The sequence below is a fragment of the Ochotona curzoniae genome, unplaced genomic scaffold (genome assembly GCF_017591425.1).
Source record: "Ochotona curzoniae isolate NIBS_2020 unplaced genomic scaffold, NIBS_Ocur_1.0 scaffold_4763, whole genome shotgun sequence".
Lineage (NCBI taxonomy): Eukaryota > Metazoa > Chordata > Mammalia > Lagomorpha > Ochotonidae > Ochotona > Ochotona curzoniae.
The window spans coordinates 6,468,675-6,612,853 of record NW_024467123.1 but is presented as its reverse complement, the minus strand read 5'-3'; the positions used below and the strand labels follow the sequence as shown (position 1 = coordinate 6,612,853).

The following is a 144,179-nucleotide window of genomic DNA, read 5'->3' as shown; positions in this document are numbered from 1 at the left end:
TTAGTAAGGGGAGAAAAAGGTTAAAAACATCAACGTTGTGTTTCCAATGCATTTATTCTATTAAACCTGACCTTGAAAACTGAAAATCAACTACCATATAATCATCACATAATTGTTTGGAAATGTGTGTCCTTGAAGCTGGAACATTGGAATCAGTTCTCAGAGCTGGGATTCACGCAGTAATTCATCTTAAACCCAACATTGCAAATAGATGTGTCTTCATCAACTCTGAATGAAGATACTGTGCATTTTTAAAGCATCTGATATATTTGGGCAATGGAAGGTTTACAGTTGAAGGAAAGTAAATCTGTACTTTTGGATGTGTTTGTAATGTGCAACATTTCCTGGCAGCTGTAGAGCTACTGAGATGAAATTTAGATGAGATACCTGTCCCTTTTGTCCACTCAGGGCACCAAATCAATTAATCTTATAAATAAGGAAGTTAGCCCTCTCTATTCGTGGGTGCTGTAGTCACAATCAGTCAACCATGCATTGAAGATACTGAGGGGAAAAAATCAGTATTAAGCACATCCAGGTTTTTTTTTCTTTTTGCTTCTCATTATTCACTAAACAATACAAAATAATACAGCACTCACACTGAATTAGGTATTATAAAGAATCTGGAGGTGATTTAAACCATACAGGAGGATGTAGATGAGTTGCCTGAAAATAGTACACCATTTTGTGTAAGGGGTTTGAGCATCTGCAAGTTGGGGTGTTAGGACCCTGGAACCAATTCACCACAGGCAGCAAGGGATAATTACATAAAAAGCAATCAGCCCATCAACTATATGTGAGAATACTAAAAGGCAATGGTGGTTACCCAAGCAATGAATTAACATCCAGTGAATGGGCCCATAACTACACAGAACAGTATCAAGAGACAGTGCCTCATTGCAGGAACTCAGCCTGCAGGAGGCAGGAGATCCAAAGGTCCATGTTGCAGAGGAGGAAAGTGAAGGCACAAGAGGAAGGGAGGGTCCCCACCAGCGGACAATGCAGAGCAACCAGGGACAGGGAGGCTAGCGGAACTCAGCAAGGACACTGGCATCGGCAGCACGTGCATGAGCATTCCTCAAACGCAATGCACCTGGGTTCATCAGTCGCCATCACTGGGGTCCTAAGCTGCTGGTACCACGGACATACCTTGAACACTCAAGTAACATGCTCTTCAGTAGCCATAGTTGGAAAGATTTGGGCAAGAGAGAGAAACCAACCCTTAGAAAGTATTCCATGCAACCTTTGCATCACACACAAATGAAAGGATGCCAGGAAGGGGAAGTAGCCTACCCAAGGTACCTCTTCAGTCCTATTCCAATGCGTACTATTTCTTTATAATACCCTGCAGGGATGGGCACTTGGAGCAGTGGCTAAGATGCCGCTTTGGTAACTCACATCCCACATAATGGTGCCTGGGGTTGAGTCTGGCCTTCGTCTCTGATGCTGGCTTCCTGATCATGTGCAACCTGGAAGGCAGCAGGTGACGACCCAAGTGATGGGTTCCTGCGGCTCATTTCGAAGATCTGGATTAAGTCCAGCTTCCTGCTTTCAGCTGGATTTTTAGCCTCAGCTGTTTGAAGAGTTAACCAGCAGTCCAAAAAACTTTGCCTCTGTGTATTTCAAATCAGCTTTCCAATTTCATATCATTTTTTAAATACAAAGATTCCTTGAATTCCAGTGATCTTAGAGGCCATGATCTGACTTCGCCCTCTCACAACATGACAGATGCATAGCTAGAAGAAAAGAGGCAAAATTCATGGACACTCAGGGATTCCCTGAAAGAAACTGACACCATCATTTTATCACCATGCATCTAGGAAAATTTCCAAGTCAGTAGTTGTAATTGTGGTCTCAGCTAGTCTAGCCAACCCAGTTTTCTACTCTCATTCCAAGTTTTATTGAAAACTGGATATCCCTACAAATATCTGAGTCATGCAATGTAACATGCCCTTAATAGTTTTCAGGAATGAGGGATATTACCTTTCTGAACCTTCTTTAAAGAGTCCTACTTTTTCTTGACATTCAGGATGAGGGATCATTGGCCTGCTTGGGAACTCTCTGGACTATCAGAAAGCCAAGAATCTGAGCTCAGCTGAAGTTAATGCTCAGTTTACCAAGTGCTGCACTCTCCAGGCCAAATTTAACTACACACGAGGCTGATAAATGCTTCCCTAAACTCCAGCACCCTTCCCAGCCATCAGGGTCATCAACAGAGACCTCCTCCATCCCTAAGCCTTGCAAACACATCATGAAGATATTTCATAAGCATCTTCCAGCAGCCCTTCTTGTTTTTATTTTTCCTTTAGCTATCAGCCAGCTACTAAAGCACTTGAAGGGGGATTCTGTTGCTGGTCCTACTCCAACCGGAATTTGTAGCCATACATTTCAATAGTTTATTTAGCCATGCATGTTTCACACTCATCGCTTCTGGCTTAGTTGGAATCATGCTTGGTAATTTTCTCAGTAGGTAGAGAATACAGATAAAGTTTGATGGATTGTGCTGGCCCAGGGCTGAAAAATTGCAAGGCTCCATTTGCATTGATGATGACAAGTACAAAGGACAAACAGGGAAGGCCTGAGTCATGAAGACTTGCAGAGACCCCATGTTGCAGACAGCAGTGATTGCAGTTGCCTAACCCATCATCTATGCCTCTCCTTTCTAGTTTCTTCGGATTTTCTCCATGGGAGACTGCAGGGCCTACCAGGCAGAGGATGACCTTCCAGCAGCTTCCGTAATGCTACCTGATGAACAACACAGGATAGCTGTTCTCTGTTGCATTCACATCAGCAACCCCAGGACTTCGTGTTCTGTCTGCTCTGTAAACATTCTTGGATGACGAGGCCAACTAGGGTGTTTTCCACTGGAATGCCTTGCATAAAACAGGAATTCGTCATTAGCAGAAAATGTGTTTCTCCTCCATGCTTTGTTCTGGTTCAGCAAAGTTTTAGCTTTTCTGTTCTTCTGTTCTGTTCTGTTCTGTTTTGCATTTGGCCAGGCAGCCTGTATCTGTCTGCTTCACTCACCACAGCTATTCACCCAGACAGGTGCAGAGCGACTCCCCAAGAGAACATTTTGGCCAGAACATTGTCAATGTTCTAATCACCAGTGCCAATGCCAGGCACTGAGGAATGCAAATTGTCATCAGGGGAGAGGCCACATAATGGCTCTGGGCACTCAGCTTGGGTTTAGAAGCTGCTGTAGGTAGATTTTTTGAATACTGAGTGATTGCAACTTAGGGACACTGCTGAAATTTATTAACAGTAAGGTTTGGCCTGCTACCAGTGTCACATTGCATTAGAGAAAACGCTGGCATGTCTTGGCCATTCAGCCTGAGCTGCAAACACTCCCTTGCCTGCTGCTCCCAGCTTTCCGATGCTGTTGGTAAACTTTGCTTTCCTCCATTGAGCTGCAGAACTCAGGGTGCCCGCAGTTCTGCAGGTGACAGTGGCCTGCTGGGTAGATATTCCATATTTCCTGAGGGGAATAGAAATTCATGCTTTGAGGAAAATGAGTGCTGTGGAAACAGAACTTCTCTTTGGACAGCAAATGGAGCCTGTCTCAGGCTGGGCATCTCTCCATGTATGCTCAAGCCAAGTGTCTTATTAGTAAATGATACTTCCCCACAAACCTTTTTAAAAGATGTATTTATTTATTTATTCATGAGGCAAATTGACAGAGATCTTCTGTCTACTGATTCACTCCTCGAAAGACTGCAACAGCCAAGATGGGCCAGGCTGAAGCCAGCAGCCAGGAACACTTGGATGGCAGGGGCCCAAGTAGTTGAGCCATCATCCACTGCCTTCTTGAAACATTAGCAGAAAGTTAGGAAAAAAAAAAACAAAGTAGACAGGACTGTAACAAGCTCTCTGATAAGGAATGCCTGTATTTCAAGCAATGACTTAACTCACAACACATTCTACACACACAGAGAGAGATCCTTAGACTTCTAACCAACCGCAGGCCAGACAGAGATGACTACTGCAAGTTACTGCCATCTGAAACACACCAAGGTGCCCTCCCAATGTGCACACGGATCAGACCAAGACTGGAAGGGAAATGTGGCTTCAAAACTTGTAACCCGGAGTTATGGATGGAAGACAATAAAGCAGTAAATAGAGGTGCTGGCAAAGGAACCCAGTTTCCCATAAAGTCAAGACACCTGTAATCCTTTTTTGTCCTTGCCAAATGCCAACCTATTTATCCACAAAGGAAAAACTAAGAGATGGTTGACAAGGACCCGGGTTCATCCTGTGGCTGGGGAATGACAAATTTTAACACCCATTGATGAAGTGTTAGCTAGCCTTCCCTATGTTAACCATCTTAATATCTTATTTTCTGAGCTGGTCCAATGCATGCACACACACACACACACTCACACACACACCTACCACTGCTTAGGAGTCAAGGCTGAGAGTGAAAGTATCAGAACTCACATAGGAATTAAACTTGCCAGAAGGCCAGGATGGGTAAGTCACAGCCACCAACCCTTTCAACATTGTCTTCTGCTCAGCGGTGTCTAGCTGTACACTTCATCCCAATTGGCTGGGGCAGTTCTACTAACATCTTGCTTCGGTGTTGAATTTCATGGTGGAACCAAACCTTCACATCCCCACACATAAACCTCCGAATACAATGCTAAGAATTGCAGAAAGCAAATGCTTTGTTTCTAGGCCTGTTTGACCATGTCTGTGACTTACAACTGGACCAACATCCTCAATCACTCGGTTTCAGTTTCCTTATATCAGAAATGGGAAATAAACAACATGGGTTGTCACTTCAACCCTGGAGATGACAAACGAAAGTATCTAGCTGCTGGCTAACACACAGGGGGGAGTAATAGCTTCCATGGAAGCTCACACACCTCTGAGAATAGGTGCATTTGTTTTAGGCTTCTTACCATCTTTATTAGGCATCTGTAACACTCTGCAGAAATGAACAGAAAGCCCTGGTATTTGGCTGAACCAGTGGCATTCATAAGTCTTTGCACTCCCTCCTCCTCACCATACATAGCAGACCACATTGCATGTCAGGAAGCAAAAAGAATTTGATTTTCATCCTCCTTAAGTGAGATAAAATGTGAGGAATGAACAAGATAAATAAGGTCATTTCCCTTGTAGGTCTTGCTTATTTAGATCTCATTTCAAATGCACAGAAGCTAATCTCTGCTACATTGGGGTATTTTTTTTCCTTCAGAGCTTAATGTGAAATACGGCACCAAAGGATGATGTTGGTGTTTGTTTGGAATGATGTGTAGTCAATAGAAGCAACAGGTTAGAAAGGAAAGAAAAAAAGAAGGAAAAAGCAATTTATTTCCAGAAGGAAATAACCTATTGATACTACATCAGTGGTTACTGGGTCAACCCTGAATTGATTTTCATGGAGTCGATAATTCTTTTTCTTCGCATTAATGGTTGTGTAACAATGAGTATACTGGCAAGTTACCAAAATTAAATTATAGACTCAGCCACTGTCTGTGCCTAATGATACAAATGCCTCTCAGAACAAAGAATGCTTAATGGAATGTAAGGATATATGTTCTGGTCCTTTAAAGGAGTTAGGAAAGATGTCATTAGGAAAAGGAAGGAAAAAGCATTTCTTACTATGGCAATTTGAAATATATATAACTTTTTTTTCCTTGTTAAACCCTAGTTCTCATTATGTATCTAAAGTCTACAAAATTAGATAAAGGCCTAAAAGAAAAACTGTTATCAGTGATGGAAGCAGAGAAACAGAGACATTCTCATGCTACAAAATTTTAGGGACTTCTAAAAGACATTCTGTAGAACAGATTGAATTGAAGAAGGACTGGTGTGGCCCACTCTATCCCATCAGCTCCTCACAAAGTTAGAATAAGGGCCCAAGCAGAAGCCCTCAAACACCCCAACTGGAAGATGTAGGAGAAGAAGTAAGGCTGGGTCTTGGGAAAGTGATGGACACATGGTTGGCAGCAGAACTTCCAGGAGAGACAAAGAGATGTAGGAAGGTTGAGTGAAGCATTCAGCTGCTGCAGAAGCTGCACTCCTGTTCAAGGGGCACATGCTTGGAGGTCATGCCCCACAGCTATTGAGCCCTCTCAAACTCATGTTCTACAGACCCTGCATCCATTCTAGACTGCTAGAATCATAATCTCATCACCTTCCTGGAAAACCTATCACCAGCTGGGTTGGTTCTTTGGCCTCCATGCCATCCATCACCTACTACATCCCATCCCCTCCTCCACAGGTGTCCAGAACGAAACAGGGCTACCAGATAGTCTATAATTAAAGTTGTCCACTCTTTCTTTAGTACCTGCGATAAAGCAACAGCTTATCTTAATTACGACCTGTGACACATGGCCTTCTTCCATAATGACCTTGTTATCATGCTCCCTCTGTCTTCACTTTCTTTCTTAGCCAAATTTGAATTTCATAATCCAAGTAATTACAGGGTTCTCATCTCCTTTACTTCTCTCTTTCCTTTATGTCAGTGTAGAAATCTCCAACTATCTTCATGCTTTATGCTCAACTGAGTCAAAGTAATCAAATAATGTCTACACCTGACTATTGGGGCGACATTTATTTCCTTTGTTTGTTTTTCATTGTGAAGCCAGAGGAAAAAATTATAAGCATGCCACAAAACAAACTGTACTTTAAACCAACAGGAACAAGACTGAAAGATGACTTCTTCCCTTACATCATAAAATGAAGAACTCATTGTAAGTGATTTTTCAGAAACAAGATTGTAACTCCACTTGTGTATGGAAAAGAGCGCCAGCTGTTTCAAGTCTGCCTTCCATATGCTTCTACCCTTCGAAAAATAGAAACTCTCCACATTGCCAAAAGGTGAGTCTTCTACATCAAAACCTAAGAACTGAGGAGCCGTGACTACTGAGGCTGCTGTGTTATGCAAAAGGAGCAAAATCAGTAAGACAAGTTGTCCAAATTACTGCTCATGTGGTGATAAAACTTAATGTAGGAGTAGGAATTGTCACATCTAAAACTGAGTTCAGTTCCTACCTCTGGCTCTGAATTCCAGTTCCTTGTCAATGTAGACCTGGGCAGGCAGCTGGGTGGCTCATGTGATTGAGCTCCTGCCACACACATGGGAAATCTAGATTAAATCCGGGTTCACAGCTTTAGCCCCAACTCTTTTTCTCTCTGTCTCTCTTTCTCTGTCTCTGTATCTCTCTCTCTAAAACATTAAATAATTTTTAAAATGTTAAAAAGAAAACATATTATGAGTGCCAAAACCACAAAGAGACTTCAGATAGCTTACAAAAAAAAAAAACCTGTAATTACAAGTTTCTTTGGGTCCAAAAATATTTTGAAATGCATGCATAGTTTTTCCATTAATACCCATCTTCCACAGACATTTTGAAGACCATCCCTCCACTACCATAAATATTATTTCAAGTATCAGATTAAAATCCTTAGATTCTTGTCTACTACATTGTTGATCATTATCAATAGAAATACATGTATTAACAATGTCAATCTTAAATTCGAAACCGGGACAGCCATTCAGCACAGCAATTAAGATACCACTTGTATCTTAATGGGGATGCCCACAACCTTTTTCAGAGTATATGACACTGAGTCCTAATCCCACTTTCGATTCCAGTTTCCTGATCATTCCCGCCTTGGAAGCCACCAGGTAATGCCCCAAGTATTTGGATCCCCGACATGCACATGGCAAACCCAGGCTGACTTCTAGGCTCTTGGCTTTAGCCCAGCCCAGCCCCAGCTGTTGAGGACATATGGAAAGTGAATCAGCATATGAAAGAGTAATTTCTGTGTTTGTGTGTGTCTCTGTCTCCACACCTTTCAAACAATTGTAATAAATAAATAAAGATTCAAACCACATGAATGTATTAAGGAAAATGTGGTAAGAAAGGAAGAGATGGGGCAGAAAAGAAAACTGTGGAAGAAAGCAAATGCTGAAGTTATCAAGAAGCATGATGTGTGTGTGTGTGTGTGTGTGATACACATGTGTTGTTTCACCCACCTTACACTTTACTCCTCATCATAGGAGTGCATCTCTTGTTTACCCAGTAAAATAGTGCTGTTTTATTTGCTTCAGGAAGTGATGCAGTGCAACTGACCTATTTGCCCTCATGTCTCAGTTGTAGTTATCTACCAAATTGGGACCGGAAGACATGGGCAAAAAGAGTTGACTCTCTTCAAGATGCAAACTGACCTCCACTTCCTGTGCCCTCAGATCCACCCACCAGAACATCTCAGAAGCTGCTCAGCCATGCAAGGAGATCTGCCCAAGCTCAATAGGGCACCCCAGCACCAGCCTCTGACAGTGTCAGCAGGATTTCCATGTCCTGAGTCCAAGATCCACGTGGCAGAATAGCAGTGCCTTCCCTCTGTACACCTGTCTGCTTGCATCAGCATAGTCACAGCAAAATCATGCCACCCACAAAGCCTGGTTAACAGCAATGGTAATTGTTTGAACTGAGAATGGAAATGGCTCAGGAGCCAAAGGGAAAAGGCAAGAGAATCACAAAGTCTAGGATTATGAAAGGCATCTAAAGAACCCAAAGATAGAGGGAGAGGATATCAATGATCCTAGGTTGATCACTTAAACTCCCCTCATTTCCCACGCTCATCTCATGCATGGATTAACACCCACATTGAGGGTACATCGATCAATCTTCCCATAAGTGGAGGAGATCTCCCTCCCAAAACTAATCTGCTGCCATGCCCTCAGGTGGTGTTTGGCCTCATTTTCCCCCCATTGTGTGTTAGAGAAAAGTCCAGCATGTTTATCTTAACAAAATCTGCCTGGGAGGTAGGAGGTGCAGGTCTCTAAGAAATGACTCTCCTGGTGTAGCTATCAATAGAGATTCTATTTTATCTGAAATTGAAGTAAGAATATTGCAGGGGAGGGAAGAAGAGGGAAGCTCAGCAGGCAGATGTGCCCCTGGGACATGAATCTTTCGGACTGCAGCCATGGCAGGCGGCTAGATGGAGCCCATCAACATCTACCCTCATTCTGTCTCTAGCATAGAATAATTAATACCCTGCTCATAGCCGTGCACTTCCCATTGACTTTGCCCGTGCTGTAGTTACATACCGCTGACTTCCCCAAATTGGATATTAATGATTTACTCACTGAAATCTCAGGGTGCTTGAGAAGCATGCTAGTGTGAATGGCTGAGAAAACAAAAATGCAAGGAAAAAGCACTCCTCTCTACCCATGTGGGCAGGGCCAGGCTGATGATGGATGGAAGAGGGTCCTTTGTGACTCTGAAGGCAAAGGCATGTGGAGGAAGTGGGGCTGGCTGTCCATGGACTTCCAACATCTCAGTTGCTGGCTGACAGCACTGGGCTCATGGCAGAGCTCTCTCAGCATAGCTGAACTAATAGAATTCACTCATTTGCTCTCATAAACAGGCAAGAAAGATTCCTGTCAGCTGCGGAAGAGCCGATATCTGAGTGCTGCTTCCCAGTTGACCAGGTCCCACCTCCAGTGTGAAAGCACTTTTCACCTTTGCCCATGCAAGGTCGTGGAGCTCCTATCCTGGAGACCCGACTGAGGGCTCACCTTGCCTTGGGAGCCATCCTTCACATGCTCCATCCAGCACTTGGTCCTTTCCACCATATCCTGTTACACCTGCCATATGGGATCATCCCACTGGTCAACTGAGGTCAAGATACCATGTAGCAGTGTCTCCAGTGACATGTCGCTCTCTACAGAGACACACTGCTCTATAACAACAGTGGGGGCAACATTTCAGATTCTCATCAACTGTGTTTAAAAGTATTTCAATTTCTCCACATCCTTATCATTGTTACCTTTTGTTTTTAATAAAAGGAGAGGATTCCACACTGTAGCTTTGACTTGTATTTTTCTAATGATTGGTGTTGTGCCATCCATACTTCTTCACATACTTGTGGGCCACCTCCATGTTTCCTTTGAATTTTCATTCTTTGAATTCTTTGAATTCCTACCCTAGTTCTTTGCCATTTTAAAAGGCTTATTCAAGAAGGCTAGGGGTAGAGATCTTCCACCTGCTGACACTACTCAAGGTTTCAAAGCCGACTTTATTGCCGTGCTGACGGTGCAGAGGAAGAATATTCCCCAAAGCCACAAAACAAAGAGAATAGCTAAGCCAAACTTTGGCCTGTGTGACAGTCATTCTGGCCCCTGAACTTGGAAATATATCATTCCAACTTCAAATATCTCTCTGGTTTTCCACTCTTGCACATTTTCCCTAATAATCTTTCCTGGAAAGGCTATTGCTTCCACCTACTTATGCAGAAGCCACATTTCTGGGCACACTGACTGAGCATCTCTTTTGGGGCAACCAGATGGCAAATGGATGTAGCCAGAGCTCTTGGAAGTCAGAGAACAATTCGGAGTGGAGGAGTGGGCAAAAATGATGCACACCCATTCCACTGTGTCACTGTGGACATCCCACCAAGAAACAGAGCACGAGAAAGCAAATGGAGGAGCAGCAAAAGGATCAGAAAAGCAGGTTTGGAGGGAGCAACAAAATCAAATGATACATCTGATGGGCATGAGAAGTATTTGAAACCACCCCCATCCCATAGGAAAGGGAAGTGGAAAGGTTTACAGAAGGGACATGAAAGCGAGTATACCAAAGGAGTAGAGCACAAGTTGTAGAGTATACTCAGGTTTTAGGTCAACACCTTGCTTACATGCTCTCAGCTTGGGTTTCTGCATTTTACAAACTAGGCTGACCCTAATGCCTACCTCACATACTCCAGTAGCATTAAAAGAGATAAAACCTGAAACTTAGCAAGTTGCCTGAGTGACTGAGTCATTGTAAACATTCAGTAAATGCCAACTATTTTTACTCTTATAAGTAAAAATTATAGGAAATAAATAATGAATGCCTACATTTTATAGATATAGATTAGATATAGGTATAGATAGATCAAACTGGCCAAATACACTAACGGCGTTGCAGTGACCGGACTTACAATTTGGCAATCAAAGCTACACACAAAAGAGGAGCTTCTCATTGCTTATTTTCAGAAAACAACAAGGACACTTGGAAAGGGCACCCAAGAATGTGTCCTTTAATTCTGAAGAAGTTTCTCAGAGGCCACAAGAAACAAGTTTGAGCCTTTTAGAGTGGCAAGTGATAATGTAGGTGTTGTCATCTCTTACTCAAAGCCACAAATGTCAAGCTGACTAACACAAAGACCTTCAATAAAGTTCAATGAATACTACGTATTATGAAAAAAAGCAATGCGTGGATTTCAAAAACATGTTTCTCAGCAAAGTAAGCATATCTGTTAATTCCATTTTCTGCAAATATTTTGAAGTACCTCAGGAGGTCTGCAGAGCAGGCATCTCGCTTGGCAGTGCTGTTTCGAGTCCCAGCTGCTCTGATCCAGCTCCCTGTTGAGATACTTGTGAAGCGATGATGTCACAGTGCTTGGGCCCTGCCTGCCATACAGAAGGCCTAGAGAGAGTTCCATGTGCCAGAATTCAACCTGGTCCTATCTAGGCTGTACAACCATTTGGGGAGTGAACCAGCAAATGGAAGATCGCAAATGGAAGATCTGTGTGTATGTGTGTGTGTGTGTGTGTGTGTGTGTGTGTGTGTGTGTGTTCCCTGTTCGTCTACCTTTCAGATCAATAAAATAAATCTCTAAACCACAAAGAAGTGTAGACTCCCCCCAGGGAACTGTACTGTGTGATGTCTGCTGTGGCACTGGAGGTAGTTAGCTGAGAACTTGCTGCCAAACCTGGGTCTGTGTCCTCAGCATAGGTGATCTCCTAACTCCACTGATCTCACCTGACAGTCACATAATTATTCTTCTATTATAAATGCAAAAACTGAGAGACCGGGAGCCGGATGCTCACCCCACCACAGAGCTAACACATTGTAAAGATACAACCCCAAAGAATCCAAATCCAAAGGCCAGACCCTAAATTATAATGATCACTCTTAGTGTAACTGAAGCTCGTGGAAGGCTGAGGACAGTGTTGTGGTGTACTGAGTTAAGCCATGTCTCACAAGGCTGACATCCCATACGGAAATGCTCCTTCTGAGTCCTGGCTTTTTTTTTTTTTTTTTGGCTAAGGTACCAGAGAATGCAATAGATACTGGTGGTCCAAATACTTGAGCTACTGCCACCCACATAGAAGACCCAGATAAATTTTCAATCTCCTGGCTCCGTCTTGTTCAATTCCCAGCTGTTGAGCTCATTTAAGGAGCGAATCAGCTCTCTCTCATGCTCTCTCTCTCCCTCTTTTTCTTCTCTCTGCCTTTCCCTCACATTCTGCCTTTTGAATAAACAGATCTTTTGAGTTTCACATATGGATGAATTTAAAAGGTAAATATCTTGGTGCAAATTGTTTTGAAATCCAAGAATACAAGGGATCTTACAAAAGTTCAAGAAAAACACATATTGTGAGGGATAAAGCCACATGTGGATTTCAAAAAAAAATTAAGTATATTTAGTTAATTTTTATATAATTAAAAGTCCCATTTTCCATGAACTTTTGAAGCATGTTCATAATTTTTAAAGTTTAGGAGACTTAAAAACCCCAAAACAGCCTCATTTTAAGGACCTGAATTGCTACAGTCATTGTCATTTTAATGTATCCTCATAGGATGGCAAGGAGTAGGAAATCATAGGTTGAGGTTAAGGATTGCCTGGTTACATGGTTGAGTCTTCTCCTTAAATAACTAAAACCAGAAGTCCTTGGGCCCAACATGGTAGCCTAGCAGCTAAAGTCTTCACCATGCAAGTGCCAGGATCCCATATGGGTGCCGGTTCTGGTCCCAGCGGCCCCGCTTCCCATCCAACTCTCTACTTGTGGCCTGAGAGGGCAGTTGAGAATGTCCCAAGGCCTTGGGACCCTGCACCCTCACAGGAGGCCTGGAGGAGACTCCTGGTTCCTGGCTTTGGATCGGTACAGCTCTGACCATGCGACCACTTGGGGAATGAAACAACAGAAGGAAGATTTTTCCCTCTGTCTCTCCTCCTCTCTGTGTGTCTGACTTTCCCATAAATAAATAAATAAATCTTAAAAAAAAAAAAGTCCTTAACCTGTCACTCCTGAATTGGGTAAAACTGGGTAAAACTGGGTAAATGCCCCTAGTTAATTCCCTTCATTCCCTACCACGGGAACTCAAGCAGAGAATCATGTGCTGGAAAGCAAAGTCAGCGCCTGGCTCCAGCAGGAATCGGTGACTTTCAGGCTGTGAACAGGGTAAAAGGTTAAGAAAGTCATTTTCTCCCAGAAAATTCTTTAATAAAAAAAAAAATAGCAGCAATTATGTCTGAAGGCATCAGAGACAGAGAAAAGCCTGCCGAGGCCTGCCCGGACAGTCCACAGACAGCAAAGTCCGTCAGCAGCTGCTCGTGACTCAAAGGACCAGGCACTCCCTCTAAGTCAGAAGCACAACACATAAAAATGCCCTGCTCTGCAACTCACCACTTCGAAGAAAACGGTTGCCGTCATCGCAAACACCACCTTCAATTCCTGCTCCTCAAGAGACCAGTTCTTTGCCTATGTGTAAGGAAAAAATCAGGTCGAAAGATGGAAAGAGAGAAAACAGAAAATGCTAAACACATAAGAAATAATGCGAATCCTTGTTCTAAACATGTGAGTGCTGGCCTCCCCCGCAGGTCCACATGTGTGCAGCTGATATCCAGAACAGCGAGCACATGTTACCCAGCACAACCAACAAGCCCCAGACCCAAGAACTCCATCCTTTGACTGTTGGCTTAACTTGACAAGATTCATTTATTTCAAATTAAGTCCTAGCTTTCTATAAGTAATTGATACCAGAAACTTGGGATAAGATGCTAGGCAGACTCGGGCCTTAGGCAGCCACATATGGCACTGAAAAACAGAAGCAGAGGATGCTGGTCCAGAGAAGGATGGTGCAGATGCAACAAAAGGAACAGGTGCCAATGCAGATGTGGCTCTCCCAAGGGAATGAAAGGGTGCTCTGTGTTTTGCCTTCTAATCAAACTGTTCTGGGCAGGTTTGTGAGATCCTTGCCCTATTCGCACAATCTGAGTTGAGTAATGTCCATCGCTTTCAACCCAAAGGGCCTTGACTCTAATCATATTAGCTTTCTTAATGGAAATTAATACTTCCCGGAGACTTATTTTACATCTGGCACTGTGTTGAACTTTTTCATAGATGTCTTATTATCCCTCTGAGATCAGCACTACTGATGTCCTGATAACAACAGAACCCTACATTATTGTATGAGAGCAATATGTTATAAATCAGGAAATGGAGTTCCTGAGCAGCTCCATAATGGGGTGGTCAGCCCCAGCAGAGGCAGGAACTGTATACACTGCTGGATTTGACTAAGAGGCCATACTCCAAGCTGCCATGCGCAATGCCACCCTGACCCCTAAGATGAACCATCCCACACATCTGGGAAACATCCCAGGATTGCACTGAGTGGTTCTTATCAGTAGTGACTGTAACGAAGTTGGGAGAACTTGAGCATGGGGAAGGTGGAGTTGACTTTAAATCCTCACTCTGTCATTTTACTTAAACTTCTCTCAAGCCCTCTTTGTAAAACAATAAGAACACACACACAATGATGTTTATACACAGGGTTGCAAACGGATTCCATGAGGTGGTCAATACAGCACCTGGTATTGGTAAGACACGAGGGATCCATCCTTTTGGGCTGTCGCCAAATAATCAATGTGAAACAGAAGTTGCTCAGAAGAAAGCTTTATTTACTTGTGGCAAGCAAAGGAAGTAGTGGAAGGTAGTTCCTTAAAGTTGACTTCTCTAAAAGCAGTTGGTCAGGTATCCTTACAGTGAGGGTTAGGAGAATGTCCAGGATGTAGAAAAGGAGCAGGAGTGCTCTTCCTGTGTGAAATAAACGATAGAGAAAAGCCAAGGCAGGAGGGATCTTCCTGCTCAAGTAACTTGCATCTGTACACATTGCATGCACTAATATCTGACTTGGGCTGGTTTCTCGCTGTTTTCCCCATTTGTGATCAGTTGGGCCTCCTGGGATCAGCCCTCCTGAATCATCCTCTGTAACAACAAGCTCAGGCAAAGTGGACTGTTTCAGATCCTCCAGCTTTGATCCATGCCATCCTCTTGCCTAAATTCTCCACTCTTATTTATAATAGCACAAAGAACACCTGGCAGGTGTTGGCCACTATGCAAGTTCCCTTCTCTCATTTTCAGGGTGACTTAAAAGACCAAGCATCTACTTGGGCAAAGTACGGTACATGATGTATAGTATGTGATGAGTGCACGTATGTCCTGTCCCACCCTCCACTCCACAGCTTCTGAGAAGTATGGGCCATGAACTTGAAACCCAAGCCAGAATCACTTCTAGGCAGTGCTTACCCGAGGACCACGGATCTAAGCCAAGGCTGCTTTTTTTCTTCTTCTTAAAATGTGTGCAATTCTCAGGAAGCTGAGAGAATTGTCTGTGAAAAGTGAGAAGCACCAGTCTGCTTCTACTTGGTGTTCTCATCTCTGAAAAAGTGTTACTTGTAGGATAGTGAATTTTTCTGAAAGAATGAGCTGTCGTGGCAGAAGTGGCAGGGCGAAAAGAGGAAAGAAGGTGATGACCTGTGTAACTTTAGCACAAACTTCATTACCAAACCTTGCTCGCTGCAGACAACTACAAGCAAATCTCAGCTGGACAGAGAGGCACAGCCAGCACAGCTGCAGCCTAGCTCCACGTCTGAAAAGTGGAATCTCTCCCTGCTCATCCACCAGTTTGTACTAAATACACAGCTGCGGGCGTCCTGTGTGCTTTGGGGATGGAGGCCTCCAAATTTCCTCCTCTTGCAGAAATGCCACCACCCCAGGACACAGTGGATGACCTCAAGCACAGAAGGGGAAACCAAGGTTCCCGTCACCTACTTCCACCTTGCAAAACCTCCTTTCATCAAGGGAGAAGCTGAGTTCCTGAATGTGTGTGCTTGCCAATCAAAGGGTCATCCATGGATCAGTGACACCTGCGTTCACTGAGGGGTTCTGAAAAATCTGCGGAATCCCAGGTCTGATCTCAGTCCTCTTAAATCAAAAGCCACTCAAGGGATCTCTAATACACATGAAGACTCAAGAGGTGTGGAGTGGCATCCAAGAGTGTGCACATCAAAGAAGCTTCTGAGCGATGCTGATTCTGCTGGACCGAGAGCACTCAGAACAGTAAGCATCTACAGAGAAGATGGCATATCTTCTCCCTGTCCCCTTCCTGCACCTCTCTCTCTCTCTCTCTCTCTCTCTCTCACACACACACACACACACACACACACACGCACACTAGCTTGGCTAGGATTAATTCCTTCCTAAGCCATCTGCTGCATCCCAATCTGTCACTTAACTGCCAGAGCAGAGCCAGCTCACTTCCCACCAAAAATATGTCACCTCCTTCAATCACAGGCACTCAATGCCTGGATGGGAGCTCCCAGCCATCACTGCCGAAACGGCCACCCACCCACCCCACTCCATCTCTAGCATGGTCATGTGACCCATCCTCACAGCTACAGTGTTATGAATCACTGAATCACATTCCACCCAGGACTTTGCAAACCTGGGCTGCAAGACCCCCAGCAGGTGGCACAAAGTGTCACTTTTCTGTTTGGGAGACAACCACTCCATGACCTCCAGCAGAGCATTGGAACATTCCATGAGCAACAGACAGATTTTTATGGATGTTATGCACTAGACACTTTGGGGGTCTCTGTTCTAACAGTTAGCATTGCACTAACTGATATCAGTACCAACCACTATCGTCATCCCTCGTTTACAGTGGCTACATTTTACTGCGTCACAATTACCCCTGCCAGCTGTTGTGTGAGGTGGTTTCTACATCTGGTCTCTACCCTGCCATAGCTATCAGGACTCTCACTTTGCAAATGCAGATACTGCAGATACTGCAGACACACTGCATGACTTGCAAAGGATTCCACCTCTGTGCAAGGCTGGGATTCAAAACAGGTGTGCTCTATTTGGAACAGCAGTGGAGCTGGAACTGTGAGGAGCTCAGTTTCCTGGGGTGTGTCCACACAGACAAAAAGATTTCGAGCCCCCCAGATGATGGTTCAACTGGCTAATCCTCACCTTGCAAGTGTCAGGATCCCATATGGGAACAGGTACATGTCCCGGCTGCTCCATTTCCATTCCAGTTCTCTGCCTATGACCTGGGAAAGCACAGCAGAGGGGGGCCCAGGACCTTGGAACCCTATTCCCCATGCAGGAGCCCTGGAAGAAACTCCTGGCCCCTGGCTTTGAACTGGCTCAACTCTGGTTATTATTGTGGCCATTTAGAGAGTGAACCAGCAAATGGAAGATCTGCCTGTCTCTCCTTCTCTCTGTAAATCTGCCTTTCCAATAAAAATAAACAAATATTAAGAAGGAAAGGAGGGGCCTGGCACGATAGTATAGCCATTAAGGTCCTCACCTTGAACGCACCTTGGATCCCATATGGGCACCGGTTCTAATCACGGTGGCCCCACTTCCCATCCAGCTCCCTGCCTATGGTCTGGGTATGCAGTCGAGAATGGCCCAAGACTTTGGGACCAGGCACCCGCATGGGAGACCTGGAAGAGCTCCTGGCTCTTGGCTTTGGATTGACTCAGCTCCACTGTTGCGGCCGCTTGGGGAGTGAACCATCGGACAGAAGATCTTCCTCTCTATCTCTCTGTATATCCCGCCTTTCCAATAAAAAATAAATAAATCTTAAAAAAAAAAAAAAAGGAAGTGAGGAAGGCAGGAAGGAAAACAGGAAGGCATGAAGGAAGATTCTGTCCAAGGCTAAGGCTAATGACCACATCACAGACCACTTTCATGCAGCTTCTGCAGCGGTCTTTCACAGACAGCCTCTGACCTTGAGATTCCCCTGGCAGTCCCTCCTTAGTTACTAATAGAAGTTCTGAAGGTGTGTGGGAATTCTCAGTCATCCAACCCCAGGTCTCTCCTGGGGCTCCTTTTCTCCTGTCTCTCTCTCTGTATTTTGCAACACAAAATGGTCCCTGTCAAGGTGGTTTAATGCTCCTTGTAGGTCAAGGCTCTTGGTTGCCTGAGCAATGCTCTTACTGCTGAGTTGGCGTCTATACCAGCTGTTTCTGTTCCACTGTCGTCCCACCCGCCACCTCAGTTTCTCTTTGCACAGGCAGATGTGTGCAGAGCTGTACCAGCAGCTGCCCCAGCATCACCCCAGCCAGATGAAGCGCTCACAGCTGGAGCAACTGAAGCATGAGCCCCTGCACTCCCCATTCATTTCCAGCGAGCCTCCATTCAGAGCCTCGACATCAGCTTAGTGGCACTGGAGCAGAACTCAAGGTCTGCCTTCCCTCTGTCTCCACCTCACTTTGCACTCTCTGTTGCTTGCTTCCTGAACCTGAATTTGGCCAGGAAGTTGGACCCTTTCAGCCACTTGCAGAAATTACTCCAAAAAGCAGAGGTGTGGCATAGAGGTGAGCTAGTGTCAGGATTGAGGCTGGGTACAGAGACAGAGCAGGTGTTCTACCTAAGTCAACCAGGGACCAAAGAGTTGCTAGAGAAAAAAAAAAAAAAGAGGATCCAAAGTTCCTAAACATGGTGCTAGTGCTGTGGCACAGTGAGTTAAGCAGCTACCTGCTGCACTGGCACCCCATGTTGGAACCACTTCAAACCCCAGCCACTCCACTTCTGATTTAGCTCCCTGCTAAATGTGCCTGAGGAAAGCAATGGAGAGGGACCCAAGTCCGTGGATCCCTGCACGCATGTGGAAGACCAGAAAGAAGCTTCTGACTTTGGTTTATCCCAGCCATGGCCATTGTGGCCCTTGTGGCCATTTGGGGAGTGAACGAGCAGATGGAAGATCTCTCTCTCGCTCTCTTTCTCTCTTTTGTCTCTCTCTCTGGATAATTCTGCCTTTCAAAAAAAGTTTTTAAAAGGTCCACACACATGAGTATCTGCTACACCTGGTTCTACACCTTGCATATATTATTTACTCATTAAGTAGTAAATTATATATTATATAAACAATTGCTTAATTATCAAATCAGTCTGTAATTGTTGGATATATGTGCAAAATGTCCCAACACAGCAGGAAAGAATTCTGTCATTGAAACATCAGTAAAATGTCCTGAAGTGAAACTAAAAATGTAAAATATCTAAGAGATAGTAGAAAAAATCCATGGGGAATGACTTGTCTAAGCCGGAGTTTGGAAGAATGACATTCCTATGAGGCTGGAAGGCAAGAGGACCCAGTTCTTACATATCTCTCCCACGTACTTTTTACTCACAGACAAAATCTGGGAGTATGTTCAGATGGGTGGCATTGTGGCATAGCACATAAAGCTGCCTCCTGAGATGCCAGAATTCCATAAGGACCCCAGTTCAGTTCCTGGCTGCTCCACTTCAGATCCAGCTCCCTGCTAATGTGCCTAGGAACCAGACAAGGTCAGTCCATGGGTCCCTGCACCCATGCAGGACACCTGGAAGTTCCTGGATGGCCTAGATGCTGCTATTGCGCCCCTTTGGGGAGTGGACCGGTGAATGAAAGATCAACTTTTCTCTCTCCCTCTTCTGTCTTCCTCTCCCCATCCCTCTTATCCTTCTCCCTCTCTCTCTTCCTCTCCCTCTCCACATAACTGTGCCTTTCAAATTAACTAAAATAAATCTTTTTTAAAGTAAGAGCTGGGATTCTCATCCCCTGCTCCCTGGGTGTGCTCACCTGGAAGGTGTGTCTTATCTTTTCCTGATGTGTTTCTCTATCTCTAATTAGATCCTCCTGGGCTTCTAATTACCATACCAAAGCAGCTGATGAGAAAAAAGTCGGGAAAGCAGGTGCATTGATTTGAGAGGAGCCCCCAGGCTGCCTCCCTTTAATAACAGCAAATGCAGAGCCCCAGCCGGTCTGCACTGAATCCTCAACAACAACCGCTGGAGGGAAACTTAGACTAGGGGATTTGGGTGGTCTATTCCTGGCCGAAAGGCTTGGACAAGTAGAGCTGAAATTCAACCCCAGGCAGACTGACTACAGAGTGTATGGCTTTCTCTGCAGTACCGGAATGTCTGAGAAAGCCTTCCAAGTCTGCTCAACTGGCTGGGATTCCAGAAGGAATCATCTTCTCTAGTTCATGGGTTGTGCAGTGCAGAAAGGCACCTGCCAAGGCACTTAGCAGCATGGAGATGCAGCTCACTTACTAACATCTCCCAGGCCTTGGGCCCACAGGGGGGAGGGCTGCCTCTCCCTGCTTCTCATGCCCCCAGGCTTGGCTCCCTGAGTTGTAAGTCCCAGGGAGTGCTGGAACTGGTGCCCAAGGGCAGAACTTTCCCTAGTTTGCTCAAACATGCTGTGCCTTTCACTTGGACTTCAGATTTTTTTTTTCAGCCTCCCCAGGGCACACTGAGGAGGATAATGTGGAGGGCTTAGGGGTCAGCCAGGCTGAGATGCAAATGCCTGCTCCTAGGACTTAGAGACTTAGCATGCTGGATGACCCAGAGCAAATCCTTTAACTTATCTGCATCTCTAAAGTCCTCATTTTAAAAGTTTAGGATAATATTACACGGCTCAGCAGGAAATTCTAAAACTTGAATTAGATGAGCTGGAAAAAAAAATGAAGATTCAATAGGAAACAGATCTGGGATCCAGGAAAAAAAAAAAAATAAAACCTGGGAGAAAGTGAAAAGATTCCTCCAAAGCAGAACGCTTTGCTCAGTGGTGACATCATACCCCTCCTTGTGGTATTGTCCAGGTTTCGTGTCATCCACACATAGAAAAATAAACTCATCAGCTCCCCGTGCCGTGCCATCACCCTCCCTCCCTGCCTGCTAACACTGCTGGTGACAACGCCTTCTCCTACAATAACTGAAGGTCGGGCTCACAAAGATGACAGGAAGTAACAGAGACGATGTTGATAGAAGGCTTCAGCACAAGACTTTGGGCCGTGGTAGAGAAGATTGTGTACAGCTGGCCTGGTAGTCTGAGTCCCTTGCCCTGTGTGTCCTACACTTTGTTTCACTTATCTGAGTCTCGGTTGTATGATGAAGCTAGGAATAATACCACCCACAACAGGGCTAACGGTCTAAGGATGTCTTATTGAATTAGCACAAAGAACTCTTCCCAGCATATATAAACATGTCAGAGCAGTTTTTGAAGATGCTGTTATCCACACATACCTTACTTATCTTGCAGTTCTGTTAAGAATCTGTTAAGCGTGACCAAGGTTATGGTATAGTGGGTTAAACAGTTGCCTGTCATGAGGGTCTCCCATATGTGTACTGGTTTGACACCTGGCTGTTCCACTTCCAATTCAGCTCTCTCCTAAAGGCCTGGAAAAGCAGTGGAAGATGGCTCAAGTCCTTAGGCCCCTGCACACATGTGGGAGACTTGGAGGAAGCTCTGGTTTCCTGGATTCAGGCTAGCCCAGAACTGACTCCTAAAGCCATCTAGGAATTGAACCAGCAGATAGAATACTCTCTCTTTGTGTGTGTGTGTGTGTGTGTGTGTGTCTTCCCCCCTCTCTCACTCCCCTCCTCTCTCATTCAAATAAAATATTTAAAGACTCAAATGCAACTATTCATATACAAATTGCAATAGCAGAATACCCCCAAGTATAGCCTATGATTTTGTCATCAGTGACACCCCCCTTTGTTTCTTGAAGGTGAGAGCATGGTGCCTGTCTCTGCCTCCCTTGATCAGATCACAGGGATGAGAGAGAATCAAATTGAGAAGTAGGAAAGTGTGAATAAGAGCTGATTCATCCTACAGTAGATGTCATCTCTGGATCTAACACATAAGCCAGCAAGGAGCCATTTGAAAAGGGGGGGGGGGATAAAAAAAAAAACTTTAAAGAAATAAAAGACTATTACCCACGATCCTCCTTGGCTCCTTGTCAGGCACCCTGGGGCTGTTTTTATGAGACTGTAGAGATTGAAATCCCTGTTATAAAAATACACTACCATTCCCCAGATCCCTGAATACAGGCGTGTGTTCAGCTCTTTCTCAGAGCCCCTAGATCCACAATGACAGTGAGGCAGCAGAAGACCCTGGTGGAAACCTCACCCTGGCTTCAATCCATCTCATTGTATCATCGCTGAACAGCGAAGGGGTAGTTCTGATGCCTGGTGAGAAACAGGGTCCTGGAAGGGCCTGACTTAACTAATGGCTTGTCTCTGCACAGCACAGAGATCTGGGAGCTGGGAAAGGCCATCAGGCAAACAGGGCAGGCAAGCAGGGACAGGCCTCAACCTGCAGCCTATGTTTATCACAGTCCTGAAGTCTCCAGCTGGAAATCAGGATCAGCTTGTCTTCTCTGATTGATTAGCAGGTCTCCAAATAGGGCAAGCCCCCTTGGACATGTGTCCCCATGTGACTCGGTAGCAGCGGCATTTCAGGTGGAAAATGTCAGGAAGAAAGGTCTTGAAATACACATGGGGACTTCTTCTGCAGTTATTTAAACCTCCGAACCCTGTGGCTACAAAGGCCACCCTAGAGGTCCATGCTGCTGAGCCATGGGGCTCACAGGTGCATATACTGCTGCTAGGTAAGCTCAGGATCTGCCTACATCCCATCCAGCCTCATGGGCCTCAGGGGCCTGTGACACAACACTAGTTGCTTTCACTCAGATGTAGAAATGAAGATGTGTCCAGGGTATAAAAAGCAACAGTTGACCCATCCTTGGGAGCACAAAAAGACTTCTTGTGTAAAGTAAATTGATTCTTGAATTGGTTTGGAAAGGAGCAGCCCCTTCCAAAAATAAATGGAACTAAAAAAAAGGGTTGGGTTGGGCATTCCCAGAAAAGAGAGTGTGAGTATTTTGAGCATATTCTCAGAGCTGTGAACCAGCACACTAACCTATAGAATCCGCAGTGTTGAAGTTGTCAGAGAATGGAGAGACAATCTCACCAGGAAGTCCAAGACATCAGCAGGCTGAGCATCCTGGAGTCTGGGTGTGGACCTTTGAGCAGGAAGTAGGATCCTGGAGCAGGTGGCCATGAGCTTGGAGATATCCTCAGAGCCCTTACCTGTTCAGCATCAAGATTGCATTCAGTAGATCAAGACTGGCAGAAAAGGAGACCTCCTGTAGGAGGCAGAGCGTGCAGCTGACAAGCACTGGTGGCCTGAATCAGACAAGAATCCTGAAGACATACGAGATTTTTCAGGTCAGAATCTCTAGGACCTGGAGCCCATCCAACTAAGGTGTGTGGTGTCTGAAAGAGATGCACTTAAGAGGTCAGCAGGCTATTGGCCCCAAAGATCATACAGCCAGTGGGTGGTATGGCCAGCCACATACAGGTGCTCGAGGAGAGTTACACTGGGGAGGCTGCTGAATTTGCGGGGCCAGGGAGACTTAGAGTTTGGAGCTATGGAGTTAGCAGTGGACTTATTAATTCAGAGCCCCTTCCTGCCACCACATTGTAGAAACTTCACCTGACTTGTTCACCATGCGCATAATGCCTCAAAATGCCCAATGAATGAATACTTTGAAATAGAGGACAAATCAACCAACATCTGTGAGGAGATAAGGGAGGAAAGTTGTTAACACTTGTTGAGACAAGGGTGGGTCATATGGACTGCACCTTATTTAATTATTGCAACAATCTGGGAAGCCCAATTCTTATTTCCATCTTCTGCAGAGGCAGCAGCTGAAGACACATGGAGCCAACTGATTTCTCCTTCCCCACAGCTTCTCAGTGGCATGCTTATCCTTCAGACCATGTTGTGGCTTGGAAGCAACGGCTATGAGCCCCAACTGTGCCATGAGAGGAGCCTCACTCTCAAATTCTACTCTCTGAGAACAGAAAGACAAACTTTTCTTTTTCTTTAATTTCTTTATTTGTTTGAAAGGAAGAGTGAAAGTGGGAGAGACTGACTGATCTTCTTTCCACTGGTTCATTCCCCCATATGATCACAAACAGCCAGAGTCAAGACAGGCCAATGCCAGGTGCTTCTTCCGGTCTCTCACAGGACTAACAGAGGCCCAAGTACTGAGACCACTTTCTTTCTCTCTTTCTTTCTTTCTTTCTTTCTTTCTTTCTTTCTTTCTTTCTCAGGCCATTAGCAGGGGCTGCCTCAGAAATACAGTAGATAGGACACAAACTGATGCCCATATGGGATGCTAAAATCACAAGTAGTGGCTTAGTATGCTAGGCCCAGTGCTAGCCTCTATACATGACAATCTTCTTTGAAAACTTGACTTATTTTTTTTATTGAAAAGGCAGATATACAGAGAGAAGGAGAAACAGAGAAAAAGATTCCCCACCCACTCGCTCACTCCTCAACTGGCTCCAGTGGCCAGAACTGAGCCAATCCAAAGCCAAGAGCCAGGAGCCCAGAGCTTCTTCCAGATCTCCTACATAGGTACAGGGTCACAAGTCTTTGGGTTGTCCTCAACTGCTTTTCCAGGACAAAGGCAGGGAGGTAGATGGTAAGTGGAGCAACTGGGATACGAACTGGCACTGGCACCCATATGGGATCCTGGTACATGCAAGGTGAGGACTTCAGCCACTAGGCTACCGCACCGGTCCTAACCATAGCGATCTTCAGGAACAAAATGAGCATTGCTGAACATGAAAACAGACCTTCTAATATTTCAGGGAGATCCAGAAGTTCAAATGTTTCTGGGAAAGGTAAATGTTAACTTTTCCAAACACTGTGTGGATCACAGAGCTGTGTGGCCGACTCAACTACGAGCTGATTACAGAAATATAAAGCTCCTGTTTTCATTTTAGTGGAAGTTAGGACTGAGGCAGAAGAAAAAAATCTCCCAGCTTCTTGTTCACTTCCCCAAATGTGTGCAACAGCCAGGGTTGGGTCAACCCAAAGCCAGGAGCCTGGAGCTCAATCTGCCACATGAGTGGCAGAGACCAACTCTATGAGTGTCCAAAGGTGCCCATTAGGAAGCAGCTGGAATCATAGCCAGCTGGGGCTCAAACCCAGGTACTCTGACTAGGGTTGCAAATTTCCACAGTGGCTTCCTCACCTCTGTGCTAGGTGCTTGCCTCTGATCACATCTTTTAAAAGGGACAGTTCAGGGATTTTTCTTCCTACAGTCAATCTTGTTGCTGATTGCTTTAATATTGAATGATGTTTTTTATTAAATGAATCTTCAACTATCCAAGACATTGGCATTGTCAACCAAAAATGATCATTTGCAGCTCCCCTTCTAAAACTCCCATCACTCCCCAAAACTAGACAAAAAACACAGAGGTGAAGTAAAAACGCAGACTGCAATGTTGCATTCGTCTCTGTATGGATGGTCTCTTCCCAGGAAGTTCCTTGTGTAAACAGCGACCTCCACTGGCTAAAAATCAAATCCTGTGTCCTTTACACAGAAGAAAGGATGCTGGTTGATAAAGTAGCTCTGCCTGGGGATTTTTGTTACCAACAAGAATCAACTCAAAGAAATGAATGCAGAGCCAAGGGAAAGCAGATCTTGGGAGAACGCAGATGCTAATCAGAACAAGAAAGAAACGTGACGTTCCACCCATGCCGGGTTGCTTTGCTTTCAGAAGGAGCAAGGTTTCCTGGCTGTAGTCAGATTCAGCTGTCACCTGCCAGAGCGGAAAGACCTATTGCTTTGCAACATCCAATACAGACACAGAGCAACTGAGCTTGTGCCAGGTGACTGCTTCACCATGATGCTGGAGGTGTAAGCTGCACTCTGATTTTAAAGACTGATTCTTTTTTTCATTGGATGAAGCACCGTATTTGCAACAAAGTTGGTTCCTCTGGATATTTCTTTGGTTTATATGTTTTTTATTTCAGTGTTAACTCACACGTATAAAGGAGAACAAGTGGCATGCATGCAGCTTATTTCAGTCACTATGTCTTCCACTTCCAATCTTTTTCCTGCAAATTTCTTTCTTTTCTATAACTAAAGAATTTCTTTTCTATGGCTAAGCATAGTCCATTGTGTATACAGACCATGTTTTCTTTAGCCATTCCTCTGATGATGGAGACCTTGATGGATTTCATGTTTTGGCTATGGTGAACACAATATGAACAGGCATTTCTTTGTTACAGGGTTTCTATCTTTTGGGTCTACACCCAAACACATATGACAGGTTATATGATAGGTTTGTCTCTAGTTTTTTGAGTTGTTTTTTTTTTAAAGAAATCTTCATATCATGCTCCATGGTGGCTACATTCATATGCATTTCCACAAGCAATGTGTAACTGTTCCCCTTTATCCACAACCTCACCGGTGTCTGTGGCTCTGTCTTTTGGATAACAGCCAGACTGATATCTCAGTTGGTTTTACATTAAGTTTATTCATGGGGGGGAAAAAACCCTGTAAATCATATCACTGATAATGTTCACATTTGTGGTTTGTTGGAAAAATATTTTGCATATATTGAGCTAAATAAAACCTACAACTAGTATCAGCATTTTTTTATTATTTTAACTATTTGGAAATTTTGAAATATATATGCGTAAGTGGCTGGCCTTCTGTTTCAGCAGGCAGCATAGTTGTATCTCACTTAATTCCACCATGCTCCAGCTGAAGAGCTTTGAAATCATGCTGAGGGGAGCCCCAACCTCACAAATCCCCATCCAATGGGCAGAAGGAAGGAAGCAACTGAACTCATGCCTGATACTTCCCTTCCATTTGCTTTCACTACCATCGCTGCACCTGAGCTTTGTCCCCTGAATTGTTATCCACCTGCAGGCCTCCTCAAGCACCACCTACGTCTTGCACTTCCCTGCTCACAGTCACACAATGCCATTCTCACTGCTCAGGACGGTGAGCAGCAAGGGCTGCAGACTGACTCAGTGGCACTGTTAAAGCCGGAGGTTACAGAACCCTGCAAGCCTTGCCATCACATGTATTTGGCAGGGCCTATTTTAGAAGAAGTACTTTTGCGAAGGGGCTCATTTTATGCTTTAAGAACACATAAGAAGGCATCCCATATGGGTACCAGTTCCCAAACCAGCTCTGTTCTGCTTCCCAACCAGCTCCCTGGGAAAGCAGCAGAAGAAGGGTCAAGTACCTGAGCCTCTGTCATCCACATGGGAAACCCACAGAGGGTCTACACCAAAGGGAACCCTCACAAAAACTATGGACTTGGTGGGGGGACTATGGTGCATCCCTGTAGGTCCACCGATTATTACAAATGCACATCACAGTGATGTTGGTGTTGGCAGAGGCTGTGCATGTGTGAGGGCAAGGATGATGTAGGAAATCCCTGTGTATTTCCCTCATTTTAACTGTGACCCTAAAACCTTCCTAGAAAAAAAAAATAAAGTCTTAAAAACTTTAGAACATTTTTTTAGAGGAACCCTCCAAAAAAAATGAGATCCATTAAGGACTTTGCACTTGTTGTTTCCTCTGGCTGGAAGACTCTCTTTCCAAGCTTGTGCTTATGTGTGAGCATTACTCTGTTGTGCATCCATTTTTGCTGCAATGCTAGCTTATCAAGGAAGCTTTTCCTGACCATTCTGGATAGGGAAACCCTCCTGTTGTTCTCTAGCTCCAGGTTTGTTTTCTTCCTAGGGCCTCAGCTTATATAATTATCTCCAATAACACAAGTACACATACACGTGTGTGTATCAGTGTGTGTGTTCATAAGTAGAGGTGGTACCTTCCCCAGACTGCAACATTTTTTATAAATATTAAGACATAGTAAGCATTCAATATATAAGTATCGAATAAACAAAGAGAATACTATTCGACTGTCATATGGAGATGGGAAAGGAGAATATGCTTAGAAGCCTAGCACACACAAAAGACGATCCACAACAAAAACAGACACAATGAGTGGTGACAGAGACCGTGGGGGAGTGAGAAGAGGGGGCTTGGTGATATACAGGGACCAGACTGGAAGGGGGAATATCAAGGATAGCTCTTGGGACACTAAAACAGTTCTAAAGTGGAAAGTTCTGCACTTGACATTGAAAAGGTTGACCATGAACTACTTCTCAAAAGCCAAAGTAAACTATTAGGAAGACTGCTAGATTGAGAAGTATTTGCAGTTGAAATGATACTATGCTTCCAATTTCTTTTATTTTTTAATATGCCAGCGAGCAGGGAGATTGAAAGAGCAAAAGTGGCACAACATGGATGGTTGTGGAAATTGAACACTACAGTGCTTCATTAAATTATTCTATGTTAGTATGTGTTTGAATTTTAAAGAAAAAAAAAGGCTCAGATGGAATATAAACTTGCTTGGCATATACTGAAAGGTGGCCATTAAAGCCATGAACAGGGTAAGATCTTCCAGGAGGAAAGAATAGAGCGAATAACAAAGGCATCAAGCAACCCTTCTCATCTTGCAGAAATCCGCCATCTGGTGGCAAGTGAGCCTGTAGCCGAGACTAGAAGGTGTGGCCAGAGAACAAAAAAGGAGTAAGAGAAGAGGGTTTGACTCCCCTTGTGGTTTAGCGTCTATTCCACGTGAAGGGAAAGCTGACAGAAGAAACTGACAGGTCATCTCCTGACAGAATGGCAAGTGGAGAGGAGCTGGATGAGTCCTGTGGTTCCCACAGAGGACAACACGGATCAGGACAGACATGTTGAGGAGGCAGAGCTCACCTTCAGATGAAGAAACAAACATTTCAGACAATAAGAGCTGTTCAGTGAATCTTGCCTAAACAGGGCAGAGAGACACAGAGGAATCTATTGGGACTGGGGTAAATAAAGTGATGAGAATTGTCAAGGAGCTGGAGGATGGGCACCCCGTCTACCACATTTAAGCCACCAACCAGATTTTTCCCCTCTTAGCATAACCTCCACAGTTTTTCCTTCTCTACTGGGGCTACCTTATTTCCCATCATTTCTCTGGCACAGGAAACTAGGCAATGTCCTATTTGTCATGGCCATCAACAGTCACCCAGGCATCTTTCAAAACCCAACCCCAAATGCTCAAAGTAATTGAATGTGCAGTGGGGGTCATTCTTCCCCAGCCCAGGATGGAGTCTCTTCCTCTCCGTACACCTGTACCTAATGTGAAGTTTGGCTCGTGGCAGATGCCTGGCAAAGGCACCAAGAGGACATGCACACTGAACTTGGACTTGTACACAGTGGCTTTGAGCCTAGACTCTGCAGTGTGATTTCCAAAGGCAGAGTGTTTTAGACTCTGGAATCGTGTTTGTGATCCCCAATCATGGTACTTTGATGCCTACCTTCTCATGTTTATGTGATGATAAAAAAAAATGCTTAAGAAACATAAAAGAGAGTGGCTGTGGCTTCTCCATCCCCTTCAGCATTCCAGTACTCAGTGAGTTTCTTCATAGCACTCAGAGCCCTCCTCTCCTTGTTAGTCTGTCTTCAGCTAAGGAGCCAGCCTTTCTGCCTGACTGCCCGGGCGCCAAGACCTGGAATTTTCCTTCTGTCTCCTTTAATAAATGCAGGTGTGACTTCCTTTAATGGGCTGTCAATGAGCAGTAAGAATGCAGACTGCACAATTAAAGGAAGCAAACCGCCTGACCATCTCTGCTCACAGCTGTGAGGCTTGGGAAAGCCCTGGGCTCAGAGAAGCTGCGGTTACACAGCCAGACACAGCCCGCTGCTTTTGTGCACAGCATTGTTCATTTGCTCTTCACATTATCTTTCTCTTAAAGTTGGGAGTTTTCCCAGAAGGCGAGAGAGGCAGAGAATGGGAGAGGTTAGAGCCTTCTCTTCAGGGAATAATTGGCCTAAAAGTGCTTCGTGGCAGCAGGTGCAGTATCTTGCCTGCTTAACCTCAGCTCCTAGGCTCCTGCAAAACCTGGCTCTCCAACTTGCCACTGACTCCAGCAGCACAGCTCCTTGCCCTTGGCTGACGCCCTGTGAGCTGGGGTTCTCAAGCTTAGTGGGAGTGAAATCCTACAGCTGCCACACCATCTGGGTATCTATCAGCAGGTCCAGTGTGAGGTTGGAGGAGATCTGAAGCTACTGTTCTGGAAGGCAAGCTGGGGCCTCTAATGTCACGTGTTAATACAAATCCACCCATGCTAGGGGATCTAATGTTTGTCTCGATTCAGACCCGAGTCCATTATGAGTGGCCTTGCTTATCCCATAATCAAAGCCTGATTTGTGAATGCAAATGCTAAGCTCTCTGAGACTTTGGAATGGGAAAGCCTCTGAGATTCCCAGCCCAAACCCTCTGGTCCCAAAGTTCAAAGATAAGGTGGTGACCTAATGTTGAATTCTCTCCAGTGTATGATAGGAACAGGAGACAGGAGAAAGAAGAGCACACCCCCTAGGACCTCCAGAGCAAGAGGTCTTTTTAACTGTGGTCCAGGCTGTGAACCATCACAGGAGCAGGAGGTTGATCCTCAGTCTGCAGTGCTGGCATCCCATGTGGGCCCTGGTTCATGTTCTGGATGCTCTGCTTCCAACTGAGCTCCTGATTTATGGCCTAGGAAAGTAGCAGAGATGGCCAGCTTCTTGGGTTCCCACACCCACATGGGAGACTCAGAGGAAGCTCCTAGCTTTGGATTGGCTCACTTCTGTCTGTGGTAGCCACCTAGGGAGTGAACAAGTGGGTAGAAAATTTCCACCTATCTTCCCCTCTGTAAATACGTCTTGGTGGCACCCGCCAGCACCAGCGTGGACTGGATAGTGGGGCTGTTTGGGTTTAACTAGACTTCAATGCCTAGTGACAGATATGAGAGCTGAATGGGATGTGGGACAGACTGGACAAGTCTGTGGTACATACTGGCAAGCACGGGAACCAGGACTGGGCTGCAACACCAATTGGCTTGCATAAAAGACAGGGCTGGAAACAGAACTGACCCAACAATTGTAACCACCAGCATGTATATAAGCTGATTGGGATGACGCACTGTGATGGACCCTGTACTGGCATGTACACACAAGAATCAGGTCTGGGATCACCTCAAATGAAGTTTCTATAGAGATCCCCCCAACTGAATCACTCGACTCAGAACCCAAAGCATGAAGAAAATTGCAGGTTCCATGGAGAGTGCATATGACCGTGGAGTGGCTTAGACAGAGTAGTGTACAGCATAACCAGTTGCACATGGAGGATATGGCAGTCCATCAGAACCTGCAGAGGACACCTGGTACCACAACAGAGAATAGAGGACAGAAAAAATTGATCAACTACCCCAGCCAAATGTTGGCAGTGAATAACTTAGGTAAACAGAGACTTTAAGGTGGACTAGGTCAACCAATGGATTCTGGAGAGATTTCATCATGCTTAGAGTGATGAGATAGGCAGTAATTTGAACTGTTGAACTATCGAAACCTCATGAGGAGGACCCTTAGAGCATGTCCCACATCAGGGACCCTGGAGTAGTATCGCTGTCCTCCATCCAGGGAAGCAAAGGCATGTGGGAACCTGGATGTGGCTTCTCTCTGTCCCCCCTTTCCCCCAGATACAGGAAGGAAAAAAAGGAGAATGTGGAAATGGTGATTTCACACACCTTCCTGTAGCCCTTGACCTTAATCACCCTAATCAACTATGTAAAGATCATCAGACATAAAAATAATAAATAATTTTTAAAATAAAAATAAATAAAAATAAATAAAAATCCTCAGGGGGGTGATTCATCGCTTAAATGCTAAATTCTCCACCTCCAAGAACCAACATTCTAAAGGAACACCAGTGAGTGACCAGGCTGCCCTACTTCCGATCCAGCTCCCTGCTTGTGGCCTGAGAAAGCAGTTGAGGATGGCCCAAAACTCTTGGGACTCTGCACCTCTATGGGAGACCAAGAAGAAACTCCTGGCTCCAGACTTCGGATAGACCCAGCTCCAGCTGTTGCAACCACTTGAGGAGTAAACCAGCAGAGGGAAGATCTCTCTCTGTTTCTCTTATTTGTAAATCTCCATTTCCAATTTTTTTAAAATCTTCTTTAAAAAAAAATCTTCAGGGTTTGAACCAACAAAGGAAGTACCTATAGGTGCTGTGGTTTGCTAACTCTCTCATGCTCTGCTGTCAACTGCGAAGCTTTTTGGCAGCTAAACCACAGCTGCCAAATGTTCACCTCTACCACATATCCTGGTGGGTGCAAAATGGGAGCGTTCTCTGCACTTGTTTAGAAGATCAGAAAGAATGATGAGGGAGAACCTTGGAATATTACCGCCTTTCTGAGCTGTATTACACCTGATACGATCTCATTTCTACATGCTGGCAAAACTATGGAAATCATCCTGTTTATCATTGAACTGGTGACAGCAACAGGAGAAGCTGTCACATTTCAGGATAGGAAATCCATCTCCAGGCATCAAGGAGCTGCATTGAGATCCAGTCAGAACCACTCAGTCAAGGTGTCGCCAAGGCCTTGGCCATGGGCCGGGGGCCCTTCCCTGAGTTGTGGCTCATCAAGGCCCTCTGTCAACCAACTTTTCATATAGCATTTTCCATTTTTTCTTCCTATTGGATCCCAATTCCTATTACACAGCAAGTAGTCCTGACATGCAAATAGCATAATCACCCTGAGCTCCACGCAAGAGAAGCAAAGCAGGGACTTAATGCATCAGACTGCAGGGAGCACTGAACTGCATAAAGCAAGCAGACCATTCTCCAAGTTGATTGGTATATATGAGACTCCCAAAGCATAATGGTTGACACTGACATTGCTACAGTTTTAACATATAGTGCTCATCTATCCATGACTTGCACATTGGAATTTAAATGTTAAAATGTGTATTACATGATGTCTTCAAGTTCTGGGGTTTTTTAAGCTGGTGAATGTATAGACACTTGATGGAGAAAATTAGTTTATGAACCACCTGCCAATGTTTTGAACCAAGCCCTCATGCCCTGTAGATCTAAAAGCAGCAATGGACATCTAAGCAATGCCCATCTAGTGTTTTACTGGGTTCCTCTATAGTCCAGCTACTGTAAAGCTCGATACACAGCAAATTAACATTAATACTAATATCTCTTGTGCAAGTGCTTGATGCTTCCCCACAGGTCTGCAGTAGCTGAGAGCAGCACATCTATCCCTCATCCCATCTAGTCATATTTATTTCAGTCTACCTTAATTCCACTGGGCTTGGACTCTATCCTTCAAAAGACACTATTTCTACCTTTCACTGAGTCCTGTCTCCTTTAGTCTAGTCCAACCCACTGTTAAGGTTGGGAACCAGAAAAATGACAGTGTTTTGTAGAGCAGGAAGGGGCAACCGCAGCATTGGCAGACCTCTGCCTCCGAACCTGGCACTTTGAATTGCAGCAGATTTTCAATTTTTGAAATCACAAGCTGTACAGTCAGACTGCCTGGCAGCACTGCCTTCTGTTTGAGCTGGAGCAAATGGCTGAGCTTCTCTGAGCTGTGAGGAGAAAGGATGATAAGACCAACTTCCTGGGACTTGGAGGTATGGGAGAGGCATTAATTAGACTAATAAGGCACGTTCCTAACACATAATTGTGATTGGTAGAGATTAAATTTTATTATTATTTCATATAATCTTCATAACAAGCCTGTGGGTGTTATTATACTTTCTGATTAAAAAACAATAAGGAAGTTGAGACTCGGAGCAAGGGGGCAGTTATGTAATGTGGCAATAACCTTGGTAGCTAAGTGGACCTGGAAACCTAACCTAGACTGTCCCCAAAGACACATCAGCCCGTCTCACCAGGAGACAGCTCCACGCACATTTTCTGATGAGTGTCTTCTCTCATCCAGGGTCACAGCCACTACAATTCCTGTGCTGGAAAAAAAAAAAAAACAAAACAGAGTGTCAGGCCATGGGTAGCAGGAATAATGGCTCTGAGAGACGATCCTTCCTCTGCTAACTTCCCCAGAAGTAGAAGGTCATCTACAAAGGGTGAGTCCTTAATGAGCCTTTCGTGTCTAAGAGCTCGAGTGTACAGCTGCGTTGTCCACCACCTCAGCATATTCTAGTAGATTTTAAATGCACTTGGCTTTAGATAGGAATAACCTAAGCAGGATGAGTGCAACCACAACACCACACACACACACACACACACACACACACTCAGCTGAGAGGGAAGCTAAAAATAGACGTTCTTTGCAGGATTCTCTAGGTGAGATGTTCCCTAGCAAAGATTCCCTACCTCCAAGCACCTGCTCAGCTCAGAGCAGCATTAGACTATTATCCCGGCCTCTGGGTGTGAGAAGAATAAAAGATGATTCCAGCAAGCATTTTAGGGAGGTAGGGAAGGGAGCCAAAACACGACAGAGGCCTTTACATGGGAGCTCACCAGCTCCAAAAGAAAAATTTGGAGATTAAAACAAATAGTGCTTCTGTAGGCACAGCAGTCCCCTACCCCCACCCCAACAGCATGATGGATGGGGTACACAGATTCCAACCCTGCATAATTTATTTTGCTCTTCCTTCCTGGAGGATTTCGGCCCGCCCAGAGCTGGCCTTTCTGTATGATGATTGAAGGTTTGGAAACCTCCCTTTCTGATCCAGGACCAGGTAACTGGCCAACCCTAGGGAAGCTCTGAGGTTTAAACTTGGCAGCTTTCTGAAAGCCACAAGAGGTGGAGAAGCTGATTAGTACAGTGTGAGCTTATCCCAGGGGTGGGCAAACTTGTCCATGCGTGAGAGTCACCTGGGCAGACTTTCAATCTTTCAAACCTAGTAGCATCTCAAGTGAAACACAATCTGCCCAATGGGACATGGGCACTAGGGACTTGATACTTCCAAGGTAGTTCCAAAGAACAGGCATGTCAAAGACCCACTGGTTTAGATCCATAGTTATACCTCGACTGGGATAGCTATTGACCTCCCCAACCAAGGGACATTTAGCAATGTCCAGAGACAGTCTTTGGTTGTCACAGTTGCAGAAAGGGTGCCACTGACATCTACTAAGAAGAGACCACAACAAAGATCTAGCCAAAATGTCAGCCAAGCTCAGACTGAGAAACCTGACTCAGGCCTTTGCGATAGAGTGTGATTCCTGGATCAACAGCATGGCCTGCTTACAGATATGACAAGACAGGCTCCTCTACAAATCCACTGGACCGAAATTTGGATTTTCACAAGATCCTCCTGTGGTAGGTGCTATGCCAAACAACCCATGCCAGTGTGAGTCCCAGCTGATCCACTTCTAATTCAGCTACCTGTTAATGTGCCTGGCAAAACAGTGGAGGATGGCTCAAGTGCTTGAGTTCCTGCACCCATGTGGGAGACCCAGAAAAAGCCACTGGCTCCTAGCTTTGGGGTAAACCAGCTCTAGCTATTGGGACTGTTTGAGGAGTAAATCAATGAATGAAAGATTGTGTGTGTGTGTGTATTGTATGTATGTGTAGCTCTACCTACACATAAATAAATCTTAACCAAAAAATAAGAAGAAAACTGTTGCATGAACATTCTTATACATTTTTTAATGCCCCCTGGTGTTTGTTTTTCCTAGGGCTGTTTTATATAGAGGGTTGTCCCATCAGTCTAAATGACTAGTCTGAATTTTTCTTTCATTTTGAAATATAATTTTATTGCTTTTAATTTTTAAAATATATTAATTAGAGAAACAGAGACAGACAGGAAGAAAGAGTGCTCCATTCTGCTGATTCACTCCCCAAAGGACAGCAACCGCTGAGATTAGCTGAGGAAGTCCAAAGCTGGAGCACCAAGAACTGAATCCAAGTTTCCCAAGGAGTGCCAGCTCCTTGAGCTCTCACAGCTGCTTCCCAGGATCTGCACTAGCAAGAAGCTAAAGTCAAGAGTCAGAGCCAGGGATTAAACCCGGGTGTTCTGATGTAGAGCACAATGTCTTAACCACTAGGCTAAACTCCCTAGAATGGGTTTTTCATACATTTCTTTTGTGTCCAAAATCCTCTGTCAGGCTTGTCTACAGTAACAATCAGATTGGGCTTGGATCCCAGTTTTGGAAAGGATCCTGATAAATGATTTAACCTCACTGGACTGCCATGCCTGCCAGTGGGAAACAATGTCAAGATAAGATAAACTCTGCAAAACAGAGTTAGCATCCTTGCCACATGGGTTGGAATCCAAGCTTCTTCTGCTTATTAATGTCTGACCTTGAGCAATTAATTTGCCTTCTTTGAACCTTGATTCCCTCATCTATAAAAAATAGGCTTAATCGCACCTGATCATGGAGATTATCAAGGTGGTGAATTTCAGAAGCTATTGGGGAATATGTGCTCTTGTGCACTCATTTGCTTCCCTCCTGAAATATGAGCTGCACCAGTGAGGTAGTTTTTAATTCAAGTTGCACAGCGAAGTCCCATCAGTCCCCTCCCTGGACCAGTAAAGCAGAGCATACATTCACAGCCGTAGATCCCTCTCCCCTCCGTCTATGCCTGGGCCAGCTCACCTGGAGGACATTCGCATCTGCTGTTTAGTCCAATGACTTGAGTTGTGCCTGTAACTCCAGGATTGATGGCAAACCTCACCTACTGCAATCCTATTTGCCGTTGTGTGATATGCATGCAAAGTTTTCTTTTTTATTCTTCCATAAATGTTTTCTGTGAGTTGTTCAGAATTAACAACACAATTAACAGGAGAGGTAACTCAAACTCAAAGCTGATTTCTACTATCCTGAAATCGGATTTTGCTTCATGTCACATCATGTTGCCTCTCTCTGTCTCTCTCTTTCTCTCAAGTATTTCTGCCCTCCCTCAGTTACACACACACACACACACACACACACACACACACACACACACACACACACACAGATGGAGGAATGTAGCTATCAACAACTACCTGCAGGGATTTTCTTTAGGGGTTTGAATATTCCATCTTTTCTCCTCCATTGCATTGTAAATGCCTGTAAGCAGGGGCTGGTCCTTAAAACATGGCTGAGCACAAAATGAAAACCCAATAAATCTCTATTATCCAACTGAATGACAAGTTAGTGGGTCCATCAGTAACACACACACAGCATAGTCACGAGAGGCATGCTACAATTACATCACTGGCTAGAAAATGTCTATAGCATCCTAAGGATTTTGCGACATGCAGAATAAACCAACTCACATGATCCTCCTCACCAAGAGCTCCCTGAAAACACAAACACTTGATACACTACATAAAGTGGAGATGATGAAGGGGAGAGAAGGCATCCAAGCCTTATACCCACAGGGTTTGTTGGGATCTGCTGTCATGCAGATGAAGCATGGTCGCGCACTTTGGAACTTCCATTGGGCTGACCCTAGAAAAATGAGATGAGGAGCAGCCAGAACAGGAGCTGGGAGGCACTGCCACCTCTGGCACAAAAGACAGCTCATAGGGTGGAACATGAAAAGTTCCCTTGATTGATTTTCAACAGGCAGTATGCCCATCAGACGAGTGGGACGGGCAAACACCTGGCTTCTGGAGCTGTGAAAAGCATAACCAACACCAATAGAAGCATAAAGGCCACGCCAGATGAGCCAGTCTCAGTGATTACAGCCAGCCAGCTAGCAGTGCTATCAGGCCCTAGTGCCTTGGCCTGTACCCAAGGATCATTCAACAGGAGCATGGACAGTATTCAGTTCTAGTGACAAGGCACAGCTTGGAACTGCTGGCCTTGAGCATGGAAATTGTTCAGTTTTTTTTTTCCCACAAAGAGAGATGAAGCACCTGCTAAGTGTTCATTGCGACAAAACGATGCTAAAAATAAGGAGAAGTGAACAGTAACATTGGGAGGAAGGAGCACATCCTCAGAAGCCAACATCTCACAAAAGAAAGCAATCCAGATCTGGTGTGCCAGTGCCTGCCTTCTGCCTCCTCCTGGCTGGGCAGAAGACTACAGGTTTAGGACAAGACTGTCAATCACTTCCTGGGCCTTCAGTAGAACTGCCCAAATTCCTGACCTCTCTTGAGGGTGGAGGCTTGGAGCTTACCATGACGGAGCTGTAAACCCTGGACTTCAGGCTGCGGGAAAAAGATCTCATCAGAGGGCCAAGCAAGAAGCTAAAGGAGATGAAAGAAAAGACAGCAAAGATCCCTGCAAACCCAAGGCCACAGGCACGGAGGCCACTGGGGCCCTGAGTGTGCAAGCAGGAGAAGGGTCTATTTTGGCACTTTGCTTAAAGATAGGAGATGTGTTTGTTTGTTTCTTGTTTTTTCTGGGTTGATGTTGATGCGCCATCCCAGAGAGGCCATTTAGGGAGCCCCAAGAGGAAGGGCAGCCTACATCAGTCTCCAGAAAGCCCTGAAGTATCACTTCGTTCTTTGGGGAAATCTATGATCCATACGCTTCACACTGCTAAGAGCTGAGATTTGGGTCAATCTGTGTGTGTGTGTTTCGGTTAAGGCAACATGGGAGAGACATACCCATGATCTTGAACTCAGAGTATAGCTATCAAGCCAGGAACAACAGGAGTCTGCATTGAAGGGGATCCTAGGCAATGGTATTTTGGCATTGTTGGTGCTGCAACATAGAAACCATGAGATGCTTGAATTTAAACAAATGTGTACACACACACAGTCACTCTGACACCTGATCCTCAAAATAAAGCTTGTTGTGGCCAAGTTCAATAGGCAGTCAGCACCCCCTCAATAATGTAGCAGGAAGAGCCCCCTCCATCATGGGTGCAACTCCGAAATTGTTCACAAAGGCTGAGAGGAATGAAACGTGGTCCTTCCAGATGAGGGAGGAAAGGAATGAAATGTTGACCACCAATCACTAGGACAAGTGTTGTCCCAGATCCGCTCTGTAATTCATCTCATTAAGTCTCAGAGCAGCAGCCCTGTGCGGTAGCATGATCATCTCTCACTTACTGATAATAGAACCAAGATTCGGAGAGCCATGGAAATATCCTCCAGAGCTCACGAGTAGCAAGTCAGCGTTTTCGCCCACCATTTGCAAGTTGACAACCTGACACTGATTTCCACTCACTCCCCCAACCTAGCACATCACCACCGGGGGGAACAACACATCCCCTTCCCTGACACATCTTTCTGAACAGATGGGCTTTACACCAATCCACCAAGTGACCAATTAACATCCTCCCTCCCTCACCCAGCCCTGGTTCCTGAAACGCGCAGTGTCCTCTCACATCACATTGATATTCATCTCCATTACCCTCCGCCTCCTCTATTCCAGTGGCACATGAATTACCAGCTCTGTTGTCAAATGCTGCATGTAATTGTGTTTAGCGTAGCATCCCCAGGGGTGGGAGGGTGGGAGAAAAGCCGTCCGGGCTGCGATGCGCTGAGACAAGCCAGCACACCCTGGAAGCAAGGCTGCAGTCTGTACGTCCACACTGGCTCTCTTCCCACCCTGCTGAGCAGTTCTCCTGAACATGATGAGCTCAGGTGGGGCTGGGCCTGTCAGAAGCCACAGACAAGGATGGAGAAGATCAGAGTGCAGAGGAAGCCGTTGATGCTAATGAAAAAACACTGAGTGCTTTTTATCAAGCTCTGACAGCCTAGGCAAGACAAACTATTTCCACCTACTTTTTGGTTGCCAAGAGACAGGTATACTCTGGGTCTGTTTTAGTAAATTGGTAGAAGAGATAAATATTACTTGGATAATTACCAAACACCAGATCCTGTAATTATGATCCCATTTAATTGCTGCTGCGGTACCTTGGGGTAAGTAAAAGCTTGAAGTCAGAACTTGACTTGTCCAAGTAGGCACAGCTGGTGGTCACAGAGCTGGGGATTTTTCTTTCTGGAATCTCCTTTCAGAGCCATCCTCTTTCCCCCAGCAATTCCCTTTCCAGGCTTTTACTTTATATAGTATTTTCTGAGAACATTGCTCCACCTGGCTGGCCCACGTAGAAATCAACCAACCCAAAGATAACCCTTAGAAAATTTCTCCAAGTGAATACAAATCTCTTGAAAACAAAACAAGAAATGATCCTATCACTGCCTATTATAATGATTTAGCTACAGAAAAAAAAATGAAAAATATGAAATACCAAACAGTGTAAACAACACTAAAACTTTAAAATTCTCTCACCTGTAAGAGTTCTAACAAAGCATTCAGTCTTATCTGGCTGTGGCCCCTCTGTACTTCTGTCATTTTGAGAGCATGGCTTCCATTTGCAAAGTCAAATAGTTCAAGTGGCCAGAGAAGCATTTGCCATCACCTTCAAATATCATGTAATGGAAAGAAGGAATCAGAGAAGGACAAATGGCCCATCCTCCTGTAAAGAGACTTTCTTAATTTTCTACCCAATAGCTACAACTCACACTTTGTCAAAATACTCACTACACCTAGCTGCAAGGGAACCTTGACACTGTTGTCTGCCATAGGCATGTTGTCACCCTAACTAATACCAGAATTCTGCTCCTAAAAAATGACAATTAAATGCACTCATCCCACCCACCTCCGGGTACCATCACAGAGGACTTCCTGTGCCACTTGTCTCAGTTAAATTTCACAGGGATCTTACAAAAAGCATCATTTTCTCCAGCACACAAGCCAGGAAATGGGAATTACAGAGGCTAAGTAACTCAATCAGGTCACAGAATTGAGATGTGAGTCTGAAATATTCACTATTAACAGTATCTGTCCTGATGTCAAACTCGCTGAAACTCTCTTGATAGAAATGCTTAATGTGATATGAACTGAGAGGACTCTGGCTTTTTAATTTGAAAGCAACATTTCTCTCACATACCATATCACTAATCTCTATTTCTGGCTCCACAGCCCAGAACGCTAACCTAACCTTAACCCTAACCACTGCACTATGCAAAGTATCTTTTAAAAATTAGTGAAAAATGTGTACTATCTATTCACTCCCTTTTTCCATGAACTTTTGGTGAATTATTCTCATATATCCACCTTCTCATAGCAATTTCCTTTTCTGAACAGTTGTGAATAAATTAAAGCTTCAAAGAATCCTCAAATAAGCCATGGATGAAGCCACACACTATGCTTGAGCATGAATAACTATTGCAGCCTCAGAAATCTCCTCCGAGGAGGGAAAGCATTATCCCTACAGTATTAAGGATAATAAAGAGGGACAGATGCTTGGCTCAATGGTTAAAACACTATTTGGTTCTAAACTAATAACTGTATGGAATTAGGTTGAATACAAACCAAAATTGAAATGTCTATGAAGAAGTCACAGGATGTAGTTAAGAAACCGCATCTTCCCATCAAAATACTATTAATCAATGTCATGTCAATTGATGCTATGAGGTTGTACATGGCTGTTGAGGGCATGTCGGGGCCTTTAATCGTTTGGGATGAAGCTTAGCTGGACTTACCTTCAGACCAGAGATGGTCTCACCAAGAAATCGCTGAACCCACTAAGATAATAAGACACTGGACTTTATACTTGGTAAATATTTCCAACGAAAGAACCACAACTGAATTTGAACTGTGGTAATGCAACAAGGTGGAGAAATCTACCATGGGGAGCGGGTTCGGGGAGGGGTGGGGGGAATCCCAGTGCCCATAACACTGTGTCACATAATGCAATACAATTAATAAAATTTAAAAAAGAAAAAAAACAACACTATTTGGTTCACTCACATCCCATACTAGAATGCTAGGATTCAAGTCTCAGCTCCAGCTTCTGGCTCTAACTTTCTACTACCATTCACCCTAGGAGGCATCAGTTAATGCAGTAATTGGGTTACTGTCATTCATACAGGAGACCTAGTTCCTAGCAGTTCCTAGGTTCTGGCTTCAGCCCCAGTCAGCCCAAGCCATTGACGGCATTTGAAAGTGAACCATGGGGCCTGGCGTGATAGCGTAGAGGCTAAAGCCCTTGCCTTGAATGCGCTGGGATTCCAGATAGGCACTGGTTCTAATCCTGGCTGCTCCACCTCCCATCCAGTTCCCTGTTTGTGGCCTGGGAAAGTAGTCAAGGACGGCCCAAAGCCTTGGGACCCTGCACTCACATTGGAGATTGAGGAGAGGCTCCTGGCTTTAGATTGGCACAACTCCAGCCGTTGCAGCCACTTGGGGAGTGAACCATGGGACAGAAGATCTTCCTCTCTGTCTCTGCTTCTCTCTGTATATCTGCCTTTCCAATAAAAATAAATAAATCTAAAAAAAAAAGAAGAAGAAAGAAAGAAAGAAAGAAAGAAAGAAAGAAAGAAAGAAAGAAAGAAAGAAAGAAAGAAAGAAAGAAAGAAAGAAAGAAAATCATGGATGGATGGTTCTCTCTCTCTCTTTCTCTCTCAATCTCTCAATCTCTCAAAAGTAAAATGAATAGTTCAATAGTTTAAAAAGGAGAATGCCAGAAAGGATTAGTAGTAGTCAAACACACACACGCACACACACAAACGCGCGCGCACACACACGCACACACCCTAAGTGTTCTATGCGTCACTTTCATACTATAATCCTAACAAACATACATCAGTTTCCCCCAGCTTATTTTTTCTCTTCCCAGCTGAAGATTCACTTTTGTCCTTATTTTCTCTTTCTTCTTTTCTAAAATGTCCATCACCGATATTTTGCTTAGCTCTTTTTCGTGTCTGTTTCAAGAGAGAAGCTGACCTGGTTATAACCCCACTTCTTGGTCTGCAGATCCTCAGGAGTAATTCCCAAATGGGGTGAGAAGGTCAGTAGCCAAGAAAAATACAGCTTCCCAGCTGCTGCAGAGAGAGGTGAACATTCTCATTAGAGCCATGAGCAAAATGTCAAATCATGGAAAGTCTTAGCCTACAGCATTGATGGAATTAGATAGCTCAGGCAGGAAGACCTTCCTTAAACATTCTGCATTAAGATTGTGTTAAGACACTGTACTAATGCCAGCAGTCCACATATCCGAAGGTGCCTTATGGAGAATTGGATCTGAAAAATCATTTTCATCATTGAGAGGACATCACTTCTGATACTGGAAGCACTGAGTACTGGAAATAGAGGTGGAGAAAAAGCCCAGGACCCAGCTCTCAAGTAACTCATCATGTCATGGGTAACGTAAGAATTTCAGGTTACATGCTTTCGCTACTGCTTCTGATGTGGTCGGTTACTTCAACGCCCAGACGAGGAACATAAGCTGTCTCTGGAGTTCTCAGAAGGGATTTCCTGGGGAAGAGGGAACAAGGCGATGGGCTCTGATTCCTGAAGTCACCCAACGGCAGGAAGTCCCCTGTGAGGACCCCAGCCCTCCCTCTCAAGGCTATTGTAAGGGCTTTGTCCCAGGTCCAGAAATAGAGGCCCTTCCATACACATCAATTACTAAGCAACTGATATTGACTTCCTTTTTTTTTTTTTAGGATTTAGTTATTTTTATTGGAAAGTCAGATATATACAAAAGAGAGACAGAAAGGAAGATCTTGCATCTGATTCACTCTCCAAGTGACCACAACAGCTGGAGCTGAGCCGATCTGAAGCCAGGAGCCAGGAACTTTTGGGTCTCCCACACAGGTGCATGGTCCCAAGGCTTTGGGCTATCCTCAACTGCTTTCCCAGGTCACAAGCAGGGAGCTGGATGGGAAGTGGAGCTGCCAGGATTAGAACCGGCACCCATATGGAATCCCAGCACATTCAAGGTGAGGACTTTAGCCATTAGGCCACTGCACCCAGGTCCCTGATACTGACTTTCCTTGAAGATTTCTTGGGGTGATGAAGAAAATGTTCAATCACCCACTAAAGTTAGAAAAACACAACTTTGTAATTCTATGGAGGTTTTTTCCTTCCCTTTCTCAAGCTTTCTTCTACTCCCAGAGACCTCACTGCTCCCATTTCCCCTCGACTATTCCTCCCATTGGTCAGTGCCCCACAGCAGCAGCTCCTCAATGCAGCTTGAGCGCAATCCCTACCAAAATGCCAATGACCCATTTCCCAGAAATAAATAAAAATGATCCTAAGCTTCATACAGACCCAAAGACCACGAGAGGCTAAAGCAAACAGAAGCAAAAAAAAAAAAAAAAAAAAAAAATCTGGAGTTGTCACATTACCTAAACTCAAAATCTGCCCTCTAAAACTAATCATCAAACAATAGGATCTTGATATAGAAACATTACATACCAATTGAATTGGATAAGAAGATATGAGTGTTTACAATCAATTTGTTTTTGAGTGCCAAGATCACACAATAAGGTAAACACAGTCTCTTCAATAAATGATTTTGGAGGGGAAAAAAGCTATGTATCCATTTACGGAAAAATGAAATTATACCCTTTATCTATCTCATATATAAAATTTGACTCAGACTAGATTAAAGACATAAAATTCAAACTTAAAATCATAAAACTACAAAGAGGGGAAACTGACATTTATCTCACATATGGATAATGCAATATGGAGTAATGCCAGTCTTTTCAAAAAAGAGAAGAAACCTATCACTTGTAATAATACAAATGTTTCTGGAGAACATCACACACGCTGTGATAAAAACAAAGTTATTCTTCAAGTTAATGGGACTCTGTATTTGTTTAAATTAATTAATTAGTTAATTAAACCTAAATAGGCATATTTTAATTCAATTTTCATAGACTTTTTGTAAGCCCTTTGTATAGTTTTTTTGTTTAATCTATCTTATGATCTTAAAAGGCAGAATTACAAAGAAAAAGAGTGAGAGACAGAGAAAGAGGGCTCACCATCACAATAATGAAGGCCAGGCCACATCAAACTCAGGACCCCAATACTCCACCTGGATGCCCCCATATGGTGGCTGAGGGCCAAGCATTGCGGCATTTTACATGGTACACACCATAAACATGGTAACCCAGTGGCCAAGGTCCTCGCCTTGCATGTCTGGGATCCCATATGGGCACCATTCATGTCCCAGTAGCCCCACTTCCCATCCAGCTCCCTGCTTGTAGTCCTGGAAGGCAGTTGAGGTTGGCCCAAAGCCTTGGGACCCTGCACCTCCATAGAAGACCCAGAACAAGCTCCTGGCTCCTGGCTGTGGATCGGCTCAGCTCTAGCATTGCAGCCATTTGGGGAGTGAACCATCGGATGAAAGATCTTCCTCTCTGTCTCTCCTCCTCTCTGTATATCCACCTTTCCAATAAAAATACACAAATCTTAAAAAAAAGAAGAAGAAGAAGAAGAAGATTCTACCTACAGAGCCAGCATCCCATATGGACACGAGTTTGTGTCCCAGCTGATCCACTTTCAGTCCAGCTGCCTCCTGGAATGCCTGAGTAGACAAATAAAGATGGCCCAGATCTTTGGACCCTGTACTCATATGGGACACCCATAAGAAGCTCCTAACTCCTAACTTTGGATCAGTCCAAATCCAGGTATTGTGGCTATTTGGGAAGAGAACTAATAGAGGAAGGCTCTCACTCTTGGTCTCTCATTTTCTCTCTGTAAACCTGCCTTTCAGATTAATATATATATATATATATTAAAAAACATAAACAAAGAATGTTCCCTCCCAAAGGCTGGCAAAGAGAAAAATACACACACACACACACACACACACACACACACACACACACACACACACACACACATATATGGCTCCAGGAAGAACAACACTTCCATAGGTTCTGAAATTTTTTAAAAAAGGTTTCCCTTAAAAGGGGGAAACTGTTCCGATATTGAGTGAAAAATTGAGTGCTGAAGCTCACATCTCAGTAAATTATAAAATTTACTATTTTACTCCCCTTGTTCTCTTACAAGGTTGCCCTGAACCCCTATTTCAACCCCAATTTTTCTTTGCCCTCGCCAGACATCCTCCTCAAATCGTATTTGAAAATCAAAAAGCTCACACCCACTCTGATTGATGTTTTGCTGCCCGTTGTGCTTGCTTGATAGAGTGGCAAGCTTTTGTGGGCACAGAGATTTACATGTAATTCACACGCTGAAGTGTCATTGTGTAATCTTTCCACCACAGGTTGTCAGGTGAGGGTCAGTAAATGTTACCACAAAAAAATGAAAAATTAAGGATTACTGCATCTCTGTCCTCGTTAGCATGAAAGCATAATTATGTATTTTCTGTTCTTCAGAGGCAAGGGCCTAACCTGTCAACACACCTATTGGCTTGCAATCTTGTTGTCACCATCAGTCAGAAGGAAAGTGTCCATTTATCTGAAGGGCCTTTGTCACTGTTACTCTTCTGTGCTGCTTGCAATTGATGATTAGTGTTAAATTAGTGAGGATAATAATCGTCACTGTTCATTGAATGTTTTCGATTCTGAATGCATGCACTTTACAAACAGCACGTTATTTAATTCCTGCATCCATCCTGCATATGATTTCCATTTAATCAATGAGAAGCTAAAGTGACGGAGGTTAGGTTAATTGTCTAATTCAATCAAGTCGCAAGACAAAACTCAAAAGCATATATATCTCACTCTACACAATTTGTACAAATTATACTCTCCATAGACATTTTGCCATACAGTAGGTTCATTGGAGATTGCATCTTTAGTGTTGTAACAACATGTTGTTTTGTAAAACTGCTTCTGCAGAGTCATGTAATGGGGTTATCAACATAGCTTTTCCTATTAAAAAAGCTTCCTCTGTTACTTACTTAATGCACCTGGATGCAGCCAAGCTACCTGGCTTTAGCTTGCCCAAAGCAACCCAAACTCCTTAATTTTATGTGTCCACCTGGCTGAGTCTTGGGACACCAGATATCTATTAAGTGATATTTCTGGTTGTGCTTGTGAGAATGCCTCCAGAAGAGATTATGATTGAATTGACAGACTAAGTCAAGCACATGGGCCTTCCACAGTGTAGGTAGATCTATGTGATCAGTAGAAGACTTGAATAAGACACCAACCAAGAAAAAAAGTTGGGACCCCAGTGATGATGTAGGAATTTAAGCCTCCTTCTACAATGCCAGCATCCCCTACGGGTGCTGGTTCAAATTTTGGCTGCTCTGCCTCCAATCCAGCTCCCTACGAATGCACCTGGGAAAGCAGCAGAAGAGGACTCAAGTGTTTAGAGCCCCGCACCTACATGGACAATCTGAGTGAAGCACCTGGCTCCTGGCTTCAGATAGGTCCAACTCTTGTTATTGCGACCATTTGGGGAGTGAACCAGCTGATGGAAGATCTCTCTTTCCTACTACCCCTTCTCTCTATATATATAACTCTAACTCTGCCTGTAAAATGAAAACGTATTTTTTTAAGTGAAGGAAGAGAGGATTTTCTATGTGGGCATACATGTACATGTGTGTTTGTATATTTATGTGCATGTGTGTGTGTGTGCGTGCACGTGTGCTTGGCTTCTTCACCTGTAATGTCAGTTTTCCTTGCTTTTAGACCAGACTTCTTCTCTTCTTGATATCAGGTCCTCCCACCAGCTTTCCTGGGTTTCCAGCTTATAGATCCTGGGATGTCTTAGCCTTCATGATCATGTCCATCAGTTCTATTTCTTTGGTGAATTCCGATTAATAAACCCTACCTCCAGATTGTTTGTACAGGAGTGATACAAAACAAATAAAACAACCTTTTCCAAGAAGTTTCTTGTTTTATTTTTATTTTAACTTTTTGGTATATCTATAGGAGACAGAAACTTCTCCCACCCAGAGGCCACTGATGCAATCCCACAACATATGGTGTTGTGCCAGGAACCCAGAACTCCACCCACATCTCCCACTTGGGTGGCAGGGACACAACTAGCCAGGCAACCACATGCTGCCTCTCAGGGTCTCATCAGCAAGAAGCAAGACTTGAAAGCAGAGGCTGGACTCCAGCGCCGTGAGATGTGAGCTTCTGGCATCCCAATCACTCCACCAAACACCCTCTGCTCCAGGATTGAAATCCTTTGCTTTGGGATTGAGAGAATTCAGTCTAACTCACAAGAAGATCAAAATTATCATGGCATCTACCATGAGACACAGACGCCAATAAGGCCTATCTGGGGAGGAATAGAAATGGGGGGGCCTTGAGGAGTAGAGGAAGTGGATGGCGACCTCTGCTGCTTGTCCCCAGCTGAGAGTCAGCTGCCTCTCTGCCTTCTGCTGGTAGAGACCATTCTCTGTATGTTTTTAACAAATCCTCCCTTTTATGCTTAAGCAGGATTTTGTAGGTTTTTGTTGGGTTTTGTTTTTGTTTGGGTTTGGTTTTTTTATATTTTGAGGTTTTGTTTTTTGTTTTTGCTATTGAACTCAAAGAACTCAGAGTAGTCAGGGAAATCTGATCAAAGTAGGTCTGAGGTTCCTAGTGGTCTCGCTTAAGAAAAGTAAGATGAGATGTAGTGATTAGAACACTTCTGTCCTACATCAGAGTGCCTGGGTTCAAAACCCGCCTCTAGCTACTGTCTCAGCTTCCTGCCAATGCAGAGCTTCCTGTTAATGCATATCTGGGCAACAGCGATGGGTGAACTCATGGTGCCACAGGGGAACTGAATGTGTTGGATTGCAGAAATCAGGGAAGAAGCAAAGGGAGCTGGATGATGATGACTGTGGCACTGGTATGACGGGGGCATAGTAAAGGTGATGACCATGTAAATAGAAGCACCCACACACTGTGCATTCCTAAAAAAAAAAAAAAAGATTCACTTATTCTTATTGGAAACATAGATGCATAGAAACAAGAGAAAAAGACAAAGATTTTCCATCCACTGGCTCGCTCCCCAAATGGCCACAACAGCCAGAACAACAGAACAGAAGCTAGGAGCTTCTTCCAGATCTCCAACACAGGTACAGGGTCCCAAGGCTTTGGGCCTTCCTTCACTGCTTTCTCAGGTGCATTGGCAGGGATCTGGATGAGAAGTGGAGCAGCTGGGATATGAACTGGCACATATATGAGAAGCCAGTGCTGTAAGTTAGAGGGTTAGCTAGGTTGAGCTAATGAGCTGGCCCCCACACTGGGCATTCTTAATGTCTCACATTTTCAACAGGAAATCTACCAGAGTGAAGTTGGGTACTGAGAATACTACTGAGGAGTTTGAAGATGGAAGAGATAAATTAGATTTATCTTCTATGAAATAGCTCTCAAGATAGTGAGCAGAAGAGAGGTAAATGCCTGGGTGACCCCTGGAAAGCTCTCAAGCTGAGCTTCTCTGAAAGCAAAGCAGCCCATACTAGCATAATAACAGATGAAAAAAGTGAAGAGACTGGAGTCACAGTGAGAGGTGATTGGAGTGCCCAGACTGGATAAAAGAAATAAGGAAAAGGGAAGGGTTAAAAAAGAGATTTGGCTTTTCCGTGTAAAGAATTCAGCTTACTGAGAGTTTCTGATTTGTTATAACTTCCGTTTCCCACAGTTTGAGGTTGCCCTTGTCTCCTCAGGGCTTCTCATGGCCACTGATACACTTTGAGTCTTCTCAAAATCTATTTTTTGTTCACATTTCCAGTTACGGACCACTTGACACCTCTAGTTAATAACTTACAGAGAATACAAATTTAATGAGCTTATCTGGTCCCTGTTAGGACAGGGTGGTTTGATTCTGAAAATTTGTTGATCATGAATTTGTTGATTTTGGCCAAGAGGCCCAATTCAGTAAAATGAGCAATGATAGAGGATTGGTGCAGAGAGGGCTAATGACTCCATTTGTAAGAGTTCAGAGTAGGGTCATTTCCTTAAAAATGGACCAAGGATTTGGTTTCTAAAAATTATTACATAGCAGATCTGAAGTCAACTGATCTACATCCACTCTTCTCAACCCTCCCTTCACCCTTGCATCCTGTGTCCATTATCTCTGAGATCATGCACGTTGATCTGGAGGGTATGGTAAAAGAAAAGGAGAAAATGTAAATGAAAATACAGGGAAATGCCACTGAAAGAGGAAAATGTGATTGAAAGCACAGGGAACTTCACTGACTTGACTAGCCCTGTGGCCCAAGACCACAGACAAAAATGACGGAAGAAGGCAAGGTCATGTCAACATAGAACAAAGAGGTGACTGGGGAAAAGGTTCAGAAGAGACTGGAGATCATGTTTAGCAGGAGAGAGGGACTAAGTAAATAGGTTATGATTTTTAATGTAGGAATCAGTGGTAACACAGCTCTAATGAAGAAAATCCAGGATAGGGTCACAGGAAGTGACCTTCAAAGCACGAAGAAAATCAGAGAAGGTTGGATTGGGTTGTTTCCAGGTAGGTGGAGGAAATTGAAGCAGTCATGTGAGTGCTAAAGTTGTCCAAGGTCATGGCAGCTTTGGGATGGAGAGAATAAAGTGATACAGGCTCCAAGGATCTCCCGAAATACAGTAGTGATCAGTCTACAACAGCAGAGGGAAGGAGAAATGGAAGGATGAGTTGGAGTTGGGGCTCAAAGGAGGGGGTTTGATTAAAGTGGAAGAGTTGCGATCTGAAAGTAGACCAAGTGGCACATAGAAAACAATACACTTGTCTATTTTGATCTGCCGCAACTCTTCTATTTCTTTTTTAAAAAATATTATTTCTTTACAATGAAGATTTACAGAGAGAGGAAGAGGGAGGGAGAAAGAGAGATCTTCCATTCATTGATTTACTCCCCAAATGGCTACAACATCCAAGGCTGAGCACAGTGGAAAAAAAAAAACCTAGGCGCCCAAAAGTCCATGTGTATCTCCCACATGAATTCAGGAACCCAAGAATTTGGATCATCTTCTGCTGCTTGCCCAAGCACATTAGCAAGGAACTGGATTGAAAGTAGAGCAGCCTGGACTCAAACACACATATCAAACTGAGATATCAGTACCCCAGTAAGTTGCTTAATTTGCTGTTACAACACTGGTCAATCACAACTCTGCTATAGAAACAAGGAAGTGAGCCTCCAGGAGAGCATCCATCCTGGAGTACAGAGTTTTGGATAAAGCTCTGTGACCTGAGAATAGCCATGTAAAGGAGATTTGGGAATCATTCAGGACAAAGAATAAGGGGAGAGGTTACAATGACACTGAGGCTCCGCTGGACTCTCCACAAAGGAATAGGATTTGGGCAAGTGGGTGAGGTTGCAAGCTGCAAGTGGGAAAATCTGAAAATCAACAGAAAACCCTGGGTCATCATGGACTTTATGGTCTTGAGGATAATGGACCCAGGACAAAAGAGCAGTAAGGATGTAATTACTCGATCAATAAGTCCCTCTCCTGGGCACTTGGAGCCCATGATTAGGATAGTAGAAGGGAAAGCAGCAGAGAGTCCCCTCTGGGCACTCAACAAAAGATCTTAGGAGAATGTGAAGCAGAAAAATCTTTCTCAGAATCAGATGGGAGAGTGGGTATAAATGAAGTTCTCTTCTTTTTCTCAAAGTCATCTCAACTCATCATGGGGACAATGCTGTGAGGGGAAAAAAAAAAGACATCTTGGAAAACCCCCAAACAACATTTTTTAGAAGATAAAGTAAATCCAATTTGTGGAGATGGCTCTGCTGTGCTTGGAGATAAATCACATTATTGTATTTTATCAGCAGATTGGTGGGCAGTTTAACAGTCTACAACTGGCAGCAAAATGGAAAGGGTTCCTAGTATCTACAGAGAATCCATTATTATGTGCGTGTGTGTGAGTTTTTGGACAGGGTAAATCAGGCCCGAGCAGAGAAACACAAAGTGATTATGTAAATTGGGACAGCTTGGTGGGGAGTGTTTACAGAGGGTGAGAGGGAGGGATGGAGTTGGGGTGGGGGTAGGTTAAAGTGGAGGACATATTATGGGCCATTTTCTTCCTCAGGCATGTGATCTTTTAGATGCAAGCGCTGATTTGCAGAGGAACACAAAGCAAAGAAGGTCAAGGTGATGTCTCGTTAATGAAATATACATTCAGTATAACTTAGCAGTCCAGAGTGCGTGCCTTGAGGTCACATGGCTTGGTTCCGCTCCTCACTCTACCACCTAAGACACTTCGCGATCTTGGTTCCCATGTATTAAATGTAAACGATTGTCAGGAGGAAAAAGTATAACAGCATAAGGAAAACATCCAGAACAGTTTCTGATACAAAGCATATATACAATGTTCCGACTCAGATGTGTGGTACTGCCCTTGGTCTTCAGCAAAGACACCGATGTACAGGGTCCCTCACAGTCAGAGCTCATTCTGCTCCCTCTAATGAGACAGAATGGAGGCACGGATGCCCTCATCACTAAGTCCGAAGTGTACCAATACCAGTGTAGCAATGGAGAGAAAATACTTGGTCATTTATCATAGGGCTGTCAAGATCTTCACTTGTCATAGAGATGTAAGGCCTAGTTCTATCACAGCAATGCCCCCAAGCGCACGTATCTTTATTTAGGAGTCATATAACTGAGTTACTGTGTCCTGGGATGCTCCTGGCATAGCTACAGACGCTGGGGACAGAAAGGCAGTGAGTCAAGGGACACACGGACCCTCTCACTTGGATCATGCATGTAGACTTCCTGGACAGCACCAGCATGCTCCGTGTTGTCTCTTACACTGCTTTGATAAAGATTGCCATGATGATTTTCATACCATTCTCCTCCAACGGATGAATAACTCCTCAAATATGGACAACAATAACAATCAACATGTATTCATTTCCAATTATCTCTTTGATCTATCTCTTTGATGTTGTGGTTCCAAAGAAACCACATGGCACATGGTGGCCACCTAAGTAAATGTTCAACAAGAATAAATGAATGCTGTTTGGAAGATTTACTTAACTTGGAGATTTTGAGCAGGCTTCTTGGTTTTCCCCAGGTCTTAGCTTGCTTATTATTCCTGGCACATCTTAGGTCCTAAGTATATTTCATTTTCCTGAAATATTCCTGTTCACCAGCCTAAGGGTACTGAGGTTATGATGTCTTATTAATTCCTAGTCTATGTCCCTGGTTCTACCCTGACAGATGTAGCTGGCTCCTTTACCTCGGTGAGCAGCACCAATGTTCACCCAAGCACTCAAAACAAACATGCTAAGAGTCAGCATTCTGTTTCCCTCTCAGCCCACAGCTAGTATGTTCACAAATCCCCTAACACCATGAGGCTCATTCCTGCTCACCCTCCTCACTGTCTCAATCCCGTCCTCACCTCAGGGCCCAGATATCTCACACAGTTTCTGTGTTCTCACGCTTTCAGCCTCAATCCCTTGCTTGACTTTCAAGGACCCAACTACTCACAGCTCTTCGCAGGAGCGATAACCTTTTCAGCTGGAAGACTCAGGCAAGGAAAAGGCAGTTTACAGGGTGTGTGTGTGCGTGTGCACGTGTGTGTGAGACATGTGCAGTGTTTGGAGAGCTCAGATTACCAGGGAGGAAGGGAGTTTAAAGGAATAAAGGTCCTACACCATATGCCAACAAAAGGCATTAGCAAATAGCAATGGGAAGCCATTGAAAAGGGAGCACCCAGGCCTGGCATGGTGGCCCAGTGACTAAATCCTTGCTTGCACAAGCCAGGATCCCACGTGGGTGCTGGTTATTGTCCTGGCTACTCTGCTTCCCATCCAGCTCCCGGTTTGTGGCCTGGGAAAGCAGTCAAGGACAGCCCAAAGCCTTGGTACCCTGCACCAGCATGGGAGACCTGGAAAAGGGTCCGGGCTCCTGGCTTTTGATTGGCTCAGTTCTGGCTGTTGTGGCCAGTTGGGGAATGAACCTGTGGATGAAAGGTCCTTTTCCTTGTGTCTCCTTCTCTTTGTACATCTGCCTTTCCAATAAAAACAGTAAATCTTAAAAAAAAAAAAGGAGAGAGAGAAGAGAAATCAGTCGAGTCCAGCTGATAGGCATCCATCCTTACCTCCCCTGAGTAGACTTGGACAACCTATCCTGATTGGAACTGTCCATTCATCAGACCTGGCTGTCTAACTGAGAAATCAACTCTAAATATTGTCTGGACAGAGCCTCTACCCTCCCAATATTTTCATGAATGTCAAGGGCCTGACAATAAAAGGTTGGTAATAAAGACATTTAACCTCTAGTAGGAACAGAGTTAGACAGAGTTAAGTTTTTTTTCTTTCAGGATGCTCTGTGCTCTCCAGACACATCTGTCCACTCTCTTCCTCCACAAATCCCAAACTCTGAATGTGGAGGTTGGGTGACAGTCGTTGAACGCAATATCTGGGCAACTCCTGCCTGTATTGCATGAGAATCAAATGAAGCGCCCCCATTAGGAGACTCTGGTGAATATTTTCAGAACGTAAAGATCGCCACAGATTGCTGGATATTCTCACGCCTGTCACTGATCCACTTTGAGATCTTAGGGAGACATAATAGGGTCTCTTCATTTGTAGTCCTAATGTTGCAAAATGGTCAGGACTGAATATCTACAGCTTCCCAGTGCACAGCCAGATTCTCCACATCCTCCCAACTGGAGATAATGCATCAGCCCTGATCCTGTTACAGTGGAGACAAAATGCAAAGAGAAATTACACCGGGATTCCCTGGCTGCAGACCTTGGCTTCATGTGGGCAAACCTCCGGTCAAATGTGAACTTGCAGTTTTCTGAGTCTATTTAATTGACAGCTGCAGTTTATTTTGTTCCCTGAGCTAAATTGGCACCTGTACAAATAAAAAATGTGAAGTACTGTAACTGTAGGCTTCAGAGAGTGCCATTCAGGAGGGGAGAGGGACGTGGTGTTTATGAAACCATAGTTCGGAGCTATTCTTCTTATTCAGGATTATTCTGCCATTCCTTGGTCTTTCTGTAGCAATGCCAGAGTCAGTGATATTTTTTAAGCCATCTTGAAAAAAAATCCAGAAGGCAAGGAGAGCTTCTTTCCCTCTGCCTTTTTTTCTATCCCTCCCTTCTTGGTATTGCTATGAGCTCTGAACCAACATGAACATTTGTCCAGTACCATAAGAAACAAAAAATCATCCTTTTTCCTTTGGGTAGTTATTGTGTCTGCTCTTCTCCTTGGCTTCATGTCAGAACATGGGAGCTGGAAGTGTAATATCATTTCGTTTTGTGCTTCTGGAACGTGGGCCAGGACCTGCTGCTCAGCTGAATAGCATCCATTCCGTAAAGTCAGTTTAGGCATTAGTAACAATTCTCAGAATTTTGTGCTTAGACCTATAACTCCATGTGTCCTACCAAGGATAAGGACTAGGATCTTCTAAACATCTAGCAAATGGACGTCCTGGGATACTTAAATCTCAGGATTTGGAGATCATCTTGTCTGAATCTGTAGAAGATAGCATCAATTGCAGATGCTTCCCCCACCCCTATTTTTGCATACTAGTATTGCCTCTTAGGTTTTATTCTCAAAGAATCAAAACTGACAGCAAGGAAGGTTTTGTGTTCTTTCTTTGCCAGAAAATTCTGAGTGCAGTAATAGGTATGGATAGAGAGAGAGATATCTAAGCCCTCTCTGGAACACCCAAAGAGCCTAGGAAGTGTCAGGATACACCAAGACCTCATTGTATAATGTTGTTTATGCTGATCAGTCTCTCTTTAGCACTGAGCTTCAACGGCAACTCGGGAATCCAATCCAGGAGATGCAGTTAAACCTGACAGTCAGGGGAGAGCTCTCTGATATTCACACATGTACCATGTTCCTGGCCCTGTTGGAGCCCACCAACTGCCCTTCCCAGCAGGACTTTGGGCTGTCTGGATGCTACTATGCACATTCATTCTGTAAGCAGGGGAGAAGCACCAATCCACCAACTGCTTGCCTGCATCTGGATCAAACCTCCTGTCCAGTTTGCAGCTCTTGCTCTGTGACCTAATTACCCCTTCATTTCCCGACTGGCAGCAAGCCTCCAGGAAGCCATGTTGAGACCCATGAGGAAGCCTACCGGCAGCCAAGAGTGGATCCTGCCCTCTTTTCCTTCCTCTGCCCCTCCTCATCCTTTTCTTTTTCGACATTTCGTTTGAAGAGACAGCATCATGAGAAAAGAGCCGAGCCAAGGCTGTGCGGGTGGCTTTTAAACGCGCCCTTGGTAAATCATCATCATTTGCAGTCACGACAGAAGAGGGCCTCAGATTGAAGTGGCCACTGCTCTCGCAGCTCAGTCCCACGAGGTGGCAAGCAGAGGAGAAAGGAGGCGCTTGCAGGAGTTGGAAGGGCAGGCAAATGGCTGCTGAATCTGTTGATGCGAGATGGATCCCTGCAGCTTTCAGACCCTCAGAGGGCTGTTGAAATGTGTGAGAACCTCCAGTCAAGCTGTTCTCTTGCTCTTGCTGCCTCCTTCCTTGTTCTTCCATGGCGTTTCAGTAACAATGAAGACCTCTCTTGCACCTCACTGCCTCTTATTCTCAATGTCACCTATGTGAAGAACACACTCTTTGTCAATCCGTGCTCACTGGCTGGAAATGAAGAGAATCTCAGAAAGAGCCAACAACACATTGATAAACTCCAGGTCCTCCTACCCAGAGGCAGCACTTGATCCTGAACCTGAATATGAGACCCTAATACAAATGCTGTGGGATTGTGCCACCCCCACCCAGCCCAATGAAACCACTGGCTCTCTCTCTGTTTATTTGAATCATCACCTCAAAAAGATAATCTCTGACCTCGAGAGGGGCAGTTCCAGCATCTGAATGTTCTTCAGCCAAGAACATAGAATCCTGGCTCTTGCCTGAGATGTACCTTAGAAGGGCTGTCCCATTTCTTTTAAGCTAAAAGCAGAGATTATTAGCATGTGGAAAATGTTCATTATTCAACCCTCAAACCCCCTGGAATTCAATTGTATTTTTTTCCTGAATTGTTTTATGAATACAGAAAGATCATCCATCTACTGATTAACTCACCAAATGGCTGTAGCAACTGGAGCTGTGTGGTTAGAAGCCAGGAGCCAGGAGTTTCTTCCAGTTGTCCCAGTCTTGGGTCATCTTCTGCTGCTTTTTCATCAGGAAGCTGAAACTAAAATAGAACAGCCAGAAATTCTATGGTATGCTTGCACTGCAAGCGAAGGGCTAAGGCCTACACTTAAGGCATCTTGACCACTACAACACTAGAAGAATCACGAGTAGATGTTCTGGCTGATAGCTACAGCCCTGCCTGGTCTTCTGATGATCCACGCAAGGTGCCACCTATGTGTATGAAGTCCTCCTCCAGACCAGTACATCCATTCAACAGTGACCATCGGCCAGGGCCCGTGGACATGACCCAAAACAGGAAAGCTGTCCAGAATATCTCTGCACAATTCCTAATTTAAAAAGAACCCAAGATACACATTAACACGGCTGCTGTTTTAAGCGGACACATTTGGAGAGATTGTCACACAACAGTAAGTAACCAGAACAATTTTATGCCCTTGAAGCTTCTAGCGGAAACATCAAGACTGATTATCTGTATTTGCAGAATCTTGTACTGTACCTACGAACAACTCATGCATGTTGAATGCACAAATCACTAAAAACCACTCTATTTAATACTCTGTGATTTTCCCTTCACAAGCAAAAAGGCTATAATAGATATGTGCTTATAAACTCTGTGCCTGATTCACTTGGTCAGCGGCATGAATCGCCTGAGAAAAAGGGAACACTACAGTTGGCGAGATTTGAAACAGCCCCACACACTTTTAGAAATGGAACCTACAATCAGAACACCTGGTTTCCAGTCCTGATGTGCTTGGATAATCTTAGAATGCCACAGAGACTCAGGCCAGAACCTTATAAGCCTTTCTATAAAGGGCCAGATTGTAAATATTTTACCCTTTGCAAAGCATAGCAAATATACAATGTTGTCATTATAGCTGAACAGCCCCAGGCAATGCTCGAAAGAATCAGTCTGGTTACAGTACAAATAAAACTTTATTTACACACCCTGGCTGCATGCATCTGGTTTGGACTCTGACACCATAGTTTTCTGACTTCTGGCCTAAATTATTCCATGGAAGTCTTAAACCCTGACAGGCTGAGCATTAAGTGGGTAGAAATGTAACTGTCTTTTCTAGACCTTGAAGCATGATGTAGAGGAGAAAGAAAAGAAGGGCTGAGAAGGGAGGCCAACGGCATTAAAGATAACCTCACCTTCCCCTGCCGTCTGCTGCAGGCTCCTGCGTTCACCATGGCATTGGATGTGAAAGGCAACATGGAAAGGCAGGACTTGCAGTCTTGTTTTTGGAGACCACATTGGAAATAGCATTTGCCATTCTGTTCCTACAGCTCGAGTTACTTAAGATTCTATTTAATACCTTTTAGAACGTGCAGTCTGTTGATGCAGTTTTCAAGACCAGATTAAATCTTACACAATTCATGGTGAAAAAAAAAAAAAGGTAGGAGAGGAGTTCTCATAGCTGCCATTTTTTTGGCAATCACCAAAGAATGACCATTATGCCAGGCAGTGTGTTGGAGGTCTGTGGGTGAAGAAATGAGTCAGACATCACTAACTAGAATCCATAGATTAGCAAGAAAAGCACACAGTCCCTGGATTACAGCTCAATGAATGATATTTAGATCTTACAATGGTGCAAAAGTAAAAAGTACTCAGTAGAAGCTGTGCTTTGGAGTTTTGATGTTTTTCCTGGGAGAGTGAGAAGTGGTAAGATACTGAGCAATGGTAGTGAGCCACAGTTCCCAGTCGGCCACACCATCATGGGAAAAATGAATGGACACTCTACAGCATACATTCTTGTCATGCTAGGAGACACAGTGGGTTAGGTGTACCCCATGCGTCTCCCACTTGTGATATTTTCAACTCATCAGGACTCAATCACATCATGAGTTGAGGAACATCTGTGAGAAAGCAATGATAGTAAGATGTAAAACTTGCTTTCAGAAGGAGAGAAATTTTATGGGATTCTGTCACTCACACAGTCACACATCAGTTAAGAACAGTCACAACATGTTGGTGGAGTTCCACATATTAAATTCTGCCTTTTCAACATAGAATTCAGAGAAGAAATTTTTCCCTCTCTTGTGGTTAGATTGGAGGCATGTGGCTTTGTCTCTACAATTCATGCACACATTTTTACACAAGACTTGGTCTTGCAAGTGAATGCCTAGCACCCTGATAAGGGTTTTGGACACTCATTGAGTGAGTTGGGTGTCAGCTGAGGTGACCTGTTTCTGGAATCAGTGGCAGAAGCTTCTCCTATACCAAGACAGAACTATTGTGTGCTGTTGAGCTGCTACTGGAAAATGATCCCACAGGCCACGTCCACATCCCTTCTAACAACCTGGAGTTTTCTAACTTCCATCAGGAACCCCTTATCACTTAAGCTAGCTAGAGTGGATTCCGTCACCTGCCACTAAGAGCCTGACCAAGGTGTGAAGAATATTCAGAGTTACCCAGGATGAAAGACAGTTTCTCAGAGATGGTGATGTTAACATTGAGTTGTTCTGGAAGGACAATCTAGATGGAATGAGTTGCCGCTGCAAAAGGCCAATGCTTTGTTCATGAAAGGAAGGTCAAAGTGGTTAAGAGGTTTGGAGCAGAAACAAGAGTGAATAAACATCACGCTGAAAATGCAGGCAAAGATTGTGGAGGTTGCTCTGTTCCTTGGTCAGGCATTTGTATCTTGCATAAAAGAAAAGCTAGTCAATGACATTAAGCAGAAGATTGTCAATATCATATTTGCATTTTGGGAACATGCTATAGTGGCTGAGCAGAGACCTGAGGGAGAGGGAAGAAGAGGGCAGAGAACATTTATGAGGCTGTGGCAGTTACCAGGTGAGAACAATCAAATTGAGGCTCAACTGGTGATGGTTTAAATGGGGGAGAAAAGCAGATGGATCTGCTCTAGTGAGGTTTTTATTTAATCAGAAAAGAAGAAACACAGCAGATGCACCAATATGTTGCCTTCTACTAGGGAAGATAATATTCTGTTAAAAACATCTAAATTGCATCCCTGGATCTCAATCTCCCCAGGGCAGCACCGCACAGAGCCAGCATGTGCAAACCCCCATGGATACTGCCATGAATGTTTATGTGTCTCTCAAAGGGGACTGGATGCAGTACGATAAAAAAGACTTATTTGTGAATATAGCCTAGAGCATGCTTTTCAGTAGGAGAGAGGCCTCTGGGGTATGCTGTGAAATAAATCTCAGAAGGGTGACACGGTTACTCATCTCCAGCTGTCGCATTTTCCCCCTGGATCTCTACACCTATCTTTCATCCCATTGTCCAAGGAAACTCAGCAAGAAACGTCCCTAACTAAGGAAACTGCAAACACTAATGACACCTGTCTTGTGAACCAACTTTTTGTTACTTTAATTAATGACTTCAAGAAGCTGCTTATGAAGGAAGAAAGCTTATTTTGGTTGACAGTTTCGTAGATTTGCAAAGATATTAAAGGGACCCCTTGGTTCAGCATCAATGAAAACAGAACCCAGGCACAGAGACGATCATACCATTAACCTTGATTTATTCATCGCTAACATAAAAGTTTGTTTTCCAGAGTAGGGACGCTGGGTTTCTGAATATTTCTGCTTTTCACAGGAAAAGGAGTGTGGTGACATAGCAAGTTAAGCTCTCATTAGGCACACCTAAATCCCGTATCTGAATATCTATTTTTTTTTAATTGAGTTCCAAATACTTGGGTTCCCATCCACCTTCATGCTAATTTGCCCTGGAAACAATAGGTGATGGCTCAAGTACTTGGGTCCCTGCTGACCTAAATGTAAGATGCAGTTGGAGCTCCTGGCACCTGGCTTCAGCTTGCCCCAGTGCTGGATGCTGGGGCAATTTACGGAGTGATCCACAGATAAAAGATGCTTTGCGCATGTGTGTGTGTGTGCGCATCGCACTGCTTGTCAGATAAATAACAATCTTACTTTAGAAAAATAGAGAAAGAGGAGTTACAGGAGCGTAGAACTCCAGGAAAAAGAAAAGAAAGTACACAGCAGAAAGAATCAGCAGAGCTGTTCTCAGGTGGCTCCCTGCTGTGCGTTCACGCAATGTCTTTTCCCACTTAATCTCCTCGTTTCCACCTTAAATTGTAAAGACAGATACAATCCAAAGAAATGTGTTTAAGAAGATGGTGAGTGGGGCCTGGCACCATAATCTAGTGGCTAAATTCTTGCCTTTCATGCACCAGGATCCCATATGGGCACCGGTTCATGTCCAAACTGTTCCACTTCTCTCCCAGCTCCCTGTTCATGACTTGGGAAAGCAGTAGAGGATGGCCCAAGGCCTTGGGGTCCTGCACCTGCGTAGGACACCAAGAAGAAGCTCCTGGCTCCTGACTTCAGATCAACTCAGCCCCGGCCATTGCGGCCACTTGGGGAATGAACCAGAAGACATAAGACCTTGGTCTCTGTGTCTTCTTCTCTCTGTAAATTTGCCTTTCCATTAAACTTAATGAATCCTAAAAAGAATAAGAGGAGGAAGAAAAGGAAGAAAATGGTGAGTCGGACACAATTGCATCATCTCAGCACAGGTAGCTTGTGTATCTACTCTGGCTTTTCTCTTCCATTTAACTAACTTTAGAGTTCTCAGCAGCACATGAAGCCCAGTTCTCCAAAAAGGCAGGCTCTGAATTTGCCCTGTATGCTGGAGTTCTCCTGCACTGAGTCCTAGAGTGTAGACAGCATCAACCCTTGCACCGGGGCTCCAGCCCACCTGAGCGTGCCTCAGGAAATGCAATGCCTTTATGTCCTGCACCATCCAGCCAGTGAGTTCTGACTGCCTCTGAGGAAGGCCCTCACCATGGGTTACGATGCTCATTTCCACCCACGGCAACATCTAGGGAAGAACTCAGCTGTGAGTCACAAGCAGCCAACCCTTGCAGCAATTGGGAAATGAATGCTTCCATCCTAAAGCCCCATGTCTTGTCCTGCATCCCAGAGACCCCTAGCATATGTATTCATGGTATTGCAAGACATGTGCAGACTTGGACAACATGATAAAAGAGATGGCAGTTAAGGTGTTAGCTTATACAGTGTTAGATACATGCCTATACGTCATCTTCTTTCTACTTCCCAGGTTTTAACCTTACACAAGGAACATATCTGAAACTGATTCTGTGACTTGAAGAAAATCGGTAATAATCTACTGACACCAAGGTTTGGGAGGTGAGGTAGCATGGGCAGGGTACACAGCACAGAGTAGATACTTAATAGATCAAAGTTACGATGACTATTAACATTCAATGACTCTTTGGCCTGTTGACATACTATGTCTGCAATCACAGTTAATGCCTGCCTAACACACATTTAGCATCCTTTATCCAAAGTGCTGGGGGCTAGAAGTACTCCATGATACGGATTTCTTCCAGTTTTGGAATATTTGTGCATACATCATGAAATATTTGGGAGCTAGAATCCAAGCCTTTAGGTAAAATTTATTTGAGTTTTCTATATACCTAATACATATAGACTGGGGTGATTTAATAAAATGTTATGTGTAATTTTTATTATATAAAATTACATTATATAATATACAAAAATATTTAACAATTTTGCTCTAGAAATAAACAGTATACATGTGAAACTATGGGAAAGTATCATTCATACAATATTGTTGGTGCTCAAAAAGTTTTTGGCAGCGTTTCAGATGCCCAATTTTCAGATTGTGGATGCTAAGCCTGTATTGCATCATAATGAACAGATGCCATATTTTACTTAACCACCTTCCCCTATTTGTTATAAAAATAAATGCCAATTGATCGCTATCATACACAATGTTAAAATAAGTATCTGTGCCATTATGCCATTTTTTGTATTGAGTCGTAGCCTAACTCATTTAGGATTAAGACTTGTCAGTAAAGACACTGGAAATCACATACTTCTGTGTCAAATGATTTGCACTTTTTCTCGGTTTTCTGCACAATATCCCATTTTCCAAATCATTTTCTGCAGGGTGGTTATGAGCCTCTTCTCTCAACGAATAGCCTTCTACCAAACTTCTGACAGAATTTCAGAGACTTGTTCCAGTTCAGGCTATGTGATTACACAATCTTTCCCCAAAAATGCAATTTCTGAAACAGCAAACAAGTGAAGTCTATATTTGAGCCAGCCATGTTGTGCATGCATCCTCCCCCAAACACACACACACACACACACACACACACACACACACACATAGGTTCACACTGGAAATTCCGAAAATTCAGATTCAGAGCTCTATATGCATAATTAGGTTTCTTTCGTGGTTTGCCTATTGGGCTAAAAATAACAGCTCAGGTTGCCACGTTTTAAAGCACATACACATTGAAATACATGAAGAAGGAATTTCTTTTGTCAAAGAACAGAATTGCAGCCATTTAATGCAAGGGTCTTAATTAGCCTTATTTACTCTTGGCTTTATTTACTACCATGCAACACTTCAATCCATAAAAACATAGGTCAATAACTCCAAGTATTTGGTGTTGTTGGCAGAAAAGGACTAAGGAAAGCAGAGGTGCTGACTCCTCTACCCGTCTGCTTGTGTCACTTACCCAAGGCGCTAAGCCTGACACAACTGTTAGCTTTTCCAGGAAGCCAGAAATGACATTATTTGATGTTTACCTTCTATTTGGAACCTGATGTTTCCACCTAAATGGAATGTTCTTATGCTGATCCCTTGAGAACAGACTAAAGGCACTACGTTAAAATATTTTTGGTGGAGGAAAAAAAAAAGAAAGCAGAGGTGGAACACTAAAAAGCAATTTCGACATTCCAAACTTGCTTTTCTTGTAAAGCAGGAACAAAGAGACAGAATGATAAATAAACCACTGGTTAAATGGGGTTCCTTCAGGTCACTTCTCTGTGTGTGGATAAGGTCAAGGGAACATCATTGTTAGGCTGATTAGAAATGACCTGTTGGGCAAAAATGGCTGTTCTATCTCATCTTCATTTTTGGAAGCTCAACTGGACAGCTTAGATTCAGCTTGGTGACAGGGGACTTTAGCAAGAGTGACTCCATTTTGATATTTAGTTTTACAGGAGCCTGGTCCCAAACAATGGCACCCTTTAATTTGTGTTTAATATTTTTTGTGCTTACTAATACCAAAGAAAACCTGAAGCATAAGAAAAATGATCATATTAATGGCAGAAGATTCTAGATAATCAGCTGACAGGGGATTTCAGCCTCACACCTTTAACAAATTTTCCATGATCAGCATTATTTACAGTACATATTTATGGAGAGACTGGAGAATCAGGAAATGTTTTCATATTTATCAGACTGACCAGATATGAGATCTACCCTGATGTTCACCCAACTTGCAAGCTCTCAGGGTTTTCCGTGAGGACTGAAGGATACTGGAATAAACAGACCCATCCCCAGTGAGTAGCAGGCATTGCACTTCATCAGCATCCTCCTCCCCTGCAATGAGGGTGAAGAAAGTACCACCTGGTGAGCCCTGCAGCTGTCAGCCCCTTCTGTCTGGCCAGGTGAACCTGTTCTCACTCACAGTCCACTGGGGCCACCTCCTTCCAGGCTGTGCCTCAAAAGGATTAAGAATAAAGAGCAATTATAGAACAGATACTGGCTAATCAGTTCATTAGCATTTCAGAGATAAGGAAACAGGAGACTCAAATCCCACAGCATAAATGAACAGCAGGCTAAGCCAAAGGACCCAGCTCATAAAAAAAGCTCCACTCGGAGCCTGTGGACTCCTCCCCTCCCAGCCTGCCCGGTCTTGCTGCTCTCTCCTCTTGCTGACTACTGTATCATCCTCTCCCTCCCCTCCCCTCCCTTGCCATTACTCACATTCCTATTCCCCAATCTCCTGCCATATTTCCCTATTCTCTCTCCTCTTATTTTGAATGACTTGAAGTTACATTCTCTGTTGTAAAAGGCCAGTCCTGGAGACTTTGTTTTTTAAACTCTTCCCCCTTCCCTAACACCCCCTCCCCAAGAAAAAAAAAGTCACTGAAAATATTATTTCAAAAGGTATATAGAACACAGCAGAAACGTTTTGAGTCAATACACACAGAAAAGTTTTATCAAATGCTTCAGTGTTGGTTCTGTATATTTTTAAGCTGGCCAATTTGTGCTGAGGGCCCACCCTCCAGATATGTCATTCCCAGTGTCCAGGCCCCAAGCATAATCCTGGAATTCCTGCAGAAACAGATTCAGAGAACTCAGGAAGGATGATCGGCATCCATTTCCTGGAAGATGCTTTTTATGGATATATTTGTTTAGTTTTGAAAGTCATAGCTACACAGAGAGAAGGAGGGACAGCAAAAGAAAGAGCTTCCATCCGCTGGTTCATTCCCCAGAGCGACTGCTATGGCCAGAGCTGAGCCAAACCAAATCCAGCAGCCAAGAGTGAGTTTTGAAAATTTTTATTTTACTTTCATTTCTTCAAAGAACTTTTTTCTTATGAATTTCTTTACTGATTCATAGGTCATACCGTTGCATCATTTTCTTCAATAAATGATTGATTTTCTTTTCCGTTTCTTCAGCGACACATCGGTCATTCAGTAGCATGTTATTTAACTTCATGTTGTTTTAAATTTCCTATTTTTCCTCCTGTTGCTGATTTTGTTTTGTGGCTTTTCATTTAATTGGATGTGTAGCAACTATGTAATAGGAACTATCATATACAGATACAATCCAGTATGCATCTCTACTTCCAAATAAAAGATGGGCTCCCAATGAAACTTAAATATATCTTGACAATAGGATGCTGGAATCTCTGCTTTTGTCCATGCTTGCAATGTTAGGATGCATTAAAATCACAGAATGATGGACTTATGACTGTGAAGGACTATACTACTGTAATAATATGGGGGGAACCAATGAGAGGGGGAAAGGAGATTTGGGGAGGGTAGAAAGAAAATTTCAGAGCCTATGGAACTGAATTGTAAAATAAAAATAATAATAATAATAGTAATTTTTTAATGGAGCAGCCAGGACACTTGCTATGTCACAATTCTAGCCTCTCCTGGAAAAGTCTAATGTAACTATTATTGAAGATTGGAAGACTTGAATCAAAGGAACAGATGTGTCCCTCAGATTCAGCAGCTCAAAGGGCAAGACTGGTCACCTTGGGGAGCGGACAGTAGTAGGGAACCAGGAAGACATATTATAAAGGCCTGGCAATCAAACCCACCATCCCCTCTGCCTTGATCCCCTAATGGGAAGCAAACGGGTGCATTGTTATTAACTGAGTTGTGACCTTCTAATTGGATTTTCTATTATTAAATTTCCTGCATTGGAAGCTCTAGATCTTCAGTGTGGTCAGATGAGGAGGTTTAGACCTATAAGAGGTAGAGCCTAGCAGAAGTCCTTAGACCAATTGGACACATACCCTTGGAAAGGACCAAAGTAGCTCTCACAAGACTATTGACTTCTCTCAGACTAAATTATTATAAAAGGATGAACTTGAACTTGGATCCCAGAATCTTTCTCTGACTTCCTATTTCAAGACATGGCCTCCTCTTCCTGAGCAGACCCCTGATGCACTAGGCCTTGGAACTTCCATAACTGCAAGCTAAATAAATCATTTTTCTTACAAAGTTAGGCTGCTTCTGGCGTTTCATTATAGTGATGCAAAACAGAATTATACAAGGTCTAAACCAAGAACAGGGCAGATGGTGGGGTCTGCACATTCCTGGATTTTAAATATCAGGGACAACTTAACCCTGCAACAGAGGAGGTTATTGCTCTAACAGAATACCTTGGACTAAGTAATTCATAAAGAAAGGAGGTTTATTTTCTGTTAGTTCTGGAGACTAGAAGTTCGTTAGTATGATAGTACCATTTGCTGCATTTGCATTATAACATGGCTACATAGGGCAAGTATGCCAAATCAGGTCTCTCTCTCTCTCTCTCCCCTAATATTATTTTGGGGGCTTCACTCTCGTGCTATCATTTAATCCTAATTACTCCCCAAGAGCTCCACCTCCAAATACTGCTAATGTATTAGGGAAACTAAGTTTCCAGTTACAAGCGGACAGGGAGTTTACACGGCCACAGAGAAGTTTCTAGAAGCACAGTAATTCTTCAACATTTACCTCATCCTGAGACATCAATCCAAGCTGTTTTTGAAATGAGTGTTACTTCTTGTTTGTGAAGACATAGAAAGAGACGTGCTATTCTGAACATTAAAATTGGAGGTGCAAGATCTGTGCGTGTGATTACTGAGATGCCAAACTTGCACGAAAAGACTGCTAGAATATTTCAAAAAGGCCCAATTACAAAATCAATGCAAGCAGAACAAACCAGCCTTCTGAGTACTCACACCTGAGCTCCCACTGTCTGATCTTGACCTTGCTCCTTCCAGCCCTGATGACAAGGACAGGCATGCTCTACTCTCATCCAATACCACTTACAGTAACACCCCAGAATCCTGGCTGGCCAACCCCTGAACCCAGGCCCCACAACTAGGATTTAATACGCTGCAGCCCTCTCTACCATCCAATGGGCAGGACGTCCTGATCCGGCTGGATCCTCCTATACCAACACTGACTTTGAGCACTGACCTCATCTGGACTCACAGCTGAGAATAGACTTACAAGAAGCAGCATCTCAGGGCTGTTCCTTCAGAGGAGGAGGTCACGAATTGTCAGCTACAGAGCCCAGTCGATTGCTCATGGACCCTAAAGTTACATCGGTCTGAAAGCTAGAGGAAAGGCAAGATGAAGTCATGGAGTAAGCATCAGATTATAGCTACATTGCACCGGCTATAAAAATAGTCCAGACATGCCATGGAAATGATCATGAGAATAAAAGACGGCGAAGGCAGTTTCACATGTACACCTGCCCTTTGGAGTAAAGCAAACTCAACTATAGCAGCAATTCAATGGGGCAGGACCCAGGAGCCTTGCAATGCAGTTAACTCTGGTGGGATCCAAGGCAGAGAATTTCCATTGTCTCCATTTAAAATCCCCTAAAACATAATGAACAAATACAAAAGTCTCTTTTTCTGGCCCTGTCCTTTATGCCATTCTGTGGCCTGATTGGGGCTCAACTGGGTATCTGTCTCATGCTCCTCACTTGAGGTCTACCAGATGTTGACTGGGTATAGACCTTCTAAGATGCCCTCTCCCTACATATGTGACTGAGAAGTTGGGGTCACTCTCTCTTTCTCTTCCTCTCTTTCTCTCCCCCTCTCTCTCCCCTACCATATGCCTCCATACAATCTTCCTCATGGACTTCTTTTTTTTTAATTTATTTATTTATTTATTTTTCACATTTTATTATTATTGCTATCATTTTATGGTACAGTTCCATATTCCCCTATCCCCTCCCCAATTCCCTCCCCCCCCAGTTCCTTTATATTATTATTAACATATAGTTCTTCATACTCAGTCATATGTTCTTCATTGCGGGCATGGACAATGACAGAGAGTCCAGAATCCTATTGTCAAAATATAATATAAAAAGTTTCACTGTAAGTCCATCTTTGTCTGGAAACAGAGATGCCGATCACACTGCATCCTCACATCTGGTTGTTAGTCTCCATTACATAACTACTGTACATTCCCTTAAATGAAAAGTCTTGATACAAAATCAACAATAGAAAGAAAAATAGAAATTTACAATGCCACCACATGGACTTCTTTACATGATATCTGGATTCTAAGAATGTCTGTCCCAAGAGGACCCATCCCACTGTCAAGTGCATCACAGCTATGAGTGTTCCATTGTCCACAGCATGTGAAAAGGCCAAGCTCAGCACCCCACTGGAAGGTGAAATGTCTTGGGAATCACAAAACAAAACTCTACCCTATTGGACTCAGTAAACCATTTTTGTGTGCTCAATGTTTTACCTCTCTTGTTCTCTCCAATTGCCCATGAGCATTTCACATAGCATTCAGGATCTTTCATCTCTCAGCTGAGCCACATGAAAAATGAATTTTCCCCAACTTTCAGTTGAAGGTGTTAAAATGAAAGTGGTGCCTATTGCTTTAGTGTGTGTGTGTGTGCATGTGTGTAAGCACACACTACTGATGACAATGAGGATTAGTAGGACAGACACCCAGGGAAAGCTGAGCCACTGGAAAGCAGTCAAGGCTGTGTATGCAACGACCCAGATCTGAGAGTACACCCTAAAAACAATCCCAACAAAAACTTTCTGCTGCTTCTTTTAAGGGAAGCTATTCCCCATATAACAGGTAATGTTGTATTACTGGTTACAACAAAGCATCATCATGACCCAAGGCCTTTTGGGTTAGAGAGCCCAGCCACTCTACAGTAGTGTTGTCACCTTAACGTCAACATACCTATAAAAAGACATGCACTTAAAAACAGAGCAAAGCTGCCTTGTGTTGTGGAGCAAACTCCTTACCGGTACCAATAGCACAGTGATATGGCTGAAATCTCTGACAAAATAAGTCAATCTCAATGCTAATGGGAAATTTGATTCAAATGGAAATTTCTTGTACCTCTCCTGTTACCTAACCATTGCATAATACTTGGAAAATTCCACAGGCATTTCTGCTGCTCATGTTTTCCACCTTCTATTTCTTCTGTGTATAGGATAAACTTGTACAAAAAAAAAAAAAGAAAGGAAAGAAAATACCTTTAAACTAAGTAAGGGTTTGGAGAAGCTCAATCAAAGAATTTTTTCTTAATGTTCTTTCAATAACTCATTTATTCAACAAACATATTTTAGGGACCAATACTGTGAAAAGAAAAAGAAATTTCTTTTTGTTGTCCTGTGGTTTTAAAATATCTCCAACCATGCTGAGAAATATAAAGAAGAGTTTAATTTTGCAATCTAAATGATACAGGGGATTGGTTCCAGGACATACTCTACACACACACACAGATCCGCGGATGCTCAGGTAATTTATATAAATGCTATAGTATTTGCATTCAACTGCCATAAACTTTAAATCATCTCTAGATTGAGGTATTATAAGTAAACACTGTTAATGCTTTGTAAATAGCTGCCAGTCCATACTGTTTAGAGAACAGCAAGGGGAACGAAGTCTTTTTTGTCACAGCTGGTTGAACCAAGTTTGCAGAACCTGCAGACACAGGGGGCTGACTGTGTATGGGAAACAGCATGTTAAATCATACTTTAAGCTCTTAATTTTGAGTTTTATAACTATCAGCACAGCGTATTTCTGCTCCTCATTGAGATAAGTACAATAAGCCTGAAGTGTTGCCCAGCATCAAGGGAAGATATCCTGTAATCAATATGAAACTTGAAATTCCGCAGGCAAGCACCTCAGTAACGCCACCTCAGGCTGGGTTCCCATCTGGTGGGACGTGATGGCTGCTTCTTCCATGGAACTTAGACGGGAAGCCCTTGACTTGCATGTACAGTGGAAAGACAATGTATGCCTAAACCCCTGGCATTACCCTCGGTGCAGGCGGAGGTTAACCCTTGCAGAGCAATCACAAACTGGGCCTTTCTGGTTTCCCATCTGATTCTAACTCTGACGGGAGTGATGGGCTGAACCGACTGAACTATTCATGGAATTCTCTTTCTCCCTCTCCTGAACTGTCTGTTGGCAACACGCTGTTGGATTCCCACAGTCCTTCTCTCTGATGTCTAAAAGCTCTGTTCCAAGGGTTAGGATATTAAATGTTTAAGAACAGGGATCTGACTGAGTTCTACACTGACCCTTCTGCATATTAACCTGGGACATCTACATGACAATTTCTCTGCACTAGTCTCATATGAGAAATGGGAATATAATTCTACAATTCCATGCTAATGAAGTACTCGATAGGGTGTCTGATGCACGGGTACCATCAAGAAACGTTCTCACTAATAATAGCAGCAGCAGTACTTGCGATATCATTGTTCAACAACTCCTGAGTTGCTTTTAGCATTGATTCACCATTTAGAGATTATTTATTTGCAAGGTACAATGGCAGCAAGAGAAAAGGAGAAACAGAGAATGAGACCTTCCATCGACTCATTCACTCCCCAAATACTGCAACAACTACAGCTAAGAACTACATCCTGAGGCGGAAGGAACCCAAGTACTTGAGCCGCCACCTGCTGTCCCCAAGATGTCCATTAGCAGGAGTCTGCATGAGAAGTGCAGGCGAGAATCTGAGCCCAGACACTCTGACATGGAGTGTGGGTTTGCCCTCAGGTCCCTTTTCTGATCATGGACTTCCATAGAATTCCCAGAGACGCAGAGTTCAAATGCCCATCAGCCCATCCCTCAAATCCCACCCATACTTTGCTTCCATGGTGGAAATGCAGGCCTTAGTCCAAGTGGGCTTTCAGCTCTGCTGCTGTCCAGCAAGCACCGTGGGATTTTGGAAAAGAGACAGATGCACCCTTAGCCACGTCTTATGAGCCCTTAGAAGTCACCAGGTCATTGAGCACAGCACCAATAACCCTTCCTACTGCTGTATTTTTAGAAAATGACTGGGACCCTTTTCACACAGAGAGAACACTTCAAATCATACATTCGTATTAAACTCCGGCAAATGTGGACGCAGCGCAGTAGACCAGCAGCTAAAGTCCTTGTCTTGCACACACCAGAATCCATATGTGTGCTGGTTCTAATCCCGTTGGTCCCACTTCCCATCCAGCTCCCTGCTTGTGGCCTGAGAAAGCAGTCGAGGACGGCCCAGAGCCTTGGGACCCTGTACCTGCATGGGAGACTCGGAAAGGATTCTGGGATCCTGGCTTCAAATCGGCGCAGCTCCAGCCATTGTGGCTGTCTGTCCTACTCTCTATATATCTGACTTGCCAATAAAAATAAAATAAATCTTTAAAAAAAGTGATTCTCATCATCCAGGAATCATGAAGCAGATGGATATAAAATTGTCATCAGGAGGATAAATAATTTAGAGAACAAAATTTTTTTAAAATGCACTGAAATTGCACAATTTCTCCCAGATAAAGATAAAAGCCTTTTTTTTCCCAGTTGACTAGCTCTGTCTAGAATCACCCAGAGATTAGATGAAGGTGCCAAGTACTCTCTCAGCTCAGTGAACATTTTTAATAACAATAATAGAACATCACAATTAGAAAACCTTTCACAATGTGTATGTAATCTCATCGAATACAACAATACTGTGACATCACCATCATCATCTCATAGCTCAGACAACAGAGATTAGAACCCTTCAAACTAGCCCAATATTACACTGGGAACTAGCCCGTTCATTTAACAAGCATTTGTAGAAAAAAGCACCACAAGCCAGACCTTAAGACGTATATCACGGAACCAGATGATAAGATACTTCCTTGCCTGAACTAGTATCTGAAAATCTCAAGCTAGGGGATTTCTCTCTGATACATTTGTTCTTTCCCTGGCCCCCCGCTCAGTTTGCTTTATGCAAGCCCATGGCCTGCCTTGAGCTCATAGCCCCAGGGGAAGCATTTGGCAGGGTTCAAGTCAAAGTAGCTCATGTGTCTTTCTGGCTCATGTCCCATAAGCCTAAATTTTTAGGAGATATTGGACATTACAGTGGAGGAGAGAAATAGTAATGCATGTTGAAGAAATTTGAAAAAAAAAAAAAAACCATTGTCCCAAACTAGACCACAATTCCCGTGAGCTGGGGGAAAGCGAACAGAAGAGGACAGAGACGTGAGTTCCTGATGGCACCTTCTCCTAATGCGGGTCCTGAGAAGCAGCGGTGACGGCTAGGATGCCTGGGCTCCTGCCACCTGCGTGGAAGCCAGGGATGGAGCCTCAGCCCCAGCACAGCACCAGACACTAAGAACATGCAGAGTCAATAAGTAGATGGGAGCTTTCTGCTTCCGCTGCTGTGCCACTCTTTCTCTCTTCCTCTCAAACAAGTTTTTTTTTTTTTAAGATTTGTTTATTTTTATTGGAAAGGCAGATACACAGAAAGAGAAAAAGATCTTCCATTTGCCGGTTCACTCCCCAAGTGGCCACAATGGCCAGAGCTAAGCTGATCCTTAGCCAGGAGCCAGGAGCCTCTTCCAGGTCTCCCATGTGGCTGCAGGGTCCCAAGGCTTTGGGCCATCCTAGACTGCTTTCCCAGGCCACAGGCAGGCAGCTGGATGGGAAGTGGAGCAGCCAGAACATGTTGGTACATAGGATTCCAGCTCATGCAAGGCAAGGACTTTAGCCGCTTGGCTTAAGAAAAATGATACCAGGGGAAATTGAAATCTCAATGAAAGAAAAAATTGAATGTAAATAGTCAATATCTAGGCAAATATGAGGGAGGGAAAAAAAGGAAATAGCCTCTTTTTTTCCTCACTGTGTGCATTACATAATTAAACATTGCCACCCCTTTGGGCTTATAACGTAGGCAAAGACTACACACATCACAACCACAGTACAGGGATGGCATGTGGACACACGGACGTCTTTGGTTCACGTACTCGGTGGCAACCGCCACAACACTAGGTCGCTAAGTACAACATTGTAGTAGCCAAGCTCTGGTTGGAAAGAAGAAACAGCACGATCGATCTAAGCAGAGAAAACAGCTTCAAAAGTTGTTCTCGTTAGTAAGAAATGGTTAACTAGATAAAGGGGTAAAAGTAGATTTTTGGGGAAGAGCAAAATAGAGAGGCGCTACTACCTCCAGGATTGAGCAAGGACACAAAAAACTGGGGTTAAGAGTGCGTTGAGAGGCAGCGGCCAGCAGAGGAACCATCGGGAGCCTCCCTAAAGTCAAGGGATGTGCCTGCTTTCCGTGGCACGGAGCTGTACGTCACGGGATGACTCAGAAAATCACCAGCAGGTTCAAGCAGGCTGCCGCTGCTCCACAGGAGCGGCCTGCCGGACAATGGGCCTGGGGCAATCAGCAGAAAGCCATCCCCATCCCCTGGAAAAGAGGTGCCCTCTGTGGAGTGAGGACCTCTGCCGTTTCCCCATGCTACTGCTACGCAGAAACAGAACCTTTAACCAGGAAAAAAAAAAAACCTCGCCTGACTTTAGACATGCAGCCCTCTGGTGCCCTCTTTTGGCAAAGCCTAATGTATCAGTTAGCAAAGCCGAAATATTTACAGGTTCCAGCTCCAGTGTCACTAAGCCCAGCTTAACAGGGAAAGAGTTGATGAGGGCAGGGCATCTGGACCTACAACTAAGAGGCAACGAACTGATACGTGATCCACTCGTATTGTCGAATTGGGGCTACCCCTGAAAATAATTCAAAGTGATTGTTTTGTCAGTAGATAAAATCACATAGAATTCTACTAAAGAACATATATATGTAACGTGTGCTTGGCACCTTAACATCACCATTCCATTTGGGCACTGGTCAGGGTCCAGCTGTTGTACTTCTGATCCAGATTCCTGCTAGTGTGCCTGGGGAAACAGCAGAAGATAGCCAGCTCCTTGGGCCTCTGCACCCCCATGGGAGACCCAACAGAAGCTCCAGCCAGGCCCCTGGATTTGGCCCCACTCAGCTCTGACTGTGGCAGCCATTTGGGGAGTGAATTAGCAGATGAAAGATCTCTCTTTTCTCTGTGTATAAGCCTTACTTTTAAACAAAAATAAATAAATAAATAAAAACATAACTCAAAGGCAACTGGGAAAGGGGGGAAAAGAATGAGAAAAGATTAATAGACAAAAATGTCAGATTTAAATGCAAAATCATTGTCCTGATTGAAAGAAACAAAGCAGAAAATAGTGCTTACCGGATAGTTCCACTTCCACAAATTTCTCAAAAACAGCAAGTTTCTCAAAATAGCAAATCAGTGGTTGGGACTGGAGCTGGGAACAGGGTGTTATGGAAACAAAGTGGAACTTTTAGGAGTGATGGCAATTTCCCATATGTAGAAACTAGTGGTGGTTCCAGTAGCACATCTATTTGTCAAAAAAAAAAATACTCTTGAATAAAGGATATTTTGCCTCAGTAGAGATTTTGTTTTAAAAAGGCAATGAATATAATGTTGCTGTAAGGCCAAGGAACTGGGGATCCAGAAAGTTGGGGAACAAACCCAGTACCGATCCTGTATTAGGCTTTGCCAAGCATTTTTCCATGTCGTTCATGGACCCAAATGTCCTGTGAACCCATCTAGAGTGATCCCCAAACTCAAAGCTCAGCCTCCAGACCTAACTGCTGCAGGGCCTAGGATGGGTGAGGTCTCGCTGTCCATGGTACCTGCTGTACCGGCATGGTGCTCTCCTGTGGTAGAAAACACAGCCCTGCTAGGCAGGGCCTAGATAGAGATATCTTTTGGACATGCCTGATTCGGGCGTGGGCTCCAGGAGCTGCTCTGATGGGCAGTTAGCTCCAGGAGTCCAACTTCCCCTTGACGGAGCAGTGAAACATGAAGGTTCAGTCAACAAAGGCAGGCCCCTGGAGTCAGAAACCGCATTTAGGGCTAGCGCTGTCATAAATAAACACTCACTTCCCTTTTTCCTCTTGAATGTCTTTAAAAATAAAAGCAAAGAAATTTGTCCTTATGTGATTCACCGGTGTCATAAAGATCTCTCTCGTGCCTGCCAACTTCTGAAAGCTTGAAATTGGATGATTTGGGAGAGCAAGAAGGATTTTCTGACTCCAATAAAGTGGACTGGGAGGATTTCTTTAGTGGAAACAGAAAGGAAAACACTAGAAAACCAAAAATACCCAAAGTATTTGATATATACTTTATATTGTGCATACATTTGCGTGCATATTTATGTGCATATATGTTGTACATATATATAAGTCACTGAATTAATTGCTAAACAGAAAAGGAGGTCTTAAGAACTGTCCTTTTGTGCATGACACGGTAGCCTAGTAGCTAAAGTCCTCACCTTGTGTGGACCAGGACCCCATATAGGCACAAGTTCATATCCCAGTTGTTCCACTTCCCATCCAGCCCCCTGTTTCTGGCATGGGAAATCAGTAGAGGATGGTCCAAAGCCTTGGCACCCTGCACACATGTGGGAGACCCTGAAAAAACTCCTGTCTCCTGGCTTCAGATCAGATCAGCTCAGTTCCAGCCAGCCAGCCATTGCAACCACTTGGGGAGTGAGCCAGCAGATGTAAGATCTTTCTCTGTGTCTTTCCCTCTCTGCAAATCTGATTTTCCAATTCAAGTAAATAAATCTAAAAAAGAGAGAAGGAGAGCCGACCTTTCAAAGCATGTGATATGTTATATACTTAGAGTGATATAAATAGAGATATGGGGCCTGAAGTTATGAAAAGCTTTTTTGAATTTCTGTGGATAAAATGTTAGGAAAAAAAAAATGAGTGCCATTTCCTTCCAAGTTGCCATCTTGGGAAATCATGCATTATTCCCACGCCTGTTCAGAAATTCTATTTTAGACTTGAATTATTTACTCACCATCTTCAAGATTCCTAATATCCACAGTGCTTACGTGTGCTGCAGTCTGAACATAACCATTCAGGAGCCTACAGCATCCATAAGCATAAAGCTATTGCTGGGATACTGGAAACTGGGCAAGTTTTAAATTGCAGGCTCTGCTCTCTCTTACTATCTCATGCACCAAGTTCTCAGTTTCTCCAAGCCTTGATGTCTCATCTGTAAAAATAAATAAATAAAATCAATACTAATAATACTCACATCAGGAGGATGCTGAGAGATGATTGTTTTAAACCATGAAAGTGTCATTCACAGACAATGAGTGAATGTGCAGGTCCTGTGGCCTTCCTCAGTAGGAACAAACATTGTTTTCTTTTTTCAGAAGATCTCCTATTCTTTTTCTGCGTGCACTTGAATTGACAATATTTTTATTTCATTCTATTACATTCTGTATGAGTTTAGAGAGTATGTTCTCTTCATCATTTGCCGATTATTCTAGAAATTATGTTCTGCACACATAAATTAGCAAAATACAAAGTCAGTCTGAATTTTTTACATTGCTTCCCGATGACATAAAAACTTCAGGATCGATGTTTCCAATAAGCACCTTTAAGCCACTGATCTTACTGCTTGATACCGCTAATGTTTGTTGGCATTTGTCTACCTGTTTTCCACTGTTGGACTTCTCCAGTCTGAGGTTTCTTTCCTTCTCCTTGAGGACCCCATGGTATCCATTAACAACAAGAACCTCAGTGGACGTACGTCTACCCAGAGGTCGATTTGTCATCACAACTTGTCACAACTGGAATATATTTTTCTTTATTTCTGCTTTTTTTTTTAGTAGGAACGCAGATTTTCCATAGCCCCCTGCTGCCAGCGGAATCTGGCAACTGTTGGGTCTTCATGTTAGATATGACCCTTAGGAATCTCAGGCTGGGGTTTGGAATGGCTTCTTCGGGATTTGTCACCCTACGTATGCCCTGCTTTCCCCTCTGCCCCCTCTGCTTTTGGGGACACTTAACTAAAGCTCAAACTGTGCAACTTCATTAGATACCCTCCAGATTTCAACATTTCAGTCATTACCTTCGTAACTTCATGCTTACTCTCAAGTTTTGGACTGTTTCTTTATGTCTTCAATGCTCGTACCATTTTGTTTAAAATTTCACACAATTTTCAGTGGAAAGGTAAGTCAGAATAGCCAATGTCACTTCCTGGTAACAAGAGTCTGTCTCTTCCTACCTCATTTTAGTTTTGCTTTTGTTTTTGCTTTTGTTGTTGTTGTTGTTGAAGATACATGTAATTTTATTTGAAAAGTAGAGTACTAGGAGAAGCAGCAAAAGATCTTCTATCCACTGGTTCACTCCTCAAATGACTACAATAGCCAGAACTGACCAGTCTAAGGTCCCATGTCAGGGTCTTCTTCCAGGTCTACCACAAAGGTGCAGAGGCCCAAGCATTTGGGCCATCTTCTGCTATTTTCTCAGGCCATTAGCCAGCAGCTGGATAAGAAGCAAAGCAGCCAAGATTCAAATAGGCTCCCATATGGATGTCAGCACCATAGGCAAAGGCTTAGCATGTTATGCCACGGATCTGTCCCCTATTCCTTCCTCTTAACCTTCCTTCCTCTTAACTTCCTCTTAACATCTTCTCTTTTAGACCTCTCTTTTTCTTTTTTTTTTTTAAGATTTATTTATTTATTGGAAAGTCAGATATGCAGAGGAGGAGAGACAGAGAAAGATCTTCCGTCCGATGATTCACTCCCAAGTTACCTCAATGGCAGGAGCTGAGCCGAGCCCTAGCCCGGAGCCAGGAACTTGCTCCAAGTCTCTCACATGGGTGCAGGGTCCCAAGGCTTTGGGCCGTCCTCGAGTGCTTTCCCAGGCCACAGCAGGGAACTGGATGGAAAGCAGGGCTGCCGGGATTAGAATTGCTGCCCATATGGGATCCTGGCACATGCAAGGTGAGAACTTTAATCACTAGGCTACTGTGCTGGGCCCTAGACCTCTCTCTTTTTTGTACTCATTCAATACATGAATTATCCAGAGTCATGGCTTTAAACATCATCGTATGAATACACACACACATGTGTATACTAGAATTTCAGGTACATCATGTTTATGTATATGTGTGTGTTCATGGATGTGTGAATGGATGTATCTGCCTGTGTGTACATTCGTGCATGACACTCGCATGGCTTATGTGCAAGTGTGTTGATTGCACATCTTCAGCTGGATGTCTACCCTAGCATTGCTGTTCCTTACACTCCTTCTACAGCCTTTATCGCCCCTGCCCTCAATGCTTCCTCCCCTCATGCAGAAGATTTGCACTTTCCAAACCAAGACACCTCTTTGACCTCCCAATCTTTGTACAATCCCTCCCTTCTCTTGTTCAAATAGCTTCTAATTTCTCTTTTCTAAACTTAACTGAGGGGCCCAGCACAGTAGCCTAGTGGCTAAAGTCCTTGTCTTGCACGCACCAGGATCCCATATAGACACCGGTTCTAATCCCAGCAGCCCTGCTTCCCATCCAGCTCCTTTGTGGCCAGGAAAAGCAGTCAAGGACAGCCCAAAGCCTTGGGACCCTGCACACACATGGGAGACCAGGATGAGGCTCCCGGCTCCTGGCTTCAGATAGGTGCAGCTCCAGCTGTTGCAGCCGCTTGGGGAGTGAATCGACGGACAGAAGATCTTTCTGTCTCTCCTCCTCTCTGCATATCTGACTTGCCAATAAAAATAAATACATCTTAAAAAAAAAAAACACTTAACTGAAAAACCTTTCCCTCCAGGAATCTGTTTTGACCATGGATCAGCCTAGATTGGGTCCTTGCTGAGCATACAACTACCACTGCTCTGCTCAAACCCTTAGTAAAAGTATCTTAGTTACCTGTCTACAGACCTTGAACAGTTAACAAATTGAAGGAGCTAAACCAACCACATCACTCATCAGTATTTCCTGAAGTCCTGCATAGTTCCTAACACATAACTAACATCCAGCACATATGTGGATGAATCGTGTCATGTGTAAACAGCATTTAAAAAAAAATAATTCAAAAAGGTTAAGGAAGATGTACAACTCTGTGGCACAGCAACTCCGTTTGCGTAAGCTTCCAGACTCTCCAGGAAGCTCCTTAGAAGAAATCTAGTAGCAGGGGTACCTGCAGATGCCTGCAAGCATTTGTTGTTTTTAAAATCTCCCCATCTTCCACGATAAGCCTCTACTAAGGTTTAATCTGTGGTACAGAGAGAAAAAAAAAAAACCCAAACCTAAAAGACAGCAGGGATCATAAATAGCTCATTTATACCTGAGCAGTGGGGAAAGTATTATTTGTGACTGGATCATCTTCCTATCATTTTTCCAAAGGCAGACAATTGGATTGCCAAATAGAATAATCGCCACCTTTCCTAGGGTCCTTCGGTACAGAGAAGGGGTAATGCATAGACAGGCAGAGCTTATCTCACCAGCATTCTTTCTACCAATCCCAGCACTGTCCCTGCTGCCCTTCAAATGGAAGCTTCAATGAGTACTGCACATCAAAAGACTTCCAATACGAACAATTACTAAAAAATATTGAAGAGTGGCCCTGTTTGCAGGGAAAAGTGCATCTTGACTGTATGATACTTACTCTATCAAACAAAATGCCTCCAAACACAGCACTGACATACTGAGAAGGAAGGAAAAGCTAACAGGAGACGGAGCAGACTGTCCATTTGAGGGGATGTGAACTCCAGGCAAAAGACGAGCAAGCTTTGGCATGAAGGGCCAGCTTGTGGGTCATCTGTCTGTTTACCCACCAAAGTCTTGCTGTGCTCAGCTCCCACATTCACCACCTCTATACAATTGCTGCTTCGTAAGGAAAAATCACATTAAAAAGTAAAAAAAAAAAAAAAAATAGGACAGTCAAAAAAAAAAAGCCAATTTACCTCTTGTCAACAAGACTCTCAGGTCAGTCAGCAAAATGTGGGAAAGTACCCTGTCCAGCATCTTTTGTATATGCCTCTGAAGATTGGAAAATATGATTCTATTGAATGACTTTGGGATGAGTTGAAATGTATTTGCCCTGGCCGATTCAACTGTCAGAGACTGCATCAGTCAGGATACGCCGTAACAACCCCCAGGCTCTGTGCTTAACATGGCTACATTTAACTCTCACTCGCACTACCCATTCAGTGCACGTCAGGGGACAGGGGAATTATGTTTAGATTATTTCCATCATTCCGGATCACAAGGTGATAGTCACAAGCTATGTTTCCCAATGACCATAGCAGAGGGCGAAGGAAGGGGGAGGGGAACATACTGGATCATGTACTCGTTTTTAAAACTTCTGCCACAAGTGACACATCCCTTGGATTGCTTCTCTTTGGCCAAGCAAAGTCACATGGCCATACCTAGGTTTGAAGGAGGGTGAGGAGATCTGGAATATTGAAACATAATTGTTTGATCACAGTGGGCGTTCCCCCAACGTCGTGTCTTAAGCCCACTTACTGCCATTCTCAGTAGTCCATCTCTGAGCTGAAAAGCTACTTGTCTGTAGCACAGGACGGACAGAATGAGGAGTCTGAAGATGGGGAACCATGCACCAAAATGAGTACTGAGCTGGATAATTCTGCAAGTTCTCAAAGTCTATCTCTATGACTCCAAGATATATGGGGAGATCAATGGAAGAAATTATCAATTCAGGCTAAGGATGAAATCAGTAAAACCAAAGCAGGGATGCTGGGGATTTTAAAAATCCAGATATATTATTTTGACATTTATGAATTCATTCAACAATGAGTTACTTAATGTACATCAGTAAGAAAGAAAGTTGTGATGGGTGCTGTTATAATAGGAGAAAGAACTATCTAAAGTAGATAGATACCAAGAAGGGTTTTGATTTTGTGAACAAGGGGTTTTATTCATAGAAGGGAGATAGGGGCAGGAGTTTGGCCCAGCAGTTCACACTTGGAAACCCACAGTTCCGTATGGAGTGCTTGCCCTGGCTCTGCTCCCAATCCTAGATTCCTGCTGATGCACACCCTGGAAGGCAACAAGTGATGATTGAAGTGGCTGGGTCCCTACCACCAGAGCAAACACCTGGATCAAGATCCCAGATAACTGATAGCTTGTTTAGGGGGATGATGAGTAGCAAGGCAAACCTGGTCTAGAGATGTACAGGAAGAACGGGAGACAGTGAGTCACACAGAGCGGCAAGGGTAGCAAAAATCTTCCTTATAGACTGGCGAGAGAGACTGGGTTTTATTACTGTATAATGAAATACTGATGAATGATTTTTTTTTTTTAATTTGAGAAGCAGAGAAAGAGTCCTTCAATATGAGGACTCATTCTTCAGCTGTATACAAGGGCCAGGACCAAGCCAGAGCCAGAGCCAGCAATGCAACCAAGGTCTCTCACATGGAAGGCAGGAACACAAAAGTGCTTGAACCATCACCACTACCTGCCGGAGTCTACATCCGCAGAAAGCAGGAATCAAGGGGCTGGAGGTAAGTACCAATCTGACCACTTTACAGGGGATTCTGGTGTCTTCCTGGGAGCTTAACCACTAGGACAAACAGCCAACCCTTTAAAACAATTTTTTTTTTGCTCTAGTTTGATTTCTAAGACTCGCTGAGTGAGAAGACAAGGCTTGCCTGAAGGCATATGTAATCAAATCTTTACTCAATGGCATAACAATAAATGAAGAAAAAGTGTTCCAAGCATCTTGGGAGCAGATGATAGTTCTTGTTTCTGAGCCCAACCTCGGAAGTCAATCTGCTCCATACATATCCACTAACTTATATTTATTTATTGACTAGCATAGGGAGCCATCACTGTTACAGATACTAAGGGCATGACTGTAAGCAATTGCCTTTCTTAGAGTTTTAACTCCAATAAATGTTAGTGATCAATACTCCAATTTTCAAGCAGCAATTATTCACTGTGTTACAGAATTTGGTAGCTGTCTTGTTGTGGTTTTTTTTTACAGTTATTTTCAAGTGTTTTCCGTAGGAACTCAATATAGTATCCACACTGACTTGTAAGCCTACCTCCTGCTCCATTTGCAGACTCACTTTCTATCACACGCTACTCACACTTCTGTCCAGCAATCCCAACAAGATAATTAGGCAAGTAATGGTGTGACATAAGTCACCACCTGAACAGTGGTATCCCTGATGAATTCCAATTCAAACCATGGCTGTTTATTTCCAAATCCAGCTCCCTGCTAATGTGCACAGAAGGGCAGTGGTGGATGGATGACCCAAGCACTTGGGCCTCTTCCACTCATATGGGAGATGAAGGTAGAGTTGCATGGTCCTGACTTCAGTCCCATTTGCTGCAGCCATCAGGGAAGTGAACCAATATGTGGAAGATTCTCTCTTTCTCCCTCTCTCTCCTCTCTTTCTCATGCTGCCTTTCAAGTAAATCATTAAATCTTTTCAGAAAGAGAATATTATTATAAGGGTAACCACATAACTTATCATCCAAACTGAGACACTTTGGAGAACGAAAAGATGTCACTAAAAGTTACTAAACTCATAAAACTACAATTACTATGCTTTATAAAAGTTTTACCATAAGTAAAATGGCTTTAGACCCATATCATCCACACAATTAATTACAAAACCACCTTCACACAGATCATTCAAAACGTCTCAGCCTCTGCTTTCTGCACGTAGTTCATTCTTTAGCCCCGTAATCTCCTACATTTCTCAATGACCTTGCAATGACTTTGTGCATCTCATAGGCTCAGCCCACGACACAGCTCACTGGTACACCAAGTGGCAAGCAGAGGCAGCCCTGAAATACTTCTCCCAAAGCCAACTAGAAGACAAGCTGTGACCGGTCTAGCAAAAACATGCATTTCGTTATATGAGTGGGCACTCTAGATACAATAAATGAGAGAGGGATGTTAATTATGTTGCATCAGTGAGAGATCAGGAAAAGACAGATTGTCATGGCTTCTTGGTCCAACTTAGCCATGGATTAAAATGATACCAGTTCTTTGCCCTTACATCTCAAAACCATGGAAAGTGTACATTAAGCTTTGATGAGGGTAGTCAAAATTATGACCATTTGGGGAATGAACCAGCCAATGGAAGATCTTTCTGTCTCTCTCTTCTTTCCCTCTTTCTTTCTCTCTGTTTCTCCCCCGCCCCTTCTCTCTCTGCCCTTCTCTCTCTCTGTTTTAATTCTATATTTTCAATCAAAATAATCTTTTTTTTAAGTCAGCAGATGCAGAAAAAAATTTTTACTGATTTTATCTGCCTAAAAATGGAGTCTCCCAAAAGAATTCAATTGTCATAAATCTCCGTGGGAGTTTTTCAACCAGGACAAATGATTCCTATCACCAGAGAGAACTCTGCATCGGCACACAAAAAAAATCAGCTAAACAGGCGTTATCTCAAAGCTGTCATATCGCCCATCTATTCTCCAAGGGCCCATTTATCGTTTCTGAAAGTCATTTTCCCTCCTGTAAGAACCCCTTCTCTCCACTATGCCTATTTAAGAAGTCATTTGTTTTCCTGAAGCATCTTTCTTCCCAGGACCTTCCTCAATTGCTTATTCTTTACTTTGCTTTGACTATGATGTTCAAAACAAAAGGAGGTTGGGGGGACTGGGACTGAATTTCCTGTTTAATTGTTTCAATGCTCCTAGCAATGCAGAAGTGACCTCCAATGTATACTGCTATATTTTGATCATCTCCCTAAGCACACAGATGAGAAAAGGTACTAAAATTGAGAACAGGGAGCAGATATTTGGTCTGGAAACTAAGAGGCTGCTTGACATACCTGCATCCTGAGTACCTGAGTTCAAGATCTAGTTCAACTCTTGATTCCACTGTGGGAGGTAGTAGAGTATAACTCAAGTGTTTGGCTCCCTGATACCCAAAGGAGAGAGCTGGGTTGAATTTCAGGCTCTTGGCTGCAACCTGGGTTTGCTCTGGCTATTTTAAGTGTTTGGGGAGATAGGAAATTCTCTCTCTCTCTCTCTCTCTCTCTCTCTCTCTCTCTCTCTTACATACACACACACACACACACACACACACACACACACACTGTAGCCATAATAAACTCATATTCCTTTCCTTTTTTTCATATATTTTTAAAACCACCCACTGAAAATTGTGAGTTACCTAGGTTAGTATGGTGAATAGTAATATTTGCATAAGAATTTCAGGAACCTCCCATGGGGTGGTGGTTTGGAACAGTGAACCAAGCTAACCAGAGCTTCCGACCAACTGAAGCTGAGCCCTATTGTCAGAGGCCTCCACCAGGTGGACAGCTGGACTTCCCCAGATAACCTGGGTGGACCCTCATCAGAACGCAGTCTGAGCATCTGCATAGTTATCAATCGAATAGACTCACTATTTTATTTCTAACCTTATCTGCAACTGTCCCTATCCCTTCAAGCTCCTCTTACTGGTTTATCAGGTGGAAAGAGCTCATTCTGGATCCAGAAGTCTTCGTTTCCCTAAAATGCCAGCTTCTTGAAATAAACCTTTTCATCTTAACAGTTGTCTGGTGCAAAAGCAGCACAAGCCTGATTATTTGTCCAGTAATTCCTTCTTTCTACCTTTCAAATAAAATAAACGAGAATTTTTAAATGGCTTTCTGCCAACTGCTACCCATCAATAAGCAATGTCATAATTTTTCATGCAGTTTTTCTCTTATTTGCTTGTTTTATTTTCTTTTCCAAGCAGGTAGTGTGTGTGTGTTTAGGACCCCAGACTGGCATGCTGTCAGGGCACCTTTCATGTGCTTGGGTTCCGGGCAGGTGGGTAAAGCTCCAGGTCATCATGCCACCATGCTGGAAGACCGTGTTTGGAAATCCAGGCACACAGTTTTTAAAAGCATTAACTTCTCAGTTTGGATGGGAAAATACAGATACGATCACAATTCAGGCGTTGCAGATAACCCGGTAGAGTTGAGAAATGTTTTATAGAAGTCAAGAGCAAGTGAAATTCGGATTCTGCGCAACTTCCTACCCCACTGGTGACTTTTTTTTAATCTTAAATATTGTTGAATGGCATTTTCCTCCAGTGTGAGTCCCCAAGGATTGCGAATAGGAGTGCATGAGGAACTCGATGCAAGACTAAAGCTGGTGTGAGTCTTCTTGTGCTACAGGGCACTCAAAGAGGCAAACATATTCAATTATTCACACTCCCTTTCCTGCAAGAGGAATCTTACTCATGCTGTTAACCTGCCAATCTTGAAACCCAGTGCTAGCCAGGCAAACTCCGTTATGCAGGCAGCTTGGCATTCTGTGGGTCAAGTCTGCCTGCCCAATGCTTCAGGCCGTGGGGGCTCTGCTGTAAGGTGTCTTAAGCAGAAATTTGATGGTGTAAAAAGCACCACAAAGCATTCTACTAGAATAGTTTCAAGCAGAAGCCACAAAGCTCCCAAGCAGACATCACCAGCTCTGATCATGTGCATACAGGTGCAATCAAAGGAGGAAAGATAGAAAGAACAAGAAGGATATTCCCTAGCACCATCTGATCTGGTTGGTTTGGTCACTTAAAACACACACACACACACACAGTAACTAAAAAGAATCTTATCTTCAAGATAAGAAAGACTCAAGTCAGAACATAGGAGAGCAACAGTATTGAGCCTGAACCCTTGAATTGATGAAATATTAGTGAAAAGCTTGGGGACATTACAAACTGCTAAGGCCATGCATTATAAAATTCACCAGGGAGCCTCTATGCATATCGAAAGTCCACCTTCTGCTCATGGGGGATGAAACCTGATTCCTATCCCGCCCTCCCCCACCCCAACTATGCCCTAACTCCTGGGAGATTCTACCCTCACTTTCTCTTTATCCCCCCAAAATAAAATCTCTAACTAGTCGCCACCTCTCCTTTTTCTGAACCCTCAACTTCTAAAACCTAACGTAAAAACCAAATAAACAGAACATCAGGCCAAATTCAAATTCATTTTAAATAGTGTTACAGAAATGGACGTCAAGGATAAAACAATCTCAGTTTCACACGAAAAAAATTTTCACTTGGACAATTTGAGCGAGCAAAGCGAGAGGTCGGGGTGCAAGCGAGGAAAATCCTAGAGAATGGTGCAAGGGAGTCTTTTAAGCACAGTTTGGGTGAGCAGAATAACAGCCAACAAGAGTGCAGGGACAAAACCCATCATAAGGCCAGAATTGCAATCCTATCTAGCTTGCTCATGATGAAATTAGAACCGATCAGAAGGATACAAGAGGCAACGTTTTCCTTGCTATTCTCATGATGAAACTAGAAATTCAGAAGGGTAGGAAGACACTTTTGTCTTGCTAAAATCACCTTCTGGGGAGAAGCAATCATCCCAAACACTTCTAGAGACTCCACTTCTAATTCCAACAGGGACGTGACCTCTGTAACACCCAACAGCATCCGGTATCAGAATGCTGGTTTGAATATCAGCGACTCTGCTTTTAATCCAGCTCCCTGCTAAGGCTCCTGGAAACACAGCAGGAGATGGCCCACAGGCTCTGTGTAGGACATCCAGACACAGTGCATTCTCTTTGCTTTAAACTGATCCAACTGCAGTCATTGTGGCCAACTGGGGAGCAAACCAGCCAACAGAATATCATATTCTATTTCTGAATCTCATGCTGTGTGTCACTCCACCTCTCAAACAAACGTGCAAAGAAGATACCTTGTACATAGCCTGCATTTTCTTAATTTATGGAATTGGTCTACAGAACCTTGATTATTGCAGTGATGGAAAGGAAATCGCTGTTTCCTCTAGATTCAAGTTCAGTGTCTGGGACCCTGCCAATTACACCGATTAAAAAAAAAAACAGATGAACAAGAGAAAACAGTTATTTCTATGCAATTAAGGAGCTTCACAGAATTGAAATGAAAACCCCAAAAGACAGTCAGACCCAGAGGTCAATATATCACTTTGAAAAAGGGCAATAAACTTGTGGAGAAATGATAAAACAAAGAAGAATACTGAGCTTCTAGAAGCGGTAAATTAAGGGAAGGAAAATACATGGGGAAAGATAAGGATTATCGAGTAAAACATATTTGTGCAAGTCCATCTGGCTGCTGACTTTCCATCTTCTGGATGACCATTCGAATCCCCTTGGGAGGGGGGGATTGCCGCAGAAGTTTCTGCCCTTGGTCGGGTAAGGATAGCTCCAAGAAGGTCCTTCGTGTATCTGTTGACTCGCACAAAGTAACCCAGGTGCCACCGTGGCATCCTACAGGTGATGTTCTCCGTTTCCCTCCAGTAGCCACACTCATTGTAAGGATGCCGTGGGCTGACTTAGAAATACACAGGCTCCTTAGCAAATACTGTCATCATGACTGCAAATTTCTCTCATTGTGATGTAACTTTCGTAAATTTTATAAACACTAATTTTTAACTCAGAAAAAAACATCAGTCGGGAAATCAGTCACAACAGGAAACTAGCATGCGAAATGAAGGATTATTTCCAGATGACATGAAATCTTTCTCCAAATATGCAGGTAATATTATGCTTCAAAATGCTTTTTCACATTCATTCAACAAGCAAGAATTCAATAATCTGCCATTGTTTTAGGCACAATTTCAAAACCTTGCATTAACCACTTGTTTTTCATTTTTACCCAATACATAATTATGCATACTTACGAGGTATAGTGGGACATTTCAATAAACGTATGCAAAATGTAATAGCCAGATCACGGTAAGTAGTATATCCGTCATCTCAAACATTGCTCATTTTTTATGTTGGGAACTTCCAAAATATTCTCTGCTACCTATTTTGAAATACACTAAAAACTGAAACCAGCAGCCAAGATAAACTTTTTTAAACTAACATTTTTAAAGATTTATTTTATCTTTTTAATCGCAAAATCAGATATACAGAGAGAAGGAGAGGAAGATCTTTGGTCTGATGAGTCACTCCCCAAGTGACCACAGCGGCCAGTGCTGCACTGATCCGAAGCCAGGAGCCCAGATCCTCTTCTGGGCCTTCCACAGGGGTACAGGGTCCCAAAGCTTTGGGCTGTCTTCAACTGCTTTCCCAGGCCACAAGCAGGGAGCTGGATGGGAAGCGGGGCTGCTGGGATTAGAACTCGCAGCCATATGGGATCCCGGTGCACTCAAGGCTAGGACTTCAAATGCTAGGCCACGCCACCGGGCCCAGCAAAATAACTTCTTAGTGCAGGATGTTGAAGAAGGTGATATTGGATAACTGGTGTGGGATCATGGAGCTGGTCACTAACCCTGTATAATATTATCTTTCTGCTTGCTCAATAGAGCTCCCCTTCACCAGGGATTTAAGGTGGAGAGGTGCCAGGAGAAGAGGCCCTGCCTTTCCAACCTCTTAAAAAAGGACAGGAGGGCCTCTGCTCTGCAGACCGGGGCAAGAGGGGTGCAGAGCTGCCCTTTCTGCCTACTTCCCTTCCCCAACCCCTCTTCTCCTCTGATCTATGCCCACCCTATGCTCCTATGTGTGTGCACAGGTGGGGGGCAGTGTTTGTTCTCCCCTGTTTTACATATACATCACTCTGAGCGTGCTCCAGTGCTTGGAATGCTTCTCTAGGTAGATGGCAAGGTCCTGGAGTAAAAATTGGGCTCACTTCTCCCACTCCAAAGGAGAGGAAGGATATGACCATGAGCCTTGAAACGGCACGTGTCCTGATTTTAATTCCACCTCCATCTCTCAGTAACTGTGACTGTTGGCAAGCAAATTCTTCTCAGTCTCAAAAAACAGATCTAACTACCTCAATCCCTGTCATGGTGAGAACTACATCAAATTATGGACACATATAAAGTACTTTGCAATTGAAAGGGTTTGTTATAGTAAATTGCATATTGAACTGAATTAGACTGACAGGAGTACTACAAAATCAACAGGGAGTAGATTTGGGGTAGTGATTATCTTGATTATCTCACTCATTGACTCAAAACTATCTAAAGAGTGGATTCAAGAAACTCATAGTTTGTAAACTACTTGGACAAAATCAAATCCTTATTGATTCCAGTAATAACAATAAAAAGCTTCCATTGATTGAGCGTTAATGACATGCCTGGTACTTTTTATGACATAGGTTGGCTGTGTTCACAATTTCATTATTTTAAAACTCAGAGAAGTAGATGCTATTAAAAAGATACTTCAAAAACACTGATAGAAGATGGAATTAAAAGAAAAGTTAATTTTGAAGGGAAAAAAAAAAAACCACACAAAACCCATACAGTAAACATTTTGCAATTCCAGGACTTTTTGAAGACTCCTTACATTTAGGGACAGGTGAAGCAGTTGTTAAAATTTTGAGTTGAAATTCTGCTTTGTAACAGCCATGATCTTGACCATTGGTGCAAGTCCCCTTCCCATCCAGACCATGGTCATGGTCTCCTAAAAGCGATCATTGTGGAAGCTTCTTCAGGAGTTCTTCCCTAAGCCCATAACTGCTTCTTCCAATCTATAGTCAAGCTATGGCCAGAGTGCTGTTCCGTAAACACTCATGCCATCTGCTTAAAGTCAAGTTACACAGTGGTTCTCAGAAATCAAGTGCACACAGACGACCCAAAGATCTTAGTAAAGTACGAATTCTGAAGCCATGAGTGTGGGAGAGGGTTGAACCTGAGTCGCTACTTCCCTAAGTAACAAGCCCCCAGAAACTGCCAATGCGGCAGATATGGAACGCTCCAGACACCAGGCAGAGTCCAAACACCGTCGTTCCACAGGCCTTGTATGGTTCTCCATCTCGGTCACACTCCCTGGTGGTTCAGGGACTCCCACCCTTGCTCAGTGTCCCTGGAAGTTCTTCCTCCTCGTGGAGCATTGCTCTGTTGACCAGATTGCTCCTCGATGCCACTTTTCCCCAGGCCGTTTCAGCCCCTCACCTCCAGCTTCCCAGAGCTTCCAGCATCCTCGAAGACTCAGCCCAACCGCCACCCTCATGAAGCATTCTTGCAGGCACAATTGATTTCACTCTTCCCTGCACTCTTCAGCACCTGGTACTGTTCTAGAACTAGCCGCCTTGTATGGCTGCATTTTCAAGTATCTGTTCCCATCTCCAGAGACGCTCCTTGCCTGCCTGACTCATGTTTATATTTGGGATTTGCTAAACATCAACAAACGCTTGTCAAGTTCAACTTGCAATTGGGAAATTGAAATCACTTTAGAATGCCACATTAGACAGTGGAAGGAACTGTACGGGGCACAGCATCCCTGAACAGAGAAAGCCTGATTGATTCTCTAAAGTGGGTCTTATAGACGAAGGTTGACGTCAGATGAATGAATCAGGGAGGACCAACGGGGGAAAGGGAAGCGAAACGCTTGGGGCTTTTTCAGTCTTGCCTTACATTTGGCTTGGGGAGTTATTTGTTCCACTCAATTTAAGCAGAGAATGTCACTGTTTCTGAAAGTTTTTAAGCCATGTGTCACTTAGCTTCCCATGTTGGCTGCGACCTTGCCCTCCCTTCTGTGTCTGTGTGGTTCAACCACAAGTTGTTACTCCAATCAGAAACCTTACTCAGAAACGTGCTGCTGAAAGGTAACGAGAAGAACTTGCCATGATTCGATGTCAAGGTGACATTTTTTTTTCCTTTCACCTTTTTTTTTTTAAGATTTTTATTTTTTTATTACAAAGTTGTCAGGAGCCGTCTTGTTCCCCATTCTCTCCTAGGTGGTTGCGACCCCCATTGACTGTCCCGCTGGACGGGACACAAAGTCAGATATACAAAGAGAAGGAGAGACAGAGAGGAAGATCTTCCATCCTATGATTCACTCCCCAAATGACCACAATGGCCGATGCTATGCCGATCCGAAGCCAGGAGCCTCTTCCAGGTCACCCAATTGGGTGCAGGGTCCCAAAGCTTTGGGCCACCCTCGTCTGCCGTCCCAGGGCACAAGCAGGGAGCTGGATGGGAAGCAGGGCCGCCGGGATTAGACCAGCGCCCACATGGGATCCCAGCGCGTTCAAGACTAGGACTTTAGCTGCTAGGCCACACTGCTGGATCCCACCTTTGGTTTTTATCAGATCTCAAATTACAATACCCTGCATGTACCATGATATAGATTGGACAATCCAGATGGGGTTTTCTTTTTCAGATTCATTTATTAGGGCTGATGCAATGACTGAACAGGTTGATCCTTCAATGTCAAGCAACAGCATCCCACATGAGTGCTGCTTTGTGTCCCAGATGTTCCACTGCCAATGACCTGAAAAAGCAGCAGAGGATGGCAGAAGTCCTTGGGATCCTGCACCCACATGGGAAACCTGGAACAGGATCCTGGTTCCTGGCTTTTGATCAGCTTAGCTCTAGCCATTAGTCATATTGTCTGGTGCCCAAGTACAAAAGAGGTGAACAAAAGAGGTGAAAGGAAAACCCCTCTTGGTGCTGGTGGACAGGTGGACAGGTGGGCAGGTGGGCAGAACATGCTTTCCTGCAGACTTGATTCCTCAGTGCCTGGCTCTGAGTCCAAGCCACAGCAGGCTGTCACTTTGGCTGCTGGCTTCTTACAGGTAAGTGACAGCCTTCCACCTCATATATAACCTATCAGGCTGGAGGCACAGTTTGGATTAACACCTGCTCACATTTGATTGATGATGCTTCATGTCAAATACGGTTGATCTATCTGGCATTGATAGAGCTTCTAAACTTCTCTCTGATTACTGAGATTAGTTTGGGACGTGTATGCAGACCCTTGATCATTTTAAAAGACCCTGCTGCCATCTCAGAAATCAATTCCATGCTGTTCTTTAAATTTATCATCAAACTTAATTCAGAACTTGGGCTTGTCTCCACTTGCATTCCCCAGACCTTTAGTTTGATGCCAAAGTCCAGCTTGTGACTCAGGTTCTGCTTCTTGACTCTCATACTTAAAAAGAGAAAAAAAATCTAGATGCATAAAAGCATCGAATAAGATAAATATTTGTCCTTTTCCCTTATAATCTCAGATGATTGGAAGCTAGATAATATTGATAGACATGCACACTTTCATTCCAACCTAAAATAAATTAGCTTGAAATACAGATCATCTCTCAAAACAGTGCAAGTGAATGAAATATCTAGAGTGACTACGCCTCTATTGCTCTGAAATCATGCCAAGGATCTGTCTCCAGGAGAATGGACGATACTCACAGCTGGGGCACTAAGATCATTCTGGTCAGAGAAGATGAGCTCAACTCCCTTGGAGAAGCACCTGGCCTTTCCTGTCAGCAGGGATCACAGGTGTCTCACTTCAGCAGAATTTGCCCAGCAAGCTCATGCCAGTGTAGCTGCCGGGGCTTTTGGTTGCCCTTGAGAAACCAGCCGCCTTGGGCCACCTGTTGGTTATTCAAAAGTAAGAAAGGCTGAGTTCTGTCTCTGCCTGGCAGTGCTGGCCAGGTCACCCCCAGGGTCCTTTTGAAAGGGGAGACAGGTTACTCTGGACACCGCTGTATTTACCAGCTCAAAAATCAGAAATGAACTTCCACCGCACATCAGCTGCAGAAACAAATGTCCTTCCTCAAGATTCAAGGGAAATTCATCGCTAATTCACTCAAGATGACTTGACCCTCTTCTATGTACTGGGCACTAACTACGTTGACTGCAGCCAAATAATCAGAAAGACAGAAAAAAAAAATCTGCCTTCTTGAGGCTTACACTGTAAAGGGAGACACAGACAACGGAAAACTAGATAAGTAACTGTGTGTGTGAAAAGTACTTGCAGTAGGTTCTGCGATGCTGCAGGCACATTCCTAGTGAAACCAGGGACAAGAAAACCCCCTAGCCTTCGCTGCCTAAATTGCCAGCAACCTGTAATAATCACTTCTGCCCGCTGCATAGTAATACAGTATTCCATAATGGTTGTCTTTGCTTTAAAAAAAAAAATCTGCTGAGCTGTCTGCTTAGAATCGCTGACAAAATGGGACAGCATCGGCTGCAGCCAGAGCTATACCTGTGCATGAGAAGATGAACTTGAACGGATCAGAGTCACTTTATGGCTCATTACGATGCTAAAGGACACGACTCAGATGACCTTTCAGAGGCCACCGTTGACCACACTGTGCATGCATAGGCATTGTTTGTTAACACACACACACTCTCGGGACATTCCCTTGCACTTGCACTTATGTCCCACCACGTAGTTTCCTCCAGCTATACCCCATTCAGCCTGACTCCAGAAATCTCCAAGCACCTTTCCGAATGAGATGAATTTGGGTTTTGTTGTTATTTGTTAGGCCTCCTTGCAGCCCTGTAATGGTAAATCAATCTCTTTCTCTCTCTCTCTCTCTCTCTCTCTCTCTCTCTCTCTCTCTCTCTCTCTCTCTCTCTCCCTGTGTGTGATATGTGTGATATGTGATATGTCTTCTCTCTCTAAATCTAGGGGCCAATGTTGTGGTTCATGGGGCTAATCCTCCACCTGCTAGAGCCGGCATCCCACAAGGGAACCAGTTCATGTCCCAGCTGCTCCACTTCCAGTCCAGCTCCCCTACTTATGGCCTGGGAAAGCCGTGAAGAATGGCTCAGTTCCTGGGCCTCTGAACCCAGATCTGCTTAGTTCTGGCTGTTGCAGCCTTTTGAGGAGTGAACCAATATATGAAAGATCTCTTCCTGAGTCTTCTCTCTATAAATCTGCCTTTCAAATAATAAATAAATATTTAAAATATAAATAAATCTGAAAAGTAACCCTCAGTCAAGGAGGAACAGAGATGGCTGTATTTGACTCAGCTCAAAATTCTTTCCTTGTCAACTGGTACAAGGCTGTTCTTACCTGACAGGGAGTGTTAGGGAAGGCCCTGCAGGAACAAGTGGCTTCTCCTCTTAATTCTAGCGTATAGATGCTCCTTATTTATGGGATTTGAATTAATGATTTTTTGGTTTTACAATGGTATAAAAATCAATACTCATTCAGTAGATACTAGACAGTACCCACACAACATTCTGTTTTTCACTTTCAATACAGCATGCAATACATTACATGAGACAGTCAACACTTCCTTAGCAAATATGGTTGGGGGCCCAGCACAGTAGCCTCATGGCTAAAATTCTCTACTTCCATGTGTCAAGATCCCATAAGTGTCCTGGTGGCCCCACTTCCCATCCAGCTTCCAGCTTGTCGCCTGGGAAAGCAGTCAAGAACGGTCCAAAGCCTTGGGACCCTGTACCCACGTGAGAAACTCAGAAGCAGCTCCCAGCTCCTGGCTCCTGGCTCCTGGCTCCTGGCTCCTGGCTCCTGGCTTCGAATCGGCTCAGCTCCAGCCATTATAGCCACATGGGGAGTGAATCATCAGATGGAAGATCTTCCTCTCTGTATATCTTACTTTCCAATAAAAATAAATAAACCCTTTTTAAAAAAAGAAAAGAAAATATCTCTCCCCTAGCTGCTGCAATAATCCCTTCCCATCCCACCCATAGACCTGCATGGGTCTGTAATCTCCTCACACCTAAGTAACAAAGATTTTAAAACCAAATTTAAAATTTTAAAAAATATTTTAAAAGAAAACATACTTTGTATTTGATGATTTTGCCAAACCACAGGTTACATACAAGAAATGCATTTTTCACTCGCTGTATTTTCAGGTGGTAACAGTTTCAATCAAGATCTCACCCTCTGTAACTGAGGGGCATCTGTACCCTCCCCTCCAGTTGCTCCTCTGGGGCAGCAGCTGGCGATGCGGGGGACAACCTCAAGATCATTTCTGCCCCGAAGAATTTCAGTAGCAGCAACCTCACAAGGAACTCCTTAGAAAGTTACATGGCAAAACCCATCCCTGAGAATTCCCCTCACAACCCAGAGAGGTAGAACCCCAGTGATGCACAGGTGCACCACTTCTGGAAACTTCTCTACCACCTGTGGCCCATGGGCCAGGCTGTCTGCACTTAAATCTGGAGCTCTTCCCCCATAAGGGACCTCCTCAAGGCTGTTCCTTGATGTTCTGCCACATCCCTGTAGGTCAGGGCAAATATTGTTCCCGTATATTTTAGCACTCCTCTTTTATTCTTTAGCATGTAATGCCTTGATGTATCAAATGATTTGCTTCAGTCAACTACAACAAGACATGCAGACATGGAGTGATTGTCACAAAGGAAGTTTACACTCAGAAATCCCTAGAGGCAGGGACGCACTGGGTAGGACCCATTGAGGAGCACCAACACTGAGCTGGAGGAAGAGAATCCTTCCTGGGATTTTTACAGGAAGGAAGAGGTGAGGTAAGGTAGGTAGGTTGGGTAAGCTAAAGATTGGATATTTGGGGCTGGTATTGTGGTGTAGCAGGGTCACACCATGGCCTGCAACACTGGCATCTTATATAATTACCAGTTCAAGTCCCCGCTGCTCCAGTTCTGATAAAAGCCTGGAATAAAGCAGTGAAGGACGGCCTCTGTCACCTAGGTGGAAGACGGGAAAGAAATTCCTGATTCCTGGCGTTGGCTTGGCCCAGCCCTGGCTACTGCAGCCATCTGGAAACTGAATCAGCAAACGGACGATTCTCTCCCTCTCTTTTCTCTTCATCCCTCCCTGCCTCCCTCCCCAACCCTGTGTAACTCCAATTTTCAAATAAATAAATAAATCTTTCAAAAAAAATAAGGTTGGACGATTTGAATGATTTCAGTGTGGTCTGAGTGGCTCTTGGCTATCTAAAACCTAATCAGGAAGCAACTTATGGCAGGGAAACTGTTTCATTGTTAAGCACTAAAGTTTTGGGTTACAACTGTTGAATTTACGTGATCAGTGTGGCCTCCAATGCATGTCTTCCACCCTGTAATTTTTTATGTTTGTGTGTATTACTGGATATCACTGTTAATTTTTTTTTTTTTTTTTTTTGCTGAATTGGGTGCCACTTATACCAGTATTTATTTAGTGTTTTTCTTTGCATCAACTCACATTTTTACTAGCTCCATTCTAAGCAATGAAATGCTGTAAGTTACATTATAAAGTATTAAATTCCTAGTTATATTTCTATGATATGAGGGTTCTTCAAAAAGCTCATGGCATCAGATTTTAAAAAGTGTTTATTTTGTTGCAAAAAGAATTTTGAAATGCATAGTTTGTTCATAATGTTTGCCATGAACTTTTACAAGACTGCTCTTTTTATATATAGGATTTCAACATATTTTACACCACCATAAACCTTAACTCTTAATTCCCTTTTTATGACCAGTTTTGAAGTGCTCTCCTACAACTATATATATTAAATGCCTATTCATGTCTACTACTAAAGCGAAAGATCTGACCTTCATGACCTTCACCTCACAGAGCACAGATAAGTACAGCACGTTTCGGGAAACACAGACTGTATGAAAGGACCTGCGCTAACACAAATCTCCATGAATGACGTGCAGAGATCTCTGGAAGTGCCAGAAGGCTAGGAAGGACTCCATATGCCGTTGGCATCTTCCTACATGGGGAGGAAGACACCCTGCCATATTTTAAGCATTTTCTTCAAAAAAAAAAAAAATGCTCATCACTGCAGACATTTGCAAATACCAAGAACTTAAAATAGAACTTCTAGCAACTTCCATTTCCCTCACAGGATAACAACATCACAATTGATCTCAACCTATACAAAACAACACCCTTCAGCTCCAGTCAGTATTATTCTAACAGATATAGGGAGGAGAAAAATGCAGTCCACTTGGGATATGTAAACACTTTAAAGACCACACCACACTGCTGCATTTAAGGCTGGGGAAAAAAAAATCATGATGGCAACATTAAAAATAATAGATGACAAAAATAAACATATATATAAAATAATAAAGAACAATATTAATTTAAGAATAATATATAAATAACAATCGATGATTGCTCTCTCACTTCTACCACTCAACTGGTCATCCAGGTAAACTGCTCTCCTTTCTCAAATCGCTTTATTCTTCTATGATGAGAGAGTTGTATTAGAATAACACTTCTTTAGACAACATTATTGGATACGTATCATTATCTACCAACACCCTACTAATATTTGCTTGTAGGCATCTGATGTTATAAATGTTCCTTTTAATACTGTTTTGCTATATTTCATGGGTTTTGATATTTTTGTTTTTATTATCATTTCTTCAAAAAAAGCATTTTTTCTTTTTCCTCTTATGAATTTCTTCAGTGACACACAGGTCATACAGTAGCATCGTTTCTTTCAAGAAGGTTGGTGCTATTTAACTTCCTGTTGTAAATTTTCTCTTTCATCCTATCGTCAATTTTGGTTTATGGCTTTTCATTTTTTTTTCCCCAGGCTGTGTTTTCATTCATGCTGCCTGCCACACAACTCCTCAGAGGAGCCCGCTGGCCAAGAAGCAGGTGTGAGACACCTGGTGGAGTACCGGTCAGCTCCTAGCACCCTTGCACTGGAGCCACAGCTCTCCATGCCTTCCACAGCCACTCCTCCCCATATATAGGGACCCAAGAGCTGGTGTCACCAGGGGCTGGGCAGCTGAGCTGTCCCAGATGGGCCTGAAATGGGAGGGCCTGGCCCGGCAGGGCCTGCAGGCTGGACAGGTCAGCTCCTGGTGGGACCCTCAGCACCATGGCACACTGCACAGTGACTGGCACCAGGGCCTCAGAATCTTCCTCAGCAGCACCCTGGGCCAGACAGAAAAGGGGACAGCTGAGGCTGCAGTGGCCTCTCCCCCAGCTTGACTGACAGCTGGAGGGACAGATCTTACACCTGCCCCTGTGGGATCCTCAGCTGCCAAAGGTCCTACAGGTCAAGCAACCTGCTTGTCCGCCTGCTGCACCTGGGCCACCCTGAGGCATAACCTGGGCTTGCTTTTCCATCAGCTCCCGGTCGCTGCACCTGGTTCAGGGCATTGTCCAGGCCATCAGGGGCAACCTCTGGGTCACTTGCCCATGGCCTCCATCAAGTTGCTGACCACCTCAGCCCAGAGCCCCAGCTGGTACTGGGCGGCTGCCGCATTGTGTGTCACCTCTCAGGCACACTGCCTGAACCACGGGTCCAACTTCTGTGTAGTCGATGGCCACATTGCCCCGAGCTGTGTTTGTGCCTTCTGGAAGTCAGACAGCGCCTCCTGGAACCTAGGGCAGCCTGGTCAGGGGTCAGGACACAAGGCAGAGAGAATGGGGCCGGGGGTCCTATTGCACCCCAGACTCTTCTAAACAGAGCACATATCCTGGCACAACCTCCTGTCCCTGCTCTTGGGGACCCCGATCTATCTCTGAGGCTCCACGGCCCACACTGGAGAATTTACCTCCTAATGGCAGGACTCCAGTGCCTGATCAGAGAGTGGGGCTGCCAGGCACATGCCACAAAGAAGGGGACCAAGATGAGCATCCCCTCCCAACCTGTCCGGGTCCCATGTGAATGACTGTGGCTTTTTATTTGAAGGACTGTGTAGTAACTGTATAAAGATTATCAGATCCAGATGTGAACACACAATGCAGTATGCATCTGTACTTCCAAATTAAAGATGAACTCCAATGAAACTGTTAAGTATATCTTGACAATAGGATGCTGGACTGTCTGCCATTGTCCATACCTACAATGTCAGAATACACTTAAATGGCAGAATGATGGACTACACCTGCTCATGAAGAGGAGAAAGAGGAGAAAGAGGAGGAGCAGGGGTGAAGGGGAAGGAGAGGGGGAGGTGGGGGAGAAGGAAAGGGAAAGAAGAGGCTGACTTTGGTCCTGCCCCATCTCTCCGATGAGACTCACTCTATGTCCTTTGCTCCCACATGCATTCTCACCAGTGGCATTGCTGCCATCCACTGCCCCCACCAGAGACCGAGTCAGTGGGGCTGCCTGAGCAGTCTCTCCTTCATAAATACCTTGTCTTGGATGCTTCATTACAATCATGAAAAGCTGAGTAGCAGGAAAAAAAAATAAGAAAAATGATGGAATATGCTAAGTAGAGGGAAGATGGAAAAAAATGCAAGATCTTAGAAAGAGCAAATGATGGTGAATATTTGATTGAAAACAAGACAGCAGACAACTTATGCCCAGACTCACACAAGGAAGGGTATAAATTTGCAGTAAGTACAGCTTCCACTAAATAGAGCCAGGAGACTGAAATCATCTCAACTTCTGGAAATTCTATAGCCCACAATCTCTGTTCCTCTAGAAGAATATAAAGACACCCATTGATTAAATGTTTTAAGTATTGCCGCAGGATAAATTATTATTTTAATATTCTGTCCCCAACCTCACCTTACCCTCAAGTGACACTGGTTCATACCTGAAATTATGTTAAGATATTCAATGCCTCAATTATCCTCTGGGAATTTTAACTGTTGTTCTCATGTACACTAATAATTTTTGGTGTAATTTTTCCCAGGAGATTCTATCAAAGAAAGTATGCATAGATTTACATATGTAATTGCTAATAAAACTCCCAAGAAGAAAATAGCCCTCTATCCAGGTGGAAACAGTATCATTTGACAGCAAAGCTTGATGTCTCTCAAAGTATATTTACAATGTTATGGAAGAATGCTAGGCTACAAATCAAACGCAGTGAGGAAACACAGAGTGCAGCCTTGGCAAGCAGCTACTCGTTTGATGGTTGCGTGAGCACAGTGTAATCTCTATTATGCCTTAACCAGCATTTTGTCTTCTCAGGCTGGGTACACCATTCTTATTTGAAAATAATTCCAAAATAGTAGAGAAGTACAGCTCTGTTTTCTATCCTGAATTCCAAAGGAGGAGACAGATTCCCAAATTCCTGGCTCTATGGCTATAGTGCTGTGATGAATCTTGCCAAACTTTAACTTATTAGAAAAGCAAAATCTTAAATTGGGAGTTTTGTGTTGCAGGTATATTGTTATCTAATAGTGTCACATCAGCGCAAGCACAGAAACTGCAAACCTAAAGGAATTTATTTGGAATCCTAGGAATTTCAGGTCAAGATGTACAGGTTCAAGGGCCAGCAAAGTGGTACAAAACCTGCAAAGTGGTACAACAGGCCCGTTCATGTCCTGACTGCTCCACTTCCAATCCAGCTCCCTGCTAATGGTCTGGGAAAGCAATGGAGGATGGCCCAAGTCTTTGGACCCCTGAACCCATGTGGGAGACCCACAAGAAATTCCTTGCTCATGGCTTCAGACCAGCCCAGCTCAAGCCATTACAGCCATTTGGGAGGTGAACCAATGAATGGAAGAACGCAGTTCTCACCGTCTCTCTGTAAAAATCAAGCTTTCAATCAAAAATAAATAAATCTTTGAAAGAAAAAGATGTGCAGGTCCAAGCAGCTCTTAATCAGTATATCCAAGGAAACCCGGAATGTTTGCAGCTCTTTTCTTAAGGTTTTAATTTTTAAGATTTAATGCATTCAAATTTATTCACTTCAAAGGTAGAATTACAGAGAGAGAAAGAGAAATAGAGATACAGAAATCTTTCCACCGGCTCATTCCCTAAACAGCTATAACAGCCAGGGTGGGACTAGGTAAGGCTGTCTATAGCTACAACGTCATGATATACTTAAACAGCAGAATGATGGGACTTGTGACTGTTGCTGAAGCACTACACTATTGTAATACTATAGGGGGAAAGAGTGGGAGGAGAAATAGAATGGGGAAGATAGAAGAGGAATTCTATAAATCTATTGACCTGTATCATTTTTAACAAGTAGAAAATTTTTAAATAAAGCATAAAAAATAATACACCATACGCATGATGGGAAAAAAATAGGATCCTGGAATTCCATTCAGGTTCCCCACTTGGGTAGAAGGGGTCCAAGCACTTGGACCATATTTCACTGCTTTCTCCGGTATAGCAGAAGGAAGCTAGATGGGAAATGGAGTAACCAGAATTCGAACTGGAACTCATAGGATGTCTGCATCACAAGTAGAGACTTTATCTGCTGCACAACAATGCCGACCTCATTTCCAGTTTTCAAAGCAGAAGTAGAAGACAAAAGAGCTCTAGGCAGCTTAAATAAGTTTTTGAAAGGAAGATGAATGGTATAACCCTATGCTGTGTATAACACAATTGATTACTATGGCCATGTGAACCTGAAAAGTTCATTTGTGACTGCTGTAAGTGTTTGGGGCCAGCATTGTGGTGGAGTAGATTAAACTTCTGCCAAGGATGTTGGCATCCAATTTGAGCACTAGTATGTGTCCCAGGTATTCCGCATCCAATCTAGCTCCCTGCCAATGTGCAGGGAAAGCAACAGAGAATTCTCCAAGTAGTAGAGGCCTTTCCATTCATGTGGGAAACCTGGGTAGGGTTCTCCATTCCTGTCTTTGACCTGACCTAGTCCTTGTCGTGGTAGCCATTTAGGGAGTGAATCCGCAGATGGAAGTTCTGTCTCTATCTCACCAAGTCTCCCCGTGTTACTCTTTTAAACAGATAAATAATTCTTTTGAAAAATTAAAATATCCAATGGCTCTTTCAGACTTGGCCCAGTCCATAAGTTCACAGTTGTAGGCAGCATCTTGAGATGTGCACAGGTACAGCTTCTGTGATGGTCCATTCCCTCCACTTTGAAATGCTGCCTCAATGTCACCTGCATTCACCTGTCTCTTCTTTTCACCAAGGTGAAACATGGAGATTCCTCGCAAGTGATGTAGTGTGACAGAATTGTTTCCAAAGACTCCAGGAAAACACTTAACTTACATATTTGAAAGACAGCAGGTGGCGTTTGTCTGTGTTTATTTCATTTAGCATAAAAGCCTCCATTGTCATCCACTTTGTCACAAATCACTGTATTTCCTTCTCTTATGCTTAAATAGTGTTCCAATGCATATGTATACCATATTCCTCCATCAGTATCCCATCAGAGCAACCCATAAAGCTTCATTACACCTTTGGTATTATAGTTTATTTTATTCTAAGTAAAACTTCAAATAAAAAATGTAATGTTTTAATGATTAAATGGGAGACAGATTAAATAAGATTGACAGAACTTGGAATAACCAGGGAATCTAGAGACAGATATGCAAAATTTTCTTCTACTGTACTAATGTGTATATTTGAAATCTCTTAGAAACTCTTTAAAAAATCTTTTTAGGGCCCAGCGCGGTGGCACAAGTGGTTAAGTCCTCGCCTTGCACGCCCGGGATCCCATATGGGCACCGGTTCTAATCCCGGCAGCCCCGCTTCCCTTCCAGCTACCTGCCTGTGGCCTGGGAAAGCAGTCCAGGATGGCCCAAAGCTTTGGGACCCTGCACCCATGTGGGAGACCCGGAAGAGGCTCCTGGCTTTGGATCGGCATAGTATCGGCCGTTGCGGCTCACTTGGGGAGTGAATCATCGGACGGAAGATCTTCCTCTCTGTCTCTTCTCTCTGTATATCCGCCTTTCCAATTAAAAAAATAATAATAATAATAATAAAAAAACACCAGGACTTGTTTCATAACTAATGTATAACCTCTCTTTCCTTTAAAAAAAAAAATCTTTTTAAATCCATAGCAAGGAGTGCCCTGAGGCAGTGGTCAGCTGAAGACAGCGGTCAGCTGGGGGCAGTGGTCAGTTGAGGGCAGTGGTCAGCTGGGGTGGTGGTCAGCTGGGGGCAGTGGTCAGCTGTGGGCATTGGCCAGCTGGGGGTGGTGGTCAGAGGGGGCAGTGGTCAGCTATGCGTGGCCAGCAGGAGGCAGTGGTCAGCTGGGGCAGTGGCCAGCAGGGGCAGTGATAGCTCCAGGAACACCAGAGTAAAAAGTGTATGTTAGGAATGGTTAAGGTATGAGAAATCTGCTGTCCTGGATGGGATCCGTGCTCTTGAAAGAGAGCTTGAAGAGAGTGGCTTATCCTTGATGCTCTGCGAGGATGCAACAAAAAACCCTCCCCATGTGCCAGACCTATTAGGCTCTTTATCTGAACTTCCCTGCTTCTGGAACCAACAGTAAGGCATTATATTTGCTGCTCATAAGTGACCCAGCTGAATGTATGAGTCTTAGAAACAGTGAGGGATACAGGTAGGAGGTGTAGCGTTGCTGAAACATGGGGGGATGGCTTGAGCAGCGATAGAGGACATGACCAGATGGGCAGGATCAGGAAGAATCACAGACTTCATAGATTTTATTCCATAGGTACTAGGGACACACTGATTTAGTTTTTTTTTTTAAAAAAAAAAAAAACTTCCTAGATTGAATTAAGTTTAGACAGACATAGGAGGCACAAAATATAGTCCAGAAACCCATTTAGTACTTATTAAAATTCTTCTAATGTGCACAGCATGCATAACCATACTAGAGTGACCAAAACTAAGATACTCACGTGGTTGTAATAGAACAGCTATCAATCGATGCCCTGAGTATCATCACTTTTCCTATTGGTGTAATTTTTTTTCTAAGACCCAGTCCAGGATACCACACTGCTTTGCCTAAATGCAGTTGCCATGTCTCCTTAGTATTCTAGAATCTGTGCTGGTTCTCCAGCCCTTCTGTCTTCCCTGATTTCCCCATGTTTGACAGTAGCAGTTATTGTGCAGCGTGTCCCTCAATGTTGCCTTGTCTGGGTTTGCTCATGCTTAGATTGGGGTCATGATTTTTTGGCAAGAATGTTACAGAAGGGATTTTCCCTTCGTAGTATATCAAACCAGGTGGTATGGGATGCTGATATGTTTATTACTGGGAAAATTAACCTTGATCTCTGTTGAGGCTATTGTAGCCAGGTTTACCCATTTGGAAGCTATTGTTTTCCTTTGTAGTTATTAAATATTTTTCAGGAGGTTTTATTCTGTGATATTATATAAGCTTCCTGTTTCTCCCTGGTTTTTTTTTTTTATTGCTACCTTTATCTGAAGCTGTTATAACTGTGGGGCGACAATGGTAATTTTCCTGCCTCTATCGTTTCTTCTACATTTATTAATTGGGGTTGGTTCATATGGAAGAGCAATGGGATCATTTTGAGAGATGAGAGGATCATGCAGATGCTAATACAGATGACCACCTGAAAGGAAGCCAGACTAGAGGAAGAAAGTCTACAAGTCAGGAAACTCTTGTAACAATTTGAGATACACGAGACTGAAAGAAGGTAGCAGCAATGGGGAAGCAGGTTATTAACCTAAGAGATATCTGAGAAGTATGATCAAGGGATCATGACATCAATGAAGATGACTTCAAAGAGAGCACCTCGTACATTAAGAATATTGGAAGAAGAGAGATAATAAGATGAACTGAGCAATGGGCATGCAAGAGTGGGGGGACCCTAGGGAACACCCAAAAGTCAGTAGCATGAAAGGTCGGAGCTTAGAAGAAAGGTCTAGCATGGAGTTATAGAGTTGTGAAATAATGGTGGGTAAGGCAAGGCGGTTGAGTCGTGGCTATCACATGAAGTTGTCCCTGAAAAGATCATAAACACAATAAAGGCTTAGCAAAACAAGAAACACCAACACGTAAAAGCAGGAAGAGGAAAAGGAATGCACGTTCCTAGAGAACCATCAGTAGAGTGTCAGCCACATGGGGGCGGGAGGGATATCTGATGGAGGAGGGAACTACCAAGCGCTTAGTGTTACAGAAAAGCCATGTGAGTAAAACAAAGATGACCTTACCACTTGTGACCTTAGAGCCCTTAGTGCTGGCGGCAAGCCATATACTTTCCTATGTAGGAAGGGAGGACCCCGGGTGAGTAGGTTGTTACTGCACACTCTCCTTTGCCATGCTCGTAGACTGTAATTGATGAGTACAGCATTTATTCTTGAGACATCAGCATGGGTCAGTCCCCTTATTGATTTAGGTGCTTTATACTAAACACACACACGTTCTCTGGTAGCATTCCAGATCATTCATCACCCTACTGTCAGCGGATGTGCTTCACCTGGCTGGCACAGACTCACCAACAAGCATTTCATCTCATTGCTATTATCTCTCAATTTAGCTTCTTGGGATTGAGCATTTGACCAGGGTCTCAGGACGCTCAGTGGCTGGGTCAATTTGCTTTGCTTGATCAGTCTCCCAAGTGGCCACCAGTCCCCAGCCCTATAAATGCTTCATTATCTGATGATCAGAGAGCAAGGTAAAGGAGAGAGGACAGCTCAGCTCACATCTATCCCCACACGGGGAAAAAACAATTCAGAACACAAGCCCTGCTCAAGGAGCACAAGAGTATATTATCTCTGTATGACCTTACTCAACATGGAGGTCAAATTTTCCTTAGGAAACAAAATTACTTCCTTTGTTCTAACTGCAAAGAAAAATATTTGCCTCTGGAGTATCCTTTGAGCATAAGACATTAAATCCTACAATAGAAATCACCTGAGCTAAAAGCATAAGATATTCTGGAAGCTGACTTTGGGCTTGTAGCAGTTTATTTATAAGAGAATTATTTTCACTATAAAAACCATGTTAGCAATACTACAGAAAATTAACAGAAAGAAAACCACCCAATTCCATTAACAGTTACTATTTTTTGAATATTTCCTTATTTCTCTCCATGTGCATATGTATTTTTACATAATTATGTATGAAATGCCCAGTTTCATTCTTACCTTGCCCACTTAGTTTAGGGGCATTTTTGAGTTGCAATTTTCATGCAGTACTCCATGAAGTGGATGTGCTGTAAGTTAATTAAGCAATCCTCTATTGTAGCACATTTAGTTTGCTTCTAGTTTATTACTATTATATATAAGGTTGCATTGAAAATGCTGTATTTTCTTCCCATATTTTGTATTATTTAGAAATTTCCAAGAAATTACTAAGTCACAGAGAATGAAAATGTTTTAAATTCTTAAAAAGACATTTTAATCATATATATTCTACCTTATCTATCTATATATTGATTGATGTAGAGATCTGCTGGTTCACTCCCAAATAAGACTGGGACAGACTAAAGTCAGGGTTTTTAGAGGTAAAGATTTTGGAAAATGATTAGGGAAAACATGAAGTTAGCAGGCTAAGGACTTATGATTGAATCCTGGTGGCTTTTGAAGAGACAGGACCAGGAGACAGACACACACACACACACAAACACACACACACACACACACATGCTCTCTGACATTGCCACATGTTGCCCTGTGTTGCTTCAGAATTCTGCTAGCAAAAAGGCATCAAGTGATCTAGATATTTGGCCTTGCATCAGAACTTTGAGGCAACATAAAACACTTTCCCTTATAACTATCCTAGTCTCTGGGATTATGTTATTGGAATCAGAAAATGACTGACAGGCTGGATCTGGCAATCTGAGAGGAATTCAAATAGTTCACGGAAAATAGAATTAAGAGATGACTATGTTTGATGCAAAAATTTGAAATCTGTGCATGATTTATTTTTTCACCATACACATTTTCCATAATCTTTCTGAAGACCTTTCACAATCAAGCTTATTTGATTTTCACAGTCCATTGGATACAGTCTCAAGCTTTTCTTATATACTCTCATCTAACTTCTTTTTTTTTTTTATTATTGATTACATTGCATTATGTGACACAGTTTTATAAACACTGGGATTCTCCCCACCCCTTCCCAAACCTGGCCATGGTGGATTTCTCCACCTTGTTGCATTACCACAGTTCAAATTCAGTTGAGATTCTTTCATTGCAAGCATCTACCAAGCATAAAGTCCAGCATCTTATTGTCCAGATAAGTTCAACGGTTTCTTGGGAAGACCATCTCTGGCCTGAAGGCAGAGCCCGCAGAGTAGATACTCTTATCTAACTTCTATGATAATGTTAACAGGTGCTATTATTCCTTTTGTTTTCAGGCGATAACACTAACACTTAGAGATGCATGGTCAAGTGGCTTCCCTAAGACGCCCCAGGGGTAAGATGTGGCGCTAAGCAGGTTCTGAGTTTTACCCTCCCAATACTACGCTCTGCTGGGGTTTCTCATACTGTGATTATGGTGTGAGGAAAGCTATACCTCATTCTTAGAATTAATATTTCTCCCGGGTTTTTTTTTTGTTTAATGTTAGAATAAGACACTTTAAACCATAATTATAGAGACATGGAGGACAGGATCCTGTACACATTTGAACAATGTAATCATAGATAAGGGGATAAACATTATGAATTAGTATTAAAACAGCATGAAACTAAGGAAAACACAGTCAATTTTTACATTCAGGAATGTCTGCATAATACTGACTTTTTCTAGATTGTGGTTATATGTGTATTGCAAATATTTTATCTTTAGAAATAAAAAGTGAAGGCCAGGTGCAATGGCTCAATGGCTAAATCCTTGCAAGTGCCAGGATCCCACCTAGACACAAGTTCATGTCCTGGCTGCTCCATTTCCCATCCAGCTCCCTGCTTGTGGCCTGGGAAAGCAGTGGAGGATGGCCCAAAGCCCAGAGATCCTGCACCCATGTGGGAGACCTGGGAGAAGCTCCTGGCTCCTGGTTTCAAATTGGCTCAGCTCCAGCCTTTGTGGCCACTTGGGGAGTGAATCAGCAGATGTAGAATCTCTCTGTCCCTCCTTCTCTGATCTGCCTTTCCAATAAAAATAATAAAATAAATAGGGATAAGTACTACATTTCAAATTCTATTTACTTTTTATTTTTGTCTTGTTTGAAAGAGAGAAAGAGAAGCACAGTGAAAGAGGGAATATGAGAAAGGAGAGGGAGATTCCATTCACTGGTTCACTTTCCAAATGTCCACAGTAGACAGGACTGGTGCAGGAGCCTGGATGGCTACCTGGGACTTGTACATGTGTGTTGCATAGACCCGAGTCCTTAAACCATCTCCTGCTGCCTCCAGAGCATGTATCAGTGGAAAGCTGTATCAGATGCGGAGCAGTTGGGATTGAAACCTGACATTCCCAAGCAGTAACTTGACTGCTACACCATGTGCTTGCTCCAGTTATAACTTAACGCTTCAGAGCACCATCAATGTTGTGCATGGAGCTAGGTCTCTTGGAGAATAGTTATTGTAGTTAAGAAGAGATTATCTTTCGGGTGACTTTGGGATGGAATTAGGCCCTGGAAGGTTGTGATTGTTCCATATTTTTAGTCCTGTTTTTAAACAGAAGTTCTGAGAAAGATGCTTCCATGACTTGGATAAATTTGGTTTTGAAATGCCTTGTGGATTTTTCTTTTGATATCAAGAGATTGTCTTTACAACACTTTTGCATTCAGGTTAACGGCTTTTCATGACTGTACTGAAACAGCCGACATAAACTAATTATTTATGTCTTGGGAGACTCACAGTCTAATATCACCTTACCCCATTGGTTTTGTATCTGATGATGGCATCCTTGATGACCGAGGCTTCTGGTTTCAGCTCCTATTGGTGAAGAGGTTGAAAGTTGTCACTCCCAACCTTACAACAAGGATAAACTGAATCTATCTTAAAATTAGTGGCTTTTCTTGGACTTCTTATAGAAGGAAGTTTCAGAGAAACCATGACTCCAAAATCTGGAGGGGTGGCCTTCTCCTAAGAAAGACAGCTGAGGGCCACTTACCCAGAGAGGGAGCAATTAGGATGACAGATTTCCAAGAACACTTTGGTGATGATTCTGGCAAATGGCTGGAGATGGAATTGGGAGAAGAATGGAGGTGAAGCAGGTTGGTTTTCATGAGTATATCACTCTGACAGAGCAAATCTGACCATCCCTGTGGTCTGGCTTTCTTTCTCACCTTCTGGTCTCTTGCCTCGCATCACACCCACCGCTGTGATGCAACCTGCTTCGAGGTCCTCTCCAGAGCCACATAAATGCCCTTGAACTGTGAGCTAAAGAAACCTCTTTCTCTGTGAAGTACTGACAGTCAGGTGTTTCATTATAGTAACAGAAAATATACTGAATTAGTCAGCCTACAGAAATATCTACAACTCACGCCACCAAAAACTCAGGGAGCAACATTATGTAGGACAGCTTTCTTTCCCTGTGAGTTCATCTGTCTCTCTGATTTGCTTCATTTTGCAGAGTGTGAATTTCATTAACATCTCCTTGAAATGAAGATGTAGCTCGGAGTTTTTGTTAAGTTCCACGTGCCTCCCAGTTTCATCCTCCTTGAATGACAGAGATTGTGATCAGTTGAAGACCAAATCACTGAAGTTATCACTTTTTATTCCATGCTTTACAAGATTCCCCCTAATAATATCATATTTGTTTTTCAAGATTTTGGTTGTATGCTTTATTTCCTCTATGGAAACACTCGGGTAAGGTTTAAATTACAGTTAATTGATAGAGGCCAAAGAGGAAGACAGAGAAATTTAATTAGTTTCTCTGCAAAGTAATGTCTATTAATCTGACTTTCCACACCAGAGACTAATATATCTTAACTTTAGGTGCACACAAAATGTGCTCTGTTTAAACATACAGGCTCCGAGTCACTCTCCCAGCTTATTTTCTGTCTAGACAGAAAAGAGAATCAAATCCCTTTTAAATTATAAAATTATCTGTGATTAGATATCACAGTTATCTCTGGAGGCATGCACCAACTTCATAAATAGTTAACACTTGTTAACACTTGATTATTCAGGCAGCCTAGAACAGACACTGTGGGCTTTCTCCACTATGAGTCTGCAGCCCATTTGTGCTTTCAACTACAGTGTAGAGAGTGCTGCCATGTAGCCCCCTTCTCACTTCTTGCACTCAGGGGGTCTTAGCTCCTTCAAAGTGTCTCTCCCAAGTGCAAGCAGCTCCCTGAATCCACACTCTCATGCTTGGAAGTGTAAGGCTGTTGATGCCTTTCTTGTGACCAACCACCAACCTGGAAAGGCAGATGTGGGTGAATAAGTGCCCCAGTTCATGGGCCAAGGAGTCTCAGCTTTCTTTCTACCTGGTTCTACTATATGTGCTTGCCATCAGGGTTTATGTGCCGTGAAGTGTGGACTCTTTAAAAGGCGGAGACTAATGGGAGATCCTTAGGTCACTGGTGTCGTCACTGGTGTCGTCACCCCTGTATTATGGGCATGAGAAGCATGTTTTCTCCAAGTTCTTGCCTTCACAGAGTTAAGAATTCAAAGCAGAGACAAAAATACAGTACAAGGAAAGGAATGGATTTATTTCAAAGCATTCATGCCTCAATAAGGGCAACTCCACAGAGAGATACCCAGCACACATGGCTTTTGAGGAAAGCTAGTGGGAGGAGCCCAGGGAGGGGTCCATAAACCTGATCCAGATACCTAAAGGGAGAAAGGGTGTTTCTATTTGTGTCAGTCCCATTTAGGAATAAGGGTTGGCACCCCTAACTGACTATAAAAACTGGACAGGGTTTACTAGGTTTTCAGTCTCCCTGGGACATTCACAGCACCTCCACCCAGGGTCTAACATCAGGTTGAAGGGTAAGGGGGTGGAGTTACAATGCAGCACTTCTCAGACATGGTGGGAGAATATTTCTGCTCCGCTGTTCCTACTAAATCTCCCCAGCTAGTTCCTTCTTATCATCTGGAAGGCCTAAAGGTGGCCTTTGTGGGATTCCCGAGTTGGCTCTTAAGAGAGCAAGTTGTTGTTATGACAGAGTGGGCCTGACCTCTGAATCATGGTCTATCTTCCTCTCTCACCACCTGATGGCTTTCATTGTCCCTCCCACCATGAGATCTGTCATCAGGCTCTCACCAGAGGCCAAGCAAAGGGAGCTATCTAAATGTAGGACGTTTCCCTCCAGGACTGTGTGCTAATAAGCCTCTTTATACCACTACCAAGCCTCAGCCATTTCTTTTCATTTATGGAAAATGGCTCAACATACTACATGCGAGATTCAGAGCCCAATTATTCATACCAGAAACCAGCTCAATCCAGCACCCTTTATCGGTTCTCCCTTCTCCCCTCATCCCATTTTCTCTGGTTTCCTGAGATCACATCCCAAACTATCTGAGCCCCTGTTTTCGACCCAGGATCCCACAGCTGGAGGACTCAGAGGAAGATCTGATTATGAATTTGGGACACTGATCTTTATGGCACATGCCCCTGACAGTGCATTCTGTGGGTATGATCAAGGGTCCCCTGTGTAGGGCAAGGCTTTGTGTATTGAGCAAAACAGAATCTCTGCCCACGTGGCCCTTCCATGTATCTCTTAAATCTTGCAGTAACCTCGTGTGAGACAGATGTTATTTTTACCCTTATTTCATGAATCATTAATGGGATCAAGGATTCTCAATTCTTTGGGGGAATACAACCAGAAAACAGTTTTTTTTTTTTTTTTCAAATAATACTAGCTTTTCTCTGTGGATGCCCAGATTTAGTCTAATGCATTTTAACTAACTGTGTTTGTAGTTAAACAATCTCATTTCAGCTTTCTGGGTCACTCCCAGGCACTTTCAAATTTAAGTGTCAAGATTAACTGTAGTTTCCTCTTCACCTTGGTAGCACATTGGCAGAGTTGAAGGGCAGGTGTCAAGAGCTTAAAAACACAAAGACACAAACTACTAGTTCAGAAACTCCAGTTTCTCACTGGAGTCTGGTTTTTCAACCACCTAGCTCTGCCTCCTGACTCCAACTTAGCTGTAAGGCAGGCTCTGGGAGGCAGGAGTGGTGATGCTTAGGTCATCTCATTTAGAGGAGAGACTTGGTTTGTGTTCCTGGCTCTTAGCTTTGGCCTCCCCAGGGCAGGCATTGGAAAGTGAGCCAGCACGTGGCAGCTACACACACACACACACCATCCCCTTCCTTTCTCTTAGTTCTCAAATAAAGTCTACACACCTGACATTTAAGACCTACTCTTAGAGATTCCAGTGTGACTGGCCTGGTCTCTAGGTGGGGCAGGTGTCTGATGCATTTTTGAAATGCCACGCGGACACCTGCTTTCCATTCTGGTGAGTCTGGCTAGAGTGCTGGCTGCTTTGTTTCCAATCCAGCTTCCTACCAATGCACACCCTGGGACACAGCAGACGATGACACAATTATTTGAGTAGCTATTGCTTATGTGGGAGACCTAGATGAAGTTCTGGGAGATGTGAGCCTTCATATTATTGACTCTCTTCTGTCCCTGTAGTGAGAAAGCTCTAGAAGTCAGAATTTATAGTATATAGTTTGGTGCCTGCCCTAATGCTGGGAATGCCAGTTCAAGTTGAAGAGCCAGCTCAGCTCTTTTCATCCTCCTGGGGCAGCTTTTTTAAAAAAAAAACCTCATTAGGAAATATGCATGTATAATTTTATAATGTTCATCTGTGTGTGTGTATGTGTGTGATTGGAGCAAAAGACTTAGCTGTTACCAGAGGTAACACTGAATAAAAATATTCTATTTCTTGCAAGAAAAATTATTTTAAAAGCAGAGAAAGGAAGTGAGGGAGAGAAGGAGAGAGGGGGGAAAGAGGGAGAGAAGAGAGAGATTTGTATCTGCTGTTTCACTCCCCAAATGTTCTGCAGCAATTAACAAGGCAGGGCCAGGCTGTAGCCAGGAGCCAGGAACTCCACCCAGGTCTCCCAATCAGGTCTCCAGGGACCCAAGTACTGGAGTCATCACCTGCGGACTCTCAGAATACGCATTAGCAGGAAGCCACACTTGGAAGCAGAGGTGGGACTTGAACCCAGATATTCCCATCCTGAATTTCAGGTGTCCCAAGAGGCAGCTTAATCTGAGGTGCTACAATGTATGCCTTATAAAAGAAATTTTAAAGCCTTCAGGTCCAGAGATATTCTGGTTTTTTTCTTTTTAAAATCTATTTATTTTTATTTGAAGGCAGAGTTACAGAGACAGAGAGAGAGGTCTTCTGGCTTCTGGCTTGCTCCCTAAACAGCTGCACCACCAGAGCTTGGTGGATCTGAAGCCAGGAACCAGAAGCTTCTTCCAGGTCTCCTATGTGGATGTAGGGGCTCAAGGACTTGGGTAATCTTCCTCTGCTTTCCTAGACCAAAGGCAGGGAGCTGGATCAAAAGTGGTGGAGCAGCTGAGACACAAACAGTGCATATAGGATTCTAGTGGTGTGGGTGGAGGCTTAGCTTGCTACACCACCATGCGAGCCCCCAGAGATACCCTTACAGTTAAGTTTTCTTTTGATGAATTACTGATATTATTAATTGACATCAAACATAATGCATAGGTTATTCATATTTTTACAACCAGGAAAGAAGCAATGGAAAAGAAAGAGCTAATTTATTCCTGGATTTATTTTTTTTAGTGGATCCATAATAATTGTTCTTATTCACAGAGTAGCATGCACTGTGTGACAATTGCTGGTTGAGTCTCCAAATAGTTGTAACTACAAGGGTCAGAGCCAGGAGCCTGGAATTCCACCTGGGTCTCCCACATGGGTAGCATGGGCCCAAATGGTTGGGCCATTTTCCATTGCTTGCCTAGGTACAGCAGCAGGCAGCTGGATTGGAAGTGGAGCAGTAGAAACAAATCAGTGCTCAAACAGAATGCCAGTGCGTCAGGTGGAAGCCTAATCTGATTTACTAAAATGCAAACCCTTGTGTAACACTTCAGTGTGTCTGCAATGTGTAAAGATCAGATCTGGATAGATGTCACAGTCATCACCACAGACACTCTGTGTTGGGACTGTTCAGAATCCTCCACAGTTGTTATTTGAAATATGCAATTAATTATTACTATCAACCATAATTGAACTAGTTATAAGCTTACAAACACACGATTTTTTTTCCTTGAAAGGAGGTGCTGGAAGATTGTCCACTTTGTTCTCCTTTACCTAGGCTAGGCACTGCAAATCTCTTCAAAGTCCCCGAAAGTCATATGAGGCCATGGTTTCCAGGACAGTTTGTTGAGAAAGATGCTGAGGCTCTAATAGGTCTCACAGGAGGATAATTAATAACATGAGACTGATGGTCAAAACCCATCACTCCTTGATCCAGTTTCAAGGTCACTAGTTATGAACAGATAAGACAAACTGAGAGTCTTCCATGGCGTTTAATCTATTAGACTTGGTCATTTGGATGTTTGGCTACAAACTATATGGACAGAGGAGGGGGAAAACAAAACCACTATGTTATGAGAATGCCAAATAGTTCATTGAATCTCCAGAAGACTATGGGGAAGCAATGGAGGGAAACGGTGTTTAGCCATTGGCAGGATAACAGACACCAACGTATGATTCTGGAGGAACATTAACCTTCAAACCATGCACCTTTTTTAAAAAACATAAGCACTGAGACTGGAACAATGGTATACTAACTTAAGCCTCCACCCGCAGTACCATCATCCCATGTGGATGCCCATTCGAGTCCCAATTGCCCCACTTCCAATCCAGCTCCCTGTTGATGGCCTGGAAAAGCAAAGGGTCACTCAAACGTTTGGGCCCCTGAACCCACATGGGAGACTGACAAGAAGCTCCTAACTCCTGGCTTCAGATCGGCCCAGCTCAAGCCATTACACCCATTTGGGGAGTGGATGGAGGGTCTCTTTCTCTCTGTCTCTCTCGGTCTCTCCCTCTCTCCCTCTATAAAATCTGCCTTTAAAGTAAAAATAAACAAATCATTAAATAATAAAACATAAATAGAATCATAAATACAGGCGCCCACTTGAGCACACAAGAAACATTATAGTCCACATTCAGTTGCCCAATTTTGTTACTAATAAACATAGGCTATAAACCTAAATTCCATAATTCTCAAACCACTTGTATTTATTAAATCATTGTAATTCCAATCCACTTATTGGTTTCCTAAGTTATGTTAGTATGGTATGCCCCAGCTAAGTCAGTGGGGCCAACAGAATTTTACCATCAGCTTAACTGAACATTTGAATGGGAAGTAATACTTATGCTGGTATGAGTCACAGATGGAATAGGGACCTTTGAACTAATTCGTCTCAAGCACAAATGTTACAAAAACTTCCCAAGAAGCCAAAGATAGACACATGTGTGCACAGTTCTGCTCTTATCAGACCTAGTACAATCCTGTCTCAATCCTAAAGTGAAAACAAATGTCATGGCGAAGAAATTACAGGTGCAGACGAACCAGCCAGGTCCAACTTCCTAATGTATTCACAAACAGGGATTTGATTCTTTTATTAGTAGTTAGGAAAGGTTGCATTAATATTCAGTAGTTAAAATTGCCATTCTAAATTTTTCATAATTTCCCATAGGGGAATACATTTTCTTGAAAATATTCTCAACAGGGGAATGACTTTAATAACATGGTGTCTGTAAAGATGGCAAATAGGATGGCTTCCAGACCCAGGCTTCGGAAATAGTTGAAGTAGCTTTTCCTTACGGACAAAGTGTTAGCTTTGCTCATTTAAGGTTGACTGAGATTGGTTTGCTTGTGTGTGTAAGTGTGTTAACAATCCTTTGAGTCCTGTGGACTTTTGGGTTTCCAACTCCTTGTGTGAATGCTTTATAAGCTGACTCTCTGGTAGAGAGAAGAGAAAGGACAGAAGATCCTGAAGCTAACTGAGGGCTCTGAAACAAAAGAAGTGAAGACTGTTGGGTGAAATTCTCCATTTCTCAATCCTTTGTGTTCTCCATGCTTTCTTCTTCACGGAGGCAGAGATACAGGGTGACCTCTATTAATTTTTTTAATACAACTTGAAGTAGCCAAAGGAAGTATTTCTCACTCAAGTGAAGAAAAGAGCTCCCAGAAGCCAAGGGAGCAGACACACAATTGTAGTGGAACAGAAAAGAGGCCATCCTGCAGAAAGCCTTTCTTCACAGGGTACTGGAGAGGGCCCTGCACTCTACACTCTGCAATTTCTGGGCAGGATGAGACATGAATCTGCTGGGCAGAAAGTCACAACAGTGACACGCAAGGCTAGTGATTGACTCTTCCCTGCAAGCCATTCACAATCAAATAAACAAGCCTATTCCTTGAGAGCCCCACACTGAGGATTCCAACCTCTTCAGGCAGGAACTACATTTCAGTCTCCCAAAATCCAGATGTAGACTTGCACACATGAATGGGAGGGCTGAGATGGAATGGTTGGGAAAGGACAAAAGGAAGACTTGGGGGACTGCCCCCACGTCTCTCTGAGCAAGAGTACAGAAGAGTAAAACAGCAACTATCGGGCCTGGCACAGTAGTGGTTAAAGTCCTCACCTTGAACACGCCGGGATCCCATATGGGCACCAGTTCTAATCCCAGTGACCCCGCTTCCCATCCAGCTCTCTGCATGTGGCCTGGGAAAGCACTGGAGGACACCCAAAGCCTTGAGATCCTGCACCCACGTGGGACACCCAGAAGAAACTCCTGACTCTTGGCTTCAGATCAGCTCAACTTGCCATTGTGGTCACTTGGGGAGTGAATAAGTGGATGGAAGACCTTTCCTCTCTGTCTCCTCCACTCTGCATATCTGACTTTCCAATAAAAATTTTAAAATCTTAAAAAAAAAACAGCAACTATTATGACTTTATGTACACATAAATATTAGAGGAAACATAGATGAATAAAGAAGAAAATTGTGTAGATAGATAACAGTGATTTAGTACATTCATAGGGAAGGTTCTAGAAGTATATAACATTGTGTTAACAGTATTTATCTCTGACCACTGAATGCATTTGTTGGTTTACTTTTTTCTTATTTTGGCTTCTATAGAGCATTGAATTTTACAAATCACTCATTGGGAGCAGTAGCCCCAAACTGATGGAAAAATAATTAAGCCAAACAATGACATATTCCACTTGCTCCTATGACTTTTTTAACAGGGAAACAATGAGAGGATCAAAGAAAATCTTGACACTTTCCTAAATGCTTTTATTTAAAAGTGTAACCTTTTAATGTATATTTTTATAAAAATGTCTATTCTACTTGACAAGTATCTCCTACATTTTTCCATACTACCTTCCTCTATTGTTCTAATCATTTTCCTTAACAATTAGACTATAGTTATAAATGCATTGCTTTGCTATAAAGGCAGTATTATGCCATACATAATAGAACTATAAATAAGGAAAACACTATTAACACATAAATTCTAACCATCACTATCCCTACATGCCTACCAGAAAGCAGGCTATTTCCTTCCAGTTGTTAATTCTACAGATGATTCTTAATCTATACATGAAATTAACAGACATCGCCAGTTGTTCTGTTCTATAAAAAACATTGCATTAACAATGCCTTACTGACCTCAAGCTCTATAAGATAAATGATTCAGCGCAATGATCTCCTCTAGAAATGACAAGATAAACAATCGTTAGTGATAAAATTATTCAGAGATTTGTGTCCTCCTGATGGGCCCAGGGTTGTGCTTGCAATTGAACATGACAGTATCAAAATGCCCGTTCAAGTGCCCACTGCTCCCCTTTCAGTTCAGCTCCCTGCTAATGCATATCATGGGAGCAGTCAAAGATGACCTCAGTATCTGGGCCCCTGCCACCCATGTGGGAGACCAGATGGAGTTTCTGTTTTCTGCCTGGTCCAGCTCTGGATATCACAGCCATTTTTAAGAGTAAAACAAGTAGATCAGCAGATAAAAGCTTCTCTCTCATCACTCTGTCTTTCAAGTGAGTAAATCTCTAAAAAAGTGTTTCTAAACAGTGTTAGGGCTTGTGATGAAAAGCTCATAGGTACCCACAATGGGCAAAAGTGACAAAGTCCAAATAATGCAAATGTTGTGGCGAATATGCAATTCCTATGACTTCCATGAGCTAAAGTATGTAAAGATTTCTTCAATTTAGTCTACAAGGAGTCTGTATTTCAAATATATACTAGTAAACCTACTAACTTAGAATAAATCCCTCTGCTTCCAGGAAGGGTCCCACAAGACAACGTTAAGAGCTCTTTCCTCTCCACCTTCCTGGGACCTCAGCAATAGAGTCTGCCAAGCACAAACCTCCCCGATTTAGATTCATGCTGCAGCAAGAACCAAGAATAAATACTCGATGAATAATGAATGAGTGAACCTATCTCACTGCTGCATAAAAGGATTGAGATCTGAACATTGCTCTGGTTTCTTTGGAGGCCAAGGCTCAGGAATCCCAACATGGTAAACCTCCACTCATGTTTACATCAACTGCTGAGCCACGGCCACAGATGCGTGAGTGTTGTCTCCGTGTGACCTGTTAAAACGGTGATTGTAAGGGTTGTTACAGGGAAGGCCTTATTCAATAAACAGGATAATATAAATGGCTGAGAAAGATGAGCTTCTTTCCCCTGTGCAGAGCAGGAGGCAGAGCCATGGCAGGTTGAGATTTCCTCCCCAGATCTAATTTTATAAACAAACTCTGCGCAAACTCCCTCCTAGGAGGATCTGCACTAAGGGCAGACTCATTTATCTTCTGCTGATGAACACAGCTATGTGAACAGCTGATCAAGTCATCTCTGCGTGCAAAAGGGTGCCGGGGACACTGTTTGAAACCAACCTATTGACTAATGCAACTATAGATTTGTTGCCACTGCACTCAGCTAAATATATAGGTAACTTGGTTCTGTCTTTGTTTATCATCTTAGCCGGTCTGCCAAGGAAATGCCCTCCACCTACCAGAAACTATCTTCCATATGACATCCATTTGCGAAATGAAGGCAATGGGAGGTAAGATGAGTATTTCTGGAAATGTGTCAAATATCCTCAGCAAGTACATTCTCAGCATGAGCACCCTGAGCACAGGTTTTCAAGTCTGGCTGAGCACACGTTGGCAACAGGGTTTCTAGCTGCCTTCTTTGAACATTCTGCAGAAAAGGATACTACTAGGGGCCCATTGGCAACCAGTCAGTGCTGGGCTCATTTTTCAAGGAATTTCTTTTGAAACAATAACAACAACAAAAGATTCATTTACTTATTTTAAAAACAGAGTTACACCGAGAGAGGGAGAAACAGAGAAAGAGCTTTTCCAGGGTCACACTGGCTGGGGCCAGACCAGGTTGAAACCAGGAACCACGAGTTTCTTCCATGTCTCCCATGCGAGTGGCAGGCCCCAAGCACTGGTGACATCATTCTCTTCTTTCCCCAGTGCATTAGCAAAGAAACTGGTTGTGGAGTGAAGCAGGTGGGATTCAAACAAACATTCATACAGAGTGCTGGCATCCCAGCTTAAGGCACTGTACCACTGCCTCGGCCTCTCAGAGAATGTCCTACCAGATGTTGATTTTAGCCAATCCCCAAGCCTTAAAGATCATCACATAGAAGATGGCCCTAATTATACCTCTTCAGCTCCCTTCCAGTGCCACCCTGGGAGGCAGCAGGCGACGACCCAAGCAGTTAGGTCCCTGCCACCTACATGGGACACCTGCATGGAGTTCCAGTTTCCTGGCTTCAGTGTTGCTGGCGTCAGGGCAGTGAATCAGCAAATGGAAGATCTCTCTGCCTTTCAGCCATTCACATAAAGAAAAACGCCTTTTAAAAAGAACCTTTGCAGCCTAGGATGGGAGCCTAGTGGCTAAAGTCCTCACCTTGCATGTGCCAGGATCCCATATGGGTGCCGGTTCATGTCCTGGCAGCCCAGCTTCCCATCCAACTCCCTGCTTGTGGCCCATGGCCTTGGGACCCCGAACCCACATGGGAGACCCAGAAGAAGCTCCTGGCTCCTAGCTTCAGATTGGCTCAGCTCCAGCCATTGCATTCACTTGGGGAGTGAATTGTGGAACAGAAGGTCTTTCTGTCTTTCCTCCTCTCTGTATATCTGACTGTCCAGTAAAAATAAATAAAAATCTTTTTTTAAAAGCCTTGGGAATATACTTTGAAAAGAGAAGCAAAGGATAACTCCTAGTTTTAGCTCCATCTCATTGAGTACATTGAGTTTAGTTCTTGGAGTTAACAGCCAAAACACAAGACACTCACCTTCAATCTTTGCTGTAAATTATTTTTCAAACATACAATATTGCCTTAAGCATAATAACATGAAAATGTTCACACTGATAATAAAAGAGAAAGTTGAAAGGAGAAAAGTCAGCTGTTTTGCTTAGAAGTATAATTTTATTGAAAATCTACAGGAGTTTAGACGTGAAATACAAAATATAAAATGCTGTATTTCCACTGATATAAATAATTAGCATTCTGCATTTAGCCAAGAATGATTAGAGCATGATATGTTTAAATTAATCCTGCAACATAATAGATTCAGAATGACTATAAATAATGTTAATTTTTTGTTACTAATATTTCTTTCCCTTGAAAGCCTGTATTATCCCAATATTCTGAAGATGGCCCCATGTTAATGGGCCTGATTTGAACGCCCTCTCTTAGTGCACCATCTGCAGAACATTCCTTACAGTTTTCTAAGAGTAAATAACACAAAGAAGCAAAAAGCCTTGAGCAGAAGAATGAAAAGCAAATGAACGTTCGGTGATTTCCAGGTGACGTTACACGTACACAGCTAGCGCCATCTAGCGCCCGAAGAATGGAAACCACCTCTTGAGAGCAAATAGACTGTTAGCAGTCACACTGGATCAAAAAATGTCACAGGGAATGACTCAGCATTATAGCAGGAAACTCTAGTCTTTGCCCAGTGAGCCAGTAGGACTCTAATGAGCCTCAGCCCTGAACCAAAAAGATGGACAACGTGGCTTATGTTCAAGACCACTTCTAAATTCCATCCCAGCCTATTGAAGGATAAAAACAAAAGAAAAGCAAATGGAACAATTTTACCAGAGAGGGGAAAGATGATTGAGCCTTTTGCTTTAACCAAGGGGCCACATTTCTTTTTGCTTTCCTCCTTTAACTTGGTCATTTATATTTCAAAATATTTTTTGAGGACATCTACTTAAAAGCCAGAGACTTGAAAATAAAATACTCTGCCCTCCAGGAATGTTAATTTCATGTTGATGAAATTCTTTTGTTTGGTTTTTTTCCCTGTTGTGGACTGTTTCCTGGCTCTGTGTTTAAGAGGATGTATAACAGAAGCGTAGTGGAGACTGACATGTCCAGATGTGGGGATACAGCGCAGTATGCATCTCTGCATCCAGATCAAAGACGGACTCCCAGCAAAACAGTTGAAAATAGTCTGACAGTAGGATGCTGAACTGTCCGACACTGTCCATGCCTACAGAGTCAGGAAACACGTCAATAGCAGAATGATGGACTTATGAAGGACCACCCATTGTAATAGTAGAGAGGAAATCAATAGGAGGGGAGGAGTTTGGGGAGAAGGACGGGAACTCCCAGAGCCTATAGAACAGCATCATAATCCAATAATAAATAATAATTTTTAGAAAATGTAACTGGCAAGAGATGCACAAATGACAGCATTTCTAAAGTTGGTGGAGGGCGAGCGTTGTGGCTCAGTGGATAAAGCTATCATTTTGACAAGGGCATCTCATGTTGGAGCACTGGTTTGAACCCCAAACGCTCAGCTCCCTATCAGTTCAACTGCGGAAACAGCTGAAGATGGCCTACGTGCTTGGGCCCCTACAACCCATGCAAGAGACTGGGCTGGAGTTCCAAGTTCCTGGCTCACCCCCGGCAGCCATTTAGGGAGAAATCAGTTGAGGCAAGCACTAAGCTTTAACCAATGTCACCTCCTTGTCACCAAGCTATTTCTCTGGCCCTCTGAGAAACCAGAGAAATGTCAGACCACTGGCAAATTTTCCTTACTGCCTAGTTTCAATGAACTTGGTACTAAGGATTCCTTACCCTTTAAGTCTCAAAAAAATTAGCCTCAAATAATCCGATGTCTGCCAATAGGTTATTTTTCTATTCTTTTTTCTCCAAAACATATTTATCTATTTTTATTGAAGGTCAGATTTACATAGAGAAGCAGAGACAGGGAGGAAGATTTTCCATCCACTGGTTCACTCTCCCAAGTGGTCACATGGACAGAGCTGAGCTGATCCGAAGCCAGAAGCCAGGAGCTTCTTCTGGGTCACCCATGTGGGTTCAGGGTCCCAAGGCTTTGAGCCAACCTCCACTGTTTTCTCCAGGTCACAAAAAGGGAGCTGGATAGAAATTAAGTTATAGTAAAAAAGCTATAACAATTACGCAAACTCAAAAACCTCCTTTTATTTTTTTATTTCTTTGGCTTACTTTCTCTTATCCTTCTTCACTTCTATCCTGACCTAATCTGGCTGCTTCCTGGAAACTCTTCATTTGCTCACCTTTATCACACATTGACACACTCACCTGGAAACTACTTACACACTTGCAGAAGTGAGCTCTGTAGGGGAAAAGCAAGGCTTTGAGACTAGAAGAGTACCAAATACAAAGTAAAATGGCTGGTGCGTGTAATGTCTATCTACAGCAAAACTCAATTCTCTCAAGTTTTGATTAAACTGTTATTTAGGCCTACTTTCTGCATTATTGCTAAAAAGAATGCCACCTTAATAGCTAACAAACTCCCCATTGTTATCCATTATAAAAGAGCCATACAGTTCCCGCACATCTACGTGTCTAATCATGTGACCCAGAACCAGGCTATCTAGATGAGAGTGCCTCATTTCAGACAACCCTAACATCTGAGTAAATCCAAATAAGCCAGATGCTGAACCCCGACATTTTTTATCTGAAAGAACTTTCATCGTGTTTTTCGAAACTTGTCTGATGTTTGATGCTTGAAACTGACATATGCAGTGCATGCTTTCTGGCCACAGGCATTTTATACACCACCGAGGTAAGCAAAGCAGGATGGAACAGACAGAAGACAAATATGAAAATAGTGTTGGGTCTACTGTTTAACAGGAACAGTTGAGTGTTTGACAAGAACAGGTGAGTGTCATTGGGGACTGGTAGCATAATTCACTCAGGAAAAAAAATAATATGGTCTATATGTATACCGCAATGAGCTTCGAGCATCTGTTATAAACCAGAGAAGAAGACGTTACAAGTACAAACGGCTAAAATGAGACACTGATCCAATACGACACAGAGGGGGGAAAAATGAGACATTAACAAAAACAGATTACAAATAGAACATAAAAAGGTACCCTAAACCCACAGAATATATAGTGAACGAAGGCCCACTGGCTTCACATCGAGAAAGATCATCGAAGCTCAAGAGAGAGTGAGAGAGAGGAACTAAAAATCATAAAATGTGGCTCTTATTATTCAATTGTTAACACCAAAGTTAAAATAACAATTATTTTAAAAGATTATCAGGTCAACACTGTGGCGCAGCTGCTTAAATAAACCATACTTGCAAAATCTTCATCCCATGATAGAGTGCCAGTTCGAGTCCCAGCTGCTCTGCTTCTGGTACTATCCCATGTTAATGCATCTGGGTCAGAGTAGAAGATGCCTCCATTTCTCGGGCTCCTAACATACGCATGGAGACCTTGATGGGATTTTGGCTCCTGGGATGATCCTGACCCAAATGTGGCTATTGTGGGCACTTAGGGAGTGAACTGCTCTCATTTCCACGTGCTCTCTCTATCTGCCTTTCAAATCAGTAAATCTTTAAAAATAAAAGTAAAAGTTTAGCACAAATCCACACTTCTTAGGAACCACACAAAGTCACTTTATTTAATACGCCTAGGGGACCAGTGGGATGGTTCAACAGGCTAAGCCTGAACATGTAGCACTGGTACCCACATGCGTGATGTGGGTGCTTCTTCTAGTCCCAGCTGCTCTGTCTCTGATCCAGCTCCCTGCTTATGGAGGGAAAAGCAGCGGGAGGATGGCCCAAGTCCATGGGCACCTGTAACTAGGTGGGAGACCCAGATAAAAGTTCCTGGCTCCTGGCTTTGGATTGGCTCAGCTATGGCCATTGTAGTCATTTAGGGAATGAACCACAGGATGGAAGACCTTTCTGTCACGCCTTCTCTCTGTGAATCTGTCTTTCAAATAAAGATGAATCAGTAAATAAAACACAGTACTGACAGAAGTCCCATGAGATATGAATTATAATCTTAGCCTTGCAGAGGATTTGTTGACCTGCTTGAGCTGCCATAACAGAATTCCACAGACTGTCTATGGCGATACCACCCTGAGCGCACCTGATCTTGTCTGATCTCAGAAGCTAAGCAAGGTCGGGCCTGGTTAGTACTTGGATGGGAGAATTCCGCAGACTGGGCAGCTTCAACATCAGGGGCTGATTGCTCATGGTTCAAGTCCAAGATCAAGGTGCCAGCCAGAGTTGATTTTGGATGAAGATGCTCTGCTTGTCTTGTAGATGGCCACCTTCTACCCATGCCCTCACAGGGCATATAGTACAGGTTCTCTGGCTTCTCTTTCTCGTCTTGCTAGGATGTCAGTGCCAAACTTTATGACTTATCTGATTTTAACCACATCGTTAAAGTTCCCATCTTTGATATAGTCACATTTGGGGTTAAGGCTACAATGTGGAGGAGAGACAAAATTTGACCCACAAAAGATGAGAAACTGGAGATTCACTCCCTACATTTCTCCACCCTACCTTTGGCTCTGGAAGACAGCATTGTCGCAGCTGCCTCCAGATGACAGTGGACTTCATTCAAAGGAGGCATTAGCAGGGAAATTCAAGCATGGCTTAATGGCAGGCCACGGCCCTTGTTTGGTGATCCTTATTCCTACACCTGAAATCTTTGCCAGAACCCAGGCCAGCCCCATCCCTCTTGCCTTGTCACCGCAGGTTCACTGTGCTAACAGCTTCCTGCTGTCAATTCCAGAGTGTTTTGGTATTCCTTGTGTTTCTGCTATCCCAGGACACACATTTGTCCATAGTGAATTCTTAAGACTCTCTTTCATGTGCCACCCATTTCCTATGGGCTGCTAATGTAAGTGCTACCAGGAGACAGATCGTCAAGGTAGGATTCTGAAATTGCTCACACTGGCTGTGAGATAGGCGACACCACTACAGTTACTGAAATATGCACTGGTAGTGACAAGGCATTTAGTTTGTACAGAAAAAAAAACAGTGTTACTTATTTGTCAATGTGACAGAGGTCAAGTGCCTGCAAAGGTACATCGAGTGACTACAGTGTTGCTTTACCCTCTAAGATGGAGCACGCTCACATTATTCCTTTGTTAATCAAAGCAGTACTTAGAGGAATGACTTGAGCAGGTTCTGAGAGCTTGAGTAAACACATCAGTAAATGCTTCCCTGTTGTGATTGCCTTGCCACCCTTCCCTTCGCCCCAGGATTCCCATGATCGGTTAGCCAAGGTGAGCAAGCATGGCGCTCGCTTGGACAGGTCTGCATGAAGGGAGCACGCCGCCGCTATCTCGTATTACAGTTCTAACCCAGGGGTGGCCTCAAAAGACAGCAGTGATGATAAGAAATCTACCCAGTGAGTGGAACTTGGAAAAGAGGAACATTTGACAGCTCAGTTTACACAAAAGGCACTATGCACCAAATAATACAGATCTCTACAGATGCACTGCCGGTGGCTGACAGATTGGCCAAATTGTCAGGATTTGGAAAAACAGGAAGATGGATGTCAAGGGGATCTGAAAGAGAGATGTTAGATGGACTCGTCAAAACAGTGCAGAATGCGGACATACTGGTGTACTGTGTAAATGGCCATCAGCAGGTAACTACTGCAGAAGTCTCTCCATCATCCAGCTGATGGGCTTACTATTCAAGTCTGTGCTCCTTGAGATCCATTACCGATTGAACGATTTCTGAGAAGGATTTGCAGGACTCAGAAGTCATGATACTCACAGGCACAGTTTCATACAGGGGAAGAAAAATACAAGGTTGGGTCCATAATTAATAATAATCTCACAAGGGGACTCTAGAGGCCATGGCATATGAGCGTCCAGGACTCCTCTCCCCACAGACTCACGCAGGCTGCACATGCTCCCCAGCAACAAACCACAGCAGTATGGGAGAAGCTTATTCTGCTGTGGAAGCTCACCGAGCCAAAGACCAGAGTTTCTATGGGCTTCTGTATGATCATCTTTTGTCTACGTGACTACTGCCATTGAGCAAAACAGCAGACGCCCCTGGAGGCAGTCAGGCTAATCACTATTTGCACAAACTATCTAGATGAGCTGGTACAGGACAGTTGAAGGAGCTGAGCACTCCTATGCTTATCAACAGCATGGCAAATGGTTGAATAGCCGTTACCTGAAGCCACTCAAGGGCCAATCTGTTATGCATGAAGGCCCTTCTGAGAATGTGCAAGATTTAAGGTATATGAGGTCTTTGGGTTCATTCTTCCCTACACACAACCTGTAAGCTACCATGTAACCCACTTTTAAGCAAAGTCCAAGAGCAGAGAAAAATCCGCACCTACTAGCACAGCAGCATTCCTCAGGGGACCAGGCAGCCATCTCCTTGCAGACTGAGTCAAACTGTGCTTTCACGAAAGAAGGCAGCTGTTCATTCTTAACAGACTGGATATATGCTTAAGCACAAATTAACTTGGTTTTTCCTGTCCTTAATGTTTCTTTCAGCATCAACAATTCAATTGCTCTTACTTATAATCTACACAATTTCCACTGATCTTTTTTAAAGATATGTTTTCATTTGAAAGGCAGTTACAGTTAGAAAGGGAGACAGAGTAAGAGAGGTCTTCCATCCCTGGGAATTCCTGCACTCTTCACTCCCTAAATGGCCCACACAGCCAGAGATGAGCCAATCTGAGGCCAGGAGTTTTCCCCAGGTCTCCCAACTGGTTACAGGGTCCCAATGACTTGAGCCATTTTCTATCACTTTCCCAGCCCATAAGCAGGGAGCCAGATCAGAAGTGGAGCAGCAGGTGCCCATATGGGATGCTGGCACTGCAGGTGTGAAGGCTAAACCTACTACACCTTGGCATCACACCACCACTATCGATGTTTGTTTGTTTGTTTAGTACAAAAGTACTATATCTAAATATCAGCTTGGGAAGGGAGCAGCAGTACAGTGTGGTGAATAAAGCTGCTGCCTGTGACACCAGCATCCCATATAGGCATGGTTTCCGGCTCCCTGCTAACATAACAGGGAGAACATTGGAAGAATTTCCAGTTCCTTGGGCCCCTCCACCTAAGGGGCAGACCAGGAGGAGGTTCCCAATTCTTCAAACCCACTCAGCTCTGTCTGCTTCAGCCACTTGAGCGGTGAACCAGAGGATGGAAGGTCTATCTATGTGTTATACTTTTCAATTAATTTAATAAATATTTTTTTTAAAAAAAAAAGATGAATATCACAGGACTGGCACAGTGGCTTGGCAGGCTGGTCCTTCATCTAAATCACAGGTGTGGCTCCCTGCTTGTAGATTGACACACCAGTGGATGATGATCCACGTCCTTGGGCCCCTATACCCATGTGGGAGGCCTGCAGGAGGTTCCTGGCTTCTGGCTTCAGCTCAACTCATCTCTAGATGTTGCAGCCACTGGAGGAGTAAACCAGCAGATGGAGGATCTCCCTCTCAGTTTCTCCTTCTATCTGAGAAGCTGCCTTTCAAATAAAAACAAATAAATCTTTAGAAATAAATAAATATGACGGTAAACATATTAATGATTTGATCCTTCAGCCCAACAAATACATTTGTTTCTAAAAATTACTTCATCAATATTTTGTAATTTTCAACATACATAACCTGAACCAAACTTTGTGTTATAGTTTTCATTTCAATGGTGTACTTATTACAGAAATGATTGATATGTGTGAGGACTGGCCTCATATCCAGTGATATTTTCAGATTCTAAGGTTGTTCTTATAACCATGTTTTTTGGGGGAATAAAAAGTCTTTCCTTTCTAATCAATATGCATGTTCTTTTCACACATTAACCAGTTGCCTTACACCTCCCGCACAGTGTTGAATAAAAGCAGTGAAAGTGGTGCTCCATATTCCATACTTTGTATCTAACATTAGGAAAAAGCATTCAGTTTATAGCATTAAATATGAAAGCAGATTTAGAGTTTTTTTTATTAGATGCCTTTTTTTTGGCTGGCCAAATGGTTGGCTTCTCCAACTTACCAAGAATATTACAAGAGCAGTGCAAAATGCCTAAACATGCGTTCCTCAACATCTAAAAAAATTTTCTGGTGTTATAGATCAAGTTTTAAATGAGGAAATGCCTAGCATTCTCAGATCATTGGCATGGATCATTACAATGGAATGACTGCTATTACCTGAGGACTAAGAACTAAGACACCTGAATTGTAGTTATCACTGAAAATGGCAAAGCTCTTGATACCATGTTTGCTTAGTAAGGCATAACTACGATACGTTAAAATAAAAATTGATTTCTGCTTGTTGATCGATTACAACTGTAAGAAGTTATCTGAATAGTTAACTATTTCAATACAATAAAAAATAACACTTGCTTTATGTCACAGAGTTTCCAGTCTATTCCTGTTCCACTGAAGTTCTTTAAAATGAATGAATGCTGAAGTTTGTAAAATGTGTTTAGCAACACTATTGAACAAGTTTTTTTTCTTTTTAGCTTGTTAATATCACAAAATATGCCAATTATTTGTCCATTCTCAGGCTTAATCTTTTCTGGTCAAGATGCATTAACCCTCTTGTTTCCTGGATTTGATTCCCTAATATTGTGAATTTTTGGTGCCTATATGTATAAGAAGGATTAGTTAGATTTCCTGGTGAGGACTTTGATTTGGCTTTGTTGATATAATTTTCTTATTAATACTTTATACGGTTTTGGTTATGTAGGTAATTATAACAAAACAACCTGAGAAATATTTATTTGCTTTTGCCTTTACCACATGTAATTGGTAGGTCACCAAGTAATTTGGCCTTTGAGATGGATTTATAGGTTTTCAGTAAGATTCAATTTCTCTTACAGGATGAATTGGCATTTTTCTGGAGCTTGTGTTCTCAAAAGAATTGATCCATTAGTTGAATTCTGAGACATAATGGTGCAATTTATACTGTTTACCCTTTTAATATCCTCAACATCTCTTTTTATTTCTAATGTTGACCATTTGTGTCTATTTTTCCCCCCATGGGCAGTCTAGAAAGTGGTTTGCCAATTTTACTGATCTTTACAGAAAATCCACTCTTGACTTTACTGATTTTCTCCATTGCTTTCTGGTTGAAATGTCATTGATTTCTTCTCTTGATACCTTCTGATTTCTTTGGATTTATTTGTCTTTTTCTCATTTCTCATTTCTCAGGTAAGAGCTCAGATTATAGATTTAAACATGTTCCTCTCTTCTAATATACATATTGAGTGCTATGAATCCAAGAAATTATTGACTTAACTGAATCCCACAAATTTTATATGTATGCGGCATTTTTAGAGTTAAAAGTATTTTCTATATTTCCAAGAGAATTCTTATTTAATTCATAGGTTATATAGGAGATTGATGTTCAATTTTCTGAACATCTTCCTGTTATTAGCTATTCCTTTAATTTCACTGTGGTCATCAAATATATTTTGTATGATTTCCATCTGCTGAAATGCTTTATTGTCCAGAATATGGTGTAATTTTCTGGTGAATTTTCCAGGTGCACTTGAGAAGAATGTATATAATGCTCTTCTCAGGTAGAACATCATATGAGTTCAATTTGTTGTGCTTTTTGTCATTCATGTCTTCTGTCTTCTCTGATTCTTTATCATTGATTAAAAGAGTTGATGTCTCCAAGAATGGCTGTGTCTCTTACCTTTCAACTGTTAGTTCATGTGCTGGAACTTATGCTGGAAACTTGCATAAACCTTTAGACTGCTGGGCCAAGGAAGAATTTAACTTTCATGGCTTTTTTTTTTTTAATAAAAGATTTATTTATTTTTATTCAAAAAACACTTGCTGGGAGAAGGAGAGACAGAGAGAAACATCATCCATCCAATTGCTTACTCCACAAAAGGCCACAATGGCCAGAGCTGGGCTGACCTGAAGCAAGGAGCCAGCAGGTTCTTCTGGGTCTCCCATGTGGGTGCAAGGTTCCAAGGTCCTGGGCCATCCTCCTCTGCTTTCCCAGGCCATAAGCCAGGAGCTTGATAGAAAGTAGAGTAGCTGGGATATAAACTGGCACCCAAATAGGATGCTGGCACTTCAAAGAGGATTAGCCTATTGAGCCATGGCACCAGCCCCAGAATTTAACTTTTGGTCATGTAACATCAGTTGTTATTTCTAATATTCCCCTTACTCTTCAGTCTACTTAGTCTAAAGCTAATAGTTACTTCAGTTTTCCCTTGTTAATATTGATTTTTTTTTGTCTACTCAAAAGGCAGTACGGCACTAAAACACTCAGGTCAAGATGAACCAGAGAGCAAGAGAAAGATTCCCAGCCAAGCGAAAGACAGAATGGAAGAGATCCTCCACCTTCCAGTTGACTGCTCTAAGCGGCTGCAGCAGCCAGGCACAGGCCAGGTGGAAGCTAGGATCTCAAACTCCACCTGGGTGCCTCACACTGCGAGCAGGGACTCAAGGACTTGCTGCCATCTTCTGCTGCCTTTTAAGGCATATTAGCAAGCAGAGCTAGAAAGAGCAGTCAGAACTCAAACCAGCACAACAAATTGAGATGCCAGTGTCCCAGGGAGCAGCTTAATCCACTCTTCCATAACGTTGGTCCTTGCTACATTTTCTTAAGAAGCACTTTTTCCATTTCTGAGTCTCAATTTATCTTGGTAACCTGACCAGGAAGGCTGAAATGCTTCCAACATTTCTCCAACTTCTGCCCTCCTCTATAGGTTGAGTGGTACATTCGTGAGAAGTGCCTACTGAGAAATAACTACTCAGGTAGGTGCAAAAGTGAACTGCTTTTCCTTCAACTGGAATCAATGTTGCTTTTGCTTTGCTTTGGAGGCTCCCAATTAGGACAGACAGCTTAGTAAAATCCCACTCTGTCAAGTTCAAGGCAGTCTACTTGTGGATCAGATTCAGGACTTAGCACATCAATAACCCTGCAGTTCAGAGCCCTTTCTCCTCAGCCCCACTTGGACTAGAAGGGAAAGGGTGGGGGTCCACTCTCTACTCCACCTCCTGCTGAAGGCATCAGCATGCAGATGTTATCGTCAGCAGTGAGAAATCTGCTTCCCAACATCTGTTCCTTCTCCTTCTTTTTTATGGCTGGCATGGCTTAACTTTGGGAATGGCAAGTAGAGTCAGATACTGTCTCAGGCTCGTTGCCCATGAAGTGATCATCTGGTACCGGGTACCGTGTGGGCATCTTACCTAGGCACGTTTCTCACATCACCCTCGCTTCTGGGAAGGACCTTGAGGCATCCAAAGCAGTAAGCACGTGCCCAAAGATGCAATCTATGGTTTCTCCAGACCTCAGAGATTCCAGGAATCCTTAACAAGGCATGTATGTATATATATATATAGAGAGAGAGAGAGAGAGAGAAAGAGAGAGAGAGAAAGAGAGAGAGAGAGTCAGATATTGATCTTTCCCTACTTGTTACTGCAAATATAAAAGCAGCAGGTGCCAGTGGGTCTCCATGTTAACACCCCCAAACTTTCCCTCGCATGGAGACCCCGCAGGGGAAACCAGACATGAAAGCCCCCACAAACTCTTTCAAACTCCCTTTCATTCACACCCCATCTCCAGATGGAAAAGTCAGGCAAAGCAAACATTTATTATATCTAACCTATTTTCTTTTGTCCTTTGCTCTGATTTTCCCAGCACTTCCCACTTGGCCAGCAAGTAGAGAATTAAGGAACCAGTTGGCAACCTGTAAAAAAAAAAAGAAGAAGAAGAAGAAAGTGGTGTATATATAGCATTGTGGTTCATGATTCTTTGTCTTTCATCTCTCTCTTGCTCAAAATCCTTAGGAACCAAGAACTTAGAATCCAACACTTTACGCTGAGTTTTACTTAGCTACTTCCCCATATCCCTATCTCTCCCAGTATTCTACCTCTACATTAACTGTGTAATTATCTAGTCAGTCTCCCTCAATTCAAAACAGAGGTGCCTCCTTCATCCTGGTCAACTAAATTCAATTACTCGTTAAACTGCGAATTCCACCACAGCACAGAATCTCTGCCATAAACCTCCACTCTGCCCTTTCATTATCTCAACTCCAGCCTGTATCGCCTTTTAAACCATTGTCATAAATTCTTAATCGGCCTTTCAGGCAAGGAAATGCACTCCTACTGCCACAGGAATCTGTTCTCCTGTTGACATGCCCAGGTTTCTCCCTTTCCTCAAAGATACGACACAACAATATTTATTGTTGGGAACGCCATAAAAGACCCACACCTGAGAAAAAAAAATATGCTAGACTTTTTTTTTTCTTCCTACATAAAGAGAACAGCTTTCATCAATAGAAATCTTGATCACTGATTTTCAAATTTTATGTACTCGGACACTATATTGTAAATCCCTTCTCTTTGCCGATAACAGAAGTACTGGGGGGGGGGGGCAGATAAGCAAAAGCAGTTAGAGATCTCATTTGCTAGCTAATCAATTGTATGAAGATCTCAAGGTAGATTAAATTGCTCATGCTCAATGGGTTCCTGACATTTTCACAACAAGGAGATAAGAATTCTGCCGGCTGCCAAACTTTTATTATCCACAGAGAAAACCAACCTTTATGTTTGTGAAGATTTACAAGGCTAGCCGATCATAAATCACAATTAACAATTGCTTAGGAGATAAAGGTTGAATTTAACAAGTTATTCCTCCTCTTATCTAAAATAGCACCCTCGAGGGCTTTACCGCACTTTCTCCACAGCATTTATCAGTAACTATGTTTTGTCTAAATACTCTTTTTCACCAAGAGTGGCATTACACGTTACTCATGTTGTATAAAACCCAACATACTGCTCGGCCAAAAGTAAGTCTCCAGTAATTGTTTAAACGGTGCTATACCGAGAGAGCTCAAAGACAGAAAAACACTGTCATGTAACTTCCCATCCCCTCCCAGATATCGGCCCGGAAAACAAACCCTTCTTAATCGTCCTCAAATCCAGCCTGGCAAGACGCAGAGCCTGTTGCATAAGACCTATCCCAACAGGCACAGACTGAGGCTGCAACGTGTGCCACGGCAAGGTCACAGGCGATGGACAACGGCAATGTAGGACAAAAGTAAGCTTCCTTGAGAAACTGCCACATTAAGCACATCTTTTACTTTTTACAAACGAATGCCATAAAAAAAAATTAAGAAACTAATGGGACCCCGGGACAATTCTCAACTCTAGTTCAGCCTCTTTCGATTTCGATTACTCTTTGCACCTACTGCCCATGAAAAGGCTGAAATGAAACGCAAAGGGCGGACTCGCTGCCCAGAGTTAAGATGGCGAAATAGCTTCCCTGTGGACGCCAAAGTGGTCGCTAACTGTGACGTTTCCAACAATCTCCCTCTTGGTACCACCCCCTCCGGCCTGGAAACCACGCCCCCTCTCCCCTGTCATGCCCGCCCCTTCGTCAGAAGCCTGTCCATGATTGGCTGCTCGTACTATTTACCGCCTCTCCGGATGTTGCGTCAGGCAGTGAGCCTGCGTAAGTGAGTGCGCCCGCGCAGTAAGGTAGGGGCTGGGGTAGCGGGGCAGCAGGGGTGGGCGCGTGCGTGTTCCGCCGGCCCGGAAGGGGAGCTGCGTGGTGGAGGTGACCGGGAGCTGGGGTGGCGCTCCTCGGGGTTGGGTGACCCTCTTTGGATCCCGCTGCTGACCACGGGCGGCCAGCCGGGGCCTCTGGGCGCTGCGAGCTGCGTCACGGCCCGGCAGGGTCGCTGTCCCCCGAGTGAGCCAGCGCAGGGGTTGCTGTCCACACACGGGGGTCAGGCAGGGCTCTCCCTGGAGGTGCCCTGAGTCACGGCGTCCGCTCTGGCAGATAAAGGGGCGATGGGGTACTGTGGAGGCCTGCGTTGACATGGGGAGGTTGCGAGGATGTGGGGGGCCTGGTCCCTGCATCCTTAACAGGGGCCCTTGTGACGCTAGGCGCTAGCGGGGATGCTGCTCTGAGCTCTGGGGTTTCTGTCCCCGAGGGCTGGACCTAGGCTGATGATGTCGCCTTGAGGGGAGGAGGCTTGGAATTTTCCTCAAATACAGGTGTCCTCTGGTGCCGTGGCACAGCTGCAAGGACACTCCCCTGGGGATTTCAGAGTTGTTAGTTGAGAGGAGATTCTCCTTTTTAACACATAGTGCGGGTCCCTGCGTTAGCAGCGGGGTTAAGAAGACCCAGGTGTCTGTAAGATGTATCTTGGGCCGTTCTCAAAGCAGGTGATTCAAGACCCAACCCTGTGATTGCAACGCTATTTCACTACGGTTCATAACAGATGGGGCACTTGAGACCCCAAATGAGGGTTGCTGGTCCCTCGTTCACTAACAGCATCAGTGGTCCAACTGGTTTCTGCGTGGCCCGGTTCTCTACAGAGGCCCTTTCAGGCGCCCAGCTAGCTGGTGTTCTGTGTGCTGCAGTTAGAGAATCCAGTTTTGTTTTGTTTAACATGCTTTTTTTAGGGGTGAAGGGGAGGTGTTACTAAAGAGATGTCACTGAGAAACACGTTGAAAATTGAGTTCTTGGAAGAAATTGGGGGTCCTCTGTCATGGCAGTGAGGCATATGGAAAAGTTACTTCGGAATATTTTTATTGCTAACCTTCAACAGCTGTCGTGCTTCTCTTCCTGCCCTTTGTCCTGGTGATACAACTCAGGATGAGTATGAACTCAGTGCAGTGCTCATCTCTTCCTTGTGTGAAAATGTCCCCCATTGAGTGCTGGAATGAGAGCCAAAACTACCTATGGAAAAGCCATGCGGATCCCTCCAGCCTGCCAAGATACTAGTATCTGTTACATAGCCAGTGCTTTGCTTTTCAGAAGCATGACTTCTGTTATTAGTCAAACTGAGATATGACACCAAATTTTCTGTCTCCCTGCCAAACCGGTTGCTGTGGGATGGGCATCTTAGGTTTTTAAGGTCGCTTTGTTCCCTCTGTCTACCAGAAGATGATTGGTCCTGCTCATCTCTGGCCCCTGTGTGTCCTTGCCTTGATTGGTTAACGGGTTTATGTTTTCTGTGTCTAACCAGCATTTCAGATCTGCTTGGTGAACCTGCTGCTGACCCACCATGCTGGCCGCAAGGCTCGTGTGTCTCCGGACACTGCCTTCCAGGGTTGTCCACCCAACTTTCACCAAGGCTTCTCCTGTTGTGAAGAATTCCATCACAAAGAATCAGTGGCTCCTCACACCCAGCAGGGTAAAGATGACCTTGATGTTGCCTGTTGCTGTGTTTGGCTCGCTCTCTTTGGGTTCCTGGGGGCTAGGGAGGGCCAGTGTGAAGCTGGCTGGGCTGTATCGAGTTTGCATATTTGGAAAACTTAAGAGTGTGGGAGATTAGAAGTTACATGTCACAACAAAGGGGTTGCAGGGCCTGTGGTGAACCTCTGGATGTTGCTCATGGACTAACAGCTAATACGTTAAGATATTTCAGCTGTGATTTTGAGAATAAAACCTGCCAGGTCAGAAAGAAAGCCGCTTCATCTCCGGCGGGAAGATTTAGGGTGAATGAGTTTTGGAATGTGAGGTCAGTAAAGGGACTATAGAGAAATTAAAAGGAGACAACTCTTTCCCTCTTGAATGAACTCCTTCCCGCTGTAGATGAGCCACCATAGAGGTGAGAGTGTTCAGGAGAGACCCCTTTTTGTGAACCCATTTCCCAGATGAAAATGTAACTTATATTAAGGCACTTTACAAGGCTTGTGGACAGTGGAATTAAAAGTTAATGTGGTTGCCAAACAAATCTGAAATCCATATACAATTTTTAATACATATTTTCCATGAAATTTTCAAGGAACTCTTTTTTAAAAATGAATAGATTACCATCTTGATGCTTAACTAGGGCTTATAATAACTAGACATAGAAGTGGAGTCTGTAGTTGATGAGACAAGTATTCTGAAACTGAAGCAGGAAGTTACGTTTTCTAAGTGTTAGTGATTGACGTCAACCATGGAACGCGGTGAGGTTTACATTTCATTTGTTTAGATTGGTTAGCAAGCTTTCTCTAGTGAAATGACCTATACAGAAAGAACCTATTTGTAACTCGAGTTTTTTAGTGCGAAGAATTGTCCTGTTTTTTATGACTAACGTCCTGTTGTTGTGACTGCTTATCAGGAATATGCCACCAAGACCAGGATTGGAGTCCGACGTGGGAAAACTGGCCAAGAACTCAAAGAGGCTGCTTTGCAACCCTCGGCGGAAAAAATATTTAAAAGTAAGTGGCATTCTTTATAGTTTGTCAGCTGGAGCCCCATGGGGAGGTTTCAGGAGGTGTGTGGTCATCCTCCAGAGACTGGACAGACGAGCTTGTGTGCCTACTCTAGAAGAACACAACCATACGGTTATTCATAGAGATTTGGTGAGCCACTGAAGTTGGGTAGTTTGCACTGGTTGCAGCAGTTTCCAGTCAGATATCTTCCACTGGAAACTTGACTGTGGGCCAGGTCATTGGTACAGTGGGACACCTGCAGCCTCTGGGTAGCCTGTACGTAGTGCCTGGGTTTGAGTCCTTCCTGCATGCCCAGTTCCAGCTTGCTGCTGATGTGTACCTGCAGGAACAGAGTGGATAGCTTCAGTAGTCGGTCCTTGCTGTCCACGTGCTAGAGCCAAGCTGAGTGCTGGCCTGCCGGCTTTGGCCCAGCCCAGTCCTGGCTGTTGTGGGCATTTCAGGAATGAGCTAGCAAATGGGAAATACTGCCTGTCTGTCTGCCTGGCTCACTCACTCGCTTTCTCAAGTAAGTTTGAAAATGAGGAAACTTTTACTTTCTTCATTTTAAGCGTCAATTAACATGTTATATTCTAGACAATATGGCTTGATAGGGAAGGTCATTTGAAGTTGAAGAGTTCTTGTTAAGAATTTTATCTTTACTTACATAGGGAGGGAACAGACGTTGGAGGTCTTACATTCACTCCTCAAATGATCCCAGTGGCCAGAGCTGAGCCAGTCTGAAGCCAGGAGCCAGGAGCTTCTTCTCACATGATATCTTTTGTGGATGCAGAGGCCCAAGTATTGGGGCCATCTTCCTCTGCTTTCCCAGTCCCTAGGCAGAGGGCTGGATTGTAGGTGCAGCAGGCAGGACTACCACCACCCAAACGGGATGCCAGTGCCACAGGAAGATTCACCTATAGGTCACCATACCGACCCTAATGTCATAGAATCTTCTCCAAGCACACATTACTTGCGTATGTTTCAGGTGAAGGATGAATCACCAAAACACAGGTTTTAATTAAAAAAAACTTATTGTCCACAAAGGGTTTTCAGTCCTCTGACTTAGGGCCTCAGACAGACAGTATCTGAAGAAGTCAGCTCAGAGTTTCAGCTTTTTGAATTTAGAAGCTAGGTTGTTAATCTTTCCAAAGCTAACAAAAATACCACTAGCCCTTAAAAATCTTAGCATCTTTCTTTTGGGATTGCAGTAAGGAGAGCCTTAACCACTGTCCCTCAGAACATTGCGTTCTGAGCAGTAAATTGACCCTAAAGGCCAAATCAGATGTAGTGACAGCAAAGTAACATTTTTTGGTGGTCAGATTTGCACCTTGGGGAGTAACATGGTTTTGGGGGGGAGGGCGTCTCTGTGGAGATTGACTTTAAGTTACAACAATATCCCCTCCCTCAGCCACCCTGTGCATCTTTGGTTCTTTGTTTTTCTAAAGCTTCCTCTTTGTGGCTGCCCCTTTCAACATGGTGCAGTGTTTCAGCTGCTATTTCTTTCATTTTTCTTAAGAACGTCATAAGGGCCCCCACCAACCCCTGTGTATCACAGAGGTGTCTCCATAGCTGTGGATAAACGGCCACTCAGTGTAGCTGGAATGGGCCTGAAGGTTTATGTGGTCTAACCATTTCCCTTTGGAGGCTGTTTAATTTGGCTTCAGTGGTGCCCTTCTGCCCCAGTCTGCTGACTGAACCCTATTCGGTCTTCCCGTTTATACTCATGTGGCTGCTGTGGAGAAGTGCTCCCCTCACAGGTCCCGTGGAGGCCCTGCCGGGCCCTCTGCTGTCCTCGGAACTCCTCAGTGCTAACGTGGCTCCCTCTTGTGTCGTGCAGTTGATCAGATGGGAAGATGGTTTGTTGCTGGAGGGGCTGCTGTGGGGCTCGGAGCCTTGTGCTACTACGGCCTGGGCATGTCTAATGAGATCGGAGCCATCGAGAAGGCTGTGTAAGTAGATGCTTCCCCAGCAGTCCCAACTTCGCAGACTCCAGCGTCCTTCCTCCCTCGGTCTCTCCGGGAACGTGTCTGTGTCGCGTCACCATGTGTGTATACGTGAACAGAAATAGAAACTCTTCTTGCTTCCTTGGCATATATTCAGATCTGAGCAAGCGTTACCAAGTGCAAGTTTACCTTGCAGGTTCCTGGGGAGGAGATGCGACCTGCGACCCAAAAGAAATGGGGGGACAGTGCATTGCTGGGCAGCTGACAACGTTTGTTTCCAGGGTTGCAGTCCTTAGACACTCAGTAAAACAGTAGTTCAGACACAACTCGAACTGAGGTCATGTCTGGGAGCGGAGCATTCAAGGAGGCTAACAAGGCGCCTTGGTCACAGCACTGTTGAGTTAGGGAACAGATAAGGAGTGCTGCTTGCCCTTGGCTAACTGACTAGACAGCACAGATGTTCGCTTATCAGGGAGAGCGCAGAAGCACATGCGAGGACTGACTGGGGCAAAAGTGCGCTCTGGGTGAGAGGCCCTCTACCGCCTTTGCTGGAGACTCTGCTCAGCAGGATCCCGCAGGCCTCGGCTGTCCCAGCTGTGCTGGGATGTATTCTGCCAGCAAAGGCACATGAGGAGCTTTGAAACCGTGGGAGATACATACCTTAGCAAAAAACTGCCCACAAATTTAAACGTTTTTTTTGCACCAAAATTCTGTATTATAGCTCTGTTTTTCCACAGTTTTTAAAGAACCCTCTTAGACATTTAAGCAAGGGAGAAAAAGCATTGCTTTTTACATGTGTGAAGTGCTTATATGTAGTATGTCATTTTGTCATAGTATCTCCAGAGCTTAGATTTCCGTGGTATTCTCTGAGGGTCACCTAGCTGGCACGCAACGCCACAGCACTCAGGCCTGTCGTTGTATAAGGTCGCTGTGTTTGTGTTTCTTACAGAATTTGGCCTCAGTACGTGAAGGACAGAATCCACTCCACCTACATGTACCTGGCAGGGAGTATCAGTCTCACGGCTCTGTCTGCCATGGCAGTCACCAGGACTCCTGTCCTCATGAACTTCATGACCAAGGGCTCCTGGGTGGTAAGTCAGTGTGTTAGCTTTCCCATCTGAAAAAAAAAACAAAAAAAAGAGTTAAATGAAAGCTATCCAATAAGATTCTGTGTACACAGTGTCTGTGTTGGAATTGCAGCTGACACACAGAAGAAAACATATGTGCAGGTATGTCAGCTGTTACTCAGTGTTGAATACCTGCTTAATAGAACAGGCAGGTTGGAAATCAAGGTTAACATCCTTGTTATTTCTGTAGCAGGTATCAGATAACATCTACTTTGTAGCTTAAGTTTCAAGAAAATAAAGAGACAAAGACACAGTTAGAAATGGTTATTTAATTGCCAGGGTGAGGGGACCTAAGCAATTGGAGGCCAGTGAGGAGAATGGAGCAGCAACAATGCCAGCTGCACCCGGATCTGAGTGCTGAGGGATCTGAGTACTGAGAGCCGGCCATGGAGGGAAACAGGAAGCCGATGGAGAGCCCTGAGGGAGAGCACGACTGTGAGACTTGGGGAGGAAGGAGCATGCTCTAAAATGGTTTCCGGGACCAGGGCTGAGGCAGGCTAAAGCCAGGAGCTTGAAAGTCCCTCTAGGTCTCCCATGTGGGTACAGGGGCCCAAGTGCTTGGATCATCCTCTGCTGTTCTCCTAGGCACATTAGCAGGGAGAATTGGAAGTGGAGCAGCTGGCACTTGAACTAGCGCGCAGATGGGATACTGGCACCAGAGTCAGAGGATTAGCCTGATATGCCATAGCACAACCTCAGACACCAGCAATTTTAAAGAAAATGCCTTTTGTATTATGCCAAAGCATTTGTTCTAGTTAAGAATAATAGTCACGATTTTTTTTGAAGGGTGCAACCTCTGGGATTGGAGCCCAACTATATTATTATTACTTAAAATCTTATTTTTATACTTTTATTTGAAAGGCAGAATAATAGGGAGAAACAAATCTACCCATCAGTTCATTCCCCAAGCGGCCGCAGTAGCTGGGGCTGTGCCATGCTGAAGTCAGGAGCCAAGAACAGCACTCGGCTTCCCACAGAGGGACCCAATCCCTTGGGCCATCATCTGCCAGTTCCCAAGCACATTAACAGAAAGCTGGATTGGAAGCAGAGTAACTGGGACCTGAACCCACATTCCAGTATGTGTTGGAGGCTTCTCAAGCAGCTGCTTAACGTACACCACAACTCCCACCACATCCTGGGATTCTTACCCAGATTTTGTTTCACCTTGGTGCAACAAGAATAACCTTGCTAAAAGGTGATGGTCCAGGTTAAACAGCTCGCATTTGTCCCAGTAGGGGGCACTCTTATTTAATTAGCCAAAGCAAAAATAAACCCATCTCCCTTAATATGCCAGGAGAGATCAGCACTTGGTTTGTTGTCCTTCATCATCTTCAGATTGGTTTATTGGAAGTGACTAATTTTTCTTGAAACTTGCGGGTTTCTGTTTTTATATGAGGTTGGTATCGCCTTGCTACGTGTCTTTCAGACCATTGGTGCCACCTTTGCAGCCATGATTGGAGCTGGAATGCTGGTACAGTCCATATCGTATGAGCAGAGCCCAGGACCAAAGCATCTTGCGTGGATGCTGCATTCTGGTATGTTCCGGTGGAAATCGTTGCCCTCAGTACTACTACTTTTGGGTGGCTCTTCGCAGGTGTAAGTTGTATACAATTTCAGTAAGCCTCGTGTTTAAAAGATGCAGTTTTCTGCAGATAATACTGGTCACGTCCTTGCCCAACCTCTGCCCTGACAAGTTATCTATTTCACAAAGACTGTGGACACCCTCCGTATCGGACCTGTCTCCTCTAACAGCCTACACGTGCATGTAGATTTGTGTCCAGTACCACACAGATCTCAGGTTACCTGACACTTGGTTTTGTCTGTATCTTCAGAAAAATACGTTTGCAAAAGTTTTTGTTACCATCAGAAAACCACTGCTAACATCCCATGTCAAAATTTTTATCTAATATGGTTCCTACAGTGAAAAGTATGTTTAAATGACTGTGAGGTTCAGTGTATTGTATGCCTTGATCTGGAAGTGTTACTCTTGCAAAGTGACAAACTGGTGTCGCGAATGCACTAGGTCCCTAATTCCTGTGCCCTGTTCCTGAGATAACCTGGTATGGAATAGTTAACTCACTCCCCTCAGCACTTCAGCTCACCTGAGATTTTTTTTTTAAATTAAGGAGTTCCATTTTGTTAATTGTGGTTGCTTTTTACTAATTATTGTGGAGGTATTTATAAATATCTGGCAATTACAATCAACTTTAATACTCTATGATAGCATGCCCTGTTATACAAAGTGTCAACCATGTCCATCCTGGCTCTTCCTCCGTTTTAAGCTCACATCATCTTTGTGTTGTCCTCTTTAGGCAGCTGTTTCAGTTACTTAGACCTCTTTAATCCTTCTTTGTCTACATGTCATGAAAGCACGGTGGGCTTCTGTCCAAGTAGTGTGTGCCACCTGGGTGTGCCACCGAGAGCTGACTGTAGGGGGAGTACGCCTGTGCACTGTGCCAGCTTCCTAGAACCTGCTGGTAGAGCTTTACAGGTGGTAGTGTCTGGGAGGGGGGGTCTGCAATCCTATTGCTGGTCATTGGCCTCATCCACTAACATGGCACTTCAGTCTCCCCTTGGTTGGTGTTCACTTACCAAGTGCTTGTGCTTTACCTAGGTGTGATGGGTGCAGTGGTGGCTCCCCTGGCAATTCTCGGGGGGCCTCTCCTCATCAGAGCCGCGTGGTACACCGCTGGCATTGTGGGCGGCCTCTCCACCGTGGCCATGTGCGCACCCAGTGAGAAGTTCCTGAACATGGGCGCCCCGCTGGGAGTGGGCCTGGGTCTCGTCTTTGCGTCCTCTCTGGGTAAGCGGCTGTGCCGGTACCTGAAGTGCTCAGGCATGATGCTTCATTGAATTATTCTTAAACGTTAAATGTTCGCAGTACCATCGGCCTTTGTTACTGGTTTTTACCAAGCACATCTGAAATGCCGGAATTGGGTTAGAACAACATGAATACTGCTCTGCTGCAGGAACCGTGCATATGAGGGAAATGTGGGGCATGACCCAGTGAAGGAGTGAGCATGCCAGGCTTTGAGCAATGTAAATCAAATCCCTCAGCTGGCTTCCTGCTTGCACGGCTTACCAAGGGTTGGTTTTTGAGGGGGAGAGGGGAGGGGAAGGATTGTTTAGTTGTTTTCTTTGGTTTTTGTAAGTAACAAACCAAAGCATAGGAAAATTTTTGTAAGACAAAAATAAGTTTTTCCCCCCCCATTTTGATTTCAGGTTCTATGTTTCTGCCACCCACCTCTGTGGCTGGTGCCACCCTGTACTCGGTGGCTGTGTATGGTGGATTAGTTCTGTTCAGCATGTTCCTTCTGTTTGATACCCAAAAAGTAATCAAGCGTGCAGAAGTAACACCGATGTATGGAGTTCACAAATACGATCCCATCAACTCGTAAGTGGTCGCCTGTCTGCTTAACCTTGTTCCATACAGATGTTTGTGTGAGTGTGGCCTCTGTTAAGCACTGTGCTGGTCTCCGAGGCCAGCTGTGTAGCCAAGTGTCAAACTGGTGGCTTCAGACAGCAACGTATTCCTCCCTTCTGGAGACCCAGAGTTTGAAACCCCGTGTTGGCACACTCGGGGGGAGACTGTCCGTGGTCTCCAGGTTTGCTGCTGGGCCGGCCATCCTGGGGGTTCCTCTTAGCTTGCAGCCGGGACACTTCCGTCTCCATCATTTCTGCTTGCCAATCTGCCTGTGTATCTGTCTCTTTTAACATCGCCAGTCCTTGTGGATTAATGGCCCACCCTGAACCAGTGCAACCTGATCCTACAACACATCCCACTTACATCACATCTGCAAAGACCTCGTGTTTCCAGTCCAGGTCACCCTCACAGCTGCCAGGGTTAGGACTATGTGTTCCCTTTGACTCGATGGGCTGTACCCAGAAACCTGATTGTGCTGATGGGGCAACTAGTTTATAGATTCCCAATTGTTTAATTCAAAAAGGGCAATCCCTTTTCTGTTCATTAGCTTTATGTTCTCAGTTAACTTTTTTGATAGGATGCTGTTAATCTTTTTTTAAAAAGTGTGTTTTAGTCATATGTTTATTGGAAAGTGGACGTAAATTTCTTAGAAGTTTTTAATAGAAAAGTCTATTTTATAGTTTTAGAAATTGAAAACTCTTCCATTTTGTTGGTAATCAGCTTAATGAGATGATTTCGTAATATGCCTTCTGTCTTTTCCTGGATTCTACCAAAGTAGAATTGTATCATCTAATTGGCCAAAGTAGGTTATTTTATTTAAAAGATATTTTTGAGTTCATAGTGTCTATCCTTTTTTTTTTTAAATGATAATTTGGTTTTTATGTAAAAATAAAACGCTATGGTGACTTTTTTCTTAATGTGTCTGGGACAGTTTTAGAAGGTGAAATGGCGTTTCTTTTAATGCCAGCCTTCAGTCTGGCAGGTTTTTATAAAGGTGTGTGTTTGATTTTGTCACCTGGATTGTTGTCTTTTGGGGGGTTTTGATTTGTTTTGCAAAGCACTGTGCTAACGAATGTCAGCATATATTTTTAAAATTGCCGTTTATCATTTAGAAGATTGGTTTGGCAGACGTGAAGCTTGATTTTCTAGTCCAGGATTTTGATTGCCAGTTAAACATCTTTCTTTTACTCAATTTCCACTTCATATAGCTAGCACAAACAAGCTGTATTCTTTTTCTCTTCTGTAGTAGCCAGCAGTTAGTCACAGTTATTAGATTAGATTTGCACACACTGTGGTGTGCTTGTCTTTCCAGGATGCTGGGGATCTACATGGACACACTGAATATATTTATGCGAGTGGCAACGATGCTAGCAGCTGGAGGCAACAGGAAGAAATGAAGCAGCCCTGCTCGGGCTTCTGTGCAGCACCTGACGTCTCGCTTGTCCGGCAGGGGCTGATGTCCACTAAATCGTTTGTCCAAGCAGCTTGCTTTGAAGTTCACAAGATACGTGTCCACCTGTGTAATTGTTCCAGTAATGTCACGCTTCCCATCATTTCGTTGTAGAGAATAAATTCAGTGTTCTCTTCCAGATAAGCGCACACATTTCCAATTCTCATGTTTCAATAATTTTTTAAAATGTAGAAAGTAAGGCCTCTATTAAAAGAAGTCAAATCTCATACCTGTTTTTAATTACTAGCTGAAGTGCAAATCACTCGGGACACTTCCCTGCGTGGGTTTAATGATGCAGAGGTGTGTGACTGGACCCGGAAGGAAGTCTGTTGGCGCTTGTGTGCCTGACAACGAGCCAGGGAGAGACGACCCAGGATTTGCAAAGCGGCACCAGGCGGCTGCCTCTGGGACCCTCACTGACGCAGCGACAGGGGCGCTGGCTTCTCCTGGGGCCACCCCTGGGCTGTCTGTGCTCACAGCTGACTCCCCGGCAGGGCAGGACGCACTGGGCCACCCTGGACTGTGCCCCCTGTAGAGACTTCCTGCCGGAACTAGGCCAGCAGGAGCTCCGTTTCAGAATCTCCCAGAACAAAATATCCTCCAAGCTTTTCTCAAAAGCATTCAGACCATGAGACGTGTTGCTTTTTGTAAGGACGCAGACAGCACGTTGAGAATCGCTGAGGTGTTGGGCTCCTGCTTTGCTGTGCCTGTGGCAGTGGCGTCGTGGCATACAAGCTTGCTGCGTGTGTGTCTTCCAACTCTGAAGCTTTGACAAGAAAAATCTATTTTGACTTACACATGAGATCATAAAAGCAGTTTTTCACCTAAAACTGTTCCTTGCATTCCCTCTCAGAGTAAGCACTAAAAAGTAAAGCAAAAACTAATTCATCTTTATGAAGCATGTTTGGAAAAAAAAAATAAGCTTAGTTGCCCCAGACAGATCCTTCTGTCCTGCATATGTCACTTGAGCTTTCTTGGGACGTTTGTACGCTTTTTGATAAAAGAGGAGAAAAAGTGGTTTTTGAGGAGTCCTTGTCTTCATGATTATTGGAATGATTGCTATTTTTGAGAAATGTTCAGGAAATAACTATTTTAACCATCTCAAAGTACATAGAATATTTATTTCTGAAGTAATAAAGTGCCAGCAAGATGATAATTGGTGTGATTTTGTTATTTTCCAAGTGAATTTTGTGTGTACTATTCAACTGGCTTGGTGTGTGCTGCCAGCATACAGGGTGAGGCGAGAAGGCTGCCGGCCCTGTTGGGGAGCAAGACGCCCTCTGTTGGAATCCCAGCTCTTCTGCTCAGCATGTGACCTTAAGCGATTGACTTGGCCTTTCTGCCCAGTTTCTTCCTCTGTGGAGTTTCACTTTGGCGACTTTCTATTGCACTTCTGACTTCACTAAGA

The 144,179-nt window shown here is 43.6% G+C and overlaps 1 protein-coding gene and 1 long non-coding RNA gene across 4 annotated transcripts; one reads left to right on the top strand and one right to left on the bottom strand.

The window, feature by feature from the left end:
* Positions 1-73,764: 73,764 nt before the first annotated feature.
* Positions 73,765-130,358, bottom strand: LOC121149842. The gene is made up of 4 exons (XR_005882858.1): positions 130,273-130,358; positions 129,898-129,976; positions 75,400-75,597; positions 73,765-73,927 (listed from the first exon to the last, which is right to left on the bottom strand). It is a non-coding gene; the product is annotated as an uncharacterized LOC121149842 (long non-coding RNA).
* Positions 130,359-132,132: 1,774 nt separating this feature from the next.
* Positions 132,133-143,924, top strand: GHITM (growth hormone inducible transmembrane protein). Of its 3 annotated transcripts, none has more exons than XM_040970325.1 (9): positions 132,133-132,151; positions 133,651-133,818; positions 134,734-134,833; positions 136,665-136,776; positions 137,720-137,861; positions 139,324-139,432; positions 140,512-140,700; positions 141,120-141,291; positions 142,634-143,924. In XM_040970325.1, exons 2-9 carry the CDS (start codon positions 133,690-133,692, stop codon positions 142,716-142,718), a joined length of 1,038 nt encoding a protein of 345 aa, XP_040826259.1. In that variant the 5' UTR covers positions 132,133-132,151; positions 133,651-133,689; the 3' UTR covers positions 142,719-143,924. The 3 variants fall into 3 exon arrangements, with proteins under 3 accessions (XP_040826259.1, XP_040826258.1, XP_040826257.1); XM_040970324.1 differs by having other exon boundaries at positions 132,145-132,230; XM_040970323.1 differs by lacking the exon at positions 132,133-132,151 and adding an exon at positions 132,262-132,328 and having other exon boundaries at positions 133,649-133,818.
* The last annotated feature ends 255 nt before the right edge of the window (positions 143,925-144,179 follow it).

Coding starts and splice junctions, on each gene's coding strand:
- GHITM (XM_040970325.1), top strand. CDS start 133,690: ATGCTGGCCGCAAGGCTCGTGTGTCTCCGGACACTGCCTTCCAGGGTT. Junction 137,862..139,323: donor TGACCAAGGGCTCCTGGGTG/GTAAGTCAGTGT, acceptor CGTGTCTTTCAG/ACCATTGGTGCCACCTTTGC. Junction 139,433..140,511: donor TGCGTGGATGCTGCATTCTG/GTATGTTCCGGT, acceptor TGCTTTACCTAG/GTGTGATGGGTGCAGTGGTG.